The following is a 112,063-nucleotide window of genomic DNA, read 5'->3' on the forward strand; positions in this document are numbered from 1 at the left end:
GTTTTAGGGTTTTTATCCTTCTTATATACTGTAGTTAACAACTGGACATGCTGGGAGTTGTAGTTCTCTTATATACTATAGTAAAGACTGGACATGCTGGGAGTTGTAGTTCTCTTATATACTATAGTAAATCCTGGACATGCTGGGGAGTTGTAAGTTCTTTATATACTATAGTAAAGACTGGACATGCTGGAGTTGTAGTTCTCTTATATACTATAGTAAAGACTGGACATTGCTGGGAGTTGTAGTTCTCTTATATACTATAGTAAAGACTGGACATGCTGGGAGTTGTAGTTCTCTTATATACTATAGTAAAGACTGGACATGCTGGGAGTTGTAGAATTCTCTTATATACTATAGTAACACCTGGGACATGCTGGTTGCTTGCAAGTTCTCTTATATACTATAGTAAGACTGGACATGCTGGGAGTTGTAGTTCTCTTATATACTATAGTAAAGACTGGACATGCTGGGAGTTGTAGTTCTCTATATACTATAGTAAAGACTGGACGTGCTGGGAGTTGTAGTTCTCTTATATACTATAGTAAAGACTGGACGTGCTGGGAGTTGTAGTTCTCTTATATGCTATAGTAAAGACTGGACATGCTGGGTGTTGTAGTTCTCGTATATACTATAGTAAAGACTGGACATGCTGGGAGTGTAGTTCTCTTATATACTATAGTAAAGACTGGACATGCTGGGAGTTGTAGTTCTCCTTATATACTATAGTAAAGACTGGACGTGCTGGGAGTTGTTAGTTCTCTTATATGCTATTAGTAAAGACTGGACATGCTGGGTGTTGTAGTTCTCTTATATACTATAGTAAAGACTGGACATGCTGGGAGTTGTAGTTCTCTTATATACTATAGTAAAGACCTGGATATGCTGGGAGTTGTAGTTCTCTTATATACTATAGTAAAGACTGGACGTGCTGGGAGTTGTAGTTCTCTTATATACTATAGTAAAGACTGGACATGCTGAGAGTTGCAGTTCTCTTATATACTGTAGTAAAGCCTGGACATGCTGGGAGTTGTAGTTCTCTTATATACTATAGTAAACACCTGGACATGCTGGGAGTTGCAGTTCTCTTATATACTATAGTAAAGACTGGACATGCTGGGAGTTGTAGTTCTCTTATATACTATAGTAAAGACTGGACATGCTGGGAGTTGTAGTTCTCTATATACTATAGTAAAGACTGGACGTGCTGGGGAGTTGTAGTTCTCTTATATACTATAGTAAAAGCCTGGACATGCTGGGAGTTGTAGTTCTCTTATATACTATAGTAAAGACTGGACAGTGCTGGGAGTTGTAGTTCTCTTATATACTATAGTAAAGCCTGGACATGCTGGGAGTTGTAGTTCTCTTATATACTTTAGTAAAGCCTGGACATGCTGGGAGTTGTAGTTCTCTTATATACTATAGTAAAGCCTGGACATGCTGGGAGTTGTAGTTCTCTTATATACTATAGTAAAGCCTGGACATGCTGGGAGTTGTAGTTCTCTTATATACTATAGTAACACCTGGACATGCTGGGAGTTGTAGTTCTCTTATATACTATAGCAAAGACTGGACGTGCTGGGAGTTGTAGTTCTTTTATATACTATAGTAAAGACTGGACATGCTGGGAGTTGTAGTTCTCTTATATACTATAGTAAAGACTGGACGTGCTGGGAGTTGTAGTTCTCTTATATACTATAGTAAAGACTGGACATGCTGGGAGTTGTAGTTCTCTTATATACTATAGTAAAGCCTGGACATGCTGGGAGTTGTAGTTCTCTTATATACTATAGTAACACCTGGACATGCTGGGAGTTGTAGTTCTCTTATATACTATAGTAAAGCCTGGACATGCTGGGAGTTGTAGTTCTCTTATATACTATAGTAAAGCCTGGACATGCTGGGAGTTGTAGTTCTCTTATATACTATAGTAAAGACTGGACATGCTGGGAGTTGTAGTTCACTTATATACTATAGTAAAGCCTGGACATGCTGGGAGTTGTAGTTCACTTATATACTATAGTAAAGCCTGGACATGCTGGGAGTTGTAGTTCACTTATATACTATAGTAAAGCCTGGACATGCTGGGAGTTGTAGTTCTCTTATATACTATAGTAAAGCCTGGACATGCTGGGAGTTGTAGTTCACTTATATACTATAGTAAAGCCTGGACATGCTGGGAGTTGTAGTTCACTTATATACTATAGTAAAGACTGGACGTGCTGGGAGTTGTAGTTCACTTATATACTATAGTAAAGCCTGGACATGCTGGGAGTTGTAGTTCACTTATATACTATAGTAAAGCCTGGACATGCTGGGAGTTGTAGTTCTCTTATATACTATAGTAAAGCCTGGACATGCTGGGTGTTGTAGTTCTCTTATATACTATAGTAAAGACTGGACATGCTGGGAGTTGTAGTTCTCTTATATACTATAGTAAAGCCTGGACGTGCTGGGAGTTGTAGTTCACTTATATACTATAGTAAAGCCTGGACATGCTGGGAGTTGTAGTTCACTTATATACTATAGTAAAGACTGGACATGCTGGGAGTTGTAGTTCTCTTATATACTATAGTAAATCCTGGACATGCTGGGAGTTGTAGTTCTCTTATATACTATAGTAACACCTGGACATGCTGGGAGTTGTAGTTCTCTTATATACTATAGTAACACCTGGACATGCTGGGAGTTGTAGTTCTCTTATATACTATAGTAAAGACTGGATATGCTGGGAGTTGTAGTTCTCTTATATACTATAGTAAAGACTGGACATGCTGGGAGTTGTAGTTCTCTTATATACTATAGTAAAGCCTGGACATGCTGGGAGTTGTAGTTATCTTATATACTATAGTAAAGACTGGACATGCTGGGAGTTGTAGTTCTCTTATATACTATAGTAAAGACTGGACATGCTGGGAGTTGTAGTTCTCTTATATACTATAGTAAAGACTGGACATGCTGGGAGTTGTAGTTCTCTTATATACTATAGTAAAGACTGGACATGCTGGGAGTTGTAGTTCTCTTATATACTATAGTAAAGACTGGACATGCTGGGAGTTGTAGTTCTCTTATATACTATAGTAAAGACTCGACATGCTGGGAGTTGTAGTTCTCTTATATACTATAGTAAAGCCTGGACATGCTGGGAGTTGTAGTTCTCTTATATACTATAGTAAAGACTGGACATGCTGGGAGTTGTAGTTCTCTTATATACTATAGTAAAGACTGGACATGCTGGGAGTTGTAGTTCTCTTATATACTATAGTAAAGCCTGGACATGCTGGGAGTTGTAGTTCTCTTATATACTATAGTAAAGACTGGACATGCTGGGAGTTGTAGTTCTCTTATATACTATAGTAAAGCCTGGACATGCTGGGAGTTGTAGTTCTCTTATATACTATAGTAAAGACTGGACATGCTGGGAGTTGTAGTTCTCTTATATACTATAGTAAAGCCTGGACATGCTGGGAGTTGTAGTTCTCTTATATACTATAGTAAAGCCTGGACATGCTGGGAGTTGTAGTTCTCTTATATACTATAGTAACACCTGGACATGCTGGGAGTTGTAGTTCCACCATAATACAGGTGTTTCTGTCATCTTCTCGTACAGGAGACTCCTCTGCTCCATCAATCTCTATCCATTAGGATTTCCCGCTCTTCTGCTTCGTGTACCATGTGATCAACCAGTCACGTGATGTTCTACGTCACCAAGGTCCTTCTACAGGATAAAAATCTGCCGCTTCTCCGGTCTCCACCAGCATGGCTGCCCTGTACTCGGCGACAGGCAGTGACGTCATTACCCTGCGCCCGTGCCGGTTGCTTTTTGATCCCGGAAGTCCCCGGTATGGCTGATTCCCGGTGCCTGCCGTTAGTCCGGACAAGGGGCCCCTTGACCCCCCGGCGCCTCCTCCTCAGCTCTCCCCCGGCCCTGGACTGGGGGCTGCCGCCTTCTCCCCGGGGACCGCTGCCAGACACCCAGCCCTGCGAGCCCAATGGGAACCACCAGAGCAGTGAGAAGGGAAAGGGGGCCCCTGGTGGGCACAGGGAGGAGAGGGGGCCCCAGGCTTATCAGCAGGGGGCCCCTGGTGGGCACAGGGAGGAGAGGGGGCCCCAGGCTTATCAGCAGGGGGCCCCTGGTGGGCACAGGGAGGAGAGGGGGCCCCAGGCTTATCAGCAGGGGGCCCCTGGTGGGCACAGGGAGGAGAGGGGGCCCCAGGCATATCAGCAGGGGGCCCCTGGTGGGCACAGGGAGGAGAGGGGGCCCCAGGCTTATCAGCAGGGGGCCCCTGGTGGGCACAGAGAGGAGAGGGGGCCCCAGGCTTATCAGCAGGGGGCCCCTGGTGGGCACAGAGAGGAGAGGGGGCCCCAGGCTTATCAGCAGGGGGCCCCTGGTGGGCACAGAGAGGAGAGGGGGCCCCAGGCTTATCAGCAGGGGGCCCCTGGTGGGCACAGAGAGGAGAGGGGGCCCCAGGCTTATCAGCAGGGGGACAGCAGTCACTCCTCCTCAATCAGTTTTGGGGGTGCTCCTGATCTCTGCTCCCCCCTGGTCTCCAGCTTTGCTCGGGCCCCGTTCCCTGTTAGGCTCCATGTGGCCCCTCTAGATGCGGAGTCCCTGGTTCGGGCCGGGAGGCTGCAGGAGGTCGGGGGCCCCGTGGACCGGTGCTCGGCATTGTGGGTGAGCAGGAAGCAGCTGCGGGAGCTCGGCCTCTACCATCGGGAATGGGTGTGGGTGTCTTTACCACGGGGCAACAGGGGGCGCCACCTGGCCATGATTGTGGCTGCAGATCTCTGGTTAGGGCATCCACACAAGTACAACCACCTACTGAGCAGCTGCTGCCAGGAACCAAGAGAAGACTCTGGGATTGTGGCGCCTGGCACTGCCGTCATCTCAGCCACCCTCACCTTCAACCTGACCTCCGGGGACGGCTGTGTCACTGAGGTCCTGGTACAGGTGAGAACGGGGCCCCAGACACATCACCAAGATTGGGCCACATACCCCTGTGATAGGACGGGGGATAGTGGGGAGGTCACCGTGATAGGACGGGGGATAGTGGGGAGGTCACCGTGATAGGACGGGGGATAGTGGGGAGGGCACCGTGATAGGATGGGGGGGATAGTGGGGAGGTCACCGTGATAGGACGGGGGGATAGTGGGGAGGGCACTGTGATAGGACGGGGGATAGTGGGGAGGTCACTGTGATAGGATGGGGGGGATAGTGGGGAGGTCACCGTGATAGGACGGGGGATAGTGGGGAGGGCACCGTGATAGGATGGGGGGGATAGTGGGGAGGTCACCGTGATAGGACGGGGGATAGTGGGGAGGGCACTGTGATAGGACGGGGGATAGTGGGGAGGTCACTGTGATAGGATGGGGGGGATAGTGGGGAGGTCACCGTGATAGGACGGGGGATAGTGGGGAGGGCACCGTGATAGGACGGGGGATAGTGGGGAGGGCACCGTGATAGGACGGGGGATAGTGGGGAGGTCACTGTGATAGGACGGAGGATAGTGGGGAGGGCACCGTGATAGGACGGGGGATAGTAGTGGGGAGGGCACCGTGATAGGACGGGGGATAGTAGTGGGGAGGGCACTGTGATAGGACGGGGGATAGTAGTGGGGAGGGCACTGTGATAGGACGGGGGATAGTAGTGGGGAGGGCACTGTGATAGGACGGGGGATAGTAGTGGGGAGGGCACCGTGATAGGACGGGGGATAGTAGTGGGGAGGGCACTGTGATAGGACGGGGGATAGTAGTGGGGAGGGCACCGTGATAGGACGGGGGATAGTAGTGGGGAGGGCACCGTGATAGGACGGGGGATAGTAGTGGGGAGGGCACCGTGATAGGACGGGGGATAGTAGTGGGGAGGGCACCGTGATAGGACGGGGGATAGTAGTGAGGAGGGCACCGTGATAGGACGGGGGATAGTAGTGGGGAGGGCACTGTGATAGGACGGGGGATAGTAGTGGGGAGGGCACCGTGATAGGACGGGGGATAGTAGTGGGGAGGGCACCGTGATAGGACGGGGGATAGTAGTGGGGAGGGCACCGTGATAGGACGGGGGATAGTAGTGGGGAGGGCACCGTGATAGGACGGGGGATAGTAGTGGGGAGGGCACCGTGATAGGACGGGGGATAGTAGTGGGGAGGGCACCGTGATAGGACGGGGGATAGTAGTGGGGAGGGCACCGTGATAGGACGGGGGATAGTAGTGGGGAGGGCACCGTGATAGGACGGGGGATAGTAGTGGGGAGGGCACCGTGATAGGACGGGGGATAGTAGTGGGGAGGGCACCGTGATAGGACGGGGGATAGTAGTGGGGAGGGCACCGTGATAGGACGGGGGATAGTAGTGGGGAGGGCACCGTGATAGGACGGGGGATAGTAGTGGGGAGGGCACCGTGATAGGACGGGGGATAGTAGTGGGGAGGGCACCGTGATAGGACGGGGGATAGTAGTGGGGAGGGCACCGTGATAGGACGGGGGATAGTAGTGGGGAGGGCACCGTGATAGGACGGGGGATAGTAGTGGGGAGGGCACCGTGATGGGAGGTCACCGTGATAGGACGGGGGGATAGTGGGGAGGTCACCGTGATAGGACGGGGGGATAGTGGGGAGGTCACCGTGATAGGACGGGGGGATAGTGGGGAGGTCACCGTGATAGGACGGGGGGATAGTGGGGAGGTCACCGTGATAGGACGGGGGGGATAGTGGGGAGGTCACCGTGATAGGACGGGGGGATAGTGGGGAGTGGTGGGTCTCTATGGTCTCCTCATAAGCCTCTTGGTGGTCTCCCTGCGGGGGGGGGGGGGGGGCTCTGTGTACCCGCTGTATTCAGACTTTTCGTGTTCGGTTGGTCTCACGTGCTTCCCCCCCCCCCCCTCCTCCTCTCCCCTCACCCATCTTCTATATTCTCCTCCATTATAGCGCTTCAGCACGGAGCCCACTCAGGAAGGTCGATCTGCACTCATGGAGCCTCCGGCCGCCAAATTGCTTTACGTCAATGTGGTGAAGTCTCCAGCGTACAGTAGTGAGTCCACATTCCAACAAGCCTTGTGCCAGCACTTCAAGACCCCCAGGTCAGCCCCCCGTCAACTATGGAACAATGTAACAACCACGTTATATAAAAGATCAAAAGGGAGAACGCAACAGAGAATCATACAAAAAGGTTTATTATAATATAAAATAGTTTATTATAGAATAGATGGATAGGTTATTATATTATAGAATAGAGGGATAGGTTATTATATTATAGAATAGACGGATAGGTTATTATATTATAGAATAGACGGATAGGTTATTATATTATAGAATAGAGGGATAGGTTATTATATTATAGAATAGACGGATAGGTTATTATATTAGAATAGAGGGATAGGTTATTATATTATAGAATAGACGGATAGGTTATTATATTAGAATAGAGGGATAGGTTATTATATTATAGAATAGAGGGATAGGTTATTATATTATAGAATAGATGGATAGGTTATTATATTATAGAATAGAGGGATAGGTTATTATATTATAGAATAGAGGGATAGGTTATTATATTATAGAATAGACGGATAGGTTATTATATTATAGAATAGATGGATAGGTTATTATATTATAGAATAGAGGGATAGGTTATTATATTATAGAATAGAGGGATAGGTTATTATATTATAGAATAGACGGATAGGTTATTATATTATAGAATAGAGGGATAGGTTATTATATTATAGAATAGAGGGATAGGTTATTATATTATAGAATAGACGGATAGGTTATTATATTATAGAATAGAGGGATAGGTTATTATATTATAGAATAGACGGATAGGTTATTATATTATAGAATAGAGGGATAGGTTATTATATTATAGAATAGAGGGATAGGTTATTATATTATAGAATAGAGGGATAGGTTATTATATTATAGAATAGACGGATAGGTTATTATATTATAGAATAGACGGATAGGTTATTATATTCTAGAATAGAGGGATAGGTTATTATATTATAGAATAGACGGATAGGTTATTATATTATAGAATAGATAGGTTATTATATTATAGAATAGATGGATAGGTTATTATATTATAGAATAGACGGATAGGTTATTATATTATAGAATAGAGGAATAGGTTATTATATTATAGAATAGAGGGATAGGTTATTATATTATAGAATAGAGGGATAGGTTATTATATTATAGAATAGACGGATAGGTTATTATATTATAGAATAGACGGATAGGTTATTATATTATAGAATAGATGGAAAGGTTATTATATTATAGAATAGAGGGATAGGTTATTATATTATAGAATAGAGGGATAGGTTATTATATTATAGAATAGAGGGATAGGTTATTATATTATAGAATAGAGGAATAGGTTATTATATTATAGAATAGACGGATAGGTTATTATATTATAGAATAGATGGATAGGTTATTATATTATAGAATAGATAGGTTATTATATTATAGAATAGAGGGATAGGTTATTATATTATAGAATAGAGGGATAGGTTATTATATTATAGAATAGATGGATAGGTTATTATATTATAGAATAGAGGGATAGGTTATTATATTATAGAATAGATGGATAGGTTATTATATTATAGAATAGATGGATAGGTTATTATATTATAGAATAGAGGGATAGGTTATTATATTATAGAATAGACGGATAGGTTATTATATTATAGAATAGAGGGATAGGTTATTATATTATAGAATAGAGGGATAGGTTATTATATTATAGAATAGAGGGATAGGTTATTATATTATAGAATAGACGGATAGGTTATTATATTATAGAATAGACGGATAGGTTATTATATTATAGAATAGAGGGATAGGTTATTATATTATAGAATAGAGGGATAGGTTATTATATTATAGAATAGAGGGATAGGTTATTATATTATAGAATAGAGGGATAGGTTATTATATTATAGAATAGAGGGATAGGTTATTATATTATAGAATAGAGGGATAGGTTATTATATTATAGAATAGACGGATAGGTTATTATATTATAGAATAGAGGGATAGGTTATTATATTATAGAATAGAGGGATAGGTTATTATATTATAGAATAGAGGGATAGGTTATTATATTATAGAATAGAGGGATAGGTTATTATATTATAGAATAGACGGATAGGTTATTATATTATAGAAGAGATGGATAGGTTATTATATTATAGAAGAGATGGATAGGTTATTATATTATAGAATAGAGGGATAGGTTATTATATTATAGAATAGATGGATAGGTTATTATATTATAGAATAGATGGATAGGTTATTATATTATAGAATAGAGGGATAGGTTATTATATTATAGAATAGAGGGATAGGTTATTATATTATAGAATAGATGGATAGGTTATTATATTATAGAATAGATGGATAGGTTATTAAATTATAGAATAGAGGGATAGGTTATTATATTATAGAATAGAGGGATAGGTTATTATATTATAGAATAGATAGGTTATTATATTATAGAATAGAGGGATAGGTTATTATATTATAGAATAGACGGATAGGTTATTATATTATAGAATAGAGGGATAGGTTATTATATTATAGAATAGACGGATAGGTTATTATATTATAGAATAGACGGATAGGTTATTATATTATAGAATAGAGGGATAGGTTATTATATTATAGAATAGAGGGATAGGTTATTATATTATAGAATAGAGGGATAGGTTATTATATTATAGAATAGACGGATAGGTTATTATATTATAGAATAGATGGATAGGTTATTATATTATAGAATAGATGGATAGGTTATTATATTATAGAATAGATGGATAGGTTATTATATTATAGAATAGATGGATAGGTTATTATATTATAGAATAGAGGGATAGGTTATTATATTAGAATAGAGGGATAGGTTATTATATTATAGAATAGAGGGATAGGTTATTATATTATAGAATAGAGGGATAGGTTATTATATTATAGAATAGACGGATAGGTTATTATATTATAGAATAGACGGATAGGTTATTATATTAGAATAGAGGGATAGGTTATTATATTATAGAATAGAGGGATAGGTTATTATATTATAGAATAGAGGGATAGGTTATTATATTATAGAATAGAGGGATAGGTTATTATATTATAGAATAGACGGATAGGTTATTATATTCTAGAATAGAGGGATAGGTTATTATATTATAGAATAGATAGGTTATTATATTATAGAATAGAGGGATAGGTTATTATATTATAGAATAGAGGGATAGGTTATTATATTATAGAATAGAGGGATAGGTTATTATATTATAGAATAGAGGGATAGGTTATTATATTATAGAATAGACGGATAGGTTATTATATTATAGAATAGATGGATAGGTTATTATATTATAGAATAGAGGGATAGGTTATTATATTATAGAATAGAGGGATAGGTTATTATATTATAGAATAGACGGATAGGTTATTATATTATAGAATAGAGGAATAGGTTATTATATTATAGAATAGAGGGATAGGTTATTATATTATAGAATAGACGGATAGGTTATTATATTATAGAATAGACGGATAGGTTATTATATTATAGAATAGATGGAAAGGTTATTATATTATAGAATAGAGGGATAGGTTATTATATTATAGAATAGAGGGATAGGTTATTATATTATAGAATAGAGGGATAGGTTATTATATTATAGAATAGAGGAATAGGTTATTATATTATAGAATAGACGGATAGGTTATTATATTATAGAATAGATGGATAGGTTATTATATTATAGAATAGATAGGTTATTATATTATAGAATAGAGGGATAGGTTATTATATTATAGAATAGAGGGATAGGTTATTATATTATAGAATAGAGGGATAGGTTATTATATTATAGAATAGAGGGATAGGTTATTATATTATAGAATAGATGGATAAGTTATTATAACATATTATTATAGATGTCAGGTTATTATAACATATTATTATAACATAATAATCTATACATCTATAATATGTTATAATCTCACATCTATAATAATCTATACATCTATAATATGTTATAATAATCTATACATCTATAATATGTTATAATAATCTACACATCTATAATATGTTATAATAACCTCACATCTATAATATGTTATAATAATCTACACATTAGGGATCGACCGATTATCGGTATGGCCGATAATCACGATTTTGGGCATTATCAGTATCAGCAATTACCTTGCCGATAAGCCGATAATGCCGCGCCCCCATCGCACCGCGACCGCCGCCCGCTTTAAATTAATGATCTGCAGCGGTGTCGAGGGGGGATAAATAGCCGATAACTTATACCGGAATATTGTTATAAGTTATCGGCTATCGGCCCTAACCTCCACCGATTATCGGTAGCGGCCCTAAAAAACCGATATCTGTCGATCCCTACTACACATGTATAATATGTTATAATCTACACATCTATAATAATATGTTATAATAATCTATACATCTATAATAATGTTATAATAATCTATACATCTATAATATGTTATATTAGATGTATAGATTATTATAACATATTATAGATGTGTAGATTATTATATCATATTATTATAGATGTGTAGATTATTAGAACATATTATAGATGTGTAGATTATTATATTTTATTATAGATGTATAGATTATTATAATAATCTACACATCTATAATATGTTATAATAATCTACACATCTATAATAATATGATATAATAATCTACACATCTATAATATGTTATAATAATCTATACATCTATAATAATGTTATAATAATCTATACATCTATAATATGTTATAATAACCTCACATCTATAATATGTTATAATAATCTATACATCTATAATATGTTATAATAATCTACACATCTATAATATGTTATAATAATCTACACATCTATAATAATGTTATAATAATCTACACATCTATAATATGTTATAATAATCTACACATCTATAATATGTTATAATAATCTACACATCTATAATATGTTATTATAACCTCACATCTATAATATGTTATAATAATCTACACCTCTATAATAATATGTTATAATAACATATTATTATAGATGTGTAGATTATTATAACATATTATTATAGAGGTGTAGATTATTATAGAGGTGTAGATTATTATAACATATTATTATAGAGGTGTAGATTATTATAACATATTATTATAGATGTGTAGATTATTATAACATATTATAGATGTGTAGATTATTATATCTTATTATAGATGTATAGATTATTATAATAATCTACACATCTATAATATGTTATAATAATCTATACATCTATAATATGTTATAATAATCTATACATCTATAATAATATGATATAATAATCTACACATCTATAATGTTATTATAACCTCACATCTATAATATGTTATAATAATCTACACCTCTATAATAATATGTTATAATAACATATTATTATAGATGTGTAGATTATTATAACATATTATTATAGAGGTGTAGATTATTATAGAGGTGTAGATTATTATAACATATTATTATAGATGTGTAGATTATTATAACATATTATTATAGAGGTGTAGATTATTATAACATATTATTATAGATGTGTAGATTATAATAATCTACACCTCTATAATAATATGTTATAATAATCTACACCTCTATAATAATCTACACATCTATAATAATATGATATAATAATCTACACATCTATAATATGTTATATCATATTATTATAGATGTGTAGGTTATTATAACATATTATAGATGTGTAGATTATTATAACATATTATAGATGTGTAGATTATTATAACATATTATTATAGATGTGAGGTTATTATGACATATTATTATAGATGTGTAGATTATTATAACATATTATTATAGATGTGTAGATTATTATAACATATTATTATAGATGTATAGATTATTATAACATATTATAGATGTGAGGTTATTATAACATATTATAGATATAATAGATGTGTAGATTATTATAACATATTATTATAGATGTGTAGATTATTATAACATATTATTATAGATGTGTAGATTATTATAACATATTATTATAGATGTATAGATTATTATAACATATTATAGATGTGAGGTTATTATAACATATTATAGATATAATAGATGTGTAGATTATTATAACATATTATTATAGATGTGTAGATTATTATAACATATTATTATAGATGTGTAGATTATTATAACATATTATTATAGATGTATAGATTATTATAACATATTATAGATGTGAGGTTATTATAACATATTATAGATATAATAGATGTGTAGATTATTATAACATATTATTATAGATGTGTAGATTATTATGACATATTATTATAGATATTATAGGTGTGAGGTTATAATGACATATTATTATAGATGTGAGGTTATTATAGATTATTATAACTCGGTTGCATTACTTGAAAAGATGGAAGGAGGTTGGTTTTCTGGATGTATAGTGGAAAAGAATGAGTTTCTCTATCGGCTCCATTGGGGGACACAGACTGTGGGTGTATGCTGCTGTCTCTAGGAGGTGTGACACTATGGTAATAAAAAAGTCAGCTCCTCCCCGCAGGATATACCCGCCTCCAGGCTCTGAGCTAATCAGTTTAAGCTTAGTGTTGCCCAGACCAGGTCTTCTGTTTTTTGTTTTCCTAGTATAGGGACGTGTTAGTTTTTTTATTCCTTTTTCTTTCTGTTTTCAGGTGGGGACTCAGGAACTGCGGTTCACGGTTTCCCCATTGCGAGTAAGGGGGCACAGACATTGCGTATATGCGCTGTTAACCCCCTCTCGCCAACGGTCAGCGCCTGGGTGGTACCTCATGGGTCCGGGTCCCCCTATGTCTCTGCTCGCGCATAGCAGCCAGGCGTGATGCAGGGACCATAAGCTGGCTGAAGACTTCACTGAAGACTCCGTTAGGTAAGTTCTTCTGACTGAGTACTTTTTCCACAGGTACAGCCTCGCAACCTCTGGAGACCCCCTGTTTTGGCCTACCCTCAGTTTTTGGGGCTTGATTAACAGGGGCTGCACTATGCTGGGGGAGCAATTACACCTAAGGGGGCATTTTTTTTTATAAGGCACATTTGTTTTTCGGGCATGTGTTATGAAAATCCTTTAGTGTTAGTTTGTGTGTCTGTTTTGGCCACTACTCAGCGCCTTATATGCAGCTGTCAGCCGCTGCGCTCTTTTGGCTCGAGCGCTCTCGGCGCCAGCTTATGTCATATCTTACAGCACCTTATACGTGGCTGCAGCCGCGGCGCTGTTATGAGCCGGGCGCTTCAGCGCCGGCTTCCTTTTTACCTTCACTTCGCCGGCAGCCTCTGGCCGCCCACTCCGTTCCCCTGGAAACCCTTCTTCCGATTAAACGTATTGGAATTACGGGCGATTCTTCTTTGTCTTCTGCATTGGGAGCCCCGTCTTCAGTCCCCTTTTGTCTGCGTTCAGTCAGACAACGCCACGGCCGCGGCGTACATAAATCGACAGGGCGGCACCCGCAGCTCGGCAGCCATGGCCGAGGTGACCAAAATTCTTTCCTGGGCGGAGAGCCAGGTTCTGGCCATCTCGGCGATCCACATTCCAGGAGTCCTCAACTGGGAAGCGGACTTCCTCAGTCGGTCCTCTCCCGACCCCAGCGAGTGGTCTCTTCATCCGTTGGTCTTCACGCAGCTCTGTGACCTCTGGGGCGTTCCGGACGTGGACCTCTTCGCCTCCCGGCACAATCGGAAAATTCTTCCGTTTGTGTCCAAGTCCCGTGACCCTCAGGCCTTGGCCGTGGACACCCTAGTGATTCCTTGGAAGGGGTTCGCCCTGTCTTATCTGTTCCCTCCTCTTCTGCTCCTTCCCAGGGTGCTGAGGAAGCTCAATGCAGAGGTCGTTCCCGCCATTCTGGTAGCTCCAGATTGGCCCCGAAGGTCGTGGTACGCCGACTTAGTCAGTCTCCTGGATGACGCTCCTCTGCGCCTTCCGCTCCGCCTGGATCTACTCTCTCAGGGTCCTTTTTGCCACTTCAATTTACAGTCGCTGCATTTGACGGCGTGTCGGTTGAGACCGCGGATTTGAGGGCCCGCGGGTTCTCCTCACAAGTCATTCACACCATGCTTGAGGCTCATAAGCCCTCCTCCGCAAGAATTTACCACCATACTTGGTGGTCTTATTTTGGTTGGTGTGAAGCTCAGGACTAGAGATGAGCGAACTTAAAGTAAATTCGATTCGTCACAAACTTTTCGGCTCGGCAGTTGATGACTTTTCCTGCGTGGATTAGTTCAGCCTTCAGGTGCTCCGGTGAGCTGGAAAAGGTGGATACATTCCTAGGAAAGAGTCTCCTAGGACTGTATCCACCTTTTCCAGCCCACCGGAGCACCTGAAAGCTGAACTAATTTATACAGGAAAAGTCATCAACTGCCGAGAAGTTCGTGACGAATCGAATTTACTGTAAGTTCGCTCATCTCTACTCAGGACTTCTCCCCGGTGTCCTTCTCAGTTCCCCGTCTTCTTTCATTTTTACAGTCGGGGCTGGAACTGGGATTGTCTCTCAGTTCCCTTTAAAGGTCAGGTTTAGGCCTATGCTGTTCTTTTCCAGCGGCTTCTAATTCTCATGTCTGGACTTTCCTGCAAGGAGTGGCGCACGCTGTTCCTCCTTATAGGTCTCCTTCTCCCCCTTGGGACTTAAATTGGGTTCTGAGTGCCCTCCAGGGTGCACCCTTTGAGCCCCTTAGAGAGGTGTCTCTCCGCCTCCTTTCTTGGAAAGTGGCGTTTCTTGTGGCTATCGCCTCCATCCGGAGGGTGTCTGAATTGGCAGCTCTTTCCTACCGTTCTCCGTTTCTGGTGATCCATTAGGACAAGGTCGTTTTCCGGCCAGATCCTTCCTTTTTGCCCAAGGTGGTTTCGGCCTTTCATCTCAATGAGGACATTGTCCTCCCGTCCTTTTGTCCTGCTCCTTCTCATCCTAGGGAGTGCTTGCTACACAAGCTGGATGTAGTCCGGGCTGTTCGGGCTTCTCTCTCCATCACGTCTTTGTTTCGTCAGTGGGATTCCTTTTTTGTCCTTACGGAAGGTCGTCGCAAGGGACAACCTGCTTCCAAGGCCACCATTTCTAGGTGGATTCGGTCCACCATTTCGGAAGCCTATCGCTGCAAGGGGAAGATTCCTCCTTTTCAGGGTTGTGGCTCATTCCACGCTTTCTGTTTGGGAATCCTGTGCTCTTCAGAATAGAGCCTCGGCCTCGCAGATTTGCAAGGCGGCTACTTGGTCGTCTTTGCACACTTTCTCGAGGTTTTACTGAGTTCATACTTTCGCATCGGCTGATGCTAGTCTGGGGCGTAAAGGCGGCAGTGGATCAGCCGTCTGCCTGATTACTTATCTGCCCACCCAAGGGACGGCTTTGGTGCGTCCCACGGTCTGTGTCCCCCAATGGAGCCGATAGAGAAAAGGAGATTTTTTTTTTAACACTTACCGTAAAATCTCTTTCTCGAAGGATCCATTGGGGGATACAGCTCCCGCCCTTTTTGGGGTTTTTCCCGTTGGTTCGCTGTCCGAGGGTGTGTTCAGTTATGTTTTTCCTTCTGGTTCTCGGACAGTTTTGGGGTTTTCCTTGACCTATTGGTCTCCTCCTATTGCTCTGGAACTTAAAGGGGTATTCCAGGCCAAAACTTTTTATTTATTTATATATCAACTGGCTCCGGAAAGTTAAACAGATTTGTAAATTATAGAAATGTGGATGTGTAGCTCTACAACATAAAATGTACGAGGTTAACTGGATACCTCTCACCCAAAAGAGGGGAAAAATGGAGTTAAATCAAATAAAATGAAATATACCAGTCCTCAGTACACAAACTTTTCAAAGAGTTATATGGTAACAGTCTGGAAATGCCAAGAAAGGAAATCGATAAGATATACCAAAAAATATAAATGTATTATATGTACCTCCAATATATAAACATGAGATATGGATATCAAGTGACAATTAAAATACAATTTAAGAAATATTAATATTAATGTGCCTTATGTGGGGCCCCACGTAGGCACCTAAAATAATAAAGAACGGATGCCACTAAATTGCTTGGTAAAACCAATATGGTAATAATATCAGTAAGTATCCATATGGTCACCAATTCACACAAGGAATGGAAAAAACACAATGGCTCTAATAAAAAAAAACTAGAGAAATTGTTTCCCCTATAACGGAGTAAATTGTCCTAAAAAGAAAGGAACAACCTGCAATTAAAAATACAACCTACAAATATTAATGTACCGTATATACTCGAGTATAAGCCGACCCGAATATAAGCCGAGGCCCCTAATTTCACCCCAAAAACCCAGTAAAAGTTATTGACTCGAGTATAAGCCTAGGGTGCGAAATACACCATCCCCCTGTCATCATCCAGACCCCCGTCATTAACACCCCCGTCATCATCATCACCCTGTCATCATCCCCCCCCTTCATCATTACCCTGTCATCATCCCCCCCCTTCATCATTACCCTGTCATCATCACCCCTTCATCATCATTACCCTGTCATCATCACCCCTTCATCATCATTACCCTGTCATCATCACCCCTTCATCATCATTACCCTGTCATCATTCCCCCCCCCCCTTCGGGAGGGGGTCGTCAACCTGAGGACCTCCAGATGTTTCAAAACTACAACTCCCAGGATGCCCGGACAGCCGATGGCTTTCCGGGCTTGCTGGGAGTTGTAGTTTTGAAACATCTGGAGGTCCGCAGGTTGAAGACCACTGAGGGCGAAGAGTTCACTCGAGTATAAGCCGAGGGGGGGTGTTTTCAGCACGAAAAATCGTGCTGAAAAACTCGGCTTATACTCGAGTATATACGGTAGTGTGAAACTTGCAAATGAAGTACAAATAAATACAGGATAGAATGCTGATGTATCAAACAACTGTGGTTTCCAGTGATAACCATATGTTCTATCCTGTAAATGAATAAATGGCGGTCTTAATATAGTCCTGTGTGAATAGTGGCCACATTCATATGTCCCGCATATATTGAAACCGTCTTTCTCTTTGGCCAATTCTATCCACATAAGGATGGTATTAGGTATACTGGATCAGTGTTTCCGTATACTGTACTCTCTAGAATTGCTGTATGGATATGGAGCGTAATAGCTGTGAATGAGATTGTCGGCACTTTCCTGCCACTCACCGCTCCTACAGTCTAGCTGGCGTTGTCACGCTGGAGCTGGGATGGCGATGCACGGCCACGTCTCCCTCAGCGAGCTCCGAGGATAGCGGTGCTCGGCCGGTCAGCGTGTTTCTCGGCGGCGGCTGACGTCAGCAGATATTAGCGGGTAGAAGACGCACCAGGATAGGTGCTAAGTGTGAATACAGTTCAGTGGGATCCGGCTTCCAAATCAAACACCAAACTGTATTGACACTTAGCACCTATCCTGGTGCGTCTTCTACCCGCTAATATCTATGAGGAATTATTCACATTAATGCCTCAGGAATGAAAGAATTGCCCTATATCCACCTAGGATTACTGACCGTCTGCTGATTAACCCAATTGGAAAAGAAAAAGACCCTAATATCTGCTCAAAACAAGAGTTTACAACAAAACAGTCAGCTGACCTGCAATCATCTGACGTCAGCCGCCGCCGAGAAACACGCTGACCGGCCGAGCACCGCTATCCTCGGAGCTCGCTGAGGGAGACGTGGTCGTGCATCGCCATCCCAGCTCCAGCGTGACAACGCCAGCTAGACTGTAGGAGCGGTGAGTGGCAGGAAAGTGCCGACAATCTCATTCACAGCTATTACGCTCCATATCAATACAGCAATTCTAGAGAGTACAGTATACGGAAACACTGATCCAGTATACCTAATACCATCCTTATGTGGATAGAATTGGCCAAAGAGAAAGACGGTTTCAATATATTTGAATGTGGCCACTATTCACACACACAGGACCCATGTTCATCCACACTATATAAACCAGTGTATTGGGTTTAGTGAGGGTTAACAAGATGACCGTTTTCCTTTTAACGTAAATTGGGGGGAGGGAGAGGGTTAAAAAAAAAAACAAATTATTGATTGTTTTAAATTCCAGTTAATTCTGAGTATAAACGAAAAATCTGTAACCTATTCTCTACCTGCATTATACATGTCTGAAACCACTCACCTGTACAGAGCAGACGCCCCCATATCTCTGTCTCTGGATTACATCCTCTGTCCCCCCTTATCTCTGTCTCTGGATTACATCCTCTGTCCCCCCTTATCTCTGTCTCTGGATTACATCCTCGCTCCCCTCTTATCTCTGTCTCTGGATTACATCCTCTGTCCCCCCTGATCTGTCTCTAGATTACATCCTCTGTCCCCCCTTATCTCTGTCTCTGGATTACATCCTCTGTCCCCCCTGATCTGTCTCTAGATTACATCCTCTGTCCCCCCTTATCTCTGTCTCTGGATTACATCCTCTGTCCCCCCTTATCTCTGTCTCTGGATTACATCCTCGCTCCCCTCTTATCTCTGTCTCTGGATTACATCCTCTGTCCCCCCTGATCTGTCTCTAGATTACATCCTCTGTCCCCCCTTATCTCTGTCTCTGGATTACATCCTCTGTCCCCCCTTATCTCTGTCTCTGGATTACATCCTCTGTCCCCCCTTATCTCTGTCTCTGGATTACATCCTCTGTCCCCCCCCCCCCTTATCTCTGTCTCTGGATTACATCCTCTGTCCCCCCTTATCTGTCTCTGGATTACATCCTCTGTCCCCCCTTATCTCGGTCTCTGGATTACATCCTCTGTCCCCCCTGATCTGTCTCTAGATTACATCCTCTGTCCCCCCTTATCTCTTTCTCTGGATTACATCCTCTGTCCCCCCTTATCTCTGTCTCTGGATTACATCCTCTGTCCCCCCCCCCCCCCCCTTATCTGTCTCGGGATTACATCCTCTGTCCCCCCTTCTCTGTCTCTGCATTACATCCTCTGTCCCCCCTTATCTATCTCTAGATTACATCCTCTGTCCCCCCTGATCTGTCTCTAGATTACATCCTCTGTCCCCCCTTATCTGTCTCTGGATTACATCCTCTGTCCCCCCTTATCTGTCTCTGGATTACATCCTCTGTCCCCCCTTATCTGTCTCTGGATTACATCCTCTGTCCCCCCTTATCTGTCTCTGGATTACATCCTCTGTCCCCCCTTATCTGTCTCTGGATTACATCCTCTGTCCCCCCCTTATCTGTCTCTGGATTACATCCTCTGTCCCCCCCTTATCTATCTCTGGATTACATTCTCTGTCCCCCCTTATCTGTCTCTGGATTATATCCTCTGCCCCCCCCCCCTTATCTGTCTCTGGATTACATCCTCTGTCCCCCCTTATCTCTGTCTCTGGATTACATCCTCTGTCCCCCCTTATCTCTGTCTCTGGATTACATCCTCTGTCCCCCCCCCCCTTATCTGTCTCTGGATTACATCCTCTGTCTCTGGATTACATCCTCTGTCCCCCCTTATCTGTCTCTGGATTACATCCTCTGTCCCTCCTCATCTCTGTCTCTGGATTACATCCTCTGTCCCCCCTTATCTATCTCTAGATTACATCCTCTGTCCCCCCCTTATCTCTGTCTCTGGATTACATCCTCTGTCCCCCCCTTATCTCGGTCTCTGGATTACATCCTCTGTCCCCCCTTATCTGTCTCTGGATTACATCCTCTGCCCCCCCTCTTATCTCTGTCTCTGGATTACATCCTCTGTCCCCCCTTATCTCTGTCTCTGGATTACATCCTCTGTCCCCCCGTATCTCTGTCTCTGGATTACATCCTCTGTCCCCTCTTATCTCTGTCTCTGGATTACATCCTCTGTCCCCCCTTATCTCGGTCTCTGGATTACATCCTCTGTCCCCTCTTATCTCTGTCTCTGGATTACATCCTCTGTCCCCTCTTATTTCTGTCTCTGGATTACATCCTCTGTCCCCTCTTATCTCTGTCTCTGGATTACATCCTCTGTCCCCTCTTATTTCTGTCTCTGGATTACATCCTCTGTCCCCTCTTATCTCTGTCTCTGGATTACATCCTCTGTCCCCTCTTATCTCTGTCTCTGGATTACATCCTCTGTCCCCTCTTATTTCTGTCTCTGGATTACATCCTCTGTCCCCTCTTATCTCTGTCTCTGGATTACATCCTCTGTCCCCTCTTATTTCTGTCTCTGGATTACATCCTCTGTCCCCTCTTATCTCTGTCTCTGGATTACATCCTCTGTCCCCCCTGATCTGTCTCTGGATTACATCCTCTGTCCCCTCTTATCTCTGTCTCTGGATTACATCCTCGCTCCCCTCTTATCTCTGTCTCTGGATTACATCCTCGCTCCCCTCTTATCTCTGTCTCTGGATTACATCCTCTGTCCCCCCCTCCTTTTATTTCTTTTTTGATTTACGCTCTAGTAACTGTTTATGGGGTAATATTCTCTTCTTGTGTATTGGGGTCTTATGTAGGTCCTCTCTCTCTCTTTTAGGGTGGTCCAGGTAGGTGACGTCCTGTGCGTTTCGTGTCTTTCTAATTCTGAAGTTCAGATCAACAAGTCACAGATCCCCGTGAGGTTTGTAAATGTTTGATGCTTTGTGATCCACATTATCTAATCCTGGGTGTGTGAGTGCACTCGGGTTCACATGTATCTAATCCTGGGTGTGTGAGTGCACTCGGGTTCACATGTATCTAATCCTGGGTGTGTGAGTGCACTCGGGTTCACATGTATCTAATCCTGGGTGTGTGAGTGCACTCGGGTTCACATGTATCTAATCCTGGGTGTGTGAGTGCACTCGGGTTCACATGTATCTAATCCTGGGTGTGTGGGTTCACTCGGGTTCACATGTATCTAATCCTGGGTGTGTGGGTTCACTCGGGTTCACATGTATCTAATCCTGGGTGTGTGGGTTCACTCGGGTTCACATGTATCTAATCCTGGGTGTGCACGTGTTGACATTAACTTCCTGTGTTGTCTTTCAGTTGTCCAGATCTCTACTTCAAGGTGCAGAAAATTGAGGGAGCAGTTGTCAGTGAGGGCTACTTAGCCAGCACCGGTGTCACCACGCTCTATCAGGTTGGGGCGCGCTCTGTCAGGTTGGTGGGGGGGGGTGCGCGCGCGCTCTGTCAGGTTGGTGGGCGCGATGTCAGGTTGGCGGGGGGCACAAGCGCTCTGTTAGGTTGGCGCGCGTTCTGTCAGGTTGGGGGGGGGGGGTGCGTGCGCGCGCTCTGTCGGGTTGGTGGGCGCGATCTCAGGTTGGCAGGGGCGTGCGCGCTCTGTTAGGTTGGCGCGCGCTCTGTCAGGTTGGTGGGGGGGGCACGCGCTCTGTCAGGTTGGTGGGCGCGATCTCAGGTTGGCAGGGGCGTGCGCGCTCTGTTAGGTTGGCGCGCGCTCTGTCAGGTTGGCGTGGGGGGCACGCGCTCTCTGTCAGGTTGGGGCGCACAGAACATGTGTAATCTCTTGTCATACATAGGTGGGCAGTGTTTGCAGCTTCGTCCCCTCCTTTCCTTCCCGTGATGGTCACGTGTTCTGGAGCAGTCTCTTCCCGGCCGGCCTGTCACACGCAGTGGATGAGATCTGTCGTATACTCCTCCCCCATCTACAGAACACGTATGTACTGACACACTGTGACACCACCCTCAGCTCTGTCACCTGGATACCTGATGCTCTTCTCCCCTCACAGGAGCAACGTTCTTGGGGTTGGAGGTCGCATTCTCCTCACTGGTCCTAAAGGCAGCGGAAAAGTGACGGCAGTGCGGGCGGCGTGCAGCCGACTGAATGTCCATCTGTACCAGGTGCTGCCGCCTGTCTGTGTGTGGGGAGGGGGCCCCCTGTCGGTCGGGGTGTGGGGCGGGGCCCCCTGTCGGTCGGTGCCCTCTGGAATGCCCGCTGGTCCTGATGGTGTCTCCTCTCTCAGGTGGAGTGTGCCAGACTGTGCCGGGACGGCAGCGCCAGTAGCATCTCCCGTCTGCGTTCCGTCTTCTCTGGCGCCCATGAATGTCGTCCCTGTGTCCTGCTGCTCTGTCACCTGGATCTGATAGGACGGGAGCGAGACGGAGCCGGAGAAGATGCCAGGGTCATTGCTGCCATGTGCAGCCTCCTGCTTGGGCCCCGGAACTCCGACTGGTATGTTATGCTGGGTATATAGGGGCCCTCTATCATCAATGAGGCTGGGTATATAGGAGTCCTCTATCCTCATGGAGGCTGGGTATATAGGGGTCCTCTATCCTCATGGAGGCTGGGTATATAGGGGCCCTCTATCCTCATGGAGGCTGGGTATATAGGGGTCCTCTATCCTCATGGAGGCTGGGTATATAGGGGCCCTCTATCCTCATGGAGGCTGGGTATATAGGGGTCCCCTATCCTCATGGAGGCTGGGTATATAGGGGCCCTCTATCATCATGGAGGCTGGGTATATAGGGGTCCTCTATCCTCATGGAGGCTGGGTATATAGGGGTCCTCTATCCTCATGGAGGCTGGGTATATAGGGGTCCCCTATCCTCATGGAGGCTGGGTATATAGGGGTCCCCTATCCTCATGGAGGCTGGGTATATAGGGGTCCCCTATCCTCATGGAGGCTGGGTATATAGGGGCCCTCTATCATCAATGAGGCTGGGTATATAGGGGCCCTCTATCCTCATGGAGGCTGGGTATATATGGGCCCTCTATCCTCATGGAGGCTGGGTATATATGGGCCCTCTATCCTCACGGAGGCTGGGTATATAGGGGCCCTCTAGCCTCACGGAGGCTGGGTATATAGGGGCCCTCTATCATCATGGAGGCTGGGTATATAGGGGTCCTCTATCCTCATGGAGGCTGGGTATATAGGGGTCCTCTATCCTCATGGAGGCTGGGTATATATGGGCCCTCTATCCTCATGGAGGCTGGGTATATATGGGCCCTCTATCCTCACGGAGGCTGGGTATATAGGGGCCCTCTAGCCTCACGGAGGCTGGGTATATAGGGGCCCTCTATCCTAACAGAGGCTGGGTATATAGGGGCCCTCTATCCTCACGGAGGCTGGGTATATAGGGGCCCTCTATCCTCACGGAGGCTGGGTATATAGGGGCCCTCTATCCTCACGGAGGCTGGGTATATAGGGGCCCTCTATCCTCACGGAGGCTGGGTATATAGGGGCCCTCTAGCCTCACGGAGGCTGGGTATATAGGGGCCCTCTAGCCTCATGGAGGCCGGGTGTACGTACAGATTGGGGTGTACAGGGGCCCCAGTACTTTTCCATTGGTCGTATTGTTTGTATTACAGGGATTGGCCCCTGCTGGTGGTGTCCACCACATCTCGGGCCCCAGCCGTCCCCCTGGATCTCCAGTCCTGCTTTCTCCATGAGGTTTCCCTGAGCGCCCCCTCAGAGGAGCAGCGCCTGTCCCTCCTCACCGCACTCACCGCCCCGATCCCGCTCAGCAGAGAGATCCAACTGGCTCACCTGGCGCGCAGGACTGCGGTGAGATCTCCTAGAACCCTATGTCTATACTTAATATAAGGAGGAAGGGAGGGGGGGGGGGGCGCCCCCGTCTGGACAGGTGGAGACACAGCGGAGTGAGGGGCCGGATTACATGTTACATCTACTACATCTGTATAGTGTGCTCCTCTCTATAGGGTAATGTTGGCTCTGTTACATCTGTATAGTGTGCTCCTCTCTATAGAGGTAATGTTGGCTCTGTATAGTGTGCTCCTCTCTATAGGGGTAATGTTGGCTCTGTTACATCTGTATAGTGTGCTCCTCTCTATAGGGTAATGTTGGCTCTGTTACATCTGTATAGTGTGCTCCTCTCTATAGGGTAATGTTGGCTCTGTTACATCTGTATAGTGTGCTCCTCTCTATAGGGTAATGTTGGCTCTGTTACATCTGTATAGTGTGCTCCTCTCTATAGGGTAATGTTGGCTCTGTTACATCTGTATAGTGTACTCCTCTCTATAGGGTAATGTTGGCTCTGTTACATCTGTATAGTGTGCTCCTCTCTATAGGGTAATGTTGGCTCTGTTACATCTGTATAGTGTACTCCTCTCTATAGGGGGTAATGTTGGCTCTGTTACATCTGTATAGTGTGCTCCTCTCTATAGGGTAATGTTGGCTCTGTTACATCTGTATAGTGTGCTCCTCTCTATAGGGGGTAATGTTGGCTCTGTTACATCTGTATAGTGTACTCCTCTCTATAGGGTAATGTTGGCTCTGTTACATCTGTATAGTGTGCTCCTCTCTATAGGGTAATGTTGGCTCTGTTACATCTGTATAGTGTGCTCCTCTCTATAGGGTAATGTTGGCTCTGTTACATCTGTATAGTGTGCTCCTCTCTATAGGGGTAATGTTGGCTCTGTTACATCTGTATAGTGGGCTCCTCTCTATAGGGTAATGTTGGCTCTGTTACATCTGTATAGTGTACTCCTCTCTATAGGATAATGTTGGCTCTGTTACATCTGTATAGTGTGCTCCTCTCTATAGGGTAATGTTGGCTCTGTTACATCTGTATAGTGTGCTCCTCTCTATAGGGTAATGTTGGCTCTGTTACATCTGTATAGTGTGCTCCTCTCTATAGTGGGTAATGTTGGTTCTGTTACATCTGTATAGTGTGCTCCTCTCTATAGGGGGTAATGTTGGCTCTGTTACATCTGTATAGTGTGCTCCTCTCTATAGGGTAATGTTGGCTCTGTTACATCTGTATAGTGTGCTCCTCTCTATAGGGTAATGTTGGTTCTGTTACATCTGTATAGTGTGCTCCTCTCTATAGGGGGTAATGTTGGCTCTGTTACATCTGTATAGTGTGCTCCTCTCTATAGGGTAATGTTGGCTCTGTTACATCTGTATAGTGTACTCCTCTCTATAGGGTAATGTTGGCTCTGTTACATCTATATAGTGTACTCCTCTCTATAGGGGGTAATGTTGGTTCTGTTACATCTATATAGTGTGCTCCTCTCTATAGGGTAATGTTGGCTCTGTTACATCTGTATAGTGTACTCCTCTCTATAGGGTAATGTTGGCTCTGTTACATCTGTATAGTGTGCTCCTCTCTATAGGGGGTAATGTTGGTTCTGTTACATCTGTATAGTGTGCTCCTCTCTATAGGGGGTAATGTTGGTTCTGTTACATCTGTATAGTGTGCTCCTCTCTATAGGGTAATGTTGGCTCTGTTACATCTGTATAGTGTGCTCCTCTCTATAGGGTAATGTTGGCTCTGTTACATCTGTATAGTGTGCTCCTCTCTATAGGGGGTAATGTTGGTTCTGTTACATCTGTATAGTGTACTCCTCTCTATAGGGTAATGTTGGCTCTGTTACATCTGTATAGTGTGCTCCTCTCTATAGAGGTAATGTTGGTTCTGTTACATCTGTATAGTGTGCTCCTCTCTATAGGGTAATGTTGGCTCTGTTACATCTGTATAGTGTGCTCCTCTCTATAGGGTAATGTTGGCTCTGTTACATCTGTATAGTGTGCTCCTCTCTATAGGGTAATGTTGGTTCTGTTACATCTGTATAGTGTGCTCCTCTCTAGGGTAATGTTGGCTCTGTTACATCTGTATAGTGTACTCCTCTCTATAGGGTAATGTTGGCTCTGTTACATCTGTATAGTGTACTCCTCTCTATAGGAGTAATGTTGGCTCTGTTACATCTGTATAGTGTGCTCCTCTCTATAGGGTAATGTTGGTTCTGTTACATCTGTATAGTGTGCTCCTCTCTATAGGGTAATGTTGGCTCTGTTACATCTGTATAGTGTACTCCTCTCTATAGGGGGTAATGTTGGCTCTGTTACATCTGTATAGTGTACTCCTCTCTATAGGGGGTAATGTTGGCTCTGTTACATCTGTATAGTGTGCTCCTCTCTATAGGGTAATGTTGGCTCTGTTACATCTGTATAGTGTGCTCCTCTCTATAGGGGTAATGTTGGCTCTGTTACATCTGTATAGTGTGCTCCTCTCTATAGGGTAATGTTGGCTCTGTTACATCTGTATAGTGTACTCCTCTCTATAGGGGTAATGTTGGCTCTGTTACATCTGTATAGTGTGCTCCTCTCTATAGGGTAATGTTGGCTCTGTTACATCTGTATAGTGTGCTCCTCTCTATAGGGTAATGTTGGTTCTGTTACATCTGTATAGTGTGCTCCTCTCTAGGGTAATGTTGGTTCTGTTACATCTGTATAGTGTGCTCCTCTCTAGGGTAATGTTGGCTCTGTTACATCTGTATAGTGTGCTCCTCTCTATAGGGTAATGTTGGCTGTTACATCTGTATAGTGTGCTCCTCTCTAGGGTAATGTTGGCTCTGTTACATCTGTATAGTGTACTCCTCTCTATAGGAGTAATGTTGGCTCTGTTACATCTGTATAGTGTACTCCTCTCTATAGAGTAATGTTGGCTCTGTTACATCTGTATAGTGTGCTCCTCTCTATAGGGTAATGTTGGCTCTGTTACATCTGTATAGTGTGCTCCTCTCTATAGGGGTAATGTTGGCTCTGTTACATCTGTATAGTGTGCTCCTCTCTATAGGGGTAATGTTGGCTCTGTTACATCTGTATAGTGTACTCCTCTCTATAGGAGTAATGTTGGCTCTGTTACATCTGTATAGTGTACTCCTCTCTATAGAGTAATGTTGGCTCTGTTACATCTGTATAGTGTGCTCCTCTCTATAGGGTAATGTTGGCTCTGTTACATCTGTATAGTGTGCTCCTCTCTATAGGGTAATGTTGGCTCTGTTACATCTGTATAGTGTGCTCCTCTCTATAGAGGTAATGTTGGCTCTGTTACATCTGTATAGTGTGCTCCTCTCTATAGGGGTAATGTTGGCTCTGTTACATCTGTATAGTGTACTCCTCTCTATAGGGGTAATGTTGGCTCTGTTACATCTGTATAGTGTGCTCCTCTCTATAGGGTAATGCTGGTTCTGTATAGTGTGCTCCTCTCTATAGGGTAATGTTGGATCTGTTACATCTGTATAGTGTACTCCTCTCTATAGGGGTAATGTTGGCTCTGTTACATCTGTATAGTGTACTCCTCTCTATAGGATAATGTTGGCTCTGTTACATCTGTATAGTGTGCTCCTCTCTATAGGGTAATGTTGGCTCTGTTACATCTGTATAGTGTGCTCCTCTCTATAGGGTAATGTTGGCTCTGTTACATCTGTATAGTGTGCTCCTCTCTATAGTGGGTAATGTTGGTTCTGTTACATCTGTATAGTGTGCTCCTCTCTATAGGGGGTAATGTTGGCTCTGTTACATCTGTATAGTGTGCTCCTCTCTATAGGGTAATGTTGGCTCTGTTACATCTGTATAGTGTGCTCCTCTCTATAGGGTAATGTTGGTTCTGTTACATCTGTATAGTGTGCTCCTCTCTATAGGGGGTAATGTTGGCTCTGTTACATCTGTATAGTGTGCTCCTCTCTATAGGGTAATGTTGGCTCTGTTACATCTGTATAGTGTGCTCCTCTCTATAGGGGGTAATGTTGGCTCTGTTACATCTGTATAGTGTACTCCTCTCTATAGGGTAATGTTGGCTCTGTTACATCTGTATAGTGTGCTCCTCTCTATAGGGTAATGTTGGCTCTGTTACATCTGTATAGTGTGCTCCTCTCTATAGGGTAATGTTGGCTCTGTTACATCTGTATAGTGTGCTCCTCTCTATAGGGTAATGTTGGCTCTGTTACATCTGTATAGTGTGCTCCTCTCTATAGGGGGTAATGTTGGTTCTGTTACATCTGTATAGTGTGCTCCTCTCTATAGAGGTAATGTTGGTTCTGTTACATCTGTATAGTGTGCTCCTCTCTATAGGGTAATGTTGGCTCTGTTACATCTGTATAGTGTACTCCTCTCTATAGGGGGTAATGTTGGTTCTGTTACATCTGTATAGTGTGCTCCTCTCTATAGGGTAATGTTGGCTCTGTTACATCTGTATAGTGTGCTCCTCTCTATAGGGTAATGTTGGCTCTGTTACATCTGTATAGTGTGCTCCTCTCTATAGGGTAATGTTGGTTCTGTTACATCTGTATAGTGTGCTCCTCTCTAGGGTAATGTTGGCTCTGTTACATCTGTATAGTGTACTCCTCTCTATAGGGTAATGTTGGCTCTGTTACATCTGTATAGTGTACTCCTCTCTATAGGAGTAATGTTGGCTCTGTTACATCTGTATAGTGTGCTCCTCTCTATAGGGTAATGTTGGTTCTGTTACATCTGTATAGTGTGCTCCTCTCTATAGGGTAATGTTGGCTCTGTTACATCTGTATAGTGTACTCCTCTCTATAGGGGGTAATGTTGGCTCTGTTACATCTGTATAGTGTACTCCTCTCTATAGGGGGTAATGTTGGCTCTGTTACATCTGTATAGTGTGCTCCTCTCTATAGGGTAATGTTGGCTCTGTTACATCTGTATAGTGTGCTCCTCTCTATAGGGGTAATGTTGGCTCTGTTACATCTGTATAGTGTGCTCCTCTCTATAGGGTAATGTTGGCTCTGTTACATCTGTATAGTGTACTCCTCTCTATAGGGGTAATGTTGGCTCTGTTACATCTGTATAGTGTGCTCCTCTCTATAGGGTAATGTTGGCTCTGTTACATCTGTATAGTGTACTCCTCTCTATAGGGGGTAATGTTGGCTCTGTTACATCTGTATAGTGTGCTCCTCTCTATAGGGGTAATGTTGGCTCTGTTACATCTGTATAGTGTGCTCCTCTCTATAGGGTAATGTTGGTTCTGTTACATCTGTATAGTGTGCTCCTCTCTAGGGTAATGTTGGTTCTGTTACATCTGTATAGTGTGCTCCTCTCTATAGGGTAATGTTGGTTCTGTTACATCTGTATAGTGTGCTCCTCTCTAGGGTAATGTTGGCTCTGTTACATCTGTATAGTGTGCTCCTCTCTATAGGGTAATGTTGGCTGTTACATCTGTATAGTGTGCTCCTCTCTAGGGTAATGTTGGCTCTGTTACATCTGTATAGTGTACTCCTCTCTATAGGGTAATGTTGGCTCTGTTACATCTGTATAGTGTGCTCCTCTCTATAGAGGTAATGTTGGTTCTGTTACATCTGTATAGTGTACTCCTCTCTATAGGGTAATGTTGGCTCTGTTACATCTGTATAGTGTGCTCCTCTCTGTAGGGTAATGTTGGCTCTGTTACATCTGTATAGTGTGCTCCTCTCTATAGAGTAATGTTGGCTCTGTTACATCTGTATAGTGTGCTCCTCTCTATAGGGTAATGTTGGCTCTGTTACATCTGTATAGTGTACTCCTCTCTATAGGGTAATATTGGCTCTGTTACATCTGTATAGTGTGCTCCTCTCTATAGGGGTAATGTTGGCTCTGTTACATCTGTATAGTGTGCTCCTCTCTATAGGGTAATGTTGGCTCTGTTACATCTGTATAGTGTGCTCCTCTCTATAGAGGTAATGTTGGCTCTGTTACATCTGTATAGTGTGCTCCTCTCTATAGGGGTAATGTTGGCTCTGTTACATCTGTATAGTGTACTCCTCTCTATAGGGGTAATGTTGGCTCTGTTACATCTGTATAGTGTGCTCCTCTCTATAGGGTAATGCTGGTTCTGTATAGTGTGCTCCTCTCTATAGGGTAATGTTGGCTCTGTTACATCTGTATAGTGTACTCCTCTCTATAGGGGGTAATGTTGGCTCTGTTACATCTGTATAGTGTGCTCCTCTCTATAGGGTAATGTTGGCTCTGTTACATCTGTATAGTGTGCTCCTCTCTATAGGGTAATGTTGGCTCTGTTACATCTGTATAGTGTGCTCCTCTCTATAGGGTAATGTTGGCTCTGTTACATCTATATAGTGTGCTCCTCTCTATAGGGTAATGTTGGCTCTGTTACATCTGTATAGTGTGCTCCTCTCTATAGGGGTAATGTTGGCTCTGTTACATCTGTATAGTGTACTCCTCTCTATAGGGTAATGTTGGCTCTGTTACATCTGTATAGTGTGCTCCTCTCTATAGGGGGTAATGTTGGTTCTGTTACATCTGTATAGTGTGCTCCTCTCTATAGAGGTAATGTTGGCTCTGTTACATCTGTATAGTGTGCTCCTCTCTATAGAGGTAATGTTGGCTCTGTTACATCTGTATAGTGTGCTCCTCTCTATAGGGTAATGTTGGCTCTGTTACATCTGTATAGTGTGCTCCTCTCTATAGGGTAATGTTGGCTCTGTTACATCTGTATAGTGTGCTCCTCTCTATAGGGTAATGTTGGCTCTGTTACATCTGTATAGTGTGCTCCTCTCTATAGGGTAATGTTGGCTCTGTTACATCTGTATAGTGTACTCCTCTCTATAGGGGTAATGTTGGCTCTGTTACATCTGTATAGTGTGCTCCTCTCTATAGGGTAATGTTCGCTCTGTTACATCTGTATAGTGTGCTCCTCTCTATAGGGGGTAATGTTGGCTCTGTTACATCTGTATAGTGTGCTCCTCTCTATAGGGTAATGTTGGTTCTGTTACATCTGTATAGTGTGCTCCTCTCTATAGGGTAATGTTGGCTCTGTTACATCTGTATAGTGTGCTCCTCTCTATAGGGGATAATGTTGGCTCTGTTACATCTGTATAGTGTACTCCTCTCTATAGAGGTAATGTTGGGTCTGTTACATCTGTATAGTGTGCTCCTCTCTATAGGGGGTAATGTTGGCTCTGTTACATCTGTATAGTGTGCTCCTCTCTATAGGGTAATGTTGGCTCTGTTACATCTGTATAGTGTACTCCTCTCTACAGATGTAACAGAGCCAACATTACCCTATAGAGAGGAGCACACTATACAGATGTAACAGAACCAACATTACCCTATAGAGAGGAGCACACTATACAGATGTAACAGAGCCAACATTACCTCTATATAGTGTGCTCCTCTCTATAGGGTAATGTTGGTTCTGTTACATCTGTATAGTGTGCTCCTCTCTATAGGGGTAATGTTGGTTCTGTTACATCTGTATATTGTGCTCCTCTCTATAGGGTAATGTTGGTTCTGTTACATCTGTATAGTGTGCTCCTCTCTATAGGGGTAATGTTGGCTCTGTTACATCTGTATAGTGTACTCCTCTCTATAGAGGTAATGTTGGTTCTGTTACATCTGTATAGTGTGCTCCTCTCTATAGGGTAATGTTGGCTCTGTTACATCTGTATAGTGTGCTCCTCTCTATAGGGTAATGTTGGTTCTGTTACATCTGTATAGTGTGCTCCTCTCTATAGGGTAATGTTGGTTCTGTTACATCTGTATAGTGTGCTCCTCTCTATAGGGTAATGTTGGTTCTCTTACATCTGTATAGTGTACTCCTCTCTATAGGGTAATGTTGGTTCTGTTACATCTGTATAGTGTACTCCTCTCTATAGGGTAATGTTGGCTCTGTTACATCTGTATAGTGGGCTCCTCTCTATAGGGGTAATGTTGGCTCTGTTACATCTGTATAGTGTGCTCCTCTCTATAGGGTAATGTTGGCTCTGTTACATCTGTATAGTGTACTCCTCTCTATAGGGTAATGTTGGCTCTGTTACATCTGTATAGTGTGCTCCTCTCTATAGGGGTAATGTTGGCTCTGTTACATCTGTATAGTGTGCTCCTCTCTATAGGGTAATGTTGGCTCTGTTACATCTGTATAGTGTGCTCCTCTCTATAGGGTAATGTTGGCTCTGTTACATCTGTATAGTGTGCTCCTCTCTATAGGGTAATGTTGGCTCTGTTACATCTATATAGTGTGCTCCTCTCTATAGGGTAATGTTGGCTCTGTTACATCTGTATAGTGTGCTCCTCTCTATAGGGGTAATGTTGGCTCTGTTACATCTGTATAGTGTGCTCCTCTCTATAGGGTAATGTTGGCTCTGTTACATCTGTATAGTGTGCTCCTCTCTATAGGGGGTAATGTTGGTTCTGTTACATCTGTATAGTGTGCTCCTCTCTATAGAGGTAATGTTGGCTCTGTTACATCTGTATAGTGTGCTCCTCTCTATAGAGGTAATGTTGGCTCTGTTACATCTGTATAGTGTGCTCCTCTCTATAGGGTAATGTTGGCTCTGTTACATCTGTATAGTGTGCTCCTCTCTATAGGGTAATGTTGGCTCTGTTACATCTGTATAGTGTGCTCCTCTCTATAGGGTAATGTTGGCTCTGTTACATCTGTATAGTGTGCTCCTCTCTATAGGGTAATGTTGGCTCTGTTACATCTGTATAGTGTACTCCTCTCTATAGGGGTAATGTTGGCTCTGTTACATCTGTATAGTGTGCTCCTCTCTATAGGGTAATGTTCGCTCTGTTACATCTGTATAGTGTGCTCCTCTCTATAGGGGGTAATGTTGGCTCTGTTACATCTGTATAGTGTGCTCCTCTCTATAGGGTAATGTTGGTTCTGTTACATCTGTATAGTGTACTCCTCTCTATAGGGGTAATGTTGGCTCTGTTACATCTGTATAGTGTGCTCCTCTCTATAGGGTAATGTTGGTTCTGTTACATCTGTATAGTGTGCTCCTCTCTATAGGGTAATGTTGGCTCTGTTACATCTGTATAGTGTGCTCCTCTCTATAGGGGATAATGTTGGCTCTGTTACATCTGTATAGTGTACTCCTCTCTATAGAGGTAATGTTGGGTCTGTTACATCTGTATAGTGTGCTCCTCTCTATAGGGGGTAATGTTGGCTCTGTTACATCTGTATAGTGTGCTCCTCTCTATAGGGTAATGTTGGCTCTGTTACATCTGTATAGTGTACTCCTCTCTACAGATGTAACAGAGCCAACATTACCCTATAGAGAGGAGCACACTATACAGATGTAACAGAACCAACATTACCCTATAGAGAGGAGCACACTATACAGATGTAACAGAGCCAACATTACCTCTATATAGTGTGCTCCTCTCTATAGGGTAATGTTGGTTCTGTTACATCTGTATAGTGTGCTCCTCTCTATAGGGGTAATGTTGGTTCTGTTACATCTGTATAGTGTGCTCCTCTCTATAGGGTAATGTTGGCTCTGTTACATCTGTATAGTGTGCTCCTCTCTATAGGGTAATGTTGGTTCTGTTACATCTGTATAGTGTGCTCCTCTCTATAGGGTAATGTTGGTTCTGTTACATCTGTATAGTGTGCTCCTCTCTATAGGGTAATGTTGGTTCTGTTACATCTGTATAGTGTACTCCTCTCTATAGGGTAATGTTGGTTCTGTTACATCTGTATAGTGTACTCCTCTCTATAGGGTAATGTTGGCTCTGTTACATCTGTATAGTGTACTCCTCTCTATAGGGTAATGTTGGCTCTGTTACATCTGTATAGTGGGCTCCTCTCTATAGGGGTAATGTTGGCTCTGTTACATCTGTATAGTGTGCTCCTCTCTATAGGGTAATGTTGGCTCTGTTACATCTGTATAGTGTACTCCTCTCTATAGAGGTAATGTTGGCTCTGTTACATCTGTATAGTGTGCTCCTCTCTATAGGGTAATGTTGGTTCTGTTACATCTGTATAGTGTGCTCCTCTCTATAGGGTAATGTTGGCTCTGTTACATCTGTATAGTGTGCTCCTCTCTATAGGGGTAATGTTGGCTCTGTTACATCTGTATAGTGTGCTCCTCTCTATAGGGGGTAATGTTGGTTCTGTTACATCTGTATAATGTGCTCCTCTCTATAGGGTAATGTTGGCTCTGTTACATCTGTATAGTGTGCTCCTCTCTATAGGGTAATGTTGGCTCTGTTACATCTGTATAGTGTGCTCCTCTCTATAGGGTAATGTTGGCTCTGTTACATCTGTATAGTGTACTCCTCTCTATAGGGTAATGTTGGCTCTGTTACATCTGTATAGTGTGCTCCTCTCTATAGGGGTAATGTTGGCTCTGTTACATCTGTATAGTGTACTCATCTCTATAGGGGTAATGTTGGCTCTGTATAGTGTACTCCTCTCTATAGGGGTAATGTTGGCTCTGTTACATCTGTATAGTGTGCTCCTCTCTATAGGGGGTAATGTTGGTTCTGTTACATCTGTATAGTGTACTCCTCTCTATAGGGGTAATGTTAGCTCTGTTACATCTGTATAGTGTACTCCTCTCTATAGGGGGTAATGTTGGCTCTGTTACATCTGTATAGTGTGCTCCTCTCTATAGGGGTAATGTTGGCTCTGTTACATCTGTATAGTGTACTCCTCTCTATAGGGGTAATGTTGGCTCTGTTACATCTGTATATTGTACTCCTCTCTATAGAGGTAATGTTGGTTCTGTTACATCTGTATAGTGTGCTCATCTCTATAGGGTAATGTTGGCTCTGTTACATCTGTATAGTGTGCTCCTCTCTATAGGGTAATGTTGGTTCTGTTACATCTGTATAGTGTGCTCCTCTCTATAGGGTAATGTTGGCTCTGTTACATCTGTATAGTGTACTCCTCTCTATAGAGGTAATGTTGGTTCTGTTACATCTGTATAGTGTGCTCCTCTCTATAGGGTAATGTTGGCTCTGTTACATATGTATAGTGTACTCCTCTCTATAGGGGTAATGTTGGCTCTGTTACATCTGTATAGTGTGCTCCTCTCTATAGGGGGTAATGTTGGTTCTGTTACATCTATATAGTGTGCTCCTCTCTATAGGGTAATGTTGGCTCTGTTACATCTGTATAGTGTACTCCTCTCTATAGGGGGTAATGTTGGTTCTGTTACATCTGTATAGTGTGCTCCTCTCTATAGGGGGTAATGTTGGCTCTGTTACATCTGTATAGTGTGCTCCTCTCTATAGAGGTAATGTTGGTTCTGTTACATCTGTATAGTGTACTCCTCTCTATAGAGGTAATGTTGGTTCTGTTACATCTGTATAGTGTGCTCCTCTCTATAGGGTAATGTTGGCTCTGTTACATCTGTATAGTGTACTCCTCTCTATAGGGGGTAATGTTGGCTCTGTTACATCTGTATAGTGTGCTCCTCTCTATAGGGTAATGTTGGCTCTGTTACATCTGTATAGTGTACTCCTCTCTATAGGGTAATGTTGGCTCTGTTACATCTGTATAGTGTGCTCCTCTCTATAGGGTAATGTTGGCTCTGTTACATCTGTATAGTGTACTCCTCTCTATAGGGTAATGTTGGCTCTGTTACATCTGTATAGTGTGCTCCTCTCTATAGGGGGTAATGTTGGCTCTGTTATATCTGTATAGTGTGCTCCTCTCTATAGAGGTAATGTTGGTTCTGTTACATCTGTATAGTGTACTCCTCTCTATAGAGGTAATGTTGGTTCTGTTACATCTGTATAGTGTGCTCCTCTCTATAGGGTAATGTTGGCTCTGTTACATCTGTATAGTGTACTCCTCTCTATAGGGGGTAATGTTGGCTCTGTTACATCTGTATAGTGTGCTCCTCTCTATAGGGTAATGTTGGCTCTGTTACATCTGTATAGTGTACTCCTCTCTATAGGATAATGTTGGCTCTGTTACATCTGTATAGTGTGCTCCTTTCTATAGGGTAATGTTGGCTCTGTTACATCTGTATAGTGTACTCCTCTCTATAGGGTAATGTTGGCTCTGTTACATCTGTATAGTGTACTCCTCTCTATAGGGGTAATGTTGGCTCTGTTACATCTGTATAGTGTACTCCTCTCTATAGGGTAATGTTGGCTCTGTTACATCTATATAGTGTACTCCTCTCTATAGGGTAATGTTGGCTCTGTTACATCTGTATAGTGTGCTCCTCTCTATAGGGTAATGTTGGTTCTGTTACATCTGTATAGTGTGCTCCTCTCTATAGGGGTAATGTTGGCTCTGTTACATCTGTATAGTGTACTCCTCTCTATAGGGATAATGTTGGCTCTGTTACATCTGTATAGTGTACTCCTCTCTATAGGGATAATGTTGGCTCTGTTACATCTGTATAGTGTGCTCCTCTCTATAGGGTAATGTTGGCTCTGTTACATCTGTATAGTGTACTCCTCTCTATAGGGGGTAATGTTGGCTCTGTTACATCTGTATAGTGTACTCCTCTCTATAGGGTAATGTTGGCTCTGTTACATCTGTATAGTGTACTCCTCTCTATAGGGTAATGTTGGCTCTGTTACATCTGTATAGTGTGCTCCTCTCTATAGGGTAATGTTGGCTCTGTTACATCTGTATAGTGTGCTCCTCTCTATAGGGGGGTAATGTTGGCTCTGTTACATCTGTATAGTGTGCTCCTCTCTATAGAGGTAATGTTGGCTCTGTTACATCTGTATAGTGTACTCCTCTCTATAGGGTAATGTTGGTTCTGTTACATCTGTATAGTGTGCTCCTCTCTATAGAGGTAATGTTGGCTCTGTTACATCTGTATAGTGTGCTCCTCTCTATAGGGTAATGTTGGTTCTGTTACATCTGTATAGTGTGCTCCTCTCTATAGGGTAATGTTGGCTCTGTTACATCTGTATAGTGTACTCCTCTCTATAGGGGTAATGTTGGCTCTGTTACATCTGTATAGTGTGCTCCTCTCTATAGGGTAATGTTGGCTCTGTTACATCTGTATAGTGTGCTCCTCTCTATAGGGGGTAATGTTGGCTCTGTTACATCTGTATAGTGTGCTCCTCTCTATAGGGTAATGTTGGCTCTGTTACATCTGTATAGTGTGCTCCTCTCTCTATAGGGGGTAATGTTGGCTCTGTTACATCTGTATAGTGTGCTCCTCTCTATAGGGTAATGTTGGCTCTGTTACATCTGTATAGTGTACTCCTCTCTATAGGGGTAATGTTGGCTCTGTTACATCTGTATAGTGTGCTCCTCTCTATAGGGTAATGTTGGCTCTGTTACATCTGTATAGTGTGCTCCTCTCTATAGGGGTAATGTTGGTTCTGTTACATCTGTATAGTATACTCCTCTCTATAGGGTAATGTCGGCTCTGTTACATCTGTATAGTGTACTCCTCTCTATAGGGGTAATATTGGCTCTGTTACATCTGTATAGTGTGCTCCTCTCTATAGGGTAATGTTGGCTCTGTTACATCTGTATAGTGTGCTCCTCTCTCTATAGGGGGTAATGTTGGCTCTGTTACATCTGTATAGTGTGCTCCTCTCTATAGGGGGTAATGTTGGCTCTGTTACATCTGTATAGTGTACTCCTCTCTATAGGGTAATGTTGGCTCTGTTACATCTGTATAGTGTGCTCCTCTCTATAGGGTAATGTTGGTTCTGTTACATCTGTATAGTGTACTCCTCTCTATAGGGGGTAATGTTGGCTCTGTTACATCTGTATAGTGTGCTCCTCTCTATAGGGTAATGTTGGTTCTGTTACATCTGTATAGTGTACTCCTCTCTATAGGGGTAATGTTGGTTCTGTTACATCTGTATAGTGTGCTCCTCTCTATAGGGTAATGTTGGCTCTGTTACATCTGTATAGTGTGCTCCTCTCTATATAGGGGTAATGTTGGCTCTGTTACATCTGTATAGTGTGCTCCTCTCTATAGGGTAATGTTGGTTCTGTTACATCTGTATAGTGTGCTCCTCTCTATAGGGTAATGTTGGCTCTGTTACATCTGTATAGTGTGCTCCTCTCTATAGGGGGTAATGTTGGCTCTGTTACATCTGTATAGTGTGCTCCTCTCTATAGGGTAATGTTGGCTCTGTTACATCTGTATAGTGTGCTCCTCTCTATAGGGTAATGTTGGCTCTGTTACATCTGTATAGTGTGCTCCTCTCTATAGGGGGTAATGTTGGCTCTGTTACATCTGTATAGTGTGCTCCTCTCTATAGGGTAATGTTGGCTCTGTTACATCTGTATAGTGTGCTCCTCTCTCTATAGGGGGTAATGTTGGCTCTGTTACATCTGTATAGTGTACTCCTCTCTATAGGGTAATGTTGGTTCTGTTACATCTGTATAGTGTACTCCTCTCTATAGGATAATGTTGGCTCTGTTACATCTGTATAGTGTACTCCTCTCTATAGGGGGTAATGTTGGCTCTGTTACATCTGTATAGTGTGCTCCTCTCTATAGGGTAATGTTGGCTCTGTTACATCTGTATAGTGTACTCCTCTCTATAGGGGTAATGTTGGCTCTGTTACATCTGTATAGTGTGCTCCTCTCTATAGGGTAATGTTGGCTCTGTTACATCTGTATAGTGTGCTCCTCTCTATAGGGGTAATGTTGGTTCTGTTACATCTGTATAGTATACTCCTCTCTATAGGGTAATGTCGGCTCTGTTACATCTGTATAGTGTACTCCTCTCTATAGGGGTAATGTTGGCTCTGTTACATCTGTATAGTGTGCTCCTCTCTCTATAGGGGGTAATGTTGGCTCTGTTACATCTGTATAGTGTGCTCCTCTCTATAGGGGGTAATGTTGGCTCTGTTACATCTGTATAGTGTACTCCTCTCTATAGGGTAATGTTGGCTCTGTTACATCTGTATAGTGTGCTCCTCTCTATAGGGTAATGTTGGTTCTGTTACATCTGTATAGTGTGCTCCTCTCTATAGGGTAATGTTGGTTCTGTTACATCTGTATAGTGTGCTCCTCTCTATAGGGTAATGTTGGCTCTGTTACATCTGTATAGTGTGCTCCTCTCTATATAGGGGTAATGTTGGCTCTGTTACATCTGTATAGTGTGCTCCTCTCTATAGAGGTAATGTTGGTTCTGTTACATCTGTATAGTGTGCTCCTCTCTATAGAGGTAATGTTGGTTCTGTTACATCTGTATAGTGTGCTCCTCTCTATAGTGGTAATGTTGGCTCTGTTACATCTGTATAGTGTGCTCCTCTCTATAGGGTAATGTTGGCTCTGTTACATCTGTATAGTGTGCTCCTCTCTATAGGGGGTAATGTTGGCTCTGTTACATCTGTATAGTGTGCTCCTCTCTATAGGGTAATGTTGGCTCTGTTACATCTGTATAGTGTGCTCCTCTCTCTATAGGGGGTAATGTTGGCTCTGTTACATCTGTATAGTGTGCTCCTCTCTCTATAGGGGGTAATGTTGGCTCTGTTACATCTGTATAGTGTGCTCCTCTCTATAGGGGTAATGTTGGTTCTGTTACATCTGTATAGTGTGCTCCTCTCTATAGGGTAATGTTGGCTCTGTTACATCTGTATAGTGTGCTCCTCTCTATAGGGTAATGTTGGCTCTGTTACATCTGTATAGTGTACTCCTCTCTATAGGGGGTAATGTTGGCTCTGTTACATCTGTATAGTGTACTCCTCTCTATAGGGGTAATGTTGGCTCTGTTACATCTGTATAGTGTGCTCCTCTCTATAGGGTAATGTTGGCTCTGTTACATCTGTATAGTGTGCTCCTCTCTATAGGGGTAATGTTGGTTCTGTTACATCTGTATAGTGTGCTCCTCTCTATAGGGTAATGTTGGCTCTGTTACATCTGTATAGTGTACTCCTCTCTATAGGGTAATGTCGGCTCTGTTACATCTGTATAGTGTACTCCTCTCTATAGGGGTAATGTTGGCTCTGTTACATCTGTATAGTGTGCTCCTCTCTATAGGGTAATGTTGGCTCTGTTACATCTGTATAGTGTGCTCCTCTCTCTATAGGGGGTAATGTTGGCTCTGTTACATCTGTATAGTGTGCTCCTCTCTATAGGGGGTAATGTTGGCTCTGTTACATCTGTATAGTGTACTCCTCTCTATAGGGTAATGTTGGCTCTGTTACATCTGTATAGTGTGCTCCTCTCTATAGGGGTAATGTTGGCTCTGTTACATCTGTATAGTGTACTCCTCTCTATAGGGGGTAATGTTGGCTCTGTTACATCTGTATAGTGTGCTCCTCTCTATAGGGTAATGTTGGTTCTGTTACATCTGTATAGTGTACTCCTCTCTATAGGGGTAATGTTGGTTCTGTTACATCTGTATAGTGTGCTCCTCTCTATAGGGTAATGTTGGCTCTGTTACATCTGTATAGTGTGCTCCTCTCTATATAGGGGTAATGTTGGCTCTGTTACATCTGTATAGTGTGCTCCTCTCTATAGAGGTAATGTTGGTTCTGTTACATCTGTATAGTGTGCTCCTCTCTATAGGGGTAATGTTGGCTCTGTTACATCTGTATAGTGTGCTCCTCTCTATAGGGTAATGTTGGCTCTGTTACATCTGTATAGTGTGCTCCTCTCTATAGGGGGTAGTGTTGGCTCTGTTACATCTGTATAGTGTGCTCCTCTCTATAGGGGTAATGTTGGCTCTGTTACATCTGTATAGTGTGCTCCTCTCTATAGGGGGTAATGTTGGTTCTGTTACATCTGTATAGTGTACTCCTCTCTATAGGGGGTAATGTTGGTTCTGTTACATCTGTATAGTGTACTCCTCTCTATAGGGGGTAATGTTGGCTCTGTTACATCTGTATAGTGTGCTCCTCTCTATAGGGGTAATGTTGGCTCTGTTACATCTGTATAGTGTGCTCCTCTCTATAGGGTAATGTTGGCTCTGTTACATCTGTATAGTGTACTCCTCTCTATAGGGTAATGTTGGCTCTGTTACATCTGTATAGTGTACTCCTCTCTATAGAGGTAATGTTGGTTCTGTTACATCTGTATAGTGTGCTCCTCTCTATAGGGTAATGTTGGTTCTGTTACATCTGTATAGTGTGCTCCTCTCTATAGGGTAATGTTGGCTCTGTTACATCTGTAAAGTGTGCTCCTCTCTATAGAGGTAATGTTGGCTCTGTTACATCTGTATAGTGTGCTCCTCTCTATAGGGGGTAATGTTGGTTCTGTTACATCTGTATAGTGTGCTCCTCTCTATAGGGTAATGTTGGCTCTGTTACATCTGTATAGTGTGCTCCTCTCTATAGGGTAATGTTGGCTCTGTTACATCTGTATAGTGTGCTCCTCTCTATAGGGGTAATGTTGGCTCTGTTACATCTGTATAGTGTACTCCTCTCTATAGGGTAATGTTGGCTTGGTTACATCTGTATAGTGTACTCCTCTCTATAGGGGTAATGTTGGCTCTGTTACATCTGTATAGTGTGCTCCTCTCTATAGGGGGTAATGTTGGCTCTGTTACATCTATATAGTGTGCTCCTCTCTATAGGGTAATGTTGGCTCTGTTACATCTGTATAGTGTGCTCCTCTCTATAGGGCAATGTTGGCTCTGTTACATCTGTATAGTGTGCTCCTCTCTATAGGGGTAATGTTGGCTCTGTTACATCTGTATAGTGTGCTCCTCTCTATAGGGTAATGTTGGTTCTGTTACATCTGTATAGTGTGCTCCTCTCTATAGGGGGTAATGTTGGCTCTGTATAGTGTGCTCCTCTCTATAGGGTAATGTTGGCTCTGTTACATCTGTATAGTGTACTCCTCTCTATAGGGTAATGTTGGCTCTGTTACATCTGTATAGTGTACTCCTCTCTATAGGGGTAATGTTGGCTCTGTTACATCTGTATAGTGTACTCCTCTCTATAGGGTAATGTTGTCTCTGTTACATCTGTATAGTGTACTCCTCTCTATAGGGGTAATGTTGGCTCTGTTACATCTGTATAGTATACTCCTCTCTATAGAGGTAATGTTGGCTCTGTTACATCTGTATAGTATGCTCCTCTCTATAGGGTAATGTTGGCTCTGTTACATCTGTATAGTGTACTCCTCTCTATAGGGGGTAATGTTGGTTCTGTTACATCTGTATAGTGTACTCCTCTCTATAGGGTAATGTTGGCTCTGTTACATCTGTATAGTGTACTCCTCTCTATAGGGTAATGTTGGCTCTGTTACATCTGTATAGTGTACTCCTCTCTATAGGGGGTAATGTTGGTTCTGTTACATCTGTATAGTGTACTCCTCTCTATAGGGTAATGTTGGCTCTGTATAGTGTGCTCCTCTCTATAGAGGGTAATGTTGGCTCTGTTACATCTGTATAGTGTGCTCCTCTCTATAGGGTAATGTTGGCTGTTACATCTGTATAGTGTACTCCTCTCTATAGGGGTAATGTTGGCTCTGTTACATCTGTATATTGTACTCCTCTCTATAGGGTAATGTTGGCTCTGTTACATCTGTATAGTGTACTCCTCTCTATAGGGGGTAATGTTGGTTCTGTTACATCTGTATAGTGTACTCCTCTCTATAGGGTAATGTTGGCTCTGTTACATCTGTATAGTGTGCTCCTCTCTATAGGGTAATGTTGGCTCTGTTACATCTGTATAGTGTGCTCCTCTCTATAGGGTAATGTTGGCTCTGTTACATCTGTATAGTGTGCTCCTCTCTATAGAGGTAATGTTGGCTCTGTTACATCTGTATAGTGTACTCCTCTCTATAGGGTAATGTTGGCTCTGTTACATCTGTATAGTGTGCTCCTCTCTATATAGGGGTAATGTTGGCTCTGTTACATCTGTATAGTGTGCTCCTCTCTATAGGGTAATGTTGGCTCTGTTACATCTGTATAGTGTGCTCCTCTCTATAGGAGGTAATGTTGGCTCTGTTACATCTGTATAGTGTGCTCCTCTCTATAGGGGTAATGTTGGCTCTGTTACATCTGTATAGTGTGCTCCTCTCTATAGGGGTAATGTTGGCTCTGTTATATCTGTATAGTGTGCTCCTCTCTATAGGGGTAATGTTGGCTCTGTTACATCTGTATAGTGTACTCCTCTCTATAGGGGTAATGTTGGCTCTGTTACATCTGTATAGTGTGCTCCTCTCTATAGGGGTAATGTTGGCTCTGTTACATCTTTATAGTGTGCTCCTCTCTATAGGGTAATGTTGGCTCTGTTACATCTGTATAGTGTGCTCCTCTCTATAGGGTAATGTTGGCTCTGTTACATCTGTATAGTGTACTCCTCTCTATAGGGTAATGTTGGTTCTGTTAGAGCCAACATTACCCCCTATAGAGAGGAGTACACTATACAGCTGTAACAGAACCAACATTACCCCTATAGAGGAGTACACTATACAGATGTAACAGAGCCAACATTACCCTATAGAGAGGAGCACACTATACAGATGTAACAGAGCCAACATTACCCCTATAGAGAGGAGCACACTATACAAATGTAACAGAGCCAACATTACCCCTATAGAGAGGAGTACACTATACAGATGTAACAGAGCCGACATTACCCTATAGAGAGGAGTATACTATACAGATGTAACAGAGCCAACATTACCCTATAGAGAGGAGTACACTATACAGATGTAACAGCCAACATTACCCTATAGAGAGGAGTACACTATACAGATGTAACAGAGCCAACAATACCCTATAGAGAGGAGTACACTATACAGATGTAACAGAGCCAACATTACCCCTATAGAGAGGAGTACACTATACAGATGTAACAGAGCCGACATTACCCTATAGAGAGGAGTATACTATACAGATGTAACAGAGCCAACATTACCCTATAGAGAGGAGCACACTATACAGATGTAACAGAACCAACATTACCCTATAGAGAGGAGCACACTATACAGATGTAACAGAGCCAACATTACCCCTATAGAGAGGAGTACACTATACAGATGTAACAGAGCCGACATTACCCTATAGAGAGGAGCACACTATACAGATGTAACAGAACCAACATTACCCTATAGAGAGGAGCACACTATACAGATGTAACAGAGCCAACATTACCCCTATAGAGAGGAGTACACTATACAGATGTAACAGAGCCAACATTACCCTATAGAGAGGAGCACACTATACAGATGTAACAGAGCCAACATTACCCCTATAGAGAGGAGCACACTATACAGATGTAACAGAGCCAACATTACCCCTATAGAGAGGAGTACACTATACAGATGTAACAGAGCCAACATTACCTCTATAGAGAGGAGCACACTATACAGATGTAACAGAGCCAACATTACCCCTATAGAGAGGAGTACACTATACAGATGTAACAGAGCCGACATTACCCTATAGAGAGGAGTACACTATACAGATGTAACAGAACCAACATTACCCTATAGAGAGGAGCACACTATACAGATGTAACAGAGCCAACATTACCTCTATAGAGAGGAGCACACTATACAGATGTAACAGAGCCAACATTACCCTATAGAGAGGAGCACACTATACAGATGTAACCAAGCCAACATTACCCCTATAGAGAGGAGCACACTATAGGGTAAGGTTGGCTCTGTTACATCTGTATAGTGTGCTCCTCTCTATAGGGTAATGTTGGCTCTGTTACATCTGTATAGTGTACTCCTCTCTATAGGGGGTAATGTTGGCTCTGTTACATCTGTATAGTGTGCTCCTCTCTATAGGGTAATGTTGGCTCTGTTACATCTGTATAGTGTGCTCCTCTCTATAGGGTAATGTTGGCTCTGTTACATCTGTATAGTGTGCTCCTCTCTATAGGGTAATGTTGGTTCTGTATAGTGTGCTCCTCTCTATAGGGTAATGTTGGCTCTGTTACATCTGTATAGTGTGCTCCTCTCTATAGGGTAATGTTGGTTCTGTTACATCTGTATAGTGTGCTCCTCTCTATAGGGGTAATGTTGGCTCTGTTACATCTGTATAGTGTGCTCCTCTCTATAGGGGTAATGTTGGCTCTGTTACATCTGTATAGTGTGCTCCTCTCTATAGGGTAATGTTGGCTCTGTTACATCTGTATAGTGTACTCCTCTCTATAGGGGGTAATGTTTGCTCTGTTACATCTGTATAGTGTGCTCCTCTCTATAGGGTAATGTTGGCTCTGTTACATCTGTATAGTGTGCTCCTCTCTATAGGGTAATGTTGGCTCTGTATAGTGTACTTTTCTCTATAGGGTAATGTTGGTTCTGTTACATCTGTATAGTGTGCTCCTCTCTATAGGGGGTAATGTTGGCTCTGTTACATCTGTATAGTGTGCTCCTCTCTATAGTGGGTAATGTTGGCTCTGTTACATCTGTATAGTGTACTCCTCTCTATAGGGGGTAATGTTTGCTCTGTTACATCTGTATAGTGTGCTCCTCTCTATAGGGTAATGTTGGCTCTGTTACATCTGTATAGTGTGCTCCTCTCTATAGGGTAATGTGTGCTCTGTATAGTGTACTTTTCTCTATAGGGTAATGTTGGTTCTGTTACATCTGTATAGTGTACTCCTCTCTATAGGGATAATGTTGGCTCTGTTACATCTGTATAGTGTGCTCCTCTCTATAGGGGTAATGTTGGTTCTGTTACATCTGTATAGTGTGCTCCTCTCTATAGGGGGTAATGTTGGTTCTGTTACATCTATATAGTGTGCTCCTCTCTATAGGGGGTAATGTTGGCTCTGTTACATCTGTATAGTGTGCTCCTCTCTATAGGGTAATGTTGGTTCTGTTACATCTGTATAGTGTGCTCCTCTCTATAGGGTAATGTTGGCTCTGTTACATCTGTATAGTGTGCTCCTCTCTATAGGGGGTAATGTTGGCTCTGTTACATCTGTATAGTGTACTCCTCTCTATAGGGTAATGTTGGCTCTGTTACATCTGTATAGTGTGCTCCTCTCTATAGGGGTAATGTTGGCTCTGTTACATCTGTATAGTGTGCTCCTCTCTATAGGGGTAATGTTGGCTCTGTTATATCTGTATAGTGTGCTCCTCTCTATAGGGGTAATGTTGGCTCTGTTACATCTGTATAGTGTGCTCCTCTCTATAGGGGTAATGTTGGCTCTGTTACATCTGTATAGTGTACTCCTCTCTCTAGGGGTAATGTTGGTTCTGTTAGAGCCAACATTACCCCCTATAGAGAGGAGCACACTATACAGATGTAACAGAGCCGACATTACCCTATAGAGAGGAGTACACTATACAGATGTAACAGAGCCAACATTACCCTATAGAAAGGAGCACACTATACAGATGTAACAGAGCCAACATTACCTCTATAGAGAGGAGCACACTATACAGATGTAACAGAACCAACATTACCCCTATAGAGAGGAGCACACTATACAGATGTAACAGAGCCAACATTACCCCCTATAGAGAGGAGTACACTATACAGATGTAACAGAGCCAACATTACCCTATAGAAAGGAGCACACTATACAGATGTAACAGAGCCAACATTACCCCTATAGAGAGGAGCACACTATACAGATGTAACAGAGCCAACATTACCCCTATAGAGAGGAGTACACTATACAGATGTAACAGAGCGAACATTACCTCTATAGAGAGGAGCACACTATACAGATGTAACAGAGCCAACATTACCCTATAGAGAGGAGTACACTATACAGATGTAACAGAGCCAACATTACCCTATAGAGAGGAGCACACTATACAGATGTAACAGAGCCAACATTACCCTATAGAGAGGAGTACACTATACAGATGTAACAGAGCCAACATTACCCCTATAGAGAGGAGCACACTATACAGATGTAACAGAGCCAACATTACCCCCTATAGAGAGGAGCACACTATACAGATGTAACAGAGCCAACATTACCCCTATAGAGAGGAGTACACTATACAGATGTAACAGAGCCAACATTACCCTATAGAGAGGAGCACACTATACAGATGTAACAGAGCCAACATTACCCTATAGAGAGGAGCACACTATACAGATGTAACAGAGCCAACATTACCCTATAGAGAGGAGCACACTATACAGATGTAACAGAGCCAACATTACCCTATAGAGATGAGCACACTATACAGATGTAACAGAGCCAACATTACCCCTATAGAGAGGAGCACACTATACAGATGTAACAGAGCCAACATTACCCCTATAGAGAGGAGCACACTATACAGATGTAACAGAACCAACATTACCCTATAGAGAGGAGCACACTATACAGATGTAACAGAGCCAACATTACCCTATAGAGAGGAGCACACTATACAGATGTAACAGAGCCAACATTACCCTATAGAGAGGAGCACACTATACAGATGTAACAGAGCCAACATTACCCTATAGAGAGGAGCACACTATACAGATGTAACAGAGCCAACATTACCTCTATAGAGAGGAGCACACTATACAGATGTAACAGAGCCAACATTACCCCTATAGAGAGGAGCACACTATACAGATGTAACAGAGCCAACATTACCCTATAGAGAGGAGCACACTATACAGATGTAACAGAGCCAACATTACCCTATAGAGAGGAGCACACTATACAGATGTAACCAAGCCAACATTACCCCTATAGAGAGGAGCACACTATAGGGTAATGTTGGCTCTGTTACATCTGTATAGTGTACTCCTCTCTATAGGGTAATGTTGGCTCTGTTACATCTGTATAGTGTGCTCCTCTCTCTAGGGTAATGTTGGCTCTGTTACATCTGTATAGTGTGCTCCTCTCTATAGGGTAATGTTGGCTCTGTTACATCTGTATAGTGTGCTCCTCTCTCTAGGGTAATGTTGGCTCTGTTACATCTGTATAGTGTGCTCCTCTCTATAGGGTAATGTTGGCTCTGTTACATCTGTATAGTGTGCTCCTCTCTATAGGGTAATGTTGGTTCTGTTACATCTGTATAGTGTGCTCCTCTATATAGGGTAATGTTGGTTCTGTTACATCTGTATAGTGTACTCCTCTCTATAGGGGGTAATGTTGGCTCTGTTACATCTGTATAGTATACTCCTCTCTATAGGGATAATGTTGGCTCTGTTACATCTGTATAGTGTGCTCCTCTCTATAGGGTAATGTTGGCTCTGTTACATCTGTATATTGTGCTCCTCTCTATAGGGGTAATGTTGGTTCTGTTACATCTGTATAGTGTGCTCCTCTCTATAGGGTAATGTTGGCTCTGTTACATCTGTATAGTGTGCTCCTCTCTATAGGGGGTAATGTTGGCTCTGTTACATCTGTATAGTGTGCTCCTCTCTATAGGGTAATGTTGGCTCTGTTACATCTGTATAGTGTACTCCTCTCTACAGATGTAACAGAGCCAACATTACCCTATAGAGAGGAGCACACTATACAGATGTAACAGAACCAACATTACCCTATAGAGAGGAGCACACTATACAGATGTAACAGAGCCAACATTACCTCTATATAGTGTGCTCCTCTCTATAGGGTAATGTTGGTTCTGTTACATCTGTATAGTGTGCTCCTCTCTATAGGGGTAATGTTGGTTCTGTTACATCTGTATATTGTGCTCCTCTCTATAGGGTAATGTTGGTTCTGTTACATCTGTATAGTGTGCTCCTCTCTATAGGGGTAATGTTGGCTCTGTTACATCTGTATAGTGTACTCCTCTCTATAGAGGTAATGTTGGTTCTGTTACATCTGTATAGTATACTCCTCTCTATAGGGTAATGTTGGCTCTGTTACATCTGTATAGTGTGCTCCTCTCTATAGGGTAATGTTGGCTCTGTTACATCTGTATAGTGTGCTCCTCTCTATAGGGTAATGTTGGTTCTGTTACATCTGTATAGTGTGCTCCTCTCTATAGGGTAATGTTGGTTCTGTTACATCTGTATAGTGTACTCCTCTCTATAGGGTAATGTTGGTTCTGTTACATCTGTATAGTGTGCTCCTCTCTATAGGGGGTAATGTTGGCTCTGTTACATCTGTATAGTGTGCTCCTCTCTATAGGATAATGTTGGTTCTGTTACATCTGTATAGTGTGCTCCTCTCTATAGGGGGTAATGTTGGCTCTGTTACATCTGTATAGTGTGCTCCTCTCTATAGGGGTAATGTTGGTTCTGTTACATCTGTATAGTGTGCTCCTCTCTATAGGATAATGTTGGTTCTGTTACATCTGTATAGTGTACTCCTCTCTATAGAGGTAATGTTGGTTCTGTTACATCTGTATAGTGTACTCCTCTCTATAGGGTAATGTTGGCTCTGTTACATCTGTATAGTGTACTCCTCTCTATAGGGTAATGTTGGCTCTGTTACATCTGTATAGTGGGCTCCTCTCTATAGGGGTAATGTTGGCTCTGTTACATCTGTATAGTGTGCTCCTCTCTATAGGGTAATGTTGGCTCTGTTACATCTGTATAGTGTGCTCCTCTCTATAGGGTAATGTTGGCTCTGTTACATCTGTATAGTGTACTCCTCTCTATAGAGGTAATGTTGGTTCTGTTACATCTGTATAGTGTGCTCCTCTCTATAGGGGTAATGTTGGCTCTGTTACATCTGTATAGTGTGCTCCTCTCTATAGGGGGTAATGTTGGTTCTGTTACATCTGTATAATGTGCTCCTCTCTATAGGGTAATGTTGGCTCTGTTACATCTGTATAGTGTGCTCCTCTCTATAGGGTAATGTTGGCTCTGTTACATCTGTATAGTGTACTCCTCTCTATAGGGTAATGTTGGCTCTGTTACATCTGTATAGTGTGCTCCTCTCTATAGGGGTAATGTTGGCTCTGTTACATCTGTATAGTGTACTCCTCTCTATAGGGGTAATGTTGGCTCTGTTACATCTGTATAGTGTGCTCCTCTCTATAGGGGGTAATGTTGGTTCTGTTACATCTGTATAGTGTACTCCTCTCTATAGGGGTAATGTTGGCTCTGTTACATCTGTATAGTGTACTCTCTATAGGGTAATGTTGGTTCTGTTACATCTGTATAGTGTACTCCTCTCTATAGGGTAATGTTGGCTCTGTTACATCTGTATAGTGTACTCCTCTCTATAGGGGGTAATGTTGGCTCTGTTACATCTGTATAGTGTACTCCTCTCTATAGGATAATGTTGGTTCTGTTACATCTGTATAGTGTGCTCCTCTCTATAGGGTAATGTTGGTTCTGTTACATCTGTATAGTGTGCTCCTCTCTATAGGATAATGTTGGCTCTGTTACATCTGTATAGTGTGCTCCTCTCTATAGGGGTAATGTTGGTTCTGTTACATCTGTATAGTGTGCTCCTCTCTATAGGGGTAATGTTGGCTCTGTTACATCTGTATAGTGTGCTCCTCTCTATAGGGTAATGTTGGTTCTGTTACATCTGTATAGTGTACTCCTCTCTATAGGGGTAATGTTGGCTCTGTTACATCTGTATAGTGTGCTCCTCTCTATAGGGGGTAATGTTGGTTCTGTTACATCTGTATAGTGTACTCCTCTCTATAGGGGTAATGTTGGCTCTGTTACATCTGTATAGTGTACTCTCTATAGGGTAATGTTGGTTCTGTTACATCTGTATAGTGTACTCCTCTCTATAGGGTAATGTTGGCTCTGTTACATCTGTATAGTGTACTCCTCTCTATAGGGGGTAATGTTGGCTCTGTTACATCTGTATAGTGTACTCCTCTCTATAGGATAATGTTGGTTCTGTTACATCTGTATAGTGTGCTCCTCTCTATAGGGTAATGTTGGTTCTGTTACATCTGTATAGTGTGCTCCTCTCTATAGGATAATGTTGGCTCTGTTACATCTGTATAGTGTGCTCCTCTCTATACAGATGTAACAGAGCCAACATTACCCCTATAGAGAGGATTACACTATACAGATGTAACAGAGCCAACATTACCCCTATAGTGTACTCCTCTCTATAGGGGTAATGTTGGCTCTGTTACATCTGTATAGTGTGCTCCTCTCTATAGGGGGTAATGTTGGTTCTGTTACATCTGTATAGTGTACTCCTCTCTATAGGGGTAATGTTGGCTCTGTTACATCTGTATAGTGTACTCTCTATAGGGTAATGTTGGTTCTGTTACATCTGTATAGTGTACTCCTCTCTATAGGGTAATGTTGGCTCTGTTACATCTGTATAGTGTACTCCTCTCTATAGGGGGTAATGTTGGCTCTGTTACATCTGTATAGTGTACTCCTCTCTATAGGATAATGTTGGTTCTGTTACATCTGTATAGTGTGCTCCTCTCTATAGGGTAATGTTGGTTCTGTTACATCTGTATAGTGTGCTCCTCTCTATAGGATAATGTTGGCTCTGTTACATCTGTATAGTGTGCTCCTCTCTATAGGGGTAATGTTGGTTCTGTTACATCTGTATAGTGTACTCCTCTCTATAGGGGGTAATGTTGGCTCTGTTACATCTGTATAGTATACTCCTCTCTATAGGGATAATGTTGGCTCTGTTACATCTGTATAGTGTGCTCCTCTCTATAGGGTAATGTTGGCTCTGTTACATCTGTATATTGTGCTCCTCTCTATAGGGGTAATGTTGGTTCTGTTACATCTGTATAGTGTGCTCCTCTCTATAGGGTAATGTTGGCTCTGTTACATCTGTATAGTGTGCTCCTCTCTATAGGGGGTAATGTTGGCTCTGTTACATCTGTATAGTGTGCTCCTCTCTATAGGGTAATGTTGGCTCTGTTACATCTGTATAGTGTACTCCTCTCTACAGATGTAACAGAGCCAACATTACCCTATAGAGAGGAGCACACTATACAGATGTAACAGAACCAACATTACCCTATAGAGAGGAGCACACTATACAGATGTAACAGAGCCAACATTACCTCTATATAGTGTGCTCCTCTCTATAGGGTAATGTTGGTTCTGTTACATCTGTATAGTGTGCTCCTCTCTATAGGGGTAATGTTGGTTCTGTTACATCTGTATATTGTGCTCCTCTCTATAGGGTAATGTTGGTTCTGTTACATCTGTATAGTGTGCTCCTCTCTATAGGGGTAATGTTGGCTCTGTTACATCTGTATAGTGTACTCCTCTCTATAGAGGTAATGTTGGTTCTGTTACATCTGTATAGTATACTCCTCTCTATAGGGTAATGTTGGCTCTGTTACATCTGTATAGTGTGCTCCTCTCTATAGGGTAATGTTGGCTCTGTTACATCTGTATAGTGTGCTCCTCTCTATAGGGTAATGTTGGTTCTGTTACATCTGTATAGTGTGCTCCTCTCTATAGGGTAATGTTGGTTCTGTTACATCTGTATAGTGTACTCCTCTCTATAGGGTAATGTTGGTTCTGTTACATCTGTATAGTGTGCTCCTCTCTATAGGGTAATGTTGGTTCTGTTACATCTGTATAGTGTGCTCCTCTCTATAGGGTAATGTTGGCTCTGTTACATCTGTATAGTGTACTCCTCTCTATAGGGTAATGTTGGCTCTGTTACATCTGTATAGTGTGCTCCTCTCTATAGGGGTAATGTTGGCTCTGTTACATCTGTATAGTGTACTCCTCTCTATAGGGGTAATGTTGGCTCTGTTACATCTGTATAGTGTGCTCCTCTCTATAGGGGGTAATGTTGGTTCTGTTACATCTGTATAGTGTACTCCTCTCTATAGGGGTAATGTTGGCTCTGTTACATCTGTATAGTGTACTCTCTATAGGGTAATGTTGGTTCTGTTACATCTGTATAGTGTACTCCTCTCTATAGGGTAATGTTGGCTCTGTTACATCTGTATAGTGTACTCCTCTCTATAGGGGGTAATGTTGGCTCTGTTACATCTGTATAGTGTACTCCTCTCTATAGGATAATGTTGGTTCTGTTACATCTGTATAGTGTGCTCCTCTCTATAGGGTAATGTTGGTTCTGTTACATCTGTATAGTGTGCTCCTCTCTATAGGATAATGTTGGCTCTGTTACATCTGTATAGTGTGCTCCTCTCTATAGGGGTAATGTTGGTTCTGTTACATCTGTATAGTGTGCTCCTCTCTATAGGGGTAATGTTGGCTCTGTTACATCTGTATAGTGTGCTCCTCTCTATAGGGTAATGTTGGTTCTGTTACATCTGTATAGTGTACTCCTCTCTATAGGGGTAATGTTGGCTCTGTTACATCTGTATAGTGTGCTCCTCTCTATAGGGGGTAATGTTGGTTCTGTTACATCTGTATAGTGTACTCCTCTCTATAGGGGTAATGTTGGCTCTGTTACATCTGTATAGTGTACTCTCTATAGGGTAATGTTGGTTCTGTTACATCTGTATAGTGTACTCCTCTCTATAGGGTAATGTTGGCTCTGTTACATCTGTATAGTGTACTCCTCTCTATAGGGGGTAATGTTGGCTCTGTTACATCTGTATAGTGTACTCCTCTCTATAGGGGTAATGTTGGCTCTGTTACATCTGTATAGTGTGCTCCTCTCTATAGGGGGTAATGTTGGTTCTGTTACATCTGTATAGTGTACTCCTCTCTATAGGGGTAATGTTGGCTCTGTTACATCTGTATAGTGTACTCTCTATAGGGTAATGTTGGTTCTGTTACATCTGTATAGTGTACTCCTCTCTATAGGGTAATGTTGGCTCTGTTACATCTGTATAGTGTGCTCCTCTCTATAGGGGGTAATGTTGGCTCTGTTACATCTGTATAGTGTGCTCCTCTCTATAGGGTAATGTTGGCTCTGTTACATCTGTATAGTGTACTCCTCTCTACAGATGTAACAGAGCCAACATTACCCTATAGAGAGGAGCACACTATACAGATGTAACAGAACCAACATTACCCTATAGAGAGGAGCACACTATACAGATGTAACAGAGCCAACATTACCTCTATATAGTGTGCTCCTCTCTATAGGGTAATGTTGGTTCTGTTACATCTGTATAGTGTGCTCCTCTCTATAGGGGTAATGTTGGTTCTGTTACATCTGTATATTGTGCTCCTCTCTATAGGGTAATGTTGGTTCTGTTACATCTGTATAGTGTGCTCCTCTCTATAGGGGTAATGTTGGCTCTGTTACATCTGTATAGTGTACTCCTCTCTATAGAGGTAATGTTGGTTCTGTTACATCTGTATAGTATACTCCTCTCTATAGGGTAATGTTGGCTCTGTTACATCTGTATAGTGTGCTCCTCTCTATAGGGTAATGTTGGCTCTGTTACATCTGTATAGTGTGCTCCTCTCTACAGGGTAATGTTGGTTCTGTTACATCTGTATAGTGTGCTCCTCTCTATAGGGTAATGTTGGTTCTGTTACATCTGTATAGTGTACTCCTCTCTATAGGGTAATGTTGGTTCTGTTACATCTGTATAGTGTGCTCCTCTCTATAGGGTAATGTTGGTTCTGTTACATCTGTATAGTGTGCTCCTCTCTATAGGGGGTAATGTTGGCTCTGTTACATCTGTATAGTGTGCTCCTCTCTATAGGATAATGTTGGTTCTGTTACATCTGTATAGTGTGCTCCTCTCTATAGGGGGTAATGTTGGCTCTGTTACATCTGTATAGTGTGCTCCTCTCTATAGGGGTAATGTTGGTTCTGTTACATCTGTATAGTATACTCCTCTCTATAGGGTAATGTTGGCTCTGTTACATCTGTATAGTGTACTCCTCTCTATAGGGTAATGTTGGCTCTGTTACATCTGTATAGTGGGCTCCTCTCTATAGGGGTAATGTTGGCTCTGTTACATCTGTATAGTGTGCTCCTCTCTATAGGGTAATGTTGGCTCTGTTACATCTGTATAGTGTGCTCCTCTCTATAGGGTAATGTTGGCTCTGTTACATCTGTATAGTGTACTCCTCTCTATAGAGGTAATGTTGGTTCTGTTACATCTGTATAGTGTGCTCCTCTCTATAGGGGTAATGTTGGCTCTGTTACATCTGTATAGTGTGCTCCTCTCTATAGGGGGTAATGTTGGTTCTGTTACATCTGTATAATGTGCTCCTCTCTATAGGGTAATGTTGGCTCTGTTACATCTGTATAGTGTGCTCCTCTCTATAGGGTAATGTTGGCTCTGTTACATCTGTATAGTGTACTCCTCTCTATAGGGTAATGTTGGCTCTGTTACATCTGTATAGTGTGCTCCTCTCTATAGGGGTAATGTTGGCTCTGTTACATCTGTATAGTGTACTCCTCTCTATAGGGGTAATGTTGGCTCTGTTACATCTGTATAGTGTGCTCCTCTCTATAGGGGGTAATGTTGGTTCTGTTACATCTGTATAGTGTACTCCTCTCTATAGGGGTAATGTTGGCTCTGTTACATCTGTATAGTGTGCTCCTCTCTATAGAGGTAATGTTGGCTCTGTTACATCTGTATAGTGTGCTCCTCTCTATAGGGTAATGTTGGTTCTGTTACATCTGTATAGTGTGCTCCTCTCTATAGGGTAATGTTGGCTCTGTTACATCTGTATAGTGTACTCCTCTCTATAGGGGGTAATGTTGGCTCTGTTACATCTGTATAGTGTACTCCTCTCTATAGGATAATGTTGGTTCTGTTACATCTGTATAGTGTGCTCCTCTCTATAGGGTAATGTTGGTTCTGTTACATCTGTATAGTGTGCTCCTCTCTATAGGATAATGTTGGCTCTGTTACATCTGTATAGTGTGCTCCTCTCTATAGGGGTAATGTTGGTTCTGTTACATCTGTATAGTGTGCTCCTCTCTATAGGGGTAATGTTGGCTCTGTTACATCTGTATAGTGTGCTCCTCTCTATAGGGTAATGTTGGTTCTGTTACATCTGTATAGTGTACTCCTCTCTATAGGGGGTAATGTTGGCTCTGTTACATCTGTATAGTGTGCTCCTCTCTATAGGGGTAATGTTGGCTCTGTTACATCTGTATAGTGTGCTCCTCTCTATAGGGTAATGTTGGCTCTGTTACATCTGTATATTGTGCTCCTCTCTATAGGGGTAATGTTGGCTCTGTTACATCTGTATAGTGTACTCCTCTCTATAGGGGGTAATGTTGGCTCTGTTACATCTGTATAGTGTGCTCCTCTCTATATAGAGGTAATGTTGGCTCTGTTACATCTGTATAGTGTACTCCTCTCTATAGGGGTAATGTTGGCTCTGTTACATCTGTATAGTGTGCTCCTCTCTATAGGGTAATGTTGGCTCTGTTACATATGTATAGTGTACTCCTCTCTATAGGGGTAATGTTGGCTCTGTTACATCTGTATAGTGTACTCCTCTCTATAGGGTAATGTTGGCTCTGTTACATCTGTATAGTGTGCTCCTCTCTATAGGGTAATGTTGGCTCTGTTACATCTGTATAGTGTACTCCTCTCTATAGGGGGTAATGTTGGTTCTGTTACATCTGTATAGTGTGCTCCTCTCTATAGGGATAATGTTGGCTCTGTTACATCTGTATAGTGTGCTCCTCTCTATAGGGGTAATATTGGCTCTGTTACATCTGTATAGTGTGCTCCTCTCTATAGGGTAATGTTGGCTCTGTTACATCTGTATAGTGTACTCCTCTCTATAGAGGTAATGTTGGTTCTGTTACATCTGTATAGTGTGCTCATCTCTATAGGGTAATGCTGGCTCTGTTACATCTGTATAGTGTGCTCCTCTCTATAGGGTAATGTTGGTTCTGTTACATCTGTATAGTGTGCTCCTCTCTATAGGGTAATGTTGGCTCTGTTACATCTGTATAGTGTACTCCTCTCTATAGAGGTAATGTTGGTTCTGTTACATCTGTATAGTGTGCTCCTCTCTATAGGGTAATGTTGGCTCTGTTACATATGTATAGTGTACTCCTCTCTATAGGGGTAATGTTGGCTCTGTTACATCTGTATAGTGTACTCCTCTCTATAGGGTAATGTTGGCTCTGTTACATCTGTATAGTGTACTCCTCTCTATAGGGGGTAATGTTGGTTCTGTTACATCTGTATAGTGTGCTCCTCTCTATAGGGGGTAATGTTGGCTCTGTTATATCTGTATAGTGTGCTCCTCTCTATAGAGGTAATGTTGGTTCTGTTACATCTGTATAGTGTACTCCTCTCTATAGAGGTAATGTTGGTTCTGTTACATCTGTATAGTGTGCTCCTCTCTATAGGGGGTAATGTTGGCTCTGTTACATCTGTATAGTGTGCTCCTCTCTATAGGATAATGTTGGCTCTGTTACATCTGTATAGTATACTCCTCTCTATAGGGTAATGTTGGCTCTGTTACATCTGTATAGTGTGCTCCTCTCTATAGGGGGTAATGTTGGCTCTGTTACATCTGTATAGTGTGCTCCTCTCTATAGGGTAATGTTGGTTCTGTTACATCTGTATAGTGTGCTCCTCTCTATAGGGGTAATGTTGGCTCTGTTACATCTGTATAGTGTGCTCCTCTCTATAGGGGTAATGTTGGCTCTGTTACATCTGTATAGTGTACTCCTCTCAATAGGGATAATGTTGGCTCTGTTACATCTGTATAGTGTGCTCCTCTCTATAGGGGGTAATGTTGGCTCTGTTACATCTGTATAGTGTGCTCCTCTCTATAGGGTAATGTTGGCTCTGTTACATCTGTATAGTGTACTCCTCTCTATAGGGGTAATGTTGGCTCTGTTACATCTGTATAGTGTACTCCTCTCTATAGGGTAATGTTGGCTCTGTTACATCTGTATAGTGTACTCCTCTCTATAGGGTAATGTTGGCTCTGTTACATCTGTATAGTGTACTCCTCTCTATAGGGTAATGTTGGCTCTGTTACATCTGTATAGTGTGCTCCTCTCTATAGGGTAATGTTGGCTCTGTTACATCTGTATAGTGTGCTCCTCTCTATAGGGTAATGTTGGCTCTGTTACATCTGTATAGTATGCTCCTCTCTATAGGGGTAATGTTGGCTCTGTTACATCTGTATAGTGTGCTCCTCTCTATAGGGTAATGTTGGCTCTGTTACATCTGTATAGTGTACTCCTCTCTATAGGATAATGTTGGCTCTGTTACATCTGTATAGTGTGCTCCTCTCTATAGGGTAATGTTGGCTCTGTTACATCTGTATAGTGTGCTCCTCTCTATAGGGGGTAATGTTGGTTCTGTTACATCTGTATAGTGTGCTCCTCTCTATAGGGTAATGTTGGCTCTGTTACATCTGTATAGTGTGCTCCTCTCTATAGGGTAATGTTGGCTCTGTTACATCTGTATAGTGTGCTCCTCTCTATAGGGTAATGTTGGCTCTGTTACATCTGTATAGTGTACTCCTCTCTATAGGGGTAATGTTGGCTCTGTTACATCTGTATAGTGTACTCCTCTCTATAGGGGTAATGTTGGCTCTGTTACATCTGTATAGTGTGCTCCTCTCTATAGAGGTAATGTTGGTTCTGTTACATCTGTATAGTGTGCTCCTCTCTATAGAGGTAATGTTGGCTCTGTTACATCTGTATAGTGTGCTCCTCTCTATAGGGTAATGTTGGCTCTGTTACATCTGTATAGTGTACTCCTCTCTATAGGGGGTAATGTTGGTTCTGTTACATCTGTATAGTGTGCTCCTCTCTATAGAGGTAATGTTGGCTCTGTTACATCTGTATAGTGTGCTCCTCTCTATAGGGTAATGTTGGCTCTGTTACATCTGTATAGTGTGCTCCTCTCTATAGAGGTAATGTTGGCTCTGTTACATCTGTATAGTGTGCTCCTCTCTATAGGGTAATGTTGGTTCTGTTACATCTGTAAAGTGTGCTCCTCTCTCTATAGGGGGTAATGTTGGCTCTGTTACATCTGTATAGTGTGCTCCTCTCTATAGGGTAATGTTGGTTCTGTTACATCTGTATAGTGTGCTCCTCTCTATAGGGTAATGTTGGCTCTGTTACATCTGTATAGTGTACTCCTCTCTATAGGGGTAATGTTGGCTCTGTTACATCTGTATAGTGTGCTCCTCTCTATAGTGGTAATGTTGGCTCTGTTACATCTGTATAGTGTGCTCCTCTCTATAGGGGGTAATGTTGGCTCTGTTACATCTGTATAGTGTGCTCCTCTCTATAGGGTAATGTTGGCTCTGTTACATCTGTATAGTGTGCTCCTCTCTCTATAGGGGGTAATGTTGGCTCTGTTACATCTGTATAGTGTGCTCCTCTCTATAGGGTAATGTTGGCTCTGTTACATCTGTATAGTGTACTCCTCTCTATAGGGGTAATGTTGGCTCGGTTACATCTGTATAGTGTGCTCCTCTCTATAGGGTAATGTTGGCTCTGTTACATCTGTATAGTGTGCTCCTCTCTATAGGGGTAATGTTGGTTCTGTTACATCTGTATAGTATACTCCTCTCTATAGGGTAATGTTGGCTCTGTTACATCTGTATAGTGTGCTCCTCTCTATATAGGGGTAATATTGGCTCTGTTACATCTGTATAGTGTGCTCCTCTCTATAGGGTAATGTTGGTTCTGTTACATCTGTATAGTGTGCTCCTCTCTATAGGGTAATGTTGGCTCTGTTACATCTGTATAGTGTACTCCTCTCTATAGGGGTAATGTTGGCTCTGTTACATCTGTATAGTGTGCTCCTCTCTATAGGGTAATGTTGGCTCTGTTACATCTGTATAGTGTGCTCCTCTCTATAGGGTAATGTTGGCTCTGTTACATCTGTATAGTGTGCTCCTCTCTATAGGGGGTAATGTTGGCTCTGTTACATCTGTATAGTGTGCTCCTCTCTATAGGGTAATGTTGGCTCTGTTACATCTGTATAGTGTGCTCCTCTCTCTATAGGGGGTAATGTTGGCTCTGTTACATCTGTATAGTGTACTTCTCTCTATAGGGTAATGTTGGTTCTGTTACATCTGTATAGTGTACTCCTCTCTATAGGATAATGTTGGCTCTGTTACATCTGTATAGTGTACTCCTCTCTATAGGGGGTAATGTTGGCTCTGTTACATCTGTATAGTGTGCTCCTCTCTATAGGGTAATGTTGGCTCTGTTACATCTGTATAGTGTACTCCTCTCTATAGGGGTAATGTTGGCTCTGTTACATCTGTATAGTGTGCTCCTCTCTATAGGGTAATGGTGGCTCTGTTACATCTGTATAGTGTGCTCCTCTCTATAGGGGTAATGTTGGTTCTGTTACATCTGTATAGTATACTCCTCTCTATAGGGTAATGTCGGCTCTGTTACATCTGTATAGTGTACTCCTCTCTATAGGGGTAATGTTGGCTCTGTTACATCTGTATAGTGTGCTCCTCTCTATAGGGTAATGTTGGCTCTGTTACATCTGTATAGTGTGCTCCTCTCTCTATAGGGGGTAATGTTGGCTCTGTTACATCTGTATAGTGTGCTCCTCTCTATAGGGGGTAATGTTGGCTCTGTTACATCTGTATAGTGTACTCCTCTCTATAGGGTAATGTTGGCTCTGTTACATCTGTATAGTGTGCTCCTCTCTATAGGGTAATGTTGGTTCTGTTACATCTGTATAGTGTACTCCTCTCTATAGGGGGTAATGTTGGCTCTGTTACATCTGTATAGTGTGCTCCTCTCTATAGGGTAATGTTGGTTCTGTTACATCTGTATAGTGTACTTCTCTATAGGGGTAATGTTGGTTCTGTTACATCTGTATAGTGTGCTCCTCTCTATAGGGTAATGTTGGCTCTGTTACATCTGTATAGTGTGCTCCTCTCTATATAGGGGTAATGTTGGCTCTGTTACATCTGTATAGTGTGCTCCTCTCTATAGAGGTAATGTTGGTTCTGTTACATCTGTATAGTGTGCTCCTCTCTATAGAGGTAATGTTGGTTCTGTTACATCTGTATAGTGTGCTCCTCTCTATAGTGGTAATGTTGGCTCTGTTACATCTGTATAGTGTGCTCCTCTCTATAGGGTAATGTTGGCTCTGTTACATCTGTATAGTGTGCTCCTCTCTATAGGGGGTAATGTTGGCTCTGTTACATCTGTATAGTGTGCTCCTCTCTATAGGGTAATGTTGGCTCTGTTACATCTGTATAGTGTGCTCCTCTCTCTATAGGGGGTAATGTTGGCTCTGTTACATCTGTATAGTGTGCTCCTCTCTATAGGGTAATGTTGGCTCTGTTACATCTGTATAGTGTGCTCCTCTCTATAGGGGGTAATGTTGGCTCTGTTACATCTGTATAGTGTGCTCCTCTCTATAGGGTAATGTTGGCTCTGTTACATCTGTATAGTGTGCTCCTCTCTATAGGGGGTAATGTTGGCTCTGTTACATCTGTATAGTGTGCTCCTCTCTATAGGGTAATGTTGGCTCTGTTACATCTGTATAGTGTACTCCTCTCTATAGGGGTAATGTTGGCTCTGTTACATCTGTATAGTGTGCTCCTCTCTATAGGGTAATGTTGGCTCTGTTACATCTGTATAGTGTGCTCCTCTCTATAGGGGTAATGTTGGTTCTGTTACATCTGTATAGTATACTCCTCTCTATAGGGTAATGTCGGCTCTGTTACATCTGTATAGTGTACTCCTCTCTATAGGGGTAATGTTGGCTCTGTTACATCTGTATAGTGTGCTCCTCTCTATAGGGTAATGTTGGCTCTGTTACATCTGTATAGTGTGCTCCTCTCTCTATAGGGGGTAATGTTGGCTCTGTTACATCTGTATAGTGTGCTCCTCTCTATAGGGGGTAATGTTGGCTCTGTTACATCTGTATAGTGTACTCCTCTCTATAGGGTAATGTTGGCTCTGTTACATCTGTATAGTGTGCTCCTCTCTATAGGGTAATGTTGGCTCTGTTACATCTGTATAGTGTACTCCTCTCTATAGGGGGTAATGTTGGCTCTGTTACATCTGTATAGTGTGCTCCTCTCTATAGGGTAATGTTGGTTCTGTTACATCTGTATAGTGTACTCCTCTCTATAGGGGTAATGTTGGTTCTGTTACATCTGTATAGTGTGCTCCTCTCTATAGGGTAATGTTGGCTCTGTTACATCTGTATAGTGTGCTCCTCTCTATAGAGGTAATGTTGGTTCTGTTACATCTGTATAGTGTGCTCCTCTCTATAGGGGTAATGTTGGCTCTGTTACATCTGTATAGTGTGCTCCTCTCTATATAGGGGTAATGTTGGCTCTGTTACATCTGTATAGTGTGCTCCTCTCTATAGGGGTAATGTTGGCTCTGTTACATCTGTATAGTGTGCTCCTCTCTATAGGGTAATGTTGGCTCTGTTACATCTGTATAGTGTGCTCCTCTCTATAGGGGGTAATGTTGGCTCTGTTACATCTGTATAGTGTGCTCCTCTCTATAGGGGTAATGTTGGCTCTGTTACATCTGTATAGTGTGCTCCTCTCTATAGGGGGTAATGTTGGTTCTGTTACATCTGTATAGTGTACTCCTCTCTATAGGGGGTAATGTTGGTTCTGTTACATCTGTATAGTGTACTCCTCTCTATAGGGGGTAATGTTGGCTCTGTTACATCTGTATAGTGTACTCCTATCTATAGGGGTAATGTTGGCTCTGTTACATCTGTATAGTGTGCTCCTCTCTATAGGGTAATGTTGGCTCTGTTACATCTGTATAGTGTGCTCCTCTCTATAGAGGTAATGTTGGCTCTGTTACATCTGTATAGTGTGCTCCTCTCTATAGGGGGTAATGTTGGCTCTGTTACATCTGTATAGTGTGCTCCTCTCTATAGGGTAATGTTGGCTCTGTTACATCTGTATAGTGTGCTCCTCTCTATAGGGTAATGTTGGCTCTGTTACATCTGTATAGTGTACTCCTCTCTATAGGGGGTAATGTTGGCTCTGTTACATCTGTATAGTGTGCTCCTCTCTATAGGGTAATGTTGGTTCTGTTACATCTGTATAGTGTACTCCTCTCTATAGGGGTAATGTTGGCTCTGTTACATCTGTATAGTGTACTCCTCTCTATAGGGTAATGTTGGCTCTGTTACATCTGTATAGTGTACTCCTCTCTATAGAGGTAATGTTGGTTCTGTTACATCTGTATAGTGTGCTCCTCTCTATAGGGTAATGTTGGTTCTGTTACATCTGTATAGTGTGCTCCTCTCTATAGGGTAATGTTGGCTCTGTTACATCTGTAAAGTGTGCTCCTCTCTATAGAGGTAATGTTGGCTCTGTTACATCTGTATAGTGTGCTCCTCTCTATAGGGGGTAATGTTGGTTCTGTTACATCTGTATAGTGTGCTCCTCTCTATAGGGTAATGTTGGCTCTGTTACATCTGTATAGTGTGCTCCTCTCTATAGGGTAATGTTGGCTCTGTTACATCTGTATAGTGTGCTCCTCTCTATAGGGGTAATGTTGGCTCTGTTACATCTGTATAGTGTACTCCTCTCTATAGGGTAATGTTGGCTTGGTTACATCTGTATAGTGTGCTCCTCTCTATAGGGGGTAATGTTGGCTCTGTTACATCTGTATAGTGTGCTCCTCTCTATAGGGTAATGTTGGCTCTGTTACATCTGTATAGTGTACTCCTCTCTATAGGGGTAATGTTGGCTCTGTTACATCTGTATAGTGTGCTCCTCTCTATAGGGGGTAATGTTGGCTCTGTTACATCTATATAGTGTGCTCCTCTCTATAGGGTAATGTTGGCTCTGTTACATCTGTATAGTGTGCTCCTCTCTATAGGGTAATGTTGGCTCTGTTACATCTGTATAGTGTGCTCCTCTCTATAGGGGTAATGTTGGCTCTGTTACATCTGTATAGTGTGCTCCTCTCTATAGGGTAATGTTGGTTCTGTTACATCTGTATAGTGTGCTCCTCTCTATAGGGGGTAATGTTGGCTCTGTATAGTGTGCTCCTCTCTATAGGGTAATGTTGGCTCTGTTACATCTGTATAGTGTACTCCTCTCTATAGGGTAATGTTGGCTCTGTATAGTGTACTCCTCTCTATAGGGGTAATGTTGGCTCTGTTACATCTGTATAGTGTACTCCTCTCTATAGGGTAATGTTGTCTCTGTTACATCTGTATAGTGTACTCCTCTCTATAGGGGTAATGTTGGCTCTGTTACATCTGTATAGTATACTCCTCTCTATAGAGGTAATGTTGGCTCTGTTACATCTGTATAGTATGCTCCTCTCTATAGGGTAATGTTGGCTCTGTTACATCTGTATAGTGTACTCCTCTCTATAGGGGGTAATGTTGGTTCTGTTACATCTGTATAGTGTACTCCTCTCTATAGGGTAATGTTGGCTCTGTTACATCTGTATAGTGTACTCCTCTCTATAGGGTAATGTTGGCTCTGTTACATCTGTATAGTGTACTCCTCTCTATAGGGGGTAATGTTGGTTCTGTTACATCTGTATAGTGTACTCCTCTCTATAGGGTAATGTTGGCTCTGTATAGTGTGCTCCTCTCTATAGAGGGTAATGTTGGCTCTGTTACATCTGTATAGTGTGCTCCTCTCTATAGGGTAATGTTGGCTGTTACATCTGTATAGTGTACTCCTCTCTATAGGGGTAATGTTGGCTCTGTTACATCTGTATATTGTACTCCTCTCTATAGGGTAATGTTGGCTCTGTTACATCTGTATAGTGTACTCCTCTCTATAGGGGGTAATGTTGGTTCTGTTACATCTGTATAGTGTACTCCTCTCTATAGGGTAATGTTGGCTCTGTTACATCTGTATAGTGTGCTCCTCTCTATAGAGGTAATGTTGGCTCTGTTACATCTGTATAGTGTACTCCTCTCTATAGGGTAATGTTGGCTCTGTTACATCTGTATAGTGTGCTCCTCTCTATATAGGGGTAATGTTGGCTCTGTTACATCTGTATAGTGTGCTCCTCTCTATAGGGTAATGTTGGTTCTGTTACATCTGTATAGTGTGCTCCTCTCTATAGGGGTAATGTTGGCTCTGTTACATCTGTATAGTGTGCTCCTCTCTATAGGGTAATGTTGGCTCTGTTACATCTGTATAGTGTGCTCCTCTCTATAGGAGGTAATGTTGGCTCTGTTACATCTGTATAGTGTGCTCCTCTCTATAGGGGTAATGTTGGCTCTGTTACATCTGTATAGTGTGCTCCTCTCTATAGGGGTAATGTTGGCTCTGTTATATCTGTATAGTGTGCTCCTCTCTATAGGGGTAATGTTGGCTCTGTTACATCTGTATAGTGTACTCCTCTCTATAGGGGTAATGTTGGCTCTGTTACATCTGTATAGTGTGCTCCTCTCTATAGGGGTAATGTTGGCTCTGTTACATCTTTATAGTGTGCTCCTCTCTATAGGGTAATGTTGGCTCTGTTACATCTGTATAGTGTGCTCCTCTCTATAGGGTAATGTTGGCTCTGTTAGAGCCAACATTACCCCCTATAGAGAGGAGTACACTATACAGCTGTAACAGAACCAACATTACCCCTATAGAGGAGTACACTATACAGATGTAACAGAGCCAACATTACCCCTATAGAGAGGAGCACACTATACAGATGTAACAGAGCCAACATTACCCTATAGAGAGGAGCACACTATACAGATGTAACAGAGCCAACATTACCCCTATAGAGAGGAGCACACTATACAAATGTAACAGAGCCAACATTACCCCTATAGAGAGGAGTACACTATACAGATGTAACAGAGCCGACATTACCCTATAGAGAGGAGTATACTATACAGATGTAACAGAGCCAACATTACCCTATAGAGAGGAGTACACTATACAGATGTAACAGCCAACATTACCCTATAGAGAGGAGTACACTATACAGATGTAACAGAGCCAACAATACCCTATAGAGAGGAGTACACTATACAGATGTAACAGAGCCAACATTACCCCTATAGAGAGGAGTACACTATACAGATGTAACAGAGCCGACATTACCCTATAGAGAGGAGTATACTATACAGATGTAACAGAGCCAACATTACCCCTATAGAGAGGAGTACACTATACAGATGTAACAGAGCCAACATTACCCTATAGAGAGGAGCACACTATACAGATGTAACAGAGCCAACATTACCCCTATAGAGAGGAGCACACTATACAGATGTAACAGAGCCAACATTACCCTATAGAGAGGAGCACACTATACAGATGTAACAGAGCCAACATTACCCCTATAGAGAGGAGCACACTATACAGATGTAACAGAGCCAACATTACCCTATAGAGGAGCACACTATACAGATGTAACAGAGCCAACATTACCCCCTATAGAGAGGAGCACACTATACAGATGTAACAGAGCCAACATTACCCTATAGAGAGGAGTACACTATACAGATGTAACAGAGCCGACATTACCCTATAGAGAGGAGTATACTATACAGATGTAACAGAGCCAACATTACCCTATAGAAAGGAGCACACTATACAGATGTAACAGAGCCAACATTACCCCTATAGAGAGGAGCACACTATACAGATGTAACAGAGCCAACATTACCCCCTATAGAGAGGAGCACACTATACAGATGTAACAGAGCCAACATTACCCTATAGAGAGGAGCACACTATACAGATGTAACAGAACCAACATTACACCTATAGAGAGGAGCACACTATACAGATGTAACAGAGCCAACATTACCCCTATAGAGAGGAGCACACTATACAGATGTAACAGAGCCAACATTACCCTATAGAGAGGAGTACACTATACAGATGTAACAGAACCAACATTACCCTATAGAGAGGAGCACACTATACAGATGTAACAGAGCCAACATTACCTCTATAGAGAGGAGCACACTATACAGATGTAACAGAGCCAACATTACCCTATAGAGAGGAGCACACTATACAGATGTAACCAAGCCAACATTACCCCTATAGAGAGGAGCACACTATAGGGTAAGGTTGGCTCTGTTACATCTGTATAGTGTGCTCCTCTCTATAGGGTAATGTTGGCTCTGTTACATCTGTATAGTGTACTCCTCTCTATAGGGGGTAATGTTGGCTCTGTTACATCTGTATAGTGTGCTCCTCTCTATAGGGTAATGTTGGCTCTGTTACATCTGTATAGTGTGCTCCTCTCTATAGGGTAATGTTGGCTCTGTTACATCTGTATAGTGTGCTCCTCTCTATAGGGTAATGTTGGTTCTGTATAGTGTGCTCCTCTCTATAGGGTAATGTTGGCTCTGTTACATCTGTATAGTGTGCTCCTCTCTATAGGGTAATGTTGGTTCTGTTACATCTGTATAGTGTGCTCCTCTCTATAGGGGTAATGTTGGCTCTGTTACATCTGTATAGTGTGCTCCTCTCTATAGGGGTAATGTTGGCTCTGTTACATCTGTATAGTGTGCTCCTCTCTATAGGGTAATGTTGGCTCTGTTACATCTGTATAGTGTACTCCTCTCTATAGGGGGTAATGTTTGCTCTGTTACATCTGTTTAGTGTGCTCCTCTCTATAGGGTAATGTTGGCTCTGTTACATCTGTATAGTGTGCTCCTCTCTATAGGGTAATGTTGGCTCTGTATAGTGTACTTTTCTCTATAGGGTAATGTTGGTTCTGTTACATCTGTATAGTGTGCTCCTCTCTATAGGGGGTAATGTTGGCTCTGTTACATCTGTATAGTGTGCTCCTCTCTATAGGGGGTAATGTTGGCTCTGTTACATCTGTATAGTGTACTTTTCTCTATAGGGTAATGTTGGCTCTGTTACATCTGTATAGTGTGCTCCTCTCTATAGGGGGTAATGTTGGCTCTGTTACATCTGTATAGTGTGCTCCTCTCTATAGTGGGTAATGTTGGCTCTGTTACATCTGTATAGTGTACTCCTCTCTATAGGGGGTAATGTTTGCTCTGTTACATCTGTATAGTGTGCTCCTCTCTATAGGGTAATGTTGGCTCTGTTACATCTGTATAGTGTGCTCCTCTCTATAGGGTAATGTTGGCTCTGTATAGTGTACTTTTCTCTATAGGGTAATGTTGGTTCTGTTACATCTGTATAGTGTGCTCCTCTCTATAGGGTAATGTTGGCTCTGTATAGTGTACTTTTCTCTATAGGGTAATGTTGGTTCTGTTACATCTGTATAGTGTACTCCTCTCTATAGGGTAATGTTGGTTCTGTTACATCTGTATAGTGTACTCCTCTCTATAGGGGGTAATGTTGGCTCTGTTACATCTGTATAGTATACTCCTCTCTATAGGGTAATGTTGGCTCTGTTACATCTGTATAGTGTACTCCTCTCTATAGGGATAATGTTGGCTCTGTTACATCTGTATAGTGTGCTCCTCTCTATAGGGGTAATGTTGGTTCTGTTACATCTGTATAGTGTGCTCCTCTCTATAGGGGGTAATGTTGGTTCTGTTACATCTATATAGTGTGCTCCTCTCTATAGGGGGTAATGTTGGCTCTGTTACATCTGTATAGTGTGCTCCTCTCTATAGGGGGTAATGTTGGTTCTGTTACATCTATATAGTGTGCTCCTCTCTATAGGGGGTAATGTTGGCTCTGTTACATCTGTATAGTGTACTCCTCTCTATAGGGTAATGTTGGTTCTGTTACATCTGTATAGTGTGCTCCTCTCTATAGGGTAATGTTGGCTCTGTTACATCTGTATAGTGTGCTCCTCTCTATAGGGGGTAATGTTGGCTCTGTTACATCTGTATAGTGTACTCCTCTCTATAGGGTAATGTTGGCTCTGTTACATCTGTATAGTGTGCTCCTCTCTATAGGGGTAATGTTGGCTCTGTTATATCTGTATAGTGTGCTCCTCTCTATAGGGGTAATGTTGGCTCTGTTACATCTGTATAGTGTGCTCCTCTCTATAGGGGTAATGTTGGCTCTGTTACATCTGTATAGTGTACTCCTCTCTCTAGGGGTAATGTTGGTTCTGTTAGAGCCAACATTACCCCCTATAGAGAGGAGCACACTATACAGATGTAACAGAGCCGACATTACCCTATAGAGAGGAGTACACTATACAGATGTAACAGAGCCAACATTACCCTATAGAAAGGAGCACACTATACAGATGTAACAGAGCCAACATTACCTCTATAGAGAGGAGCACACTATACAGATGTAACAGAACCAACATTACCCCTATAGAGAGGAGCACACTATACAGATGTAACAGAGCCAACATTACCCCCTATAGAGAGGAGTACACTATACAGATGTAACAGAGCCAACATTACCCTATAGAAAGGAGCACACTATACAGATGTAACAGAGCCAACATTACCCCTATAGAGAGGAGCATACTATACAGATGTAACAGAGCCAACATTACCCTATAGAGAGGAGCACACTATACAGATGTAACAGAGCCAACATTACCTCTATAGAGAGGAGCACACTATACAGATGTAACAGAACCAACATTACCCTATAGAGAGGAGCACACTATACAGATGTAACAGAGCCAACATTACCCTATAGAGAGGAGCACACTATACAGATGTAACAGAGCCAACATTACCCCTATAGAGGAGTACACTATACAGATGTAACAGAGCCAACATTACCCTATAGAGAGGAGTACACTATACAGATGTAACAGAGCCAACATTACCCTATAGAGAGGAGCACACTATACAGATGTAACAGAGCCAACATTACCCTATAGAGAGGAGTACACTATACAGATGTAACAGAGCCAACATTACCCCTATAGAGAGGAGCACACTATACAGATGTAACAGAGCCAACATTACCCTATAGAGAGGAGCACACTATACAGATGTAACAGAGCCAACATTACCCTATAGAGAGGAGCACACTATACAGATGTAACAGAGCCAACATTACCCTATAGAGAGGAGCACACTATACAGATGTAACAGAGCCAACATTACCCTATAGAGATGAGCACACTATACAGATGTAACAGAGCCAACATTACCCTATAGAGAGGAGCACACTATACAGATGTAACAGAGCCAACATTACCTCTATAGAGAGGAGCACACTAAACAGATGTAACAGAGCCAACATTACCCCTATAGAGAGGAGTACACTATACAGATGTAACAGAGCCAACATTACCCTATAGAGAGGAGCACACTATACAGATGTAACCAAGCCAACATTACCCCTATAGAGAGGAGCACACTATAGGGTAATGTTGGCTCTGTTACATCTGTATAGTGTACTCCTCTCTATAGGGTAATGTTGGCTCTGTTACATCTGTATAGTGTGCTCCTCTCTCTAGGGTAATGTTGGCTCTGTTACATCTGTATAGTGTGCTCCTCTCTATAGGGTAATGTTGGCTCTGTTACATCTGTATAGTGTGCTCCTCTCTCTAGGGTAATGTTGGCTCTGTTACATCTGTATAGTGTGCTCCTCTCTATAGGGTAATGTTGGCTCTGTTACATCTGTATAGTGTGCTCCTCTCTATAGGGTAATGTTGGCTCTGTTACATCTGTATAGTGTGCTCCTCTCTATAGGGTAATGTTGGCTCTGTATAGTGTACTCCTCTCTATAGGGTAATGTTGGTTCTGTTACATCTGTATAGTGTGCTCCTCTCTATAGGGGGTAATGTTGGCTCTGTTACATCTGTATAGTGTGCTCCTCTCTATAGGGTAATGTTGGTTCTGTTACATCTGTATAGTGTGCTCCTCTATATAGGGTAATGTTGGTTCTGTTACATCTGTATAGTGTACTCCTCTCTATAGGGGGTAATGTTGGCTCTGTTACATCTGTATAGTATACTCCTCTCTATAGGGATAATGTTGGCTCTGTTACATCTGTATAGTGTGCTCCTCTCTATAGGGTAATGTTGGCTCTGTTACATCTGTATATTGTGCTCCTCTCTATAGGGGTAATGTTGGTTCTGTTACATCTGTATAGTGTGCTCCTCTCTATAGGGTAATGTTGGCTCTGTTACATCTGTATAGTGTGCTCCTCTCTATAGGGGGTAATGTTGGCTCTGTTACATCTGTATAGTGTGCTCCTCTCTATAGGGTAATGTTGGCTCTGTTACATCTGTATAGTGTGCTCCTCTCTATAGAGGTAATGTTGGTTCTGTTACATCTATATAGTGTACTCCTCTCTATAGGGGGTAATGTTGGTTCTGTTACATCTGTATAGTGTACTCCTCTCTATAGAGGTAATGTTGGTTCTGTTACATCTGTATAGTGTGCTCCTCTCTATAGGGGGTAATGTTGGTTCTGTTACATCTGTATAGTGTGCTCCTTTCTATAGGGGGTAATGTTGGTTCTGTTACATCTATATAGTGTACTCCTCTCTATAGGATAATGTTGGCTCTGTTACATCTGTATAGTGTGCTCCTCTCTATAGGGGGTAATGTTGGCTCTGTTACATCTGTATAGTGTACTCCTCTCTATAGGGGGTAATGTTGGTTCTGTTACATCTGTATAGTGTACTCCTCTCTATAGGGGGTAATGTTGGTTCTGTTACATCTATATAGTGTGCTCCTCTCTATAGAGGTAATGTTGGCTCTGTTACATCTGTATAGTGTGCTCCTCTCTATAGGGTAATGTTGGCTCTGTTACATCTGTATAGTGTGCTCCTCTCTATAGGGTAATGTTGGCTCTGTTACATCTGTATAGTGTACTCCTCTCTATAGGGGGTAATGTTGGCTCTGTTACATCTGTATAGTGTGCTCCTCTCTATAGGGGGTAATGTTGGTTCTGTTACATCTATATAGTGTGCTCCTCTCTATAGGGGGTAATGTTGGCTCTGTTACATCTGTATAGTGTGCTCCTCTCTATAGAGGTAATGTTGGCTCTGTTACATCTGTATAGTGTACTCCTCTCTATAGGGTAATGTTGGCTCTGTTACATCTGTATAGTGTGCTCCTCTCTATAGGGTAATGTTGACTCTGTTACATCTGTATAGTGTGCTCCTCTCTATAGGGTAATGTTGGCTCTGTTACATCTGTATAGTGTGCTCCTCTCTATAGGGTAATGTTGGCTCTGTTACATCTGTATAGTGTGCTCCTCTCTATAGGGGGTAATGTTGGCTCTGTTACATCTGTATAGTGTGCTCCTCTCTATAGGGGTAATGTTGGTTCTGTTACATCTGTATAGTGTACTCCTCCTCTCTATAGGGGTAATGTTGGTTCTGTTACATCTGTATAGTGTGCTCCTCTCTATAGGGGTAATGTTGGCTTGGTTACATCTGTATAGTGTGCTCCTCTCTATAGGGTAATGTTGGCTCTGTTACATCTGTATAGTGTGCTCCTCTCTATAGGGTAATGTTGGCTCTGTTACATCTGTATAGTGTACTCCTCTCTATAGGGGGTAATGTTTGCTCTGTTACATCTGTATAGTGTGCTCCTCTCTATAGGGTAATGTTGGCTCTGTTACATCTGTATAGTGTGCTCCTCTCTATAGGGTAATGTTGGCTCTGTATAGTGTACTTTTCTCTATAGGGTAATGTTGGTTCTGTTACATCTGTATAGTGTGCTCCTCTCTATAGGGTAATGTTGGCTCTGTATAGTGTACTTTTCTCTATAGGGTAATGTTGGTTCTGTTACATCTGTATAGTGTACTCCTCTCTATAGGGTAATGTTGGTTCTGTTACATCTGTATAGTGTACTCCTCTCTATAGGGGGTAATGTTGGCTCTGTTACATCTGTATAGTATACTCCTCTCTATAGGGTAATGTTGGCTCTGTTACATCTGTATAGTGTACTCCTCTCTATAGGGATAATGTTGGCTCTGTTACATCTGTATAGTGTGCTCCTCTCTATAGGGGTAATGTTGGTTCTGTTACATCTGTATAGTGTGCTCCTCTCTATAGGGGGTAATGTTGGTTCTGTTACATCTATATAGTGTGCTCCTCTCTATAGGGGGTAATGTTGGCTCTGTTACATCTGTATAGTGTGCTCCTCTCTATAGGGGGTAATGTTGGTTCTGTTACATCTATATAGTGTGCTCCTCTCTATAGGGGGTAATGTTGGCTCTGTTACATCTGTATAGTGTACTCCTCTCTATAGGGTAATGTTGGTTCTGTTACATCTGTATAGTGTGCTCCTCTCTATAGGGTAATGTTGGCTCTGTTACATCTGTATAGTGTGCTCCTCTCTATAGGGGGTAATGTTGGCTCTGTTACATCTGTATAGTGTACTCCTCTCTATAGGGTAATGTTGGCTCTGTTACATCTGTATAGTGTGCTCCTCTCTATAGGGGTAATGTTGGCTCTGTTATATCTGTATAGTGTGCTCCTCTCTATAGGGGTAATGTTGGCTCTGTTACATCTGTATAGTGTGCTCCTCTCTATAGGGGTAATGTTGGCTCTGTTACATCTGTATAGTGTACTCCTCTCTCTAGGGGTAATGTTGGTTCTGTTAGAGCCAACATTACCCCCTATAGAGAGGAGCACACTATACAGATGTAACAGAGCCGACATTACCCTATAGAGAGGAGTACACTATACAGATGTAACAGAGCCAACATTACCCTATAGAAAGGAGCACACTATACAGATGTAACAGAGCCAACATTACCTCTATAGAGAGGAGCACACTATACAGATGTAACAGAACCAACATTACCCCTATAGAGAGGAGCACACTATACAGATGTAACAGAGCCAACATTACCCCCTATAGAGAGGAGTACACTATACAGATGTAACAGAGCCAACATTACCCTATAGAAAGGAGCACACTATACAGATGTAACAGAGCCAACATTACCCCTATAGAGAGGAGCATACTATACAGATGTAACAGAGCCAACATTACCCTATAGAGAGGAGCACACTATACAGATGTAACAGAGCCAACATTACCTCTATAGAGAGGAGCACACTATACAGATGTAACAGAACCAACATTACCCTATAGAGAGGAGCACACTATACAGATGTAACAGAGCCAACATTACCCTATAGAGAGGAGCACACTATACAGATGTAACAGAGCCAACATTACCCCTATAGAGGAGTACACTATACAGATGTAACAGAGCCAACATTACCCTATAGAGAGGAGTACACTATACAGATGTAACAGAGCCAACATTACCCTATAGAGAGGAGCACACTATACAGATGTAACAGAGCCAACATTACCCTATAGAGAGGAGTACACTATACAGATGTAACAGAGCCAACATTACCCCTATAGAGAGGAGCACACTATACAGATGTAACAGAGCCAACATTACCCTATAGAGAGGAGCACACTATACAGATGTAACAGAGCCAACATTACCCTATAGAGAGGAGCACACTATACAGATGTAACAGAGCCAACATTACCCTATAGAGAGGAGCACACTATACAGATGTAACAGAGCCAACATTACCCTATAGAGATGAGCACACTATACAGATGTAACAGAGCCAACATTACCCTATAGAGAGGAGCACACTATACAGATGTAACAGAGCCAACATTACCTCTATAGAGAGGAGCACACTAAACAGATGTAACAGAGCCAACATTACCCCTATAGAGAGGAGTACACTATACAGATGTAACAGAGCCAACATTACCCTATAGAGAGGAGCACACTATACAGATGTAACCAAGCCAACATTACCCCTATAGAGAGGAGCACACTATAGGGTAATGTTGGCTCTGTTACATCTGTATAGTGTACTCCTCTCTATAGGGTAATGTTGGCTCTGTTACATCTGTATAGTGTGCTCCTCTCTCTAGGGTAATGTTGGCTCTGTTACATCTGTATAGTGTGCTCCTCTCTATAGGGTAATGTTGGCTCTGTTACATCTGTATAGTGTGCTCCTCTCTCTAGGGTAATGTTGGCTCTGTTACATCTGTATAGTGTGCTCCTCTCTATAGGGTAATGTTGGCTCTGTTACATCTGTATAGTGTGCTCCTCTCTATAGGGTAATGTTGGCTCTGTTACATCTGTATAGTGTGCTCCTCTCTATAGGGTAATGTTGGCTCTGTATAGTGTACTCCTCTCTATAGGGTAATGTTGGTTCTGTTACATCTGTATAGTGTGCTCCTCTCTATAGGGGGTAATGTTGGCTCTGTTACATCTGTATAGTGTGCTCCTCTCTATAGGGTAATGTTGGTTCTGTTACATCTGTATAGTGTGCTCCTCTATATAGGGTAATGTTGGTTCTGTTACATCTGTATAGTGTACTCCTCTCTATAGGGGGTAATGTTGGCTCTGTTACATCTGTATAGTATACTCCTCTCTATAGGGATAATGTTGGCTCTGTTACATCTGTATAGTGTGCTCCTCTCTATAGGGTAATGTTGGCTCTGTTACATCTGTATATTGTGCTCCTCTCTATAGGGGTAATGTTGGTTCTGTTACATCTGTATAGTGTGCTCCTCTCTATAGGGTAATGTTGGCTCTGTTACATCTGTATAGTGTGCTCCTCTCTATAGGGGGTAATGTTGGCTCTGTTACATCTGTATAGTGTGCTCCTCTCTATAGGGTAATGTTGGCTCTGTTACATCTGTATAGTGTGCTCCTCTCTATAGAGGTAATGTTGGTTCTGTTACATCTATATAGTGTACTCCTCTCTATAGGGGGTAATGTTGGTTCTGTTACATCTGTATAGTGTACTCCTCTCTATAGAGGTAATGTTGGTTCTGTTACATCTGTATAGTGTGCTCCTCTCTATAGGGGGTAATGTTGGTTCTGTTACATCTGTATAGTGTGCTCCTTTCTATAGGGGGTAATGTTGGTTCTGTTACATCTATATAGTGTACTCCTCTCTATAGGATAATGTTGGCTCTGTTACATCTGTATAGTGTGCTCCTCTCTATAGGGGGTAATGTTGGCTCTGTTACATCTGTATAGTGTACTCCTCTCTATAGGGGGTAATGTTGGTTCTGTTACATCTGTATAGTGTACTCCTCTCTATAGGGGGTAATGTTGGTTCTGTTACATCTATATAGTGTGCTCCTCTCTATAGAGGTAATGTTGGCTCTGTTACATCTGTATAGTGTGCTCCTCTCTATAGGGTAATGTTGGCTCTGTTACATCTGTATAGTGTGCTCCTCTCTATAGGGTAATGTTGGCTCTGTTACATCTGTATAGTGTACTCCTCTCTATAGGGGGTAATGTTGGCTCTGTTACATCTGTATAGTGTGCTCCTCTCTATAGGGGGTAATGTTGGTTCTGTTACATCTATATAGTGTGCTCCTCTCTATAGGGGGTAATGTTGGCTCTGTTACATCTGTATAGTGTGCTCCTCTCTATAGAGGTAATGTTGGCTCTGTTACATCTGTATAGTGTACTCCTCTCTATAGGGTAATGTTGGCTCTGTTACATCTGTATAGTGTGCTCCTCTCTATAGGGTAATGTTGACTCTGTTACATCTGTATAGTGTGCTCCTCTCTATAGGGTAATGTTGGCTCTGTTACATCTGTATAGTGTGCTCCTCTCTATAGGGTAATGTTGGCTCTGTTACATCTGTATAGTGTGCTCCTCTCTATAGGGGGTAATGTTGGCTCTGTTACATCTGTATAGTGTGCTCCTCTCTATAGGGGTAATGTTGGTTCTGTTACATCTGTATAGTGTACTCCTCCTCTCTATAGGGGTAATGTTGGTTCTGTTACATCTGTATAGTGTGCTCCTCTCTATAGGGGTAATGTTGGCTTGGTTACATCTGTATAGTGTGCTCCTCTCTATAGGGTAATGTTGGCTCTGTTACATCTGTATAGTGTGCTCCTCTCTATAGGGTAATGTTGGCTCTGTTACATCTGTATAGTGTACTCCTCTCTATAGGGTAATGTTGGTTCTGTTACATCTGTATAGTGTGCTCCTCTCTATAGGGTAATGTTGGCTCTGTTACATCTGTATAGTGTGCTCCTCTCTATAGGGGGTAATGTTGGTTCTGTTACATCTATATAGTGTGCTCCTCTCTATAGGGATAATGTTGGCTCTGTTACATCTGTATAGTATACTCCTCTCTATAGGATAATGTTGGTTCTGTTACATCTGTATAGTGTGCTCCTCTCTATAGGGGGTAATGTTGGCTCTGTTACATCTGTATAGTGTGCTCCTCTCTATAGGGGTAATGTTGGCTCTGTTACATCTGTATAGTGTGCTCCTCTCTATAGGGTAATGTTGGCTCTGTTACATCTGTATAGTGTGCTCCTCTCTATATAGGGGTAATGTTGGCTCTGTTACATCTGTATAGTGTGCTCCTCTCTATAGGGTAATGTTGGCTCTGTTACATCTGTATAGTGTGCTCCTCTCTATAGGGGTAATGTTGGCTCTGTTACATCTGTATAGTGTGCTCCTCTCTATAGGGTAATGTTGGCTCTGTTACATCTGTATAGTGTACTCCTCTCTATAGGGGTAATGTTGGCTCTGTTACATCTGTATAGTGTGCTCCTCTCTATAGGGTAATGTTGGCTCTGTTACATCTGTATAGTGTACTCCTCTCTATAGGGGGTAATGTTGGCTCTGTTACATCTGTATATTGTGCTCCTCTCTATAGGGGTAATGTTGGCTCTGTTACATCTGTATAGTGTGCTCCTCTCTATAGGGGGTAATGTTGGCTCTGTTACATCTGTATAGTGTGCTCCTCTCTATAGGGTAATGTTGGCTCTGTTACATCTGTATAGTGTGCTCCTCTCTATAGAGGTAATGTTGGTTCTGTTACATCTATATAGTGTACTCCTCTCTATAGGGGGTAATGTTGGTTCTGTTACATCTGTATAGTGTGCTCCTCTCTATAGGGTAATGTTGGCTCTGTTACATCTGTATAGTGTGCTCCTCTCTATAGGGTAATGTTGGTTCTGTTACATCTGTATAGTGTACTCCTCTCTATAGGGGTAATGTTGGCTCTGTTACATCTGTATAGTGTGCTCCTCTCTATAGGGGTAATGTTGGCTCTGTTACATCTGTATAGTGTGCTCCTCTCTATAGGGGTAATGTTGGCTCTGTTACATCTGTATAGTGTGCTCCTCTCTATAGGGGTAATGTTGGCTCTGTTACATCTGTATAGTGTACTCCTCTCTATAGGGGTAATGTTGGTTCTGTTACATCTGTATAGTGTGCTCCTCTCTATAGGGTAATGTTGGTTCTGTATAGTGTGCTCCTCTCTATAGGGTAATGTTGGTTCTGTTACATCTGTATAGTGTACTCCTCTCTATAGGGGTAATGTTGGTTCTGTTACATCTGTATAGTGTGCTCCTCTCTATAGGGTAATGTTGGTTCTGTATAGTGTGATCCTCTCTATAGGGTAATGTTGGCTCTGTTACATCTGTATAGTGTACTCCTCTCTATAGGGGGTAATGTTGGCTCTGTTACATCTGTATAGTGTACTCCTCTCTATAGGGGTAATGTTGGTTCTGTTACATCTGTATAGTGTGCTCCTCTCTATAGGGGTAATGTTGGCTCTGTTACATCTGTATAGTGTACTCCTCTCTATAGGGTAATGTTGGCTCTGTTACATCTGTATAGTGTACTCCTCTCTATAGGGTAATGTTGGCTCTGTTACATCTGTATAGTGTGCTCCTCTCTATAGGGTAATGTTGGCTCTGTTACATCTGTATAGTGTGCTCCTCTCTATAGGGTAATGTTGGCTCTGTTACATCTGTATAGTGTGCTCCTCTCTATAGGGGTAATGTTGGCTCTGTTACATCTGTATAGTGTGCTCCTCTCTATAGGGTAATGTTGGCTCTGTTACATCTGTATAGTGTGCTCCTCTCTATAGGGTAATGTTGGCTCTGTTACATCTGTATAGTATACTCCTCTCTATAGGGTAATGTTGGCTCTGTTACATCTGTATAGTGTACTCCTCTCTATAGGGTAATGTTGGCTCTGTTACATCTGTATAGTGTGCTCCTCTCTATAGGGGGTAATGTTGGCTCTGTTACATCTGTATAGTGTGCTCCTCTCTATAGGGTAATGTTGGTTCTGTTACATCTGTATAGTGTGCTCCTCTCTATAGGGGTAATGTTGGCTCTGTTACATCTGTATAGTGTGCTCCTCTCTATAGGGTAATGTTGGTTCTGTTACATCTATATAGTGTGCTCCTCTCTATAGGGGGTAATGTTGGCTCTGTTACATCTGTATAGTGTGCTCCTCTCTATAGGGTAATGTTGGCTCTGTTACATCTGTCTAGTGTGCTCCTCTCTATAGGGGGTAATGTTGGCTCTGTTACATCTGTATAGTGTGCTCCTCTCTATAGGGGGTAATGTTGGCTCTGTTACATCTGTATAGTGTGCTCCTCTCTATAGGGTAATGTTGACTCTGTTACATCTGTATAGTGTGCTCCTCTCTATAGGGTCATGTTGGCTCTGTTACATCTGTATAGTGTGCTCCTCTCTATAGGGGTAATGTTGGCTCTGTTACATCTGTATTGTGTGCTCCTCTCTATAGGGGTAATGTTGGCTCTGTTACATCTGTATAGTGTACTCCTCTCTATAGGGTAATGTTGGCTCTGTTACATCTGTATAGTGTGCTCCTCTCTATAGGGGGTAATGTTGGTTCTGTTACATCTGTATAGTGTACTCCTCTCTATAGGGGGTAATGTTGGCTCTGTTACATCTGTATAGTGTACTCCTCTCTATAGGGGGTAATGTTGGCTCTGTTACATCTGTATAGTGTACTCCTCTCTATAGGATAATGTTGGCTCTGTTACATCTGTATAGTGTACTCCTCTCTATAGGGTAATGTTGGCTCTGTTACATCTGTATAGTGTACTCCTCTCTATAGGGTAATGTTGGCTCTGTTACATCTGTATAGTGTACTCCTCTCTATAGGGGGTAATGTTGGTTCTGTTACATCTGTATAATGTGCTCCTCTCTATAGGGTAATGTTGGCTCTGTTACATCTGTATAGTGTGCTCCTCTCTCTATAGGGTAATGTTGGCTCTGTTACATCTGTATAGTGTACTCCTCTCTATAGGATAATGTTGGCTCTGTTACATCTGTATAGTGTGCTCCTCTCTATAGGGGTAATGTTGGCTCTGTTACATCTGTATAGTGTGCTCCTCTCTATAGGGTAATGTTGGCTCTGTTACATCTGTATAGTGTGCTCCTCTCTATAGGGGGTAATGTTGGCTCTGTTACATCTGTATAGTGTGCTCCTCTCTATAGGGGTAATGTTGGTTCTGTTACATCTGTATAGTGTACTCCTCTCTATAGGGGTAATGTTGGCTCTGTTACATCTGTATAGTGTGCTCCTCTCTATAGGGGTAATGTTGGTTCTGTTACATCTGTATAGTGTGCTCCTCTCTATAGGGGTAATGTTGGCTCTGTTACATCTGTATAGTGTGCTCCTCTCTATAGGGTAATGTTGGCTCTGTTACATCTGTATAGTGTGCTCCTCTCTATAGGGGTAATGTTGTCTCTGTTACATCTGTATAGTGTTCTCCTCTCTATAGGGTAATGTTGGCTCTGTTACATCTGTATAGTGTGCTCCTCTCTATAGGGTAATGTTGGCTCTGTTACATCTGTATAGTGTACTCCTCTCTATAGGGTAATGTTGGCTCTGTTACATCTGTATAGTGTGCTCCTCTCTATAGGGGGTAATGTTGGCTCTGTTACATCTGTATAGTGTGCTCCTCTCTATAGGGGTAATGCTGGCTCTGTTACATCTGTATAGTGTGCTCCTCTCTATAGGGGTAATGTTGGCTCTGTTACATCTGTATAGTGTACTCCTCTCTATAGGGTAATGTTGGCTCTGTTACATCTGTATAGTGTACTCCTCTCTATAGGGTAATGTTGGCTCTGTTAAATCTGTATAGTGTGCTCCTCTCTATAGGGGGTAATGTTGGCTCTGTTACATCTGTATAGTGTACTCCTCTCTATAGGATAATGTTGGCTCTGTTACATCTGTATAGTGTGCTCCTCTCTATAGGGGTAATGTTGGCTCTGTTACATCTGTATAGTGTACTCCTCTCTATAGGGTAATGTTGGCTCTGTTACATCTGTATAGTGTACTCCTCTCTATAGGGTAATGTTGGCTCTGTTACATCTGTATAGTGTACTCCTCTCTATAGGGGGTAATGTTGGTTCTGTTACATCTGTATAATGTGCTCCTCTCTATAGGGTAATGTTGGCTCTGTTACATCTGTATAGTGTACTCCTCTCTATAGGGGTAATGTTGGCTCTGTTACATCTGTATAGTGTGCTCCTTTCTATAGGGTAATGTTGGCTCTGTTACATCTGTATAGTGTACTCCTCTCTATAGGGTAATGTTGGTTCTGTTACATCTGTATAGTGTACTCCTCTCTATAGGGTAATGTTGGCTCTGTTACATCTGTATAGTGTGCTCCTCTCTATAGGGGGTAATGTTGGCTCTGTTACATCTGTATAGTGTACTCCTCTCTATAGGGTAATGTTGGCTCTGTTACATCTGTATAGTGTGCTCCTCTCTATAGGGTAATGTTGGCTCTGTTACATCTGTATAGTGTGCTCCTCTCTATAGGGTAATGTTGGCTCTGTTACATCTGTATAGTGTGCTCCTCTCTATAGGGTAATGTTGGCTCTGTTACATCTGTATAGTGTACTCCTCTCTATAGGGTAATGTTGGCTCTGTTACATCTGTATAGTGTGCTCCTCTCTATAGGGTAATGTTGGCTCTGTTACATCTGTATAGTGTGCTCCTCTCTATAGGGTAATGTTGGCTCTGTTACATCTGTATAGTGTGCTCCTCTCTATAGGGATAATGTTGGCTCTGTTACATCTGTATAGTGTGCTCCTCTCTATAGGGGGTAATGTTGGCTCTGTTACATCTGTATAGTGTGCTCCTCTCTATAGGGGGTAATGTTGGCTCTGTTACATCTGTATAGTGTACTCCTCTGTATAGGGTAATGTTGGCTCTGTTACATCTGTATAGTGTACTCCTCTCTATAGGGGTAATGTTGGCTCTGTTACATCTGTATAGTGTGCTCCTCTCTATAGGGTAATGTTGGCTCTGTTACATCTGTATAGTGTGCTCCTCTCTATAGGGTAATGTTGGCTCTGTTACATCTGTATAGTGTACTCCTCTCTATAGGGTAATGTTGGCTCTGTTACATCTGTATAGTGTGCTCCTCTCTATAGGGTAATGTTGGCTCTGTTACATCTGTATAGTGTACTCCTCTCTATAGGGGTAATGTTCGCTCTGTTACATCTGTATAGTGTGCTCCTCTCTATAGGGGTAATGTTCGCTCTGTTACATCTGTATAGTGTGCTCCTCTCTATAGGGGGTAATGTTGGTTCTGTTACATCTGTATAGTGTGCTCCTCTCTATAGGGTAATGTTGGCTCTGTTACATCTGTATAGTGTACTCCTCTCTATAGGGTAATGTTGGCTCTGTTACATCTGTATAGTGTGCTCCTCTCTATAGGGTAATGTTGGCTCTGTTACATCTGTATAGTGTGCTCCTCTCTATAGGGTAATGTTGGCTCTGTTACATCTGTATAGTGTACTCCTCTCTATAGGGTAATGTTGGCTCTGTTACATCTGTATAGTGTGCTCCTCTCTATAGGGGGTAACGTTGGCTCTGTTACATCTGTATAGTGTACTCCTCTCTATAGGGTAATGTTGGTTCTGTTACATCTGTATAGTGTGCTCCTCTCTATAGGGGTAATGTTGGCTCTGTTACATCTGTATAGTGTGCTCCTCTCTATAGGGTAATGTTGGCTCTGTTACATCTGTATAGTGTACTCCTCTCTATAGGGGGTAATGTTGGCTCTGTTACATCTGTATAGTGTACTCCTCTCTATAGGGTAATGTTGGCTCTGTTACATCTGTATAGTATACTCCTCTCTATAGGGTAATGTTGGCTCTGTTACATCTGTATAGTGTGCTCCTCTCTCTATAGGGGGTAATGTTGGCTCTGTTACATCTATATAGTGTGCTCCTCTCTATAGGGTAATGTTGGTTCTGTTACATCTGTATAGTGTACTCCTCTCTATAGGGGTAATGTTGGCTCTGTTACATCTGTATAGTGTGCTCCTCTCTATAGGGGGTAACGTTGGCTCTGTTACATCTGTATAGTGTACTCCTCTCTATAGGGTAATGTTGTCTCTGTTACATCTGTATAGTGTGCTCCTCTCTATAGGGGTAATGTTGGCTCTGTTACATCTGTATAGTGTGCTCCTCTCTATAGGGTAATGTTGGCTCTGTTACATCTGTATAGTGTGCTCCTCTCTATAGGGTAATGTTGGCTCTGTTACATCTGTATAGTGTGCTCCTCTCTATAGGGTAATGTTGGCTCTGTTACATCTGTATAGTGTACTCCTCTCTATAGGGTAATGTTGGCTCTGTTACATCTGTATAGTGTGCTCCTCTCTATAGGGTAATGTTGGTTCTGTTACATCTGTATAGTGTACTCCTCTCTATAGGGTAATGTTGGCTCTGTTACATCTGTATAGTGTGCTCCTCTCTATAGGGTAATGTTGGTTCTGTTACATCTGTATAGTGTGCTCCTCTCTATAGGGTAATGTTGGCTCTGTTACATCTGTATAGTGTGCTCCTCTCTATAGGGATAATGTTGGTTCTGTTACATCTGTATAGTATACTCCTCTCTATAGGGGTAATGTTGGCTCTGTTACATCTGTATAGTGTACTCCTCTCTATAGGGTAATGTTCGCTCTGTTACATCTGTATAGTGTGCTCCTCTCTATAGGGATAATGTTGGCTCTGTTACATCTGTATAGTGTACTCCTCTCTATAGGGTAATGTTCGCTCTGTTACATCTGTATAGTGTACTCCTCTCTATAGGGTAATGTTGGCTCTGTTACATCTGTATAGTGTGCTCCTCTCTATAGGGGTAATGTTGGCTCTGTTACATCTGTATAGTGTACTCCTCTCTATAGGGTAATGTTCGCTCTGTTACATCTGTATAGTGTACTCCTCTCTATAGGGTAATGTTGGCTCTGTTACATCTGTATAGTGTGCTCCTCTCTATAGGGTAATGTTGGCTCTGTTACATCTGTATAGTGTACTCCTCTCTATAGAGGTAATGTTGGCTCTGTTACATCTGTATAGTGTGCTCCTCTCTATAGGGATAATGTTGGCTCTGTTACATCTGTATAGTGTGCTCCTCTCTATAGGGGGTAATGTTGGCTCTGTTACATCTGTATAGTGTGCTCCTCTCTATAGGGTAATGTTGGCTCTGTTACATCTGTATAGTGTACTCCTCTCTATAGGGTAATGTTGGCTCTGTTACATCTGTATAGTGTACTCCTCTCTATAGGGTAATGTTGGCTCTGTTACATCTGTATAGTGTGCTCCTCTCTATAGGGTAATGTTGGCTCTGTTACATCTGTATAGTGTACTCCTCTCTATAGAGGTAATGTTGGCTCTGTTACATCTGTATAGTGTGCTCCTCTCTATAGGGATAATGTTGGCTCTGTTACATCTGTATAGTGTGCTCCTCTCTATAGGGGGTAATGTTGGCTCTGTTACATCTATATAGTGTACTCCTCTCTATAACAGATGCTGTGTCTTCTCAGGGTTTTGTGGTCGGGGATCTTTGTGCTTTACTGTCAAGAGCCGGACACATTTCCTGCACCAGAATCCTCCGTTCCTGGTTAGTACACCTCTCTGCTTGTCTTTGTAGTTCTCCTCCTCTAGTTGTGGTCATGTTCTGCTTGTGTTTGTAGTTCTCCTCCTCTAGTTGTGGTCATGTTCTGCTTGTCTTTGTAGTTCTCCTCTAGTTGTGGTCATGCTCTGCTTGTCTTTGTAGTTCTCTTCTAGTTGGGGTCATGCTCTGCTTGTCTTTGTAGTTCTCTTCTAGTTGTGGTCATGCTCTGCTTGTCTTTGTAGTTCTCCTCCTCTAGTTGTGGTCATGCTCTGCTTGTCTTTGTAGTTCTCCTCCTCTAGTTGTGGTCATGCTCTGCTTGTCTTTGTAGTTCTCCTCCTCTAGTTGTGGTCATGCTCTGCTTGTCTTTGTAGTTCTCTTCTAGTTGTGGTCATGCTCTGCTTGTCTTTGTAGTTCTCCTCTAGTTGTGGCCATGCTCTGCTTGTCTTTGTAGTTCTCTTCTAGTTGTGGTCATGCTCTGCTTGTCTTTGTAGTTCTCTTCTAGTTGTGGTCATGCTCTGCTTGTCTTTGTAGTTCTCCTCTAGTTGTGGCCATGCTCTGCTTGTCTTTGTAGTTCTCTTCTAGTTGTGGTCATGCTCTGCTTGTCTTTGTAGTTCTCTTCTAGTTGTGGTCATGCTCTGCTTGTCTTTGTAGTTCTCTTCTAGTTGTGGCCATGCTCTGCTTGTCTTTGTAGTTCTCCTCTAGTTGTGGTCATGCTCTGCTTGTCTTTGTAGTTCTCCTCTAGTTGTGGTCATGCTCTGCTTGTCTTTGTAGTTCTCTTCTAGTTGTGGTCATGTTCTGCTTGTCTTTGTAGTTCTCCTCTAGTTGTGGTCATGCTCTGCTTGTCTTTGTAGTTCTCCTCTAGTTGTGGTCATGCTCTGCTTGTCTTTGTAGTTCTCCTCTAGTTGTGGTCATGCTCTGCTTGTCTTTGTAGTTCTCCTCTAGTTGTGGTCATGCTCTGCTTGTCTTTGTAGTTCTCCTCTAGTTGTGGTCATGTTCTGCTTGTCTTTATAGTTCTCTTCTAGTTGTGGTCATGCTCTGCTTGTCTTTGTAGTTCTCCTCCTCTAGTTGTGGTCATGCTCTGCTTGTCTTTGTAGTTCTCCTCCTCTAGTTGTGGTCATGTTCTGCTTGTCTTTGTAGTTCTCCTCTAGTTGTGGTCATGCTCTGCTTGTCTTTGTAGTTCTCCTCTAGTTGTGGTCATGCTCTGCTTGTCTTTGTAGTTCTCCTCTAGTTGTGGTCATGCTCTGCTTGTCTTTGTAGTTCTCCTCTAGTTGTGGTCATGCTCTGCTTGTCTTTGTAGTTCTCTTCTAGTTGTGGTCATGCTCTGCTTGTCTTTGTAGTTCTCTTCTAGTTGTGGTCATGCTCTGCTTGTCTTTGTAGTTCTCCTCCTCTAGTTGTGGTCATGCTCTGCTTGTCTTTGTAGTTCTCCTAGTTGTGGTCATGCTCTGCTTGTCTTTGTAGTTCTCCTCTAGTTGTGGTCATGCTCTGCTTGTCTTTGTAGTTCTTCTCTTCTAGTTGTGGTCATGCTCTGCTTGTCTTTGTAGTTCTCCTCCTCTAGTTGTGGTCATGCTCTGCTTGTCTTTGTAGTTCTCCTCCTCTAGTTGTGGTCATGCTCTGCTTGTCTTTGTAGTTCTCCTCCTCTAGTTGTGGTCATGCTCTGCTTGTCTTTGTAGTTCTCCTCCTCTAGTTGTGGTCATGCTCTGCTTGTCTTTGTAGTTCTCCTCCTCTAGTTGTGGTCATGCTCTGCTTGTCTTTGTAGTTCTCCTCCTCTAGTTGTGGTCATGCTCTGCTTGTCTTTGTAGTTCTCCTCCTCTAGTTGTGGTCATGCTCTGCTTGTCTTTGTAGTTCTCCTCTAGTTGTGGTCATGCTCTGCTTGTCTTTGTAGTTCTCCTCCTCTAGTTGTGGTCATGCTCTGCTTGTCTTTGTAGTTCTCTTCTAGTTGTGGTCATGCTCTGCTTGTCTTTGTAGTTCTCCTCTAGTTGTGGTCATGCTCTGCTTGTCTTTGTAGTTCTCCTCTAGTTGTGGTCATGCTCTGCTTGTCTTTGTAGTTCTCCTCTAGTTGTGGTCATGCTCTGCTTGTCTTTGTAGTTCTCCTCTAGTTGTGGTCATGCTCTGCTTGTCTTTGTAGTTCTCCTCTAGTTGTGGTCATGCTCTGCTTGTCTTTGTAGTTCTCCTCTAGTTGTGGTCATGCTCTGCTTGTCTTTGTAGTTCTCCTAGTTGTGGTCATGCTCTGCTTGTCTTTGTAGTTCTCCTCCTCTAGTTGTGGTCATGCTCTGCTTGTCTTTGTAGTTCTCCTCCTCTAGTTGTGGTCATGCTCTGCTTGTCTTTGTAGTTCTCCTCCTCTAGTTGTGGTCATGCTCTGCTTGTCTTTGTAGTTCTCCTCCTCTAGTTGTGGTCATGCTCTGCTTGTCTTTGTAGTTCTCCTCCTCTAGTTGTGGTCATGCTCTGCTTGTCTTTGTAGTTCTCCTCCTCTAGTTGTGGTCATGCTCTGCTTGTCTTTGTAGTTCTCTTCTAGTTGTGGTCATGCTCTGCTTGTCTTTGTAGTTCTTCTCTAGTTGTGGTCATGCTCTGCTTGTCTTTGTAGTTCTCCTCTAGTTGTGGTCATGCTCTGCTTGTCTTTGTAGTTCTCCTCTAGTTGTGGTCATGCTCTGCTTGTCTTTGTAGTTCTCCTCTAGTTGTGGTCATGCTCTGCTTGTCTTTGTAGTTCTCCTCTAGTTGTGGTCATGCTCTGCTTGTCTTTGTAGTTCTCCTCTAGTTGTGGTCATGCTCTGCTTGTCTTTGTAGTTCTCCTCTAGTTGTGGTCATGCTCTGCTTGTCTTTGTAGTTCTCCTCCTCTAGTTGTGGTCATGCTCTGCTTGTCTTTGTAGTTCTCTTCTAGTTGTGGTCATGCTCTGCTTGTCTTTGTAGTTCTCTTCTAGTTGTGGTCATGCTCTGCTTGTCTTTGTAGTTCTCCTCTAGTTGTGGCCATGCTCTGCTTGTCTTTGTAGTTCTCCTCTAGTTGTGGCCATGCTCTGCTTGTCTTTGTAGTTCTCTTCTAGTTGTGGTCATGCTCTGCTTGTCTTTGTAGTTCTCCTCTAGTTGTGGTCATGCTCTGCTTGTCTTTGTAGTTCTCCTCTAGTTGTGGTCATGCTCTGCTTGTCTTTGTAGTTCTCCTCTAGTTGTGGTCATGCTCTGCTTGTCTTTGTAGTTCTTCTCCTCTAGTTGTGGTCATGCTCTGCTTGTCTTTGTAGTTCTTCTCCTCTAGTTGTGGTCATGCTCTGCTTGTCTTTGTAGTTCTCCTTCGGAGGAGGATGAGGAGGGCCTCTTGGCTGCTGGTTTCCTGGTCACAGCTGAGGATTTGGATTGTGCTCTTGCTGAGTTGCAGGAGGCTCATTCTGAAGCCATTGGGGCCCCTAAGGTGAGTCCTGGGACCTGTCCTGATGCAGTCACATGGGGGAGTCGTATGTCAGTCACTTAGAAACACAAGTCCTCCAGTGCTCACCGCACCGCAGGCTTTGACCTATCAACAGAGCGAGTCGGGGGAAGTGTGCGCTTAGCGTGACGGAGACTCATTAAAGGGGTCCTCCGGCTTTCGCGGAGGTCCCGTCACGCCCCTCCCATAGATTTGAATGGAGAGGGCATGGCTGTGACGTCACGAGGGGGGGGGCATGGTTGTGACTGAGGCAGCGCCTGATGCAGAATGACATCTTATCCCTTATCGTTTGGATAGGGGATAAGATGTATAAGGCTGGAGTACCCCTTTAATTAAGTGTATGATACTATTATTCCTTTTGTATATTTATATCCTCCGGACCCCAATACTTCTATTTATATCCTCCGGGCCCCCCAATACTTCTATTTATATCCTCCGGCCCCCCCCAATACTTCTATTTATATCCTCTGGACCCCAATACTTCTATTTATATCCTCCGGACCCCCAATACTTCTATTTATATCCTCCGGACCCCAATACTTCTATTTATATCCTCCGGACCCCAATACTTCTATTTATATCCTCCGGCCCCCCCAATACTTCTATTTATATCCTCTGCCCCCCAATACTTCTATTTATATCCTCTGCCCCCCAATACTTCTATTTATATCCTCTGGACCCCCAATACTTCTATTTATATCCTCTGCCCCAAATACTCCTATTTATATCCTCCGGACCCCCAATACTTCTATTTATATCCTCTGCCCCAAATACTTCTATTTATATCCTCTGCCCCCCAATACTTTATATCCTCTTTCCCCCCCCCCCCCCCCCCCAATATTTCTGTTTAGATCCCCTGCCCCCCAATACTTCTATTTATATCCTCTGGACCCCAATACTTCTATTTATATCCTCTGGACCCCAATACTTCTATTTATATCCTCTGAACCCCAATACTTTATATCCTCTGGACCCCATATATCCTCTGGACCTCAATACTTCTATTTATATCCTCTTCCCCCCCCCCCCCAATATTTCTGTTTAGATCCTCTGGACCTCAATACTTCTATTTATATCCTCTGCCCCCCAATAATTTATATCCTCTTCCCCCCCCCCCCAATACTTCTATTTATATCCTCTGGACCTCAATACTTCTATTTATATTCTCTTGCCCCCCAATACTTCTATTTATATCCTCTGGACCCCAATACTTCTATTTATATCCTCTGGACCTCAATACTTCTATTTATATCCTCTTGCCCCCCAATACTTCTATTTATATCCTCTGGACCCCAATACTTCTATTTATATCCTCTGGACCTCAATACTTCTATTTATATCCTCTGCCCCCCAATACTTTGTGTTCGGGGTCTCAATGTGTACTGTACCTACTTAAAGCTAACCTGATAAACTAGCTAACGGACGGTCTGAGTTGTGCCATGTACTGTCGCGTGTAGGTATATCTGAATAAAATAGAGGGCAAAACTGCAAAATTGGAAACAAAATCACTTAATTAACAAACGACATTACAAAACCAAGGACTGGAAAGACATTTCGGCCTTGGGATTGGGTATGTAGCGCATGTGCGCGCTGGATTTCCAGCGGCCTAACTTGCGGATAATGTGAGCTGAGGATGCTGCCCCGATACGAAGGGAGTGACCAGAGATGGTTGACGGGTCACCGCCTACACCTCTCACTAAAGCACGTATGTGTTTGATGAATTGAGCCGTAGTGAGGGCGGCCCCTTGGAACAATAACGGCTGCGACATACTGGCTTGGTGACGAGTGGTTAAGAGATCACGTAAAACGCGAACCGGGCACCACCTATGTGTGGTAGGAAAGTATCGTACGGTAATCACTTGCCCAGGTAGGGATGTCTTGGTAGAGCTTAGTTCCAACTTGTAATGGTCAGCACTCCATATTAATTGGCCCAGCGTCAAACAAGAACTACTGACTGTCTTACAAGTAAATTCCCCAGGTCTGAGGAAACCGTAGTAACCCAGAAATAAGGCCGCCTTCAGACACAGGCTATCTAACAAGCCAAATGGTGATATGTCCAGAGCATCAGCTAATTGTCTAAACAATTCAGCCGCCGGAGGATAACGGGAAGAGGTCTTTGCTCCTTCACTCCTGAGAACACCCCTAAGTGCAGCCTTGATAGCATGTGACGTGAATAAAGAGGCTAAGTGGGGGGGTGCTAGCGTGATGTGGTGCTGAACCCCAGCAAGATAAGACCTGATTGTGTTGTGAGCAAGGTGCAAAGAAGAGTGGCAAAAACCAATGAAACAAAGTAGGAAAGTGCTAGTTGTTACAAAACGTGGTGTAAGTGTTCCAGGCTGTGCTATACACCTTCTGAGTGTTAGGGGACAATGATTTGCTAATGAGATGGTTAGCGGCCTCCATGTAAACTCTTAGTCCAGGATCAGTTCTTGTAGTACGGGCACTGTGGACCCCTGAAGGTCTGCCTCTGGCATGATCTGGAAAAAGAGTTGAAAATTAAGACGTTATAAGGCATCCGCAGCAGTGTTCCTAACCCCTTGAATGTGTGCACTGGTGAACCGGAAGTGATGCTGTCGACAGCCAAACTAATCTCCTGGCTAAAGACATTATCATGGCAGACTTAGATCTGCCCTTTCCTAGAATGTCTACTGTGGCCGCGTTGTCTGGAATAAACATCACCGTCTTCCTGTGCCACAAATGACCCCACACTTTGGCTGCAGCTACAATTGGGTAAAGTTCGAACAAAGCTGAGCTGGCGGAGAAGCCAGGTGAATGGAGTACCTCCACTGGCCGCTCTGCCTCTAACAATTTATCTCCCCAAATTGAGGCAAAGCCAATGGAGGACGAGGCGTCCGAAAATATTACAGGTGAGTGGTTATCAATTCCTGGGACAAAAAATGCCCTGCCATTCCAATCCCTAAGAAATTACTCCTACATGATAAAATCTGCCCTGGCATGCTGATCTAAAACAGCCACATCGTTTTGACCAGGGACCGAAGTCATGAGAACCAACAGCCTGGAGACGAAAGACCTTCCTTGTGGCATTGTGCGCATGGCAAAATTCAGCATACCAAGGAGAGATTGCAGCTCGACCTTTGTGACCATGGGAGACACTAGGGTGTTGTGAATGACCTTCCTGATGCGTGCCAACTTATCAGCCCGCAACCTGGCCTCCATTGCTTGCGTGTCTAATTCTATGCCAAGAAACGTGAGAGACTTGCTTGGACCTTCAACTTTCTTATCCGACACAGGTACCTGCATTTGACTGAACGAGGCCTGCAGGACCCCTAAGTCCCTGGGGCGTGCATCACCCTTCTCAACCAAGAAGTCGTCTAAATAGTGTATCACATGATTGCATTCGAACCAGTGTTCTAATATCGAATGCAAGGCTTGTGCGAACTTGTCGAATATGCAGGGGCTGCTACGAGACCCGAAGGTCAATTTGACTGCGAAGTAATATCGACTACGCTATTTCTGTCCGTGCCACCTCCATAGTTCTGGATGAATGGGAAGAAGTTTGAAGGCGTCTGCTATATCTGCCTTAGACAACCAAGCATCCCCTCCTAAACTGAGAATCACAGCGCTAGCTTCATCAATTGACACATACTTAAGCGCAAACTCCTCTGCCAGGATGAGAGAGTTAAGACTCGGAATGGTGGACGAGTAAGGAGCGGACAAGTCGTAGATCAAACGCTGTTTATTACTAAACTTGACAACTACAAGTCCTATCGGATTAACTCTCCAGACATCAAATGGTGACTCGTCAAAAAGACCTATAACAAACCCTTTCACCACCTCGCTAGCAATTAAACTGTCAACCGCTGCTGGGTCATGTGAAGCCGACCTCAAGTTTTCGCACTCGGGAGTGCCACGAAACCAGTGTGAAAGCCTTCTTGCACCCCTAGCATCAGATAAGAAATGAGCTGGCTTTCAGGGTGCCCTTGCAAAAACATCCGTATGAACGACTCCTCCACCACTGTTAGTCATGCTCTTGACTTTTTGAGGGCATGCGGTCTTCGGGTTTGCCCGGAAATAGTCTGCACTGGTGGTAGTTAAAGACAGTGTAGTTGAAATTGTTACAAATCTGTGATTTGCCGAAGTATCTGATGGGCCTACCAAATTTGTCGGTTAAACCTGACTACTTGGGACCTTTGCTTGACACAGTGGAGGAGGACATTCCTGGGGCTGCTTCTTCGTCTGTACTATTGAGGCTACTACACCATTCAGTCGTATGTGCTATTGACTGACATTTAGCACACACTTGAGCTTTTAATCCTGCAAAATGATTACAAAATATCAATTACCGACCCAATTCATAGTGTAATTGTACTGAACTAACACTGTGGCCACCTTGGCTGAGAATGATTTGTGGTAATCATAAAACGTATTGCCTCCATACTTGTGTGATAATTCAGTCACCTTATTCAGATACATATCAAGCTCTTCGCGACGCTCAGGCTTCACAGAGCAAATGATATCTCTATATATCGCGAAGGCCATGCTAAACTCGGCGAGAGAGTTTTCTGCTGAGTCTAACATCCTTGGCTTTGAGGATGACTGATACCTCGCCACATGCTATCGTTTTATTCTCTATGATGTCATGTGTGGCGATGAGAAGGGATGCTAGGTTGACATCCTTACCCTCAATAATATCTATCTTCAAGTTGGCAGGGATGAAGTGGGCAGGTGCTACGTTAGGAATTACAGTATTAAGTCCCAAAGACATGGTAGGGATGACCTGCTGGACAGACGGGGCTGCCGAAGCTGAAGGAGAGTTAGCCCGACTTTCCAAATTGTCAATCCTGGAGGACAGAGAATTAATCAACGTTTGCAGCTGGGTAATGGACGTATGCAATGTTTGCATAGACACTGCCCCCGTACTAGGCCCTGCTTGTTCACTAGACCCAGCCTGTTCGGTAATCAATAAGCGGTAAAGTTCAGCCTTTTGGGCAGTAGCTGGAAATGGTATGCCCCTCCGCACCAGCTCAGCCGTTAGTTTGGGAATGGGCCAACTGCGCAATGACTGTACACTACCATGTTCGGATGTTCTAGTGACATTTACCAAAACTGAGCCAGAGTCCTCGATATCCGAAGCATGTGACATCCCTAACAACAAAAGACGATAATTACCGCCAGACAAGCTTAGTTGAAACAAGAACAACCTTAACCCAACCTAGCGACACCAACCACGCAACCAATGAGAGAAATTACTTACCTACCACTAGGGATCGACCGATTATCGATATGGCCGATATTATCGGCCGATAATCACGATTTTGGGCATTATCGGTATCGGCAATTACCTTGCCGATAAGCCGATAATGCCCTGCCGCACCGCTCCCACCGCACCGCGACAATGCCCAAGGACGTGATGGGCAGCAGCCTGCTTAATGCTTATGAAATGAATACCCAAAGTCGTGATGGGTAAAGCAATCGTAACCACCTGTGCTCTGGAAAACTTGAACAGGATTGAGGAATAAGTGTCCCAATTATGAACCTCCCACTGGGGACTGAGCTTAACCTGAAAAGTAATTCAAAGACCAGTCAAATCGTGTTGCGAACACCTGCCACTAAGCCTCCCTGACCGTACCTACCGAATTAGAAAATGCGTAGCAATAACCAAGATAAGAAGCTCTGTAGACTACTATACCCCCTGAGGTCAGAAGAACTGCAGGAGTCAAAGCCTAACCTGCAGTAAATGCACAAAAGGAAAATACATCACTCAGAGTAAACGACAGTTTGGGACGTGAACCCAAAACAAAGGCTGCAATACCTGTATGATGAATGGTTGTGCTGATTTTCACCACAAGCCCAAGTACTAGCCTATAACTAGAAGTAGCAAAACCAGACACCAAAGTGAACCTAGTGACAATGAAACAATATAATGAAGCTACCATCCAGAAAACTGCCTACAGAATCCCAAAACCCTACACCCGACACTTACCACAACAGAAGAATATTATCATGTAACTCTGACCAACACACTGCCCTCTAATGACAGGGAGCTCTCTTGGCTAGCAACAGACGTGATGAATCCGGCAGCGAATGAAACACCGTATAACAAAGATTCCAATCTAAACGTAACCGTAAACCATAATTACCTGAGGCCCCGTACCACATCAAACTGCTTATACCAAACTCCTACCTGTGCACATGAAGATGCTACCTTTTTGAGGCAAGTTCTGCGTACAGCAAGATCCTACATAACAGAAACGTATGAATTAACTAGTAGTCACATAACTTTGGACTTGCACCCCTAAACTACAGCGACCTCATATGACAAGATGAATCACAGACTATTAACTGACATGCGCAAGTAGGGTGTTTATTTTATTTTTTTTATATTTTTTTTTTTTAAGAGCATATACATGTAAGAATAATAAACCAGCCCTGTGAACCCCTTCTAATGACATGATGTGATACCTGTGCATGATAGTAACTGAACCCCTGACCCATACCTGAGCTATCTGATTAAAACCTCAATGTGCAATATTTAGGAAGCCTTTAGGCTGAATTTGTGCGAGGGGGGGGGGGGGGGGGGTTGAATTCCCACGGCCCCCACACCTACAGGCGGGGTCATGCAGGAGGTACCACTATAAAACTCCCCCGGAACATACAGGCGGGGGCGTATGTGGTTTTCAGGTGGCGTGCGTGGTCTTAGGATGGAGCGGCGTTGCGGTAGCGGTAGGCCAGGGTCACCCCGGTATATTATACTCAATTTGTCCCGGCGATAGTCGACCCCCCCCCCATCCCCTGTTAACTGAGTTCCCCCGCGAGGCACTCCGGGAGCCGCCCGGATCAGGTCACTCACCCACGCCAGACAGGACATTCGGCCGTGCTCGCTCCCAACAGCAGCGGTCTGGGCTGAGCGCCAGCCTGGTTCCGTGCGTCAGCATGCGGCCCGTCCTCTGCCGGCATCCTGTGGCTCTTGCGGTGTGTCCTGCGCTGCTGTACGCTGGGATGCCGCCGCCGAGTCGCGTGATGCGCACGGGGGCAGAGCTCAGCCACAGCCTGCTGGCAGAAGTTAAGCTGGCCAGACAGGCCAATACGTTGCTGCCATAGTCGCAAGCCCAGGTTGGGGTGTCTCAGCTGGGGGCCCCTGATTGCCTGCCACCAGGGGTGCAACCGGAGACCAGTCCAGCACGCACGCCGCCCGCACGTGCAGTACATGTTTCTTTCACCCCGGTCCTGTGGCAACAAGCTCCCCAGCTGTGGTCAGACCGTCTCTGGGGTGCATGCCCAGCCTACAGCTGTTTCTTACACACAGGACAAAGTCAAGCTTATTCGGTTATTGTAATTCCTCGTGTCCACTCAGAACATTCATGTTCTATCCCATTCATGACTTCTTTATAGTCCGTACAGTCACCAGTAGTTTTTAAACTGTGCAGTCGTTCGTAGCATTCATACCGTACAGTCACTCATAGCCTTTCCATGCAGTTATACTGTGCAGTCACTCAGAGTTTCACCGTGCAGTCACTCATAGCTTCATACTGTGCAGTCACCCATAGTTGCATACCGTACAGTTACTCATAGCGCTCGTACTGTGCAGTCACCCATAGTTGCATACCGTACAGTTACTCATAGCTTCATATTGTGCAGTCTCACAGCTTTCATACCGTACAGTCACTCATAGCTTCATATTGTGCAGTCGCTCTTAGCATTTACACCGTGCAGTCGCTCATAGCATCCATACTGTGCAGTTACCCTTAGCTCTCCCACGGTGCAGTCGCTCATAGCTTTCATATGGTGCAGTCGCTCATAGCTTTCATATGGTGCAGTCGCTCATAGCATCCATACTGTGCAGTTACCCTTAGCTCTCCCACGGTGCAGTCGCTCATAGCTTTCATATGGTGCAGTCGCTCATAGCTTTCATACGGTGCAGTCGCTCATAGCTTTCATATGGTGCAGTCGCTCATAGCTTTCATATGGTGCAGTCGCTCATAGCTTTCATATGGTGCAGTCGCTCATAGCTTTCATATGGTGCAGTCGCTCATAGCTTTCATATGGTGCAGTCGCTCATAGCTTTCATACGGTGCAGTCGCTCATAGCTTTCATACGGTGCAGTCGCTCATAGCTTTCATATGGTGCAGTCGCTCATAGCTTTCATATGGTGCAGTCGCTCATAGCTTTCATACGGTGCAGTTGCTCATAGCTTTCATACGGTGCAGTCGCTCATAGCTTTCATACGGTGCAGTCGCTCATAGCTTTCATACGGTGCAGTCGCTCATAGCTTTCATATGGTGCAGTCGCTCATAGCTTTCATACGGTGCAGTCGCTCATAGCTTTCATATGGTGCAGTCGCTCATAGCTTTCATATGGTGCAGTCGCTCATAGCTTTCATATGGTGCAGTCGCTCATAGCTTTCATATGGTGCAGTCGCTCATAGCTTTCATATGGTGCAGTCGCTCATAGCTTTCATATGGTGCAGTCGCTCATAGCTTTCATATGGTGCAGTCGCTCATAGCTTTCATATGGTGCAGTCGCTCATAGCTTTCATATGGTGCAGTCGCTCATAGCTTTCATATGGTGCAGTTGCTCATAGCTTTCATATGGTGCAGTTGCTCATAGCTTTCATACTGTGCAGTCACCCTAGCTTCTCACGGTGCAGTTGCTCATAGCTTTCATATGGTGCAGTCGCTCATAGCATTTACACTGTGCAGTTGCTCATATCATTCATACTGTGCAGTCACCCTAGCTTCTCACGGTGCAGTTGCTCATAGCCTTCATTCTGTGCAGTCGCTCATAGCTTGCATACGGTGCAGTCACTCGTAGCGTTCACACTGTGCAGTCACTCACAGCGTTTCATACTTATAGTCACTAGTAGCGTTTGTGCCGTACAGTCACTCATAACGTTTCATACTGGGAAGCCACTCTCTGCTTCATACCGTGCAGTCACTCTTAGCATTTATACCGACACAGTAACCGACGGCATTCATACCGTGCAGTCATTCCTAGCATTCATATCATGCAGCCGCTCATAGCATCATACCAGGCAGTCAACCATTGCGTCATACAGTCCGCTCACTCATAGCGTCATACTGCGCAGTCACTCATATCATTTATATTGTGCAGTCGCTCGGCACTCATACCGTGCAGTCACCCATATCATTTATATTGTGCAGTCGGTCGGCACTCATACCGTGCTGTCATCCATACCACTATACCGTGCAGTCACCCATACCACTATACCGTGCAGTCACCCATACCACTATACCGTGCAGTCACCCATACCACTATACCGTGCAGTCACCCATACCGCTATACCGTGCAGTCACCCATACCGCTATACCGTGCAGTCACCCATATCGCTATACCGGGCAGTCACCCATATCGCTATACCGTGCAGTCACCCATATCGCTATACCGTGCAGTCGCCCCATATCGCTATACCGTGCAGTCACCCCATATCGCTATACCGTGCAGTCACCCATATCGCTATACCGTGCAGTCACCCATATCGCTATACCGTGCAGTCACCCATATCGCTATACCGTGCAGTCACCCATATCGCTATACCGTGCAGTCACCCATATCGCTATACCGTGCAGTCACCCATATCGCTATACCGTGCAGTCACCCATATCGCTATACCGTGCAGTCACCCATATCGCTATACCGTGCAGTCACCCATATCGCTATACCGTGCAGTCACCCATATCGCTATACCGTGCAGTCACCCATATCACTAATACCGTGCAGTCACCCATATCGCTATACCGTGCAGTCACCCATACCGCTATACCGTGCAGTCACCCATACCATTTATACTGTGCAGTCTCCTAGCGTTATACCGTGCAGTCACCCATATCACTATACCGTGCAGTCACTCATATCATTTATATTGTGCAGTCACCCATACCACTATACCGTGCAGTCACCCATACCACTATACCGTGCAGTCACTCATATCATTTATATTGTGCAGTCACCCATACCACTATACCGTGCAGTCACCCATATCACTATACCGTGCAGTCACTCATATCATTTATATTGTGCAGTCACCCATACCACTATACCGTGCAGTCACCCATACCACTATACCGTGCAGTCACCCATACCGCTATACCGTGCAGTCACCCATACCACTATACCGTGCAGTCACTCATATCATTTATATTGTGCAGTCACCCATACCACTATACTCACGGTGCAGTTGCTCATAGCTTTCATATGGTGCAGTCGCTCATAGCATTTACACTGTGCAGTTGCTCATATCATTCATACTGTGCAGTCACCCTAGCTTCTCACGGTGCAGTTGCTCATAGCCTTCATACGGTGCAGTCACTCGTAGCGTTCACACTGTGCAGTCACTCACAGCGTTTCATACTTATAGTCACTAGTAGCGTTTGTGCCGTACAGTCACTCATAACGTTTCATACTGGGAAGCCACTCTCTGCTTCATACCGTGCAGTCACTCTTAGCATTTATACCGACACAGTAACCGACGGCATTCATACCGTGCAGTCATTCCTAGCATTCATATCATGCAGCCGCTCATAGCATCATACCAGGCAGTCAACCATTGCGTCATACAGTCCGCTCACTCATAGCGTCATACTGCGCAGTCACTCATATCATTTATATTGTGCAGTCGCTCGGCACTCATACCGTGCAGTCACCCATATCATTTATATTGTGCAGTCGGTCGGCACTCATACCGTGCTGTCATCCATACCACTATACCGTGCAGTCACCCATACCACTATACCGTGCAGTCACCCATACCGCTATACCGTGCAGTCACCCATACCGCTATACCGTGCAGTCACCCATACCGCTATACCGTGCAGTCACCCATACCGCTATACCGTGCAGTCACCCATACCGCTATACCGTGCAGTCACCCATATCGCTATACCGTGCAGTCACCCATACCGCTATACCGTGCAGTCACCCATACCACTATACATAGTTACATAGTTACATAGTTAGTATGGTTGAAAAAAGACATACGTTCATCAAGTCCAACCAGGGGATTGAAGGGAAGGATGTAAGGGGATAAGGGAAAGGGATGTAGTTTTATAATTCTGCATAAGCATTAATGTTATTTTGTTCCAGGAATGTATCTAATCCTGCTTTAAAGCTGTTAATTGTTCCTGCTGTGACCAGTTCCTGAGGTAGACCGTTCCATAAATTCACAGTCCTCACGGTAAAGAAGGCGTGCCGCCCCTTTAGACTAAACCTTTTCTTCTCCAGACGGAGGGAGTGCCCCCTCGTCCTTTGGGGGGGTTTAACCTGGAACAGTTTTTCTCCATATTTTTTGTATGGGCCATTTATATACTTATATACGTTTATCATATCCCCCCTTAAACGTCTCTTCTCAAGACTAAACAATTGTAACTCCTTTAATCGCTCCTCATAGCTAAGATGTTCCATGCCCCATATTAGTTTAGTCGCGCGTCTCTGCACCCTTTCCAACTCCGCAGTGTCCCTTTTATGGACAGGTGCCCAAAACTGAACTGCATATTCCAGGTGAGGCCGTACCAATGCTTTATAAAGGGGGAGTATTATGTCCCTGCCCCTCGAGTCCATGCCTCTTTTTATACATGACAATATCCTGCCGGCTTTGGAAGCAGCAGCCTGACATTGTGCTATTTTGTAGTCTGTGATCTACAAGTCACCCAGATCCTTCTCTACCAGTGACTCTGCCAGTTTAATCCCCCCTAAGACATACGACGCTGCAGGTTATTAGTACCCAGATGCATAACTTTACATTTATCCACATTGAACCTCATTTGCCAAGTGGATGCCCAGACACTTAGTCTATCCAAGTCATCTTGTAACCTATACACATCCTCTATAGACTGTACTGTGCTACAAAGCTTGGTGTCATCTGCAAAGATAGAAACAGAGCTGTTAATACCATCCTCTATATCATTGATAAATAAATTAAACAGCAGCGGGCCCAGTACTGAACCTTGGGGTCACCACTAATAACCGGGGACCAATCAGAGTACGAATCATTGACCACCACTCTCTGGGTACGATCTATGAGCCAGTGTTCAATCCAGTTACAAACTAAAGTTTCCAAGCCCAAGGACCTTAACTTACCTGTCAGATGTCTGTGAGGGACAGTATCAAATGCTTTGGCAAAATCCAGAAACACTATATCCACAGCCATTCCTCTGTATACACAGCCCCCCTCTATATACACAGCCATTCCTCTGTCAAGGCTTCTACTCACCTCTTCATAAAAGCAAATTAGATTGGTTTGACAACTTCTATCCTTAGTAAACCCCTGCTGGCTATCACTTATAATACTATTATCCCCTATGTATTTCTGTATGTAATCCCTTATAAGTCCTTCAAACAATTTACCCACAATGCACGTTAGACTTACCGGTCTATAATTGCCTGGCGAAGACCTAGAGCCCTTCTTGAAGATTGGTACCACATTAGCCTTGCGCCAGTCCCTTGGCACAATACCAGACACCAGAGAATCTCTAAATATCATGAACAAGGGTACAGATATTACTGAACTTACCTCTCTAAGAACTCTTGGGTGTAGTCCATCCGGCCCTGGAGATTTGCTAACATTTACTTTACTTAACTTACCTTGTACCATCTCTACATTAAGCCAGTTCAATACATTATATGATGTGTTACCAGCACTGACCTGTACATGATGTGTTACCAGCACTGACCTGTACATGATGTGTTACCAGCACTGACCTGTACATGATGTGTTACCAGCACTGACCTGTACATGATGTGTTACCAGCACTGACCTGTACATGATGTGTTACCAGCACTGACCTGTACATGATGTGTTACCAGCACTGACCTGGCCAATGTCAGCTCCTTCTTCCATAGTATATACAGAACTAAAGAACCCATTCAGTAGCTCCGCCTTCTCTTGATCGCCCGTGACAACCTCCCCATTATCATTATTAAGGGGTCCTACATGCTCTGTCCTTGGTTTTTTTGTATTTATATATCTAAAAAAATATTTAGGATTAGTTTTGCTTTCTTCGGCCACCTGTCTCTCATTTTGAATTTTTGCTGTTTTTATTACATTTTTACAGATTTTATTAAGCTCCTTGTACTGTATAAATGTTATCGCTGACCCATCAGATTTGTATTTTTTGAAGGCTATTTTTTTGTTGTTTATTGCTCTTTTAACCTCATTTGTCAGCCATGTAGGATTAAGTTTTAATGGTTTATATTTGTTCCCCTTTGGTATATATTTAGCTGTATAGTTATTTAGAGTTGATATAAAGATGTCCCATTTACCTTCTGTATCAGTATTTGAGAACCCCTCCCCCAGTCTATGTCCTGTAGTGCAGATCTCAGCCCAGGGAAATTTGCCTTTTTAAAGTTATATGTTTTTGCCTTCCCCGTCTGTCTTTGTTTTCTACATTTTAAGTCAAAAGTAACTATATTGTGGTCGCTATTCCCAAGGTTTTCCCGCACAGTTACATTACCAACCAGCTCTGCGTTGTTGGAAATGATCAGATCCCACAAGGCATCACTTCTTGTTGGGTCCTCCACAAACTGGCCCATAAAATTATCCTGCAATAAATTTAGGAATTTTCTCCCCTTTGTAGTTTTAGCCAACCCCGGACCCCAATCTATATCTGGATAGTTATAATCTCCCATTATTACCACTGTACCTGCCCGGGCGGCCTCTCTATTTGTTTATACAGCCGACCTTCTATCTCTTCAGTGATATTAGGGGGTCTGTAAATTACACCAAATATTATTTTTTCAGTATTTCCCTCCTTTTGTAATTCTACCCACAGTGATTCCACCTCCTCAGAATCATCACACACTATGGCATCGTTCACACTGACTTTCATACCACTTCTTACATACAGACAGACTCCACCACCTTTTCTGTTCATTCTATCCTTGCGAAACAATGTAAACCCCTGCAGATTGACAGCCCAGTCATGTGAGGAGTCCAGCCATGTCTCAGTGACCCCAACTATATCACCAGCCATGTCTCAGTGACCCCAACTATATCACCAGCCATGTCTCAGTGACCCCAACTATATCACCAGCCATGTCTCAGTGACCCCAACTATATCACCAGCCATGTCTCAGTGACCCCAACTATATCACCAGCCATGTCTCAGTGACCCCAACTATATCACCAGCCTTGTCTCAGTGACCCCAACTATATCACCAGCCATGTCTCAGTGACCCCAACTATATCACCAGCCATGTCTCAGTGACCCCAACTATATCCCCAGCCATGTCTCAGTGACCCCAACTATATCACCAGCCATGTCTCAGTGACCCCAACTATATCACCAGCCATGTCTCAGTGACCCCAACTATATCACCAGCCATGTCTCAGTGACCCCAACTATATCAATATGTTCCTCCAGTATCAAGGCCTCAAGCTCCCCCATTTTATTTGCTCGGCTTCTGGCATTTGTGAACATTCACTTTACATTTCCATTAAGTTTTACACATATAGTCTCACTAATGGGATTTTCAGAGTTATTGGGGTTAATGTCATTTTTTGAGTTATAAGGGCTAATTGTACTATTTAAGTTATTGGGGCTAATGGTATTTTTTGCGTTATTGCGTCTAACGTTGTTATTTAAGTTATTGGGGCTAATGGTATTTTTTGAGTTAATGGGGCTTATTGTAGTTATTGAGTTATTGGGGCTAATGGAATTTTTTGAATTATTGGGATTACAATTTTTCGGGCTACATTTATTTTTACAGCTGGTTTGTAACGCATGAATCTCCTTATCCACTGTTCTTAACCTCCCCCCACAGGACTCCTCTCCACCCGCCATTATGTCCTGACCCCTCTCTAACCTATCCATCCCACTGTCTGCTTTCTTTGCTTTATTATCCTCCCCCCACTCACCTAGTTTAAATACTCAGCCCCCCCTTCCAGGATTCTCTCCCCCAGCACAGCGGACCCCATACCACTATACCGTGCAGTCACCCATACCGCTATACCGTGCAGTCACCCATACCGCTATACCGTGCAGTCACCCATACCGCTATACCGTGCAGTCACCCATACCGCTATACCGTGCAGTCACCCATACCGCTATACCGTGCAGTCACCCATACCGCTATACCGTGCAGTCACCCATACCGCTATACCGTGCAGTCACCCATACCGCTATACCGTGCAGTCACCCATACCGCTATACCGTGCAGTCACCCATACCGCTATACCGGGCAGTCACCCATATCGCTATACCGGGCAGTCACCCATATCGCTATACCGGGCAGTCACCCATATCGCTATACCGGGCAGTCACCCATATCGCTATACCGGGCAGTCACCCATATCGCTATACCGGGCAGTCACCCATATCGCTATACCGGGCAGTCACCCATATCGCTATACCGGGCAGTCACCCATATCGCTATACCGGGCAGTCACCCATATCGCTATACCGGGCAGTCACCCATATCGCTATACCGGGCAGTCACCCATATCGCTATACCGGGCAGTCACCCATATCGCTATACCGGGCAGTCACCCATATCGCTATACCGGGCAGTCACCCATATCGCTATACCGGGCAGTCACCCATATCGCTATACCGGGCAGTCACCCATATCGCTATACCGGGCAGTCACCCATATCGCTATACCGGGCAGTCACCCATATCGTTATACCGTGCAGTCACCCATATCGCTATACCGTGCAGTCACCCATATCGCTATACCGTGCAGTCACCCATATCGCTATACCGTGCAGTCACCCATATCGCTATACCGTGCAGTCACCCATATCGCTATACCGTGCAGTCACCCATATCGCTATACCGTGCAGTCACCCATACCGCTATACCGGGCAGTCACCCATACCGCTATACCGGGCAGTCACCCATACCGCTATACCGGGCAGTCACCCATATCGCTATACCGGGCAGTCACCCATATCGCTATACCGGGCAGTCACCCATATCGCTATACCGCGCAGTCACCCATACCGCTATACCGCGCAGTCACCCATACCGCTATACCGCGCAGTCACCCATACCGCTATACCGCGCAGTCACCCATATCGCTATACCGCGCAGTCACCCATACCGCTATACCGCGCAGTCACCCATATCGCTATACCGCGCAGTCACCCATATCGCTATACCGCGCAGTCACCCATATCGCTATACCGCGCAGTCACCCATATCGCTATACCGCGCAGTCACCCATATCGCTATACCGCGCAGTCACCCATATCGCTATACCGCGCAGTCACCCATATCGCTATACCGCGCAGTCACCCATATCGCTATACCGCGCAGTCACCCATATCGCTATACCGCGCAGTCACCCATATCGCTATACCGCGCAGTCACCCATATCGCTATACCGCGCAGTCACCCATATCGCTATACCGTGCAGTCACCCATATCGCTATACCGTGCAGTCACCCATATCGCTATACCGTGCAGTCACCCATATCGCTATACCGTGCAGTCACCCATACCGCTATACCGTGCAGTCACCCATACCGCTATACCGTGCAGTCACCCATACCGCTATACCGTGCAGTCACCATACCGCTATACCGTGCAGTCACCCATACCGCTATACCGTGCAGTCACCCATACCGCTATACCGTGCAGTCACCCATACCGCTATACCGTGCAGTCACCCATACCGCTATACCGTGCAGTCACCCATACCGCTATACCGTGCAGTCACCCATACCGCTATACCGTGCAGTCACCCATACCGCTATACCGTGCAGTCACCCATACCGCTATACCGTGCAGTCACCCATACCGCTATACCGTGCAGTCACCCATACTGCTATACCGTGCAGTCACCCATACCGCTATACCGTGCAGTCACCCATACCGCTATACCGTGCAGTCACCCATATCACTATACCGTGCAGTCACTCATATCATTTATATTGTGCAGTCACCCATACCGCTATACCGTGCAGTCACCCATATCACTATACCGTGCAGTCACCCATATCACTATACCGTGCAGTCACCCATATCACTATACCGTGCAGTCACCCATATCACTATACCGTGCAGTCACCCATATCACTATACCGTGCAGTCACTCATATCATTTATATTGTGCAGTCACCCATACCGCTATACCGTGCAGTCACCCATACCGCTATACCGTGCAGTCACCCATACCACTATACCGTGCAGTCACCCATATCACTATACCGTGCAGTCACTCATATCATTTATATTGTGCAGTCACCCATACCGCTATACCGTGCAGTCACCCATACCGCTATACCGTGCAGTCACCCATACCGCTATACCGTGCAGTCACCCATACCGCTATACCGTGCAGTCACCCATACCGCTATACCGTGCAGTCACCCATACCGCTATACCGCGCAGTCACCCATACCGCTATACCGCGCAGTCACCCATACCGCTATACCGCGCAGTCACCCATACCGCTATACCGCGCAGTCACCCATACCGCTATACCGCGCAGTCACCCATACCGCTATACCGCGCAGTCACCCATACCGCTATACCGCGCAGTCACCCATACCGCTATACCGCGCAGTCACCCATACCGCTATACCGCGCAGTCACCCATACCGCTATACCGCGCAGTCACCCATGCCGCTATACCGCGCAGTCACCCATGCCGCTATACCGCGCAGTCACCCATGCCGCTATACCGCGCAGTCACCCATGCCGCTATACCGCGCAGTCACCCATACCGCTATACCGCGCAGTCACCCATACCGCTATACCGCGCAGTCACCCATACCGCTATAACCGCGCAGTCACCCATACCGCTATACCGCGCAGTCACCCATACCGCTATACCGCGCAGTCACCCATACCGCTATACCGCGCAGTCTCCTAGCGTTATACCATGCAGCTACTCATAGAATGTATTCCACACGACACGTAAGCTCATGGCTTCCACACCGCACGCAACACGTATACGGTACATACACTCATAACATTTACTATTGTACTTTACTGCTCACCACTTTATATTGCACATGCGCTCAAGAATTTACACCGTGTACAAACATTCATAATACTTGTCCTGCATAAGAGGTGCTCTTAGTGGCACACGCAGGGCACACAGTTACAGTGTAGTATACAGCACACACGTCATTGTGCTTCATGCAGTGGGTACAGCACGTCATTTACAGTACACACGTTCAGGGTCACATGCAGCAAGTACAGTTACGTCATGGTATAGAATACATATGCTCACGGTGTCACCTATAGTGGGTACAGCTATGGTATCGTGCACGGTACGTGAGCTTTTGGTGTCACTTACAGTGGGTACAGTTTGCCGTTGCATTCAATACACACGCCCAGTGTTGCACACAGGGGTTACAGTTATAGTACCACACACAGTACACACGCTCATACTCCTACATACAGGGAATACAGTCACATTGTGGTATACAGCACATACGCTCACAATGTTATATGCAGTGAGTACAGCTATAGTATTGTGTACAGTTCATAGAATATTAGGTTACATGCAGTGGGTACCGTTCCGTTATTGCACACAGTACATACGCTCATCACGCCACATACTGTGAGTAGTCATAGTACCGAACGCTCACACCATTAGCACCGCATTGTGCTCATCATGGTCATACAGCACTCGCGTGTGCCGCTGCATCCATACATGTGCGCATACGGGTTGCACTGAACGTATGCTCATAACTGTTGTTGGGACTGTTCATACGCATAACCTTACTTGGCGTACCATACACACGTACCATACACACGCTCGCAGCTTCTTACTGTGCAGATATTCTCCGCTTGTATGGTACAATCACAAATAGATAAATAAATAATATATGAAAGAAAATATGTACACTCTTATGTAGGTACTTCACAAACATGTACCCACTGATCCATGTTACTTGCACCACTCTTGTTTGCTTACCACAGTCACTCGCTTCACACACTGACGCTGCTACTGACACGTCTTCAGAGCCTCGCGCGTCCTCTCACCCGCCAAGTTCCTCAGTCAGGGTCCTGGTGAAGTCTGTTGTTCCTGACTCTGCTTCAGTGCAATATGACCCAATACATATAGGCAGTGGGTCAACCGTCTGGCTGAAACGTGTTCAGTGGGGGCCCCTGCGTATGCTGTTCTGACTCTTCTTCAGCGCAACAGCATATACTTAGTCTCATCTCACTACACCATGCATACATCATGTCAGGCACTCAGCTGCCATTCACTCCCGCATTACAAAAAGAAAAAAAAAAAAGAGATGAACCCAGGGGTTGCATACCAGCTCCACCTACCACACATGCAGGGAGATTTACGGCTTAGTCAATGTTTCCCTAACACAGGTCATAGAGTTACAATTTCACGACTCATAGGTGGTTATTTCACGCATTAATCTGTCTTGTCCACTCATGTCAGCGTCACGCTAACAGCTATCACTTCCTCAGACACAAGGCTTACTCAAAGACCTGTCATGCCTACAGGGACGAGGTTCGAATCAGATTGCCATTCCAGGCACAGCGGTTACACAAAGACCTGTCACATCCACAGGCACGAGGGTACGCGAGACCTGTCAGTCTACAGGTACGATAGTCTCATAAAGGCCTTCCACAGGCACGAGGGTACGCGAGACCTGTCAGTCTACAGGTACGATAGTCTCATAAAGGCCTTCCACAGGCACGAGGGTACGCGAGACCTGTCAGTCTACAGGTACGACAGTCACATAAAGGCCTTCCACAGGCACGAGGGTACGCGAGACCTGTCAGTCTACAGGTACGACAGTCACATAAAGGCCTTCCACAGGCACGAGGGTACGCGAGACCTGTCAGTCTACAGGTACGACAGTCACATAAAGGCCTTCCACAGGCACGAGGGCATGCATGGCCCTCTATAGGCGTGCCCTCATACGCGGTTATGGGCACAACTCAACCGCTTCGTCAGTCATTCTTATTTATATAGGTACACAGGCTTGTATGTAGGTGCAATCTCAAGTATGGAACAACGCAAGCCGCTTGGTAAGTCAATGCAGGGTTTGCATGGTTGTGTATTCAGCGCTTGCTACCACAAGCTCGAATGTAAGCCCTGAGCACAAATATATATATTTATACCTGCATGCATATGGCCCCCTACATGCCTGACTTACTAATACCCCCCCCCCCATGTATCAGTACCCGTCCTGAGGCTCGCAGGAACCTTGAGCCATGCCCCGCAGAGCTGTGGCCCGCAACTGGTTACCCACGTGCTGCGTATGAAAAGTGGGGGACCCTGCCTGCAGCGATTTCGGGACAGGTCCGGCGGGCCAAGAGAAGGGGACATCTAGCTCATGCCCCATGCACATCAGCACTATCCTTGCGCCCCGTGTTAGCAGAGGGAGATGGCGCTACCCTCTGCTGTAGCCACCTGAGCTACTCCACAGCCCCTACTATAAAACAGTACGTCACTATAAAGGCCCCCTGTCCCCCCCCGGACTGACAATATCACTGTGTGGTTACCTTGTGTGACAGATGGCCCGACGATTCTGAATGGGAGGTACCCTCTTGCCTGCGACTACTGCACATATTTTCCTCGTGAAGTGGGGCGTCCCATGCACGCAGTGAGCAGCGCAACCCTGCCTGGAGAAGCCTCCACCTGCGCTGCCCAGGACACGTACCTCCCGAGAAAAACTGCCACCTAATGAGCGCCAAACAGACATCTTGCCCTGTCTCTCCCGGGGAGCACAGCCCGGGACATACCCCGTAATCAAGCGAACACCGGCCAGTGCTCTAAGAAGAATGCTGAAGCCACTACCTGGTCCTGGACCCCGCCAACCACTTACCGCTCCTCGGGATTCTATTCCCTCGGGAACCGGCACCAGGGCAGCGTACTCGCCAGCCTCTACGATCTGCTGACACAGACTTCCGGTCAGCTGACTCTAGTGAAGAACCCACGGCATATGGAAACAAGGACGCCGTGGGTTCTTATGGAGGTAACCCCGCCCCCTCTCGCAAACACAGGCCAACTACGCTGGCCTTCTCGCTTATATCCTCTGCCCCCAATACTTTATTCTATTTATGTCCTCTGCCCCCCCCCCCCCCCAATACTTCTATTTATATCTTTCGGTCCCCCAATACTTCTATTTATATCCCCGGCCCCCAATACTTCTATTTATATCCTCCGGCCCCCCCCAATACTTCTATTTATATCCTCCGGCCCCCCCCAATACTTCTATTTATATCCTCCGACCCCCCCCCCAATACTTCTATTTATATCCTCCGGCCCCCCCCCAATACTTCTATTTATATCCTCCGGCCCCCCCCAATACTTCTATTTATATCCTCCGGCCCCCCCAATACTTCTATTTATATCCTCCGGCCCCCCCCCCAATACTTCTATTTATATCCCCGGACCCCCAATACTTTCTATTTATATCCTCCGGCCCCCCCCAATACTTCTATTTATATCCTCCGGCCCCCCCAATACTTCTATTTATATCCTCCGGCCCCCCCAATACTTCTATTTATATCCTCTGGCCCCCCCAATACTTTCTATTTATATCCTCCGGCCCCCCCCCCAATACTTTCTATTTATATCCTTCGGCCCCCCCCCCCCCCAATACTTTCTATTTACATCCTCCGGCCCCCCCCCCAATACTTTCTATTTATATCCTCCGGCCCCCCCAATACTTCTATTTATATCCTCCGCCCCCCCCCCCCCCCCAATACTTCTATTTATTCTATTTATATCCTCCGGCCCCCCCCCCCCCCAATACTTCTATTTATATCCTCCGGCCCCTCCAATACTTCTATTTATATCCTCCGGCCCCCCCAATACTTTCTATTTATATCCTCCGGCCCCCCCAATACTTTCTATTTATATCCTCCGGCCCCCCCCCCCCCCAATACTTTCTATTTATATCCTCCGCCCCCCCCCCCCAATACTTCTATTTATTCTATTTATATCCTCCGGCCCCCCCAATACTTCTATTTATATCCTCCGGCCCCCCCCAATACTTCTATTTATATCCTCCGGCCCCCCCCCCCAATACTTCTATTTATATCCTCCGGCCCCCCCAATACTTTATTCTATTCCTCTTTTAGTATATTTATATCCTCCAGTCCAGATACTCTCTACAATATGTATTGAAGGGTCTACAGCATCTTGGCAGCGGCGTCACGGACAGGTCTCTTATCGGACGGAGGACCTAGGACTTTGGGTCTCTGGAATTATTTGATTTTATTTCAGAAAATGTAATAAATACAGTGATCCCTCAACATACGATGGTAATCCGCTCCAAATGGACCATTGTTTGTTGAAACCATCGTATGTTGAGGGATCCGTGCAATGTAAAGTATAGGATAGTGGTCTACAACCTAGTGGACTACAACACCCAGCATGCCCGTACAGCCAACGGTTGTCCTTGCATGCTGGGAGTTGTAGATTTGCAACATCTGGAGGTCCGCAGGTTGTAGACCACTGGTATTGGAGGGTATACTCGCATGTCCCCGCCGCTCCGGACCGTCACCGCTGCCCTGGATGTCGCCTTCTATTGCTGTCGCTGCGTCCCTGTGGTGTCCCCGACCCTCGGGTAAGGCCTTTGCTTCCCCGGCATCCTCGCTCTCCGTCGCCGCTATCGCGTCGCTACGCACGCCACTCCTATCGGATGACGGGATGGCGTGCGCAGCGACGTGATGACGACGATGGAGAGCGCCAACAATGCAGGGATCCCGAAGAGGACGCGCCGGAGCCCCGAGGACAGGTAAGTGATCATCACCGGAGCTCACGGGGCACCGTAAACGGCTATCCGGTGCAGCTGAAGAAGTTGGCGCTGCCGGATAGCCGTTTATGCGATGACCCCGACATACAAAAGCATCGGATGTTGATGCTGCCTTCACCATGTGATGTCCTCTGAGAGGGATCGTATGCTGAAATTATGGTATGTCGGGGCCATCGTAGGCCGGGGGTCACTGTACTCTGATGTCAATTGGGAAGTGTTCTGATCTATTCAGCTTTATCCATATGACTGGCCCCACAGTGTCTGTAGATGTCTCCTCTGAGAGGGATCGTTGTAACAGCTACCCAGGTAGAGAGAGGGTATCAGCCGTTGATGACGTCCTTTTCCCTGCAAGCTGCTGTGTCAAAGCTGGTATAATCCTATTCACGATATCCAGAGGGAGAGTCAGGTTTAGCTGTAAAAAGAGCAGCGTAATATTCCCAAATAATCCCCTTTCAAGAACGAGACGAGGCTACGTTTGAAGGGTCAAGAAGAACTGTTTATTGTGGAACAAGTGTCTTCTTTTATAGGAAAGACATCACAGGGGGAAGGGTCAGCAAAGGCAATACAGGTGACAGTCTATGAGATAATCCAATAAAGGCAATCCAGGTGACAGGCAGTCTGTGAGATAATCCAGGTGACAGGCAGTCTGTGAGATAATCCAATAAAGGTAATCCAGGTGACAGGCAGTCTGTGAGATAATCCAATAAAGGTAATCCAGGTGACAGTCTGTGAGATAATCCAATAAAGGCAATCCAGGTGACAGGCAGTCTGTGAGATAATCCAATAAAGGTAATACAGGTGACAGTCTGTGAGATAATCCAGTAAAGGTAATCCAGGTGACAGGCAGTCTGTGAGATAATCCAATAAAGGTAATACAGGTGACAGTCTGTGAGATAATCCAGTAAAGGTAATCCAGGTGACGGGCAGTCTGTGAGATAATCCAATAAAGGTAATCCAGGTGACAGACAGTCTGTGAGATAATCCAATAAAGGTAATCCAGGTGACAGTCTGTGAGATAATCCAATAAAGGCAATCCAGGTGACAGGCAGTCTGTGAGATAATCCAATAAAGGTAATCCAGGTGACGGGCAGTCTGTGATGTAATCCAGGTGACAGGCAGTCTGAGATAATCCAATAAAGGTAATCCAGGTGACAGGCAGTCTGTGAGATAATCCAATAAAGGTAATCCAGGTGACAGGCAGTCTGTGAGATAATCCAATAAAGGTAATCCAGGTGACAGATAGTCTGTGAGATAATCCATTAAAGGTAATCCAGGTGACAGTCTATGAGATAATCCAATAAAGGTAATCCAGGTGACAGTCTGTGAGATAATCCAATAAAGGTAATCCAGGTGACAGGCAGTCTGTGAGATAATCCAATAAAGGTAATCCAGGTGACAGATAGTCTGTGAGATAATCCATTAAAGGTAATCCAGGTGACAGTCTATGAGATAATCCAATAAAGGTAATCCA

The 112,063-nt window shown here is 43.7% G+C and overlaps 1 protein-coding gene across 1 annotated transcript; it reads left to right on the forward strand.

The window, feature by feature from the left end:
* The first annotated feature begins 3,570 nt into the window (after positions 1 to 3,570).
* Positions 3,571 to 90,680, forward strand: LOC130303252 (peroxisomal ATPase PEX6-like). Its single transcript, XM_056551770.1, has 11 exons — positions 3,571 to 4,951; positions 6,922 to 7,073; positions 21,468 to 21,551; positions 21,959 to 22,052; positions 22,450 to 22,586; positions 22,660 to 22,771; positions 22,894 to 23,102; positions 24,240 to 24,435; positions 84,450 to 84,526; positions 87,791 to 87,914; positions 90,570 to 90,680. Exons 1-11 carry the CDS (start codon positions 3,695 to 3,697, stop codon positions 90,678 to 90,680), a joined length of 2,553 nt encoding a protein of 850 aa, XP_056407745.1. The 5' UTR covers positions 3,571 to 3,694.
* The last annotated feature ends 21,383 nt before the right edge of the window (positions 90,681 to 112,063 follow it).

This window comes from Hyla sarda, unplaced genomic scaffold, assembly GCF_029499605.1.
Source record: "Hyla sarda isolate aHylSar1 unplaced genomic scaffold, aHylSar1.hap1 scaffold_1204, whole genome shotgun sequence".
NCBI classification, from domain to species: Eukaryota; Metazoa; Chordata; class Amphibia; order Anura; family Hylidae; genus Hyla; species Hyla sarda.

Excerpts from the sequence above, each read along its gene's own strand:
- LOC130303252 (XM_056551770.1), top strand. The coding sequence starts at position 3,695 with ATGTTCTACGTCACCAAGGTCCTTCTACAGGATAAAAATCTGCCGCTT. Across the intron at positions 22,772-22,893 it reads TGAATGTCCATCTGTACCAG|GTGGAGTGTGCCAGACTGTG; the intron begins GTGCTGCCGCCT and ends CTCCTCTCTCAG. Across the intron at positions 84,527-87,790 it reads ACCAGAATCCTCCGTTCCTG|TTCTCCTTCGGAGGAGGATG; the intron begins GTTAGTACACCT and ends TTGTCTTTGTAG.